Source organism: Melanerpes formicivorus, unplaced genomic scaffold (assembly GCF_026170545.1).
Source record: "Melanerpes formicivorus ecotype bairdi unplaced genomic scaffold, bMelFor1.0.p_v2 SCAF_27, whole genome shotgun sequence".
Classification (NCBI taxonomy): Eukaryota; Metazoa; Chordata; class Aves; order Piciformes; family Picidae; genus Melanerpes; species Melanerpes formicivorus.
This window is the reverse complement of record NW_027142379.1, coordinates 111,232-233,002: the sequence shown is the minus strand read 5'-3', so window position 1 is coordinate 233,002 and position 121,771 is coordinate 111,232. Positions and strand designations below refer to the sequence as shown.

Below are 121,771 nucleotides of genomic sequence, written 5' to 3'. Positions count from 1 at the left end.
GAGACACTGGAACAGGTTGCCCAGGGAGGTTGTGGATGTCCCCTCCCTGGAGGTGTTCAAGGCCAGGCTGGATGAGGCCTTGAGCAAGCTGGGCTGGTGGGAAGTGTCCCTGTCCATGGCAGGGAGTTGGAACTGTATGAGCTTCAAGGTCCCTTCCAACCCAAGGCATTCTAGGATGCTGTGAATCAGGGCCAAGGGCACTGTCCCACCTGGGCAAGAGGAGGAACATGTCTAAGGGGCCATAGCTCTGGCTCCTAACTTTGAGAAATCAGAATTAAAGCTCTCCTGACTCACTTCAGGCTTCAAGAGCAGGATCCTGTGTGCAACAAGTTCTGTGTGAACCTATTAGAAGGACTTGGCCTGCCCTTGGTACTCACAGTCAAAACAGAGAAGATGAGAGAGGAGGCTAAAAGGTAGGGCAACAGCAGTTCTGTGGCAAAGCTGAGCTCTTCATCCAGCTCTGCCAGCTCAGCCAGGGGTTTCTTTCCCTTGGAATGGAAAAGGGACCTCATGGGGACTTGTGGCTTATGGCAGGTTCTGAGTCAGGTCCAAGGCAAAACTTCCTAAGGTTTGGGCAAGGAGGGGAGCACTGCTGAAGAGCTGGGAGGTTTTTTTGTCCCAGATTTGGAATGATTTCTGTAACTCTGACAAGCACTGCAGTGGGAGCAGAGCTGTCTCTGTAGTGTATCCTTGAGTCCAGCACAGCAAAGGTCACTTCTGAAGGGACACTCAGTCTTAGCAAAGGTCTCCAAGCACCTCCATCAGAGCACAAAAGGGAGGCAAAGCAGGATGCTGGCAGGATTCTCAGCCAGGCTTGCTGCACCAGTGTCCCCTGACCTTCTGCCCCTGCAGTGTGTTTCTCTCAGTTACCATCAGCAGCACATGGAAAATCTCCCTCTGTTCTCCAGCCTCTCCTTGTGCAGCAGAGCAGCAGCTCCCCCAGGGCTGGTTGCTCTCGGCAGGCTCTCCAGAGGCTGCAGACCACTCCTAGGGAGTGCTGCCAAGCACCCCAGCTCCTGAGAGGGCAGCTTGCCACAAAATCACAGAATGGTTTGGTTTGGACAGGGCCTTCTTTAAAGGTCATCTAGTCTAACACCCCTGCAGTGAGCAGGGACATCTTCAACTAGATCATCGTCCAGACTCTCTTTCTTCAGCCCTTGTTGGCTGTGTCCCTAACCCTGGAGCTGTTCAAAGACCCCAGAACCTGTGTCCTGAGCTCTTTTCCTCCTAGCACAAGCATGTCATCTGGCAGTAGCATGATGCAATGAGCTCCTGTGTTGCATCAGCAGTGCTCACACACGAGGTTTGCCCTGAGAGGTGGGGGGGGCTGATGGGGGCAAGCCCAGCTGCTAGCAGGCATTGGGTTACACCATAATCATTCTTTGCAAGTCTCTTTCTCTCCCTTGGGCTCCATCTTTGGGAAGGCAACATTTGTTTTTATCTCCCTTTTCCCTCCTCAGAAGGAGCTGAAGCAGCAGCAAGATGCTTTTTGTGCCCTTTCATCTGCAGGTTAAAAATAAGCCTGGAGAGGGGTTCTGTCTAAGGCACTGCTGCTTTCAGTCACCTTTGCTGTAACACAAGGGATTTTTTTAGCTATACAGGAGAAGGAGGGATGCAGGCAGCAGAATGAAGGCTGGTTCTGCTCTGCCTCCCCAAGCTGTGCTGATATGGCACAGGTAAAATCCAAACAGAGCCATCCAGAAGTGCTGTCAGGCCCAGAAGGAGAGGCAGAGCAGGTTTATACTCTGTGAGTGCTGCTTTCAGTGGTTTCCCTGGCTGCTGCTGCTCAGCACATCTGACTTTCAGTTGCTAAATCCACGTGTCTGTGTGCAGTCCCTTTGGTCTGCATGTGGTGGGGTGAGAGCTATTTCTGGTCCCTTTCAGCCACCTGCATGGCTCTGGGGATTTCTGTCTTGATTGCAAGCTCTTTAGAAGAAGATTTGGTTTATGGATTGTTAGTGTCAGGCACTATCCCCTTTTTAATTGTGGGACATTTTGAACTGAGGAAGCAGGAATGCAGCAACTGGCTGAGAGAGCTGGGGCTCTTTAGCCTGGGGAAGAGGCTGAGGGGGGATCTTGGCAATGGGAGGGGGTGAGGAAGATGGGGCCAGACTCTTCTCAGTGGTGCCCAGTGACAGGGCAAGAGCTAATGGGCATAAACTTGATAAGAAGTTCCATCTAGACATGAGGAGAAGCTCTTCTACTTTGAGGGTGATGGAGCATTGGAGCAGGCTGCCCAGAGAGGTTGTGAAGTCTCCTTCTCTGGAGACATTCAAAACCCACCTGGATGTGTTCCTGTGTGACCTTCTCTAGGTGATCCTAGCAAGGGGGTTCGAATGGATGATCTCCAGAGGTCCCTGCCAGTCCCTCCCACTCTGTGGCAGTGGCCTGGCAAGCCATCAGCCCGGGCTTAAACTCTGGGCTGAGTGGGGAGCTAGACTCCCAGCCTCACTGTGGGACAGAGGAATCATTGAAAATGTGAGAAGAGTTGACAATCAGAGAAGCAATGGGAACCACTCTTCCTCTTTTCCCACCTGTCCTGTGCCTCCCCACAGCCTTGGACACACTGAACTGGGACAGGCCAGGTAAGAAGCTGGGCAGGTGCCTGGATCAAGTGAGCCAAAATAATTGTGTCTTTGCATGTCCTTGCTACACAGGGTGAGGAGTGGAGAGGCAAAACATATCCTGCCTGCACCTATGGAAAGCTTTGACCCAGAGGGGACTGTGGAGAAGCTGAGCATGCCAGGAAAAAGGCTCCTAAGTGAGACTTGCCTGCCCTCAGGCCTACCAGAATCCAAAGGAATCACCCAAAAGTGAGTAAAGTTGTGTCCCCTGCTCTGCTTTAGTCACCTTCAGTGTTTGCTCAGTGTGTTTTTCCATGAGGAGGTGGCCAGGAGTGGTTCTAAATAAAACTGCACCTGTTCTGTGGTAAGAGAAAAGCACCTGCACTGCTGCTCTGCAGAGCTCCTCTTGCTGGGCTGCTTAATTTTGTCAGGCTCTGGGTTTCTGAGCTCAGACTGAAGGTAAGGGTAGGCTGGGGCAGCAGCAGCCCAGCTTTGCAGCTTTCCTTGCCCTTACAGCCTCTGGGAACAGGCCTGGCTGCAGCCAGGAGGTGCCTGTGGCCCTGGGAAGATGCCATTTGGGGAAGTGTAGCTCAGATGTGTCTAGGCAGGTTTTCAAACACCCCTTTTTCTCTCTGAAGGTTTGATCTGATGTTAGGGAAGTGAGTATCAAGAAGTTTTGGTTAGCAAGGAGCAGCTGCCAGGTGTGGCTCCTAGCCTGCCCTTCTCCCCCTTCATTATTTTAACATCACAGAATGGCTTCAGTTGGAAGAGACCTCAAAATCACTCAGCTGCAACTCCCTGCCATGGGCAGAGACACCTCCCACTAGACCCTTGTTGCTCAAAGCCTCATCCAGCCTGGTCTTAAAATATTTATTTCCAGGATCCACAACTTCTCTGGGCAACCCATTCCAAGGTCTCACCACCCTCACAGTAACTAACTTCTCCTAACATCCAATCTAAATCTCCCCTGCTCCACTTTCAAACCCTTGCCCCTTGTCCCATCCCCACAGGCCCTTCTGAACAGTCCCTCCCCAGCCCTCCTGGAGGTCCCCTTCAGATACTGAGGTGATGCTCTAAGGTCTCCCTGCAGCCTTCTCTTCTCCAGGCTGACACAGACAGACAGAAGTTGTATGTGTCTGTGCTTTTAGGTGAAGAACCCCCCCTGAGGAAGCAGAAAAGGCACTTTTTCCTTTCCACATATCTTTACTTATTCATTTATGACTTAGTTTTGTATTCATTAATTTGTTCATCAATTGCCATCGAAAAAAACCCTTTGTGGTGCCCTCCTTAGGGGTCTGTATGGGTTAGAAACCTAACAGCAGTCCATTATGGAATCTCATAGACAGCACTGGGTGGGAAGGGGCCCCCAAAGGGCATCTTGTCCACCAGCTCCTGCGGGCAGCAGGGACACCTCCAACTCGATCAGGCTGCCCAGGGCCACATCCAGTCTGATCCTGAATGTCTCTAGGGGTGGGACCTCAGCCACATCTCTGGGCAACCAGCTCCCGTGTCTCACCACCCTCCTTGTGAAGAACTCTTCCTCCGCCTAGCAGGGTGGCTGTGACCTGGCATCCTCTGGCATCCTGTCAGCCCCGCTGATGTCCAGCCTAGCCCTACGCTCCCTCCTGCCCCAGGCCCGGGGCGCTCTCAGCAGGGAAGGGGAAGTTTAGCGGGAAGGGCTCAGATCTGCACCGCCGGCTCCATCCAGCATCTGCAGGCACTCCCCAGGCTGTGTGGCAGGGCGCCCCGTCCCGGGCGGGTGGCGGCAGAGCCCTCCCGGCGCCGGGGGAAGCGGAAGCGGCGGGGCCGGCAGCGCGGCGGAAGTTCCGGAGCGCGGCCATGAGGACCCGGCGCGGTACTGTGCTGCGGCGCCCGCCTGGCCCTGCTCAGCAGGAGGAGGACGAGGATGGCGGCGAGGAGGTGCCGGGAGGCCAGGCGGGCCCCGAGGAGCTGGCCGATGAGGTGGAGAACTTCCATGAGGCGCAGTTTCGGAAGGTGATGGCGGCCCTGGAGAGCGGGGAGGAGGCTGGGGACAGCGAGGAGGAGGAGGAGGAGGAGGAAGTGCTGGGGCTGCAGCTGCCCGAGGATAGCGAGGAGGAGGAGGATGGAGACGCTGAGGAGGAAGAAGAAGAAGGAGAGGAGGAGGGAAAAGGGATGAGTCTTTACGTGGACTACAGCGCAGAAGAAGATGAAGGTGAGGAGGAGGATGGAGAGGGTGAAGAGGATGGAGAGGGTGAAGAGGAGGAGGAGGAGGAGGAAGATGAGGTTGGAGATGAGGATGGGGACCTGTCCATGGAGAGCGACTTGGAGGAGCGCCGGCAGGACCCCGACCTCCCCCATGAGCTCTCCTGGGGCAAACGCAAGCAGCTCTACTACGACACGGACTACGGAGGTGACGCTCAGGCCAAGGGCAAGCGCAGCCAGCAAGAGGTCGATGCTGAGGAGCAGGAAGAGGAGCAGGAGGCTCAAGTCATCCAGAAGAGGTTGGTACAGGACTTGGGGGAAGATGATTATGGGCTGGATGTGATCCAGGGCTATCTGTCCGAGCAGCAGAAAACCCAGGATAGCAAGGGGCAAAAGATTGACAAAGATTTGCAGGCCCTTTCTAAGAAGCAGCAGCTGAAGCTGCTGAAGCAGGAGTCCCCTGAGCTCCTGCAGCTGCTTGAGGACTTTGAAGTCAAGCTCATGGAGCTGAAGGATGAGCTGCACCCACTGCTGCAGATGGTCAGCAATGGGACTATCCCCCAGGGCAAGGGCAGCCGTTACTTGCAGACCAAGTATCAGCTCTACTTGAATTACTGTGCCAATATCAGTTTCTACTTGGTTCTGAAGGCCAAGAGGATGCCGGTTCACAGTCACCCCGTGATCGAGCGGCTGGTGGCTTACAGGAACCTCATCAATGAGCTGGCAGTTATCGATCAGAAGCTGGCCCCGCAAGTTAGGATGCTTCTGAAAAGCTTCTATGATAGGAAGGAAGATAAATTGCGGAGGGAGAAGAAGTTTGCTGTGTTTCTCCCACTGGACATTAAGAGAACCAGCTCAAAGCGTGCTCCTGCGCTTGCTAACGGGCGGGCTGCTGGTGCCCAGCCGTCAGATGAGTCCGAGCCAGACGAAGAGGCTGCCCTGAAGTACTACAAGGTGATGGAGGAGAAGCTGAAACGCAAGAGGAAGAGGACGGAAGACCAGGAGAGGCTGGAAGAAGGAGACGTGTTGGAAGGCGAGGAGGATCCAAATAAGAAGAGAGGGGTGACCTACCAGATGATCAAGAACAAAGGGCTGACTCCCAGGAGGAAGAAGATCGACCGCAACCCGCGGGTGAAGCATCGGGAGAAGTTCCGGCGAGCCAAGATCCGCCGCAGGGGCCAGGTGCGGGAGGTGCGCAGGGAGCTGCAGCGCTACGGCGGAGAGCCCTCCGGCATCCGCGCCGGCGTCAAGAAGAGCAGGAGGCTGCAGTGATGCTGCTGCTGCTCTGCACCTGGCTTTAACTGCTCCCAGCAGTGCTGCTGTGTCCAATAAAGGTTTTATAACTAGAGTGTGGGGTTTACACTGATACAAGAACAGAGGTGTGCTGGGGGTCAGGCTGCAGAGGATGGCACCCTCAGCAAGTGGCACGGGGCTCTTTGCTCCTCCAGCCTCTGTGTTCAGGTGATCTTGTCTCGTCGTGCTGTAAGTACTGGCTTGGAGAGGTTGCCCAGGGATGTGGTGGAAGCCACATCTCTGGGGACATCCAAGATCAGCCTTGATGTGGCCCTGGGCAGCCTGATCTAGTTGGAGGTGTTCCTGCTGACTGCAGGAGGGGGTGAACAAGATGACCTGGAAGGGTCCCTTCCAAGCTGTGAAAGGCTGCAAGGGATGTGTTGAACAAAGGGAGTGAAACAGGCTCGATGGGATGGGATGGGGAGAGGGAGGAAAAATGCCTTTAACCTCCAACTGAAGTTCCTGCTGGGAACTGAGTGGCCAGTTCAGTTCAGGCCATAAAGGAGGAGTAGCTGATTAATTAATACTTCTTCAGTGTTACAGTGTCTCAGGTCAGACCTGCACTTGTGTCTGGGACAGCTTTCAGGGAGCTCACACACCTGAAGCTGTGTGCCAGCAGCAGCTGCAACACACTGCTGCTTACTCCCCATGTGGAATCGCTTCAGGGCAGGGGGTGGAACTATGTGATCCTTGAGGTCCCTTCCAACCCTGACAGTTCTGTGATTCTATGATTCATAGATTCATAGAATGGTTTAGGTTGGAAGGCACCTCAAAGGTCATCTAATAACAACCCTCTGCCTTGCCACCAAATGCTATTTCATGTTAGGGAAGCACTGCTGTGTATCGAGGTGGCTTTGTTTGGGGGGTTTGTGGGTGATACTCTTGAGGGAAGCCAAACTAAGAGTGTTCCTGAGCCTGTGACAGGCTAGGTGCTAGAATTCAAACATGCAGGAGCTCTGCTGGCTCTCTGCAAGGGAAATTGCTTTTTCACACCCCAGGCCTGCTTCTGCCAGCAACATGCTGCTAAGAGCTGACTGGAGAATATTGTTAGTTTTCAAGGCTGATCAAGGGAGAGAGAGAAAAACAGTAAACTTAAGCTGGAGAGATGGGAACAGAAGGAAGGAGGCTTTATAGCCCTGTATCCAAGAGATGTGTAGCAGGAGGGATGGAACTAGATGATCCCTTCTAACCTAAACCACTCCATCATTGCCACAGCACCTGCTCGTGCACACTCAGCATACATGAAGGGCTGATGATCTCTGGTAGCTCTGCAGGCAAGCTGCAAGAACCCAGGGTGGGTTTGTGTTCCCTTGAAAAGCCTTAGGCAGCCAGCAAGCCAAGTTCTGGCAGCTTCCATCTGAGCCATAAATAAGAGAATAAATCAGTGAGCTGTTAGAGATGCAGTGCCCAGATAGCTTGGGTTGAGGGCTGAAGGCAGGGAGGGAGGGTGGTGTGCCCAGTGCAGGCAGCCGGCAGATAGCAGTGTGGCTGCCCTCCCTGCTGTGCCAGCCCCACTAAATGAAGATTAAACACAGCATTATCTGCACTTGGTTGGCTCAGAGATTGGACCAAGCTAGAAATAGTTCACTGCTGTACAGTTTTATCTGTGAGCTGTGGCTATTGGTGCCACAGAGGGGGGACAGTAATATTGATCCAGAAAACAGAGGGGTGTGAGGTGCTGAAGGGAAGTCCCTGGTGGTAACTGGGGTTTGAAGATCCCTGTTAAAATGGACATGTGCAAAACAAGGGAAGGACCATAGCTAATGGTCAGGAAAATAGGTGAGAAGGGGAGCAAGGGCATGGTTACTGCTGGGTTTTTTTCCCCTCCTTCCAGCAGTGTCTCTGGAGAAGGTGCTGACACTGCCAAGTGACATGCTTCAGTGATGAGATGGCACTTGTCCTTGCTAGGCTAGGTTAGGACTTGCCCATTCAGGCAGCAGCTGAGCCTCACCTGAATCACCCTGGAGATGCCTGCCCCGTGTCCCTTCCACCACAGTAACTCAGGAGATACTCTAGCACTTAAATGGTTCCTATTTAAAAAGCTCACAGGGGTAGAAAGCTCTAAGGAGAGGTCTGAGCTGCTCTGCTGTTTTCCATCACCTGGAAACCATAATCCTTGTTGGGATCCAGAGTAAGGCTGGCTTGCCTTTGGAGGCATGGGCAGGAGAAAGGCAGTGGCAGAGAGGTGGATAGGGCTTTCTGCATCACAACCTGAGATTCCTGTTTATAGAGGGAAAGGAAAATCCACTGAATGACTCCCATGGAAATGCATCTGCTGCTGTCTCGCTTTATCAGGGCTTTCCTGGTTGTCTTCCACAAGATCAGCAACAGTCTGGACATTGTTTTGTTCTTTCTAGCGCTGTCAAATGGAAATCCAAACAGCTCTGAGGTGTGTAAAGCCAATTAAAGCATCTGTTAAATCAGTGCCAACACGTTGCACGACTTAGGGCAGCCCTAGAAGAAGGCGGCTGCAGGTATCAGCTGCCTTTTACAGCTTTGCTTTTGCCCGGTGATGGGATGATGTCTGACTTAGAATTCACAGGCTCACTGATTGCATTGCATGGGAAGGGACCCTCGGAAGATCGTCTTGTGCAACCCCCCCTGCAGGGAGCAGGGACGTCTCCACCTAGATCAGGTTGCTTAGGGCCCGATGAAATACACCTCTGGATGTTGGTAACCACGTAGGAAAAGCCAGGCTCTGCTCCGGGGGCTCTCCAGGATCAGAAACCCAGAGCTGGTGTTACAGGCTACTACAGGTGCCACTAGTGCAGTAAAATAAAGACGGGAAATAACCTCACCTAACTTTAGAAGTGTAAAAGCAAAAGTGAGATAAAACAGCTTCCTGGCTTTCTTCGGCATGATTCTTCTGACTTGGCTTCTGGCAGCACCTCCAGTGATCATCTGGATGGGGACAGGCTCAGGCATGTGTCTGACTAAACTCGTCAGGCTGAGATGTTGCACTCTAAATGCAGAGTGATGGCTTTCTAGCAAAGCGTTTCCAAGCGTTACCACAGTGCCACAACCCAAACTCTTCCCTTTAGCATAGGAAATTATTGGTTTCATCCGGATTCCATCTCCAGACTCAGCAGTCGGGGTTGGAGCAGGGCTGGGCAGCTGCTGCTGGAACAGCAGGCTTTGTCTTTAAAAAAAACCAAACCACCTCCTAAAGTGCGATAAAGACCACAAAAACCCACCCCCAACCCCAACAAACCCTCTCAGAGGAGAGGTGGAAACAAGGTCACCTCCGCGCCGCCCGGTGCTCCTGCACCCAGCGGAGTTTGGCTGTCCGCTTTCCGCGATCCCCGCGTCGGGCAGGGAGCGGCGGCCTGGCTGCCCCGGCCCGCGGGAGCCTTGCTCGGCCGAGGGGAGGGCGCTGCGCCCCGGGGCGGAGGACGGGGAGCGGCGGCAGGTAGGGAGCTGCAGCGAGGGATTCCGAAGGGAAAAGCGAAGGGAAAAGCCAAGCGAGGCGCCCGCTCACCCCCCGCCGCGGGGGCGGGGGCCGGCCGAGGCCCTGCTTCCCGGCCGGGGCGGGGCCCGGCGGCCCGGGGCGGCGATGGCGGAGGCGGAGCGGGCACCGCTTGTGCCGCCGCTGGCGGAAAGTTCCCGGGACGGGGCCGGCGCGGAGCTGCCTCCCGCTATGGAGCCACGGGCAGAGCCCGGGGAGGAGGCGGTGGCGGCAGCGGCGGCAGAAGAAGAGGAGGAGGAGGCGGAGGCGCGCCCTTCTTCGCCGCCTTTCTTCCTCCTCTACCCCGGCCATGGAGGAGGCGCCGCCGCCGCCGCTCCGCCCGGCGTGTGGAGACCCCCGGCGCCCCGCGGCGCGGCCGGCTTGCCCGTGCTGGTGCTGAGCTACCCGGGGCCGGACGGAGCCACCGGCAGCCGTGAGTAGCTGTGCGGGGCTCCTCCCCGGGCGGCCGGGAGCCTCCCTCCAGGCGGGGGGCGGTGGCGGCGGCTCGGGGCCTCCCTGCGCTGCCCGGGCTGTGCGGGGACGCGGGGCGGCAGCGCCGCTGGGCTGCCTGTGGCCGTGCCCCCAGGGCTGCCAGGGCAGGCTGCGGGCGAGCGGCTGTGGGCAGGGACGAGCGAGCGGCCGCCCTGTGCCCTGGGTTCCTGGGGTCGCGCTGCGCTCCCCGAATCTCGCCCTGACCCCACAGGGCGGTAGTGGAGGATCTGGGTGGTGTTTGGTGGCCTGGCTGCTTCCCTGAGAGCGGGGAAGTGGCAGCGTGCGTGTGAAGCAGTGGAGTAAGAGCCAAGGAGAGCTGTGGAAGGAGGTGGTTTATGCGCGTCCATTTGCGGGCAGTGCCGAACCACCAGCTCCGCAACACCGGCGCCACAGAGAACCCCGGACCCCTTCCTCTGGGAGTCATCTGTGCCACCCCTTGAAATCAAACTGTCTTTGACTCGGGATGTAGTTAGGGGGTGGGAAGCACCCACTTGGGCTCCTGGTGGAAAAGACGGGGAAGGTGAGGGCATTGTGTGCTGCTGAGGTTGAAGTGCATTCCTACCTGTGCTCGTGTGGGGTGTGTTGGGTGGCAGAGGGTTTTGTGTTTCCTCAGGTTCTTTGTGATGTTCTGGTGGCGATTAGCTAGGCTGGAGCGCTGCGGAGTAGTGGTGTGTGCTTTAAAACACAAAAGCTGTGTGTATGTGTGTACCCAGAAGAGATCTTCCCTTTTCCATCCATCCATTTTGCAAAGAGCTTCATCTCCTGGGCTTGGGCCAGCATGTGTGTGACCAAGCTTTTTGCCTTTGCTTTGTCTTCTGCCTACATCCCAGGTGATCCTCCACTCACACATCAGCTGATTATTTTGGAGTGGGCATCCTTTTCCTTTTTCCCCTCTGCTTTTGAAGCTGATGTACTTCATTTAGGCCATTACTCAGCAGAGCCACAACCCATGAGGTAAGAAGTCAGCTTCTGTAGTGCCAAGAGCAGGTGAAATGACCTAACTTTGTTTTGAGCTCTGTGAAGGGCTGATGCTGGCTACAAACTTTGGCCCACAGTCCAAAACTCCCTTCCTGGTGAGTTGTCACTTAAACTGATAGCTTCCTGTCACAACCTTCGTTTTTCCCTTAATCAGGACATTTGTGGTCCTGTGGCATGCAAGGGACTTAAGTTTGCTGATGGGAAAAGAAGCCTTGAGGGCAAATATTTGGCCATCATGCTTTTGCTGTTCCAACTTCCTTGTAAGAGGATGCATGTTTGTTCAGAAGGAGCGGGTGTCAAAGCTCACTCCGAGCAATGCTTTATCCCTGGAGTTAGCCTGACTCTGCAGTGGCTGTGTCTATGAGCTGTGGGAAAAACCTTTCCCAAAGGGGCTGAAAGAGGTCCCCCTTCCCAAATGTACACAAACATTCCCCTCTCCACTCTCAGGGCTGCAGCTGCCTGTGCAATCTCATGTCTGAGTAACTGAGTGATGTACTGAGGGCAGTGTCTGAAGGGAACAGGAATCATCATCTATTACTGTGGTGCTTTGGACTCTTTCTCCTGGGGCAAGCTCTGCCTGTAAATCAATTTCTTTCATCATCTTTCCTTCCCTCTTTTGTTTTTTTTTAACCCTGTTGTGGTTTTTTTCCATTTCTTATGCCTGTAAAAGCCATTTTCATTTGCTCATTGCTGGGCAGCAGGAGCAGCGGACTCTGCTGCAAAAATCTTGTTCATAGAGTGGCAGGGGTTGGAAGGGAGCCCTGGAGATCATCCAGTCCAACACCCCTGCCAGAGCAAGATCACTTGGAGAAGGTCACACAGGAACACATCCAGGTGGGTCTGGAATGTCTCCAGAGGTGGATCCTCCACAACCTCTCTGGGCAGCCTGCTCCAGTGCTTTGTCACCCTTAAAGAAGTTGCTCCTCATGTTTAGATGGAACTTCTGATGTTCAATTTTGTGCTTGTTGCCCCTTGTCCTGTCACTGGGCACCACTGAACAGCTCCCAGAGGAGTTCACTCCCTCCTTTGGGGTGGTCATTAAAGCAGTGGTAGGACTTCTCTAGGTGCTCCTGCTTTGGCAGGGGGTTTGGACCCAATGATCCCTGGAGGAAGTCCCTTCCAACCTCTAAGGTTCTGTGATTCTGACTTCATTGTGGAGCAGGAAGGATGTTCTGTGCCTAAATGGTGAACTTAATCCTGGATACTTGAAGGTGCTATCTTATCACTTCTTGCATCTCCTCTGGCTAGCAGTGACTGTGCAGCTTTGAGCTGCAGCAATGTCAGTGATGGGCTGGGTTGTGAAAGTTGTCCTGCCTGTGCTGCTGTGAACATCAGAGCAGCACTCAAGAAACACGTGGGACGTGGCACTTGGGGACACGGTTTAGTGGGCATGGTGGTGTTGGGTTGATGGTTGGACTGGGTGATCCTGGCAGGCTTTTCCAGCCTCAGCCATCCCATCTTTCAGAAGTTCAAAATCTGGAAGAGTGTGTTTGCTGGCTGTGAGCTGCTGAGGGAAGGAGGAGGCCACAAAAGCTTTTCATGCCAGCAGCACCTGCTTTTGTGATACAGATGGTTCCAGACAGAAGGAACAAGGAGGTTTGCTTAAACATGCTGAGCTGCAGTGTACTTTTGAACTCCAGTAAAAGCAACTTGACTGTGCTTTAAAAACCCCAAATGCTTTGTCCTTAAAGAAATACACAGAGGAAAAACTCTGACCCAAACCATTTCTGGCTCCCACCAAAAGCATGCCAAGATATTATGATGCTTCCAGTAGGCCTTTTCTGCCCCTTTTTTAACTGCACCCTCAATTATGGGAGTTACTTGAGTCCTAAAATCACATCTCACAGTAGGTAGACAAAAAACAGTTTCTCAAGTAGAGGCCTTCCAGTACCTGATGGGAGGGGCTACAAGAAGGCTGGGAAAGGACTTTTTTACCAGGGCTTGCAGTGATAGGATGAGAGGGAATGGATTGAAGCTCCAGGAGGGCAGATTTAGGCTGGAGATTAGGAAGAGATTGTTGCCAGTGAGGGTGGGGAGACACTGGAACAGGTTGGCCAGGGAGGCTGTGGATGCCCCCTCCCTGGAGGTGTTCAAGGCCAGGCTGGATGAGGTGTTGAGCAACTTGGGCTGCTGGGAGGTGTCCCTGCCCATGGCAGGGGATTGGAACTGGCTGAGCTTGAAGGTCCCTTCCAACCCAAACCAGTCTGTGAATCTATGAACTATTCCAGGGATGAAGAAATTGTCTCACTGTTTCCAGAGTTAAACTTTCTTTTGCTCCCTGATGCTTGCAGTGTGCAGGGTTCAAAGTGACACCACTGACTGAGGTAATGATCAATTCTGTGCTGGCAAAGAGCCTGCAGCAGCCTCTGCGACACAGAGGCTTTGGTATTCATTTTATCTTTTGAGCTTATACTCCACCTAAGCATTGCCATAATAAGAGAGGCTACTGGGAGAGCCTGAGCACGTGGAGCAGCTGTGTTGGCTCTTGACCCAGGCACTGTTGTCACAACCAGTGCAGTTATTGAGGGGACTAACTGGTAGTTGGACAGCATGGCCTAGAGTTGGTTGGGGCCCCATCCCTGGAGATACTCAAGGTGAGTCTTAACAGGGCTCTGGGCAACCTGATCTGACTGCTGACTGTAGAAGGGGGTTGACTAGATGACCTTTGGAGGTCTCTTCCAACCCAGACCATTCTGTGATTTGAAGCTGAAGTGAAAGAGGAGGATATGAGAGCAGGTCACAGTCACAGGGTTGCTGGTAAGGGTGTTGTGCAAGAGCATGGGCAGAAAATGGGATGGTGGGAATTGTTTTGCCTTGCTGGACCAGACTGGCAGGCTGATTGCTCAGGTACAGCAGCCACAAGCAGGTTACAACTCTTGGTAAAACTTAAAAGAACCTGCTTGGCTTAGACTGAGATATAAAACTTGGGTGTCTTCATCATTTTTTCCTGTCTGCCTGGAGTTGCCTCTGGCCACTGTGAGCAGCTGGCTTAGGGCTCAGCAGTGAGTTGTTACCTTCAGCACTGGTGGCTTTATTCATCCTTCTGTGGTGTGTGATTTTCAGTACCCAGAAGCAGCACAATCATCTGAGAGGTGGTGGAGTCCCCATCTCTGGAGACATTCCAAACCCACCTGGCCATGTTCCTGGGTGACCTTCTCTGGGTGACCCTGCCTTGGCAAGGGGGTTGGACTGGATGATCTCCAGAGGTCCCTTCCAACACCTACCCCTCTGTGATTCTCTGCTCTGGGGCATTAATCTCATCTGCCAGCTTTGCCCTTTTGCTCTTCAACCTCTGCCCAGTGGTGGGGGAAAGTTCTCCCCTAATGGTTGAAACTCAGTGTGCTCACAGGCTGGGCCTGCAGACACTGGCAAGGAAAAGTACACCCAGAGGTGCCCCTGGAGTCCAAAGGTTGGTTGGGAATTTGTTTGGGGTTTAGTTATTATCTGTTGCTTAGGTTATTCTAACTCCTTTAACTTTGGAAGTGAAAAACACTTTCCAGCACAGCTGAGCTTTCAAGTAGCAGTGGCTGATGGCAAGCTTTGCTCTCAGGTGCTTGGGCTGAAGATCCCAGCACAGCCAATTCTTGATTTGTTGATCTTGAAAATGTTTCTGCAAAAACCTGCCTGCTTTTGTAACCTAGCCACAGCCTCTCTTCCCTTCTGCCAAAGCATGGCTCATAGGAGGCTTTTGTCAGACCAGTCAAAGCTGTCTGACTTGTTTGTGACTGGTGAGCTGCCTCCTCTCCTCTGACACCTACACACTTGGCTTTCCTGTGGCCATTCACTCACTGAACCCTGATGGAGCTTTAGCTGGAGCAGCTTCACCAAAAGCCTTCTGAAAACACCAACATTTGAGATCTCCCTTTTTGTTTCCTTAGGAGATGCTTTTTGGCTTTAGAATTGTGAGGCACAGGGTGAGGGTAGAGGAGGGTTTGCCCTGTGTTTTCCAGGTGGTGCTGACAGGCTCATAGGTCATAGAATCATTAAGGCTGGAAAAGACCTCCAAGATCATTGAGTCCAACCATCGACCTAAGACCACCATGGCCCTTAAACCATAGTCCTGAAGTGCCATGGCCACACAGCTCTTGAACACCTCCAGGGATGGGGGCTCCACCACCTCTCTGTGCAGCCTGTTTCAGTGAAGAAATTCTTCCTCATAGTCAAACTGAGCCTCCCAGTAGGCCATGGCATAGTTCCTGGGGGGGGGAGGGTTGGGGGTTTTATTATCTGAGCAGGATTTTCACTTTCCCATAGCACTGCAGCTGATAAATGGACACTGACTACTTGTTACGGTTTTGCTCCCTGCTTAGCTGAAAGCTCACCTGAAAACTGTTTTGAGGAGGCCAATTCTTGCTCTATTCACTGTAGGTAAATTCAGCCACGTGCTGGAACCTGGAGGTGACTGTGTCCTCTGGACAGCTGAGGAACTCTTAGGGCCCTCAAATGCCCATCTCAAAACTCTGCAAGAAAAACAAACTCAAAGAGTTCTGAACTTGTCAGTCTTGTTTCAAAGAAATCCAGTGCAGCTCCTCAGAGTTTTTAAACATATTCAGAGCATCTTTGTGTCTCTTAGAGTGAAAGGTGCAGTTTCACGGTAGCTCAGTTTCTTGTAAGGTAGCACTTGTTCAACCTCTGTTAGGCAGTAGATTGTGTCCAGAGTGGTTTTTTGGAGGGCCAGCACGTGCTAATAAGCTTTAATTATGCTAATAAAATGGAATTATTCAGGCTAATAAAATGAATCCTGATAATAAAATGAGATCAATCACAGATTCATAGAATGGTTTAGGATGGAAGGAACCTTCAAGACCCTCCAGTTGCAGCCCCTCCACCGTGGGCAGGGACACCTCCCACAAGCCCAGCCGAGCCTTGAACACCTCCAGGGAGGGAGCATCCAGGACCTCCCTGGGCAACCTGTGCCAGTGTCTCCCCACCCTCACTCTAAAGAATCATGCTAATCATGCACCCAGTACCAGAACAAGAGGACACAGTCTCAGGCTGCGCCAGGGGAGGTTCAGGTTGGATGTTAGGAAGAAATTCTATACAGAAAGAGTGATTGCGCTATGGAATGGGCTGCCCGGGGAGGTGGCGGAGTCGCCGTCATTGAAGGTGTTCAGGAGGAGACTTGATGGGGTACTTGGTGCCATGGGTTAGCTGTTTGGGTGGGTTGGATTGGTTGATGGGTTGGACACGATGATCTTGAGGGTCTCTTCCAACCTGGTTTGGTTTATTCTAATAAAGGTTTATTCTAAATGGAATCAGTCATGCTAATAAAATGGAAGTAAGGCTGAAAAGACCTTTTTTCCCAAGTGCTTTAAATATCCTTATGGACCATCTGAGCAGGAAGATTGCCTACAGGCGCCTGCAAACAGAAGTGAGCTGGAAGTTGTGGACTGGCTCCTTGGCTTTGTTCCTGTGAAGCGGCAGCAAAGGGCACAAAAAACCCCTGCCAGGTGAAGCTGAGCGGTTAGTTAATCTTTAACAGCCCCCCCCCGGGATCCTGCTATGTGGGTCACTGCCTGCCGCTGAATTCAGCTGGAGCCCCACGGTGTGAAGTGGGAGCTGCAGGGTGACACCTCACACTGATTGTCTTTCTAATTGCTTCAAAACAAAGAAATTCAGCTGGCTGCTAATTAGGTAGGTTGGCCGAGAGCTCGCACAATAGGGCCGTGGCACTTGGTTGGCTCTCAGGGGTTTGTTGTGATTCTTTGCTGTGTTTAGACCTTTTCACAGCCTTAGCGAGAGGGGAGGGCTGCCCTCCTGGGGCTCTTGGGGTATGGTGACTGTCGCTGGCTTGAAGAGTGGTGCAATGCGAGCGCTGAAGCTTGAGGTGGGCATCGGTGGCAGGACATACAAATAGCCCAAGGGCTGAAATGGTGTCAGCAGGCTTTGTAAAGCTCATGCTCCCTGGGGGAGAAGGAACAATGGGAAGTGTTGTCCTTGGTGGAATAACTCTGCTTTGCATCACTGTAGTGCTCTGCTGCATGGCTCTTTGTTTGCTCCAGGCGCATGGGGGGGAGGACAGAGTTGCTGAGTCAAAATGTTAGGCACCGAGCAGGAAGCTTGCACTGAAAGCAGCTGCTTCCTCTTGCCTCTTAGAAAGAACTCTTTACCCTTCTCCCCAGTTTTATGAGGCTGTTAAATAATTTGGGGTGCTATTTCTCCCCCAGAGCTGTGTGCATTGGCATGTTGGATCCTGCACTGAGTGATCCACATTGGATGAGGCCTTGAGCCTGCTCTAGTGGGAGGTGTCCCTGCCCATGGCAGGGGGGTTGGGACTTAGAGGCGTTCTGTGGTCTTTAAGGTCCCTTCTAACCCAACCCATTCTATGAATCCTGCATTCCCCATACCCAAGAAGGAGCCACACATCATACAGAGCCACAGCATGGAGTAGGGGTTGGAAGGGGCCTCTGGAGATCATTGAGTCCAACCCCACTGCTAGAGCAGGGTCACGTAGAGAACGTTGCACAGGAACACACCCAGAAAAGCCTCCAGAGAAGGAGGAGACTCCAGCACCTCTCTGGGCAGCCTGCTCCAGGGCTCCAGCACCCTCAAAATGTTTCCTCGGGGAGGATAATGAAGGTTCCAGGCATGAATCATTTGTATGTTCTGGGGAAGTCAGCCTTCTTGGAGTCTGCATGGGGGGACGAGGCATCCATTTGAGATGGATCCTCTGCACCTGCTTTCCACAAATACCCTGGAGCCAGACAGGACACAGAGCAGGATAAGCTCCTTTATTGTTGCCTGATATAGCAGTTGAAGTGGGTGGTGACAGCCTGTCCCGTGCCTGGGTTAAACAGTGACCTCAGGACGAGGATCATCTGTTGACCTGGGACTTCTTGTCCCCTAGAGGACACTTCTTGTCCCCTTTTGGGGACAGCAAGCCAGCCAGGAGGGGAGCGGGCAATGCCGTGCTAATCACCATACCCCTGCGAGGAGCACACCTTCCTCAGCCTGCCCTGAGCACTCCCAGTGTTCAGGTGAAGATTTTCACCTAGTCTGTGGACGTCTCTGGTGTTCTCCTCCCTCATTGTTCCTCCACGTGCTGAGTCCTTGGTCACTGAACTGTGTCGAGCCAGCTCCCTCCTCCCCCCCCATTTTTCCCCTTATTGTTTCCCTGAAAGGATAAACCCATCCTGAGTATTTATTTATCTTTTTGGGGCGTGGAAAAATCAGAGCTCCGAAAGAGAGCCGGGGAAGGTCTGCAGAGGGAATAAAGCACCAACTGCAGCATCACAAACCTGCCTTGAACACAAAGGTGCTGCTTTAATCCGTGCAGGCGTGTGAGAGGCATAGCAATGTGCCTTTGTGCCCCGGGGGCTGCTGTGTGGGGCTCGGGGGGCTGCTGGGGCGCAAGCCCGCGCCCTGCCTCCCCGGGCGCCTCACCCCCAGCCCGCCGAGGCGCCGCCGGGGGCGAGCGGAGCCTGCCGGGGGCGAGCGGAGCCTGCCGGGCGTCCCCGCATCAGCAGGCTGTGGAAGCATGCCGGGAAGCGCCGTGGCGAGGCGCTGAGCAGCCCCCTTCATTAGTCAGCCATCTTGGTCACCTCCCTGCTGCCTGCGCCCAGCCAATCCCAGCCCCACGCCTGCCTCGCCTGGGCAGAGAGGCTCCGGCGCTCCCATCCCAGCCGCCTGCACCTCTGCCTCTGCCACCTTCCTTTGTGTTGGCTCGGGGAGGCACCGCAGCCTTCTACTTCTGTTTTCTTTTTTTTTTCCTGCCTTTGTTTTTTTTAAATTATTACTATTTTCGGTGGTTTTTCCGTTTTGTTTTGTTTTGCTTTCCCCCTCCCGTGGCTGATGCAGAAGCCAGGCTCTGCCTGGTGGCTCCGGATCAATAGCTGCTAGCACAGCTGAAAACGACGACAGTTGGTGGAAGGAGGGAGGAGGAGACAAGCCCGGAGGAGCAGCAGCAGCATTTTTACCTTGCTTTATCTCTGAAAAGGCCAGGAGCAGCCCTGTGCCATCCTGCGCTCCGCCGCCCTTTACCGGCAAGGTATTTGGTTTTTTCCCTTCCTCGGCGAGCTTGGCTTTAGAGTTATTTTTTTTCCGCCTCCCCTCCTCGTTGTTGTTGTACCAGCTGAGTCATCATGTCTGCTCTGACGCCTCAAAGCGACATGCCAACCCCCACCACAGACAAGATCACTCAGGCTGCCATGGAGACCATCTATCTTTGCAAATTCCGAGTGTCCATGGATGGAGAATGGCTCTGCTTGCGCGAGCTGGACGACATCTCCCTGACACCCGACCCAGAGCCTACCCACGAAGGTACGGTCCCCTTCCCTGCCTGCGCATCCCTGCCGCACCACCGGGGAGGGGGTGTCTCCAGGGTGAGGTGCTCTCGTCCTGCCTGGAGGTCCCGGACTCCTTTGGACACGCCGGGAAGCTGAGGTGATGCTTTCGTGTTGCCCTCAGAGTTTGCTGCGTCTTTGGCGGTGCAGCCCTTGGAGGGAGGGAGCTTTGTGCTTCCTTGCTCGCTCTTCTGTGAGCTGTATCTGGAAAGATCGGGCCAGTGCATCTCAGGAGGGAAGATAACCATGGTGCCTGCTCGATTTGATCATGACTTCACTCTTACAAGAGGAGTTGTGTCTCTGTTAGCTGTCAGCTCGTCCTGGCTCACGCAGCCCTGTGTCTGCCTAGGGTCAGTGGGTAGCGTTTGGCAAGCCCCGAGCCATGATGCAGTTCTGCCTGTTGTCAGGTGCTCAGTGCCATCACAAGTGCTTCAGCCCGCGGCTGTTGTTTATAGTGGCCTTGGGAGCCTGGAAAGTGGCAGTGGAACCCATCTTGCTCGCTGCTTGTAAAGGAATTTGTCATCTGGGTTGATGGTGACCACAGTTTAATAGCAGGTGAGGTAAAATGGGGACTGAACACTTTGTGAGGACTCAAGAGGACATCCATGCATTGCTCTGCAGTGGGGGGAAAGGAGATCTGATGGGTTTCTGCAAAGAAATGGAGCTTCATAGATTAATAGAATGGATTGGCTTGGAAAAGACCTTCAAGACCATCCAGTTCCAACCCCCCTGCCATGGGCAGGGACACCTCCCACCAGCCCAGCTTGCTCAAGGCCTCATCCAGCCTGGCCTTGAGCACCTCCTGGGACTGGGCATCCATAGCTGATCTGGATTGATGGTGAGAACTTAATAGCAGGTCAGGTAAAATGAGGAGTGAACACTGTGGAGTACTAAAGCTCCAGAGGGACATCCATGTGTTGCTCTCTACCAATGAGAAAGTGGGGAGGGGAGGAGGAAATCTGAGGAAGTTCTGCAGGAGTTTTGCCCCCTGGCCAGTGCTGTGAGGTGACCAGTGCTGCTTGCTGATGTCCTGCAGGAAGCAAGCTCCATGCTTTCACCCCTGCCCCTCATCTGGTAGCTGCTGCAGTACAGCTCCACCAGGCAGTTCTGCTTGACCCATCTGGTGCTGGCTGGTCAAGTCACCGATGCCTGCCTGTGCTGCTGTCTTGCTGGATGAGGCAACTTCAGTTGTGGTGAGGATTGGAGCTTTAAAAAAGCTTCCCAGGTGATAATTTAATTTCCATTGCACAGCTGCTTGCAGTGGTAGCACCTCCTGGGCTTGGCTTTGCTTGCCAACTAGTCAAACAGGGAGATACCAGACAGAGCTTTCGAAAGCTCCCTCTGAAGCTTGGCCCCAGGCTTTCAGAGAGGTGCTTTAGGCTCAGGGCAGCAGAACCAGAGTGGCAAGCTCAGGGTGGTCATGGATAACCCCTCCCTGGAGGTGTTCAAGGCCAGGTTGGATGAGGCCTTGAGCAGCCTGGGCTGGTGGGAGGTGTCCCTGCCCATGGCAGGGGAGTTGCACCTGGATGATCTTGAAGGTCCCTTCCAACCCAACCCATTCTATGAAGCTATGAAGAGTGCAGCAGTTCAGCTGTCTTCCATTTCCCCTGCTCTTGTAGGTGGCCCAGGCTCATTCAGACCTTGCTTGGGCTCACTGCTGTATTTTTGCTGTAGTTTTGGTGTATTTCAGTGTTTGGGGCTTTTTTCCCAGTGTGTATTGATTTTTTTGCTATCCTCTCCCATCAGTGGTGACTACATTTGCTAGTTAGTAAATGAGCTTCCAAGCAATCTAGGCCTCTTCCCATAGGATAGCCTGGAAAACCTTTCACTCATAGTATCATAGTATCAGTCAGGGTTGGAAGGGACCACAAGGATCAGCTAGTTCCAACCCCCCTGCCATGGGCAGGGACACCCCACACTAGATCAGGCTGCCCAGAGCCTCATCCAGTCTGGCCTTAAACACCTCCAGGGACAGGGCCCCAACCACCTCCCTGGACAACCCATTCCAGAGCTTCACCACTCTCATGGTGGACAACTTCCTCCTCACATCCAGCCTGAATCTCCCCACCTCCAGCTTCATTCCATTCCCCCTAGTCCTATCACTCCCTGAGATCCTGAGTAGTCCCTCCCCAGCCTTCCTGTAGCCCCCTTCAGATACTGGAAGGCCACAATGAGGTCACCTCGGAGCCTTCTCCTCTCCAGACTGAACAGCCCCAACTCCTTCAGTCTGTCCTCATAGGAGAGGTGCTCCAGCCCTCTGATCATCCTTGTGGCCCTTCTCTGGACATGTTCCAGCACCTCCACATCCCTCTTGTGCTAGGGGCTCCAGAACTGGAGGCAGGACTCCAGGTGTGGTCTCCCCATAGCTGAGCAGAGGGGGAGGATCACCTCCCTCAGCCTGCTGGCCACACTTCTCCTGCTGCAGCCCAGGATCTGATTGGCTTTGCAGGCTGCAAGTGCACACTGAGAGCTCCTGGTGAGCTTTTTGTCCACCAGCACCCCCAAGGCTCTCTCCTCAGGGCTGCTTTCCAACTCATACTGTGAACCAGTTTGTTCAAGCCTTATTTGTAGGTGCCTCTTTCCTCTCTTCCTGTACTGAAACTCATGGAGAGGGCAGGCTTGGGTGAATCCAAGAGCTTCTCTAGGTGGCCCTTCTGAAACAGGCTGTCTGTCCTTGCAGTGTGCAGGTCACACTCTTGCTTCAGTTGAGCATGAATCCTGGACCAACCCTTCCCCAAGCCTAGAGGAATCATTGGGTTTAAAGCTGTGATCACAGTCACTCTCCTGCAAGGAGCAGAAAGGGTTGGAAAACAGCCTTTACTCCTTTTATTGCCATGTTATTTAATTCATGTATCAAAAATGAAGGAGAAGGGAGAGCTGTGTCAGAGCCACCACTGTGGAGCTAGAATCATAGACCCTCTGAGGGTCTCAAGTCCAACCTCCAGTGTCTGCACATTCATAAATTAGGACATAAATGACTCACAGAACCACAGAATGGGTTGGGTTGGAAGGGACCTCAAAGATCATCTAGTTGCAACCCCTCCACTACGGGCAGGGACACCTCCCACCAGCCCAGGCTGCTCCAGGCCTCATCCAGCCTGGCCTTGAACACCTCCAGGGAGGGGGCATCCACAGCCTCCCTGGGCAACCTGCTCCAGTGCCTCCCCACCCTCACTGGCAAGGATTTTGCATTCATCAATTAAGGTTGGTGGTTGGATGGCAGGAAGAAGTTGTTTGGGATTGTTTTTATTCAAGTCCTGTGTTTAACAGAGATGAGGTCAGGCAAAAAGGGTTGAGGCTAGAAAAGCTGACACAGCTTTGTGCTGTGCTTGACCTGCAGCTACTGCATCAGCACTGCTGCTGAGGGCACCTGGGCACAGGGCCTGCAGGCACCAAGGGCTGGGCTGAGAGGAGAAGCAGGAGACCCCAGACTGGTGTGGCTTGTAATACCTGCATAAGAGTGATGCTGAAAGGTAGGGTGAGGAGGAGGAGGAGGAAGGCAATGAAAGGCTTTGGAGTTCTGCCAAAGGCAGAGGGCTGTGGGGGGTTTTGCCTTACAAATCAAGGCACTGGGTTTGAAGTCTTTCTTTCACTGTTCCCCCTTTTCTCAGCTGCTTCACTTATGTTGGTATCACTGTAAGAAAAAAAACCCAAACCAGCAAACCTCTTTAAAACCAGCAAAGCAAGAGCTCATCCCAGGGGCAAGAAAAGTGTGAAGTGCAAGAGCTTTAAGACAAAATTCACCAGACTAAAATCTTCTTTTCCTGCTGTTAAACCTCCCCCCTCCAGCCTGCTGTTCTCACTTGAGCCTTGCTCCCATTTGCTTCTTCTCTGAACAGAGCTGCTCTCTTCCTCTGCTTGCCAAGCCCCTGCCTGGCAGCTCTGGGCTTTCAGGATGGTGCAGACACCCAGGATGCAAGGCTAGGAGCAGTTGCTGTTCATCCTCAGCAAGATGGGGTGCATGGTGAGGAAGAGGAAGGCAAGATGGTTATTGTGAGCTGGAGGCACAGCAGATCACAGGGTGAAGGGGCCAGAGGCAGGAAACTCAGGAAGCAGCAGGAGCTGAGGAGCAGCAACTGGAGGCTTCAGATTCTCCTTTCAACAAGCTGTTGGGATGTCACAGAACCACAGAACTGGTTAGGTTGGAAAAGACCTCCAAGATCAGCCCAACCCCACCATGGCCCCAGGAGCCATGGCCACAGGTTTCTTGAGCCCCTCCAGGGCTGGGGACTCCACCACCTCCCTGGGCAGCCTCCTCCAACCCCTGACCACTCTGGCAGCAAAAACATTTTTCCTCATCTCTAACCTAACCCTCCCCTGGCACAATTCCAGGCCATTTCCTCTGCTATCACTTGGAGAAGAGGCCAAGCCCCTCCTTACTCTGCAGCAGGTCAAAAGTTTGGAGGAACTGGAGACCAGATTGAAGAGAACAGAAGTGAAGTCAATGATCTGCAGGTTTATCTCCTTCAGAGATGAGCCAAAAGTGTTGCAGAGAAACCTCTTGGGTGCTGAGATGGGGAAATGAAAAACAGGGTGGGAGAAAAGGGAGTGTTGGGGGGTTTCCTTTGTGCAAACTATGAAGTGCCAGAACAAGAGCAGAAACCTCCCATGTGTGGACTCCTGCAGTTCCCTCTGGAAAGAAGAGTGTTGTAGAGAAACATTCCATGGAAGCCCAGGGAGTTGCAGTGTACAGAAGGTGATCCTGGGCAGCCCCTGTCCCTTCTCACTGCAGGGGGGTTGGACAAAATGACCTTTGAAAGTCCCTTCCATGCTGGTGCAGTCTGTGGAATCCCTGATGGGGGTCATGGGGAGATGGGAGATTAAAGCTTAGGGCAGAGTTGATGTGTGTGATGTATGCTTGCTGTTTGCCTGCCCCATGTATGGGATGTGGAGTGAGCTTGGAAGTCCCAAATCCTCTCTGGTTGGTTTTCATAGATTGATGGAATCCTAGAATGGGTTGGGTTGGAAAGGACCTGAAAGCTCAGCCAGTCCCAACCCCCTGCCATGGGCAGGGACACCTCCCACCAGCACAGCTTGCTCCAGGCCTCATCCAGCCTGGCCTTGAGCACCTCCAGGGAGGGGGCATCCAGGACCTCCCTGGGCAACCTGTGCCAGTGTCTCCCCACCCACACTGGCAAGGATTTCTTCCTCATCTCCAGTCTAAATCTGCCTTTTCCTTCCTTTCTCTCTCCTCCTGGTTTGTTGCAGATCCCTCACTGCTGTTGCTTTTGGTTAAAACCTTCAAGTGTCTGCAGGAAAAGTGTCTGTGCTAGTCTGTGACCTTGATGGTGCCCCATGAGGAGCAGTGTGTGAGGACAGTGGCTTTTAATACATCATCTCCTAGCAGTTTTACCCTAAAAATACTGCAGTCACAGTTCAGAGCCAGAGCAGCTGCTGGTGGGGCTGTGATGGGAGGTTCTGGGCAGTGGGATGCTGGGTGAGGAGAGAACAAAGGGAGAGCAGTGCAGGGATTGAGCTGCTGTGCCTGGTGTCCTCAGAGGAAGCAGATAACATTAACTTTCCTTGCAGGAAGCAGATAGCAGCAAGGTCAGCAGGGAGCAGCAGTGGAGCTCCCCTGAGGCAGCAGCAGTGCCACAGCACTTTGTGTTCTCCAGAGAAGGGCAACAAAGCTGGGGAAGGTCTGCAGAGCAGGGCTGGAGAGGAGCAGCTGAGGGAGCTGGGGGTGTTTAGCCTGGAGAAGAGGAGGCTGAGGGGAGACCTTATTGCTCTCCACAGCTCCCTGAGAGGAGGCTGCAGTGAGCTGGGGCTTGGTCTCTTCTCCCTAGTCTCAGGTGATGGAAGGAGAGGCAATGGCCTGAAACTGTGCCAGGGGAGGTTTAGGCTGGAGAGGAGGAAAAAATTTCTTCACTGAAAGAGTGGTCAGGGATTGGAAGAGGCTGCCCAGGGAGGTGGTGGAGTCCCCAGCCCTGGAGGTGTTCCAGAAACCTGTGGCCATGGCACTTGGGGCCATGATTTGATGGCCAGGGTGGTGCTGGGTTGGAGGTCAGAGTTGGTGATGTTAGAAGGCTTCTCCCACCCAAACAATTCTGTGGTTCCTCTCCCTGCTGGTCCTGTTGTCAGTGCTTCCTGATCCCCCTGATTTGCCAATCCCATCAGAGGATGTTCCTTGCCCTCCTCAGTGATGTTCATGGGCCCTGAGTAATTTTCTTTCTTGACCCCTTGAATTATTTGGTATCAAATATCTCATCATTCCTCAGGCAGCAGAGCTGAGCTGCTGCAGTTGAAATAGATCTGAGAACATCTGACTGCTGGGTTCCTTTTCATGGTAATAATATAACAACAACAAGGAAAACAATATTTGGTCATGCAGTGAAGGAGAGTGGTAGCCCTAGAGGCAACAGAAGGCTGCAGTTCGTCATGCCCTAACTAAATCATCAGGGCATCCTGGAGTTAGGTGAGAAGGGCTGTGCTGAGCAGGTCCAGAGAGGTTCTCTTCCCCCTCTACTAGGCCCTGGTGAGGCCACTTCTGGAATACTGTGTCCAGTTCTGGGCCCCTCAGGTCAAGAAGGACCTCAGGGGACTGCTTGAAAGAGTCCAGAGCAGAGCCACAAAGCTGCTGAAGGCAGTGGAACATCGCCCTGTGAGGACAGGCTGAGGGAGCTGGGAGCAGAGGAGCCTGAGGGCTGCCCTCACTCCTGTTGCTCAAGCTGTGCAGGGCAGTGGTGGGAGGACAGAGCCAGGCTCTGCTCAGGGATGCCCAAGGACAGCACTGGGGGCAGGCTGGAGCAGAGGAGGTGCCACAGAAGCAGAAGGGGAAACCTTTCCCTGTGAGGGTGCTGGAGCCCTGGAGCAGGCTGCCCAGAGAGGTTGTGGAGTCTCTGCAGACATTCCAAACCCACCTGGATGTGTTCCTGGGTGACCCTGCTCCAGCAGGGGGCTTGGACTGGGTTATTTCCAGAGGTCCCTTCCAACCCCTACCATGCTGTGGTCAGCACTTCTACAGCTCTAATTTTAAACATGTTGGGCTGGGTTTGTTTCCCCTCCCCTTTCCTCAGGACTTTGCCAGCCAAGGCAAATCTGCAGGCAGGAGCAAAGGGGATTGAACTCTGGAGCACTGAGTGCAGTGTTGGTGTCTTTGGTGGTGGTGGTGTTCATCTGCTGCTGTGTTGAGTTACTGTTGCAGGCAAGCTTCAGAACCAGCTTGGATCAGGACCTGGGGAGCCTGGGCTTGGTGTGGTTTTGTTTGTTCAGTGGTCTTGAGCAGAGCTAATGCTTGCTGGAAGCCTCTGCACACAACCTGAGCAGATTTGGGTCAAGCCTGTCATGGAGCCAGAGCAGCATAACTGGCAGCTCTCTGTTGCTGAGGACTTTCTGAGTCAGCCTTGGTTTTCCCTTCCCCAAATTGATGCTGGGGTTTTCTGGGGTTATTTTACTGACTTTCCAGCTTCTCCTTCTGCATCTGCTGAGAGCTTCTGTGCTTGGAACCAAAGCAAAAAATCCTGACCTATTTACTCTGTGTTGGAGGAGCTCAAACCTCATCTGGTGCTTGGAAGCTGAAGAGGCCATGTGGATCCATGGCTGGCTTGCCTTGCCCATAAGAAATTGCTCCATCTCTAGAAGAGGCTTCATAGAGTCACAGAATGGGGACTTGCAAAGCTCAGCCAGTCCAGCCCCCCTGCCCTCAGCAGGGACAGCCTCCACTGGAGCAGGTTGCTCAGAGTGTTTTCCAGCCTGACTGAGCATCTCCAGGGATGGAGCCTCAGCTACCTCCCTGGGCAACCTGTTGCAGTGCTGCAGCAGCCTCCTGGTGCAGAGCTTGTTCCTCACATCCAATCTCGATCTGCTCCTCTCTCATTTCAAACCATTGCCCTTGGTCCTGTCCCTGCAGGCCTTTGCAAACAGTCCTCCTGCAGCCTCCTTGTAGCCTCCTTCAGGTACTGAAGGGTCTCCCCAGAGCCTTCTCTTCTCCAGGCTGAACACCCCCAGCTCCCTCAGCCTGTCCTCATAGCAGAGGTTCTCCAGCCCTCTGATCATATTTGTGGCCTTCTCTGGACCCTCTCCATCAGCTTCATGTCCCTCATGTTCTGGGGGCACCAGAACTGGACCCAGTGCTGCAGATGAGGTCTCAGCAGAGCAGAGTGAAGTGGCAGAGTCACCTCTCCTGACCCAGTGGCCATGCTGCTTTTGATGCAGAAGAACTTGGAGCAGTCCAGCCTCCTAGTTGTACTAACAAGGTGTTTACTAATGCAAGTAGAGGATGTGGGCAGAGACTGGATGGCATCAGAAGCTGTGTGTGCTGGGGCACTGCTGTTGTGCTGCTCAGCTTGCTGCACATTGTGGGAGTCAGCTTGTAGGTGGTATCCCAGGATAGACTGAGAGGCTCTGCTTGAGGTGATGATGTTCATGGCACATTGTCTCTTAATGAATGAGCTGTGTCAGCAGTTGGAGGGGAATCCAGGAGGATTTGTGCAGCTCCAGACTGTGGGAGTGCCTCAGCCATTGTTAAAGGGGACATGTTCAGTGCTTCTTTAGGTGGATGTGAAATAGCAGAGACATGCTCCTGCTGCTTGTGCTCACAAAAGAGTGGTCAGGGGTTGGAGCAAGCTGCCCAGGGAGGTGGTGGAGTCCCCATCCCTGGAGGGGTTCAAGAAACCTGTGGCCATGGCACACTCTGACATGGTTTGATGGCCATGGTGGTCTTAGGTTGAAGGTGGGACTCAGTGATCTTGGAGGTCTTTTCCAACCCAAACAGTTCTGTGAGACAGCAGTTCCCAGTCCCTCTAACATGAATTACCTGCTGGGTATTTATACCTGCCCTGCCTCCTGTGTGGGAAGCCACACCATCCTGACTGCCCCTTCAGCCCAAACTGGTGCTGAGCTGTCTCCTGTGGTCAGACCAGCTGAGAAGGCCACTGCTGTCTCAAGTAACACCAGACCCCTTCACTGCTAACATGATTAATGTATTAGTGACCATGAGTAGCTGCTGTGTGCAGAGATTAACTCTGTGTTTATTCCAGTGGGATATTCAGTTCCACAGTGCTAATCTGCCTGGGAATCTGCTTTGGAATGAGGTAATCCTTTTTATGAAGTCTTAAAGGTTCTGGTCACCCTGTTTGCTGAGCTGGGTGCACCTCAGAAACAGCTTTAGTGGTTGGTGGTTGTTTTCTTTGCCATGAAAGTAGGAGGTGGGGGAAGCTGGTGGCAGGGGGAGCAGCAGCAGGGCTCTGCTCTTGCAAGGAGTTTCTCCTGCAGTACTCCCTGCTCCTCCTAGCAAGCAGAGGGAGCAGGGGATGGGATGCTCAAAAGCCAGGAGGAGAGCCCTAAACTGAAACAGCCCCTGAGAGAGGAGAACAGCATCCTGCCACACAAGTATGGGGGAAGTCAGCTCTCCTGGCTCTCCTGAGCCCTGCCTCCCCTTCTCTAGCTTCTTTGCTGCTTGGAAGGTTGGACTAGAGCAATCTCTTGAAGAAAGAGCTTCAACCTCATGCCCTTTGAGGTCTCAGCTCCTTTTTGATAGCTCTCAGGAGGTTCTGCTGCTTGTCACCAGCATTTCTGTCTCTCTCTCCCATTTACCTTTTCCTCTATCAGTTTGACACTTGCTCATTTTTCTTGCTCAGTGAATCTTCCAAACCCCAGGGCTGCAGAGACCTGGCCCTTTGGCACTCATGTGAGACACTGGCACAGGTTGCCCAGAGAGGCTGGGGATGTCCCCTCCCTGGAGGTGTCCAAAGCCAGGTTGGATGAGGCCTTGAGCAGCCTGGGCTGGTGGGAGGTGTCCCTGCCCATGGCAGGGGGTTGGGACTGGCTGAGCTTTCAGGTCCTTTCCAACCCAACCCATTCTGTGCATTCCTCTTCACCCCTGCCAAGAAAGGGAGAAGTCCCTGCTGAGCCCAAAGCACTTCACCCAGGTGAACACAATGGCCTTGGGCAGGCCCCAGGGAGTGGTGCTGTGGGGCTGCTCTCAGCATTGCAGTGATGCTCAGCTGCAGGGGGAGAAGGGAACTTGTGGTGTGCCTGGGATGATGCTGTTGGCTCCTGGAGCAGGAGGAGGCTGGCCCTGCTTTGTCGTGGGAGGGAGGAGGTCCCAGGAGTGCCTGGACTTGGCTCAGGGCTTAGGCACAGTTTTGACCTGCCAAGGGGGGTGTTGAGCTTTCCTTGTGCCTCAGCCCTTCAGCTGACTGCAGATTGGTGCTGGGGAGAGCAGCATGTAAGTAGGGAGCTGAAAATCCCACAGGACTGAGACTCTGGGGCTGGGCTGGCTTTGTTTTCCAGGTTTGCAGCCAAGGAGCTAAAGGGTGTGCTGAAACAAGTTCTCCTTGTCCTGCCTGCTCCTCTCCCTGTGCCTGTCAGCCACCTGCAGGTACCTGCCAAGGAGCTGGAGGTGTGTTGCTGGGGGAGGCCTGAGTGAGGACATAAAAGCCCAGGCCCAGCTGCATCACCTCTGCAGGACTTGTCATAGAGTCATGGAGTTGTTTCAGGTGCAGAAGACCTCCCAGATCATTGAGTCCAACCTTCACTTGGAGTGATGCTCCTAGCAGAGCTCAAGCTCTGCTTCACCTTATTTCCAGTGTCCTCAGTGTCCTTCTGCTGGGAGGTGCTGTCTGTGCTGTGCTGTCTGGCTGTGTTGCCCTGTTGGGGGGGGTTCCTCGGGGGGCTGGGCAGGAGGAGAGATGGACTCCAGCGCTGCCCTGGCAGCACACCAGCAGCTGAGAGCCCTTTGACCTCACAGCCCAAATAATGCTTGTCTTGCTTTGCTTTTTAGGCTGTGCTTTACAAAACCCTTGCTTGTCTTAATGCAGACAGAAGCCCAGCTTCTAAAGCTCCCCTGAAGCCCACCTTCAGTTGACTCTGAAGGACCAACCAAGCCCCTTTGCTGGATTGCTTTGTGCAGACCAATCAATCAATCAATCAACCCACCCTTCTGGCTGGCAAACTGCTTGCCACTGGGAACGAAGTCTTGTATGATGCAGATCTCCCTTTCAGTTACCCTTTTCTTATGCCTTGCTTTTTTTGACTCTTCCCTTCAGATCCTGGCTTGCATGACATTCTTTTCTTTTCTTTTCCTTTCTTTTCTTTCCTGTTTTGTTCTCTTTTTGTTGTTTTTCTGCTGTTTGCAAAGACTCTTGGGAGGATTTGACAGAGGTGGTGGAGCAATTGCGTGCTGATCCTGAAGGTGCGTGCCACCCCCACATCTTTCAGCTGCTGTTTCACTGATGGTTTGCCTTTTGGGCCCTGATGTGTTTTGAGCCAGAGTACCAAAGAGACTTTGCCTTCCCAGTGCCCAGAGCTGGGGCTTGGGCTGAAGGTGCTGCTCTGCTTGAGCCGGGCCTGCAGCCAGAGCGTGCCCTGCCGCTGGCGCCCTGCAGGGGAGCCTGGGTGCTGCTGCTGAAGACAAGGGTTTGCATCACCCAGGTGTGTTTGTTCACAGAATGGCTCAGCTCACAGATCCTCTGCTCCAACCACACCACCAGGGGCAAGGGACACCTCTCAGCTGCTCAAGTACTCCCACCTGGAGTACTGCCTCCAGTTCTGGAGCCCCTATGACAAGAGGGCTCTGGAGGTGCTGGAAGGTGTCCAGAGAAGGGCCAGGAGGATGAGCAGAGGGCTGGAGCACCTCTCCTGTGAGGACAGACTGAAGGAGTTGGGGCTGTTCAGTCTGGAGAAGAGAAGGCTCCCAGGTGACCTCATTGTGGCCTTCCAGTATCTGAAGGGGGCTACAGGAAGGCTGGGGAGGGACTGCTCAGGATCTCAGGCAGTGATAGGACTAGGGGGAATGGAATGAAGCTGGAGGTGGGGAGATTCAGGCTGGATATGAGGAGGAAGTTCTTCCCCATGAGAGTGGTGAAGCCCTGGAATGGGTTGTCCAGGGAGGTGGCTGGGGCCCTGTCCCTGGAGGTGTTTAAGCCCAGGCTGGATGAGGCTCTGGCCAGGCTGATCTAGTGTGGGGTGTCCCTGCCCATGGCAGGGGGGGTTGGAACTAGCTGATCCTTGTGGTCCCTTCCAACCCTGACTGATACTATGATACTAAGGCCTCATCCTGCCTGCCCTTGACCACCCTCAGGGAAGAGGCAGCCACAGCCTCCCTGGGCAGCCTGTGCCAGAGTCTCAGCACCCTCATACTGAAGAGCTTCTTCCTCAGCTCCAGTCTGACCCTGCTCTCCCTCAGCTTTAAACCATTCCCCCTGGTTGACACTCTCATGAGAAGTCTCTCTGCAGCCTTCCTGCAGGATCCCTTCAGCTATTGGCAGGCAGCTCTAAGGTGCCCCTGGAGTCTTCTCTGCACACCCCCAGCTCCCTCAGCCTGTGCTCACAGCAGAGCTGCTCCAGCCCTTGGATCACCTTTGTGGTCTCCTCTGGACTCACTCCAACAGCTCTGTGTCCTTCTCATGCTGGGGGCAGCAGAACTGGAGGCAGGATTCCTCTTGCAACTGTATTAATTGACAGTGGAAGCTGTGGAGGCTTGGCTAAATTTTATCAGCCCCTTCTTGAGTTCCATGAGATCAGTTTCAGCTTGGAAATTCTGACTGCTCTCTTGGTGCATCCAGTGTTGCTGGGGGGTGGGGAGAAAGACTTCCCAGGCTTTGGGGGTGTTTCAGCTTCAAGTGGAAGGAGGAAAAGGGAATTAGTAAGAGGTTAGTTTACTTGCACTAAGCTTACATCACTTAGTTTAGTTACATTAAATGCTCTTTGAGGCAGATCTTCTCCTGAGCCTGATACCAAGGTTGCAGCAGTGTGTGGAAGCTACATTCTGAACAGTGCTGCAGAAACCACTTCAGTTTTTCTGAGGTATTTCCATTCATCTGCTCAAGACTCTGCCAGAGGGACTCTATTGGGAGCAACACCACAGAGAGTGTCTTAAAACATGGAGCTGAGGCTGTTAGGAGAATAATAACTGAGAGCTGAGGATGGCAAAGCAATGCAGCTTGGGTTGGGATTCACCCAGGAGTGAGTCCAGGGCAGATTTGCAGTGCAGGCAGCTGTGAGCATGTGTCTGGCAGAAGCCAAAAGCCAAATCAACCATGACAGGGCAAAACTTCATTTTGATTTCTCCAGGGAAGCTCAGGTGATGCAAATCCTCTCCAAGAGGGTGCACAGTAATGAGTTGTGGTACCCCAACATCACCCAGGGAGGCTGTGGATGCTCCCTCCCTGGAGGTGTGCAAGGCCAGGTTGGATGAGGCCCTGAGCAAGCTGGGCTGGTGGGTGGGAGGTGTCCCTGCCCATGGCAGGGGGTTGGAGCTGGATGATCTGGAAGGTCCCAAGCCATTCTGTGAGCTACACTGACCCCTGGCTGCTCACCAGCTGTGGATGGTGCCTTTCCTAACTGCTCTGCTTGCTGGTGTCCTGGGCCTCTGCCTGGTGGCCTCACAGAGTCAGCAGCCTTCCCCTCCCTGCTGGGAGAGGAGCTGTCTCCTGGTACCACAGCTGACTCTGCTGCTGCAGCACCTCCAGCCCAGGCCATAGCCCAGGCAGGCTGTAAAGGAAAATGAAAGCAGGGACTGAGCCTTTCCCTCCCCTCCATGGTACAGATTCTTTGCAGTTCTTTGGTCAAGCTGTGGTACAGCTGAGATGTGTCTTGTCTGTGCTTGTGTCTTTGTTCCCTGTGTCCCACCACCCTGTGCTGTGCTATTTGAACTTTGACATGCCTGCTGTGTGTGGGAAGCTCTTCTCCTTGGTGATCTACCAGAGACTGATGGATGCTGCCTGTGGGCTTTCCCCCTCAAGAGTCCACATTAAGGCCAGGAGAGCAAGGAGAAACGAAGCAGCTTTTAAATCTCCCTCAGGTTGCTTCTCTTGGGAAATCCAACTTCAGTTTTGTAAGGGCAGGTCAAGGCTGGAGGTTAGGAAGACACTCTTGACTGTGAGGGTGGGGAGACACTGGAGCAAGTTGCCCAGGGTGGTCCTGGAGGTGTTCCAGGCCAGGCTGGATGAGGCCTTGAGCAGCCTGTGCTGGTGGGAGGGGTCCCTGCCCATGGCAGGGGGGTGGAGCTGGGTCATTTTTGATTTCCCTTCCAACCCATTCTAGCCTTCTCCAGGCTGCCCAACCTCTGCTCCTTCAGCCTGCCTTTGCAGCAGAGGTGCTCCAACCCCTTCATCATCTTTGTGGCCTCCTCTGGGCAGCCTGCTCCAGCAGCTCCTTGTCCCTCTTGTGCTGGAGGCCCCAGAGCTGGAGGCAGTGCTGCAGGTGGGGTCTCAGCAGAGCAGAGGGGCAGAATCCCCTCCCTGTGCTGCTGCTCTCCCTGCTGTGGATGCAGCTCAGCACACAGCTGCCTGCTGCCTGCCAGTGACCACTGCTGGCTCCTGGGGAGGCTGTCACCAACTGACACCCCCAAGTTATTCTCCTGAGGGCTGCTCTCAAGCCACTCCATGCCCAGCCTCTATTTGTGCTTGGGATTGCCCTGACCCAGGTGCAGGACCTTGCACTTGGCCTTGTTGAACTTCATGAGGTTGGCTTGTGCCCACCTCTGTAGCCTGTCTGGTTCCCTCTGCATGGATCCCTTCCCTCCCCTCTCTGACACTTGCCTCCTGTGCTGCTTTGCTAAACACAAGCAGGCTTTGTCAGTGGAGCAGAGGAAATGTGTCCCTGTGCTTAGCTAGGCAGCCTTAGGTGCCCTCTGGTGATGTTCTGCTGCTAGGTGTAGCATCACAAAAGTGGCAAATTGGTTCCAGGGTCCATGGCTGCCTCCAGCAGCCCCAGAATGACCTCACAGGGTTGGAACTGTTCACACTGGAGAGCTTCAGCTGCAGGACTGGGGGTGAGCTTGCAGGTGGAGCAGATCCAAGCAGCAAGCTGGCAGCTGATGGAACGTGAGTTCAGCAGCCAGATTTTCTCCATCACTCTGTACCTCCAGGCCTGAAGCTTCAGCACACTTTGGGTGCTGTGGGTGTAGGACAGTTTCACTCCAGTTATGGGAGAGTGGTGTGATGCAGGAAGTTGTTCACTGAGGTTTTGGGAATGTGCTGAGGGTGTCTGGGATGGAGAGGTGTTGGCATGGGCATGTTCCACAGGTCAGGGAGCAGGAGGCCTGCAGGTGGGGTGTGGGTTGGAAAATGAGTGTCTGTGGGTGGCAGGGGAATGGCAGCAGGCTTTGTTCAGTGGTGCCCAGGGACAGGACCGGGGTGACAGGCACAAACCTGACCATCAGGAGCTCCATCTGAACAGGAGGAGGAACTGCTGTAATGTGAGGGTGCTGGAGCCCTGGAGCAGGCTGCCCAGAGAGGTGGTGGAGTCTCCATCCCTGGAGAGATTCCAAACCCCCCTGGGTGAGCTTCTCTGGGTGAGCCTGCTCTGGCAGTGGGGTTGGACTTGCTCTCCAGAGGTCCTTTCCACCCCCTGCCAGTCTGTGTTTCTGTGTGTGTGTTTCTTGCAATGAGAAGCAAGTAGCAGGTGTAAAGCTCTGGGCATTTCTGATGTGGTAGGGGAAGAACCTAGTCATGGAAGAGCCCTGCTTGTTGGACTTGGAGTAGCTGTCAGAGGAGTCATGAAGATCAGCTCCTTATTGTCCATGGTCTAAAGCAGTGGTGCTGATGGATGAAAAGAGAGAGGTGGGCACTGGCTCCATCTGACAGCCAGGTTTCAAGGCAGCTTAAAGCTTTTGTAGTTATTTGAAGCACTGAGGCAGCCTTCCTGAGGCAGATCCCCAATTCTCATCTCAGTGTGGCTTCAGCCCCAGGAATTCCTTGTGATTTGGCTCAGCAGAAGGCACAGCACAGCTGTCCCTCAGCCTGCCAGGCTGCTGGGCCAGCTCATCTCAGCCAGATTATCACCTAGAAGGGTTGGCCCAGGTGAACCTTGGGGCTTCTTCCAACCTGGCTTCCTGTGATTCTAAAGCTGAGGGAGAGAGAGCTGGGATGTCTTGCTGTATGAACAGCAGCTCTTGTTCCTCACCAGGCTTTCTCTGCCCTTTTCCTGACAGATCCTAATTATCTGATGGCTAATGAACGCATGAACCTGATGAACATGGCAAAGCTGAGCATCAAGGGCTTGATTGAGTCAGCTCTCAACTTGGGCAGGACTCTGGACTCAGACTATGCCCCTCTGCAGCAGTTCTTTGTCGTGATGGAGCATTGCCTTAAACATGGCTTGAAAGGTAACCTTGCTTCAGAGGAGTCCTCCTGGGCTGGGTGCTGGAGCTTCTCGTGTTCCTCAGCTCCTCTGCTTGCCCAGTGTTGCTGCCTGTGCCTGGGTGGGGCTGGTTTGGCCTCTTGGGGATGTATGGAATGCTTTGTGACACCTCTCTGCAGCTCCTCTTGCCTTCCTTGAATGAGGCCCCAGGCAAGCACCAGCAGCAGTCCCAGAAGAGCCTTTCTGGCAGTCTTGGCCAGCTGCTCGTTCCCTTCTGACCATGGTTGTGTTTAGTCCCCAGGCTCATTTTGTGTCATCTTCTTTCCTAGCCAAAAAGACTTTCCTTGGGCAAAACAAATCATTTTGGGGACCCCTGGAACTGGTAGAAAAACTGGTTCCTGAGGCTGCAGAGATTACAGCAAGTGTGAAGGATCTCCCAGGGCTGAAGTAAGTAGAATCTTCTACTGCATGAGCCTGGCTTTTATTGTAAGGAGGGCTCTCAAGAGGAGAAGGAAGGGCTAATGTGACCTCCAGGAATAGATGTGTCACCTTCTCTTGATGAAAGTGAATCACTGCTCCCTTGGTTTTAACCAAGGATCTGCAGAAGAAGAGGGTGGGATGGGGTCTTCTGCACAGTGGCCCTCAAGGAGTCCTGAAGTGCCTCAGGAATGGGAACAACCTGTGCTGACTGTTCTGAAGTCAGACTCCAATCCCTCATTGCCCTGGTTTCATCAGTGCCAGCTCTCCCCTTGGGCTGCAGAACCTTTAGAGTGGGCTGCTGAGAGCTGTTGGGGACCATGGTCTGCAGCCTGTCCATAACTGCTTTGTTTCTGGGCCTTTCTAGGACACCTGTGGGGAGAGGGAGAGCCTGGCTTCGCCTGGCTCTGATGCAGAAGAAGCTTTCAGAGTACATGAAAGCCCTGATTAACAGGAAGGACCTTCTCAGGTGAGTGCTGTGCTGCTCTTGGGCTGGGGCAGGTTCCCTTCTGCCCTGTGGTGAACTCTTTCACCATCTTTGCCACCCAAATGTGTGTTCTGTTGTGGAGAAAGGGTAGCCAGCTGGGGAATGCAGAGCTGCCTCTGAAGGGTTTGGAGTGCTCAGCACTCTCCTTTAATCCACAGGCTGTTACTGCTGTTACCATGGTCTCAGCTAACAAAGTTGTTGCTACTGCCTCAAGTATCCATTGGAAGAACATCAATTTGGGTTCCAAAGAGATGATTTGGGTGCAGTGTTGGTACAGAGGGGATGCAGGTTCTTGGCCCCAGGTTTCTTTCACTTCATTACCACCTAACTTGGACCAATTCATTTCTGTTTCTCTGCTCATAAAGCAGCAATCATTTTGTAGCTTGACTGGAAGAGCTGAACATTTCAGTGGGGACTGTGTGCTGCTGCCTGGGCTTTAGTTAAGGCTGAGCTTGCATTTTGCTGTCCTGTGAGCTAGCAGGGAGCCTGTGCTAGCTGACATCATTTCAGTTGCCTTTTAAAGATGCAACATTTGTCTTCTCTTGCTGTGCACCCTGCAGTGAGTTCTATGAGCCTAATGCACTGATGATGGAAGAAGAAGGTGCCATCATTGCTGGCCTCCTGGTGGGTCTGAATGTCATTGATGCAAACTTCTGCATGAAAGGAGAAGACCTGGACTCCCAGGTACTGAGGATTCAGTTGCTGTGGGTTTCTGCTCATTTCAGCTGGGAGCTTTCATTATGTTTTTTCTCTCTCTGCTGTTATGCTTTGCCATGGTTCTGTGGGGGTGAAAGGCAGTGAAATGAGAAAGGAGATGAAAACAGGGAAGGGCTTAGCCAAAAGGAAGGGAGAAATGAGCAGAACTCTTGCTTGCCTCATGCTGTGTGATGAGATCATTGTAGCTGCTGAAAGAGAGGGAGGCTGTGCTGCAGCTTGCATCAGACAAGGTTTTGTCCATATGTCCCAAGCCTTGCTGCTTATCTCAGTGCACTTCTCCTCAACATGTGCCATGGTTTCATTCAGTTTAGCCAGGTCCTGGCATGGTGAATCCTTGCTGTGCTCAGCCTGGAGAAGAGAGGGCTCCAGGGAGACCTTAGAGCAGTCTTCTGGTACCTGAAGGGGGCCTGCAGAGGGATTGTTTGCAAAGGCCTGCAGGGATAGGACAAGAGGCAATGGTTTGAAATGAGAGCAGAGCAGACTGAGATTGAGGAACAAGTTCTGCACCATGAAGCTGCTTGAACACTGCAACAGGTTGCCCAGGGAGGGAGTTGAGGCCCCAACCCTGGAGGTATTCAGGGTCAGGCTAGACAAGGCTCTGAGCAACCTGCTCTAGTGGAGGATGTCCCTGCTGAGTGCAGGGGGATTGGAGTGGCTGAGCTTTGGGAGGTCCCTTCCAGCCCAAGCCATTCTGTGATTCTCCTGATTTCTAACTGAATGTCTCCCTGGACAGTGTTTAAGCTGAGAAAACACAAAGTGTTTAATGTCAAATGCAATTTGTCCTCTTCTAGGTTGGAGTTATTGACTTCTCAATGTATTTGAAAGATGGGAACAGCACAAAAGGCAGTGAAGGGTAGGTCTACACTCTTAACTCTTGCTAGCTTGTACTCAAGTATTTTTGGGTTGCCCTGAATTGCTCTGGAACCCTCAACTCAGGAAGGACATGGACCTGATGGAGAGGGTCCAGAGGAGGAGCATGAAAATGATCAGGGGGTTGGAGCACAGCTGCTACAAGGACAGGCTGAGGGAGCTGGGGGTGTTCAGCCTGGAGAAGAGAAGGCTTCAGAGAGACTTCAGAGCAGCCTTCCAGTACCTGAAGGGGGCTACAAGAAGGCTGCAGAGGGACTGTGTGCAAAGGCCTAAAGGGAGGGGATGAGGGGCAATGGTTTGAAATGAAATGATGTGTACAGCAGATTGAGATTGGATGTGAGGAACAAGTTCTGCACAAGGGAGGTGGTTGAGGTCCCATCCCTGGAGATATTCAAGGTCAGGCTTGAGAAGGCTCTGAGCAACCTGCTCCAGTGGAGGATGTCCCTGCTGAGTGCAGGGGGGTCGCGCTGGATGAGGTTTCTTCCAACCTGAGCCATTCTAGGATTCTTTTAGCTCTTGAGTCCAGGTGTATTTGCTGAAGGCCCTTTCTTTGTCTTCCCAGAGATGGTCAGATAACTGCCATTTTGGACCAGAAGAACTATGTAGAAGAACTCAACAGACACTTGAGGTAGGGCATGATTGAGTTATTCTCCACTCCCCAGCATACCAGAGTAGAAAGCAGGAGTTCTGCTTTATTCTTCACTGCTAGCATAAACCCCAGGAGTGTTTGACAAAGTGCAATTACTCTAAGGGTATTTTGTTTTCCCCCTCTTCAACAGTGCTACAGTGAACAACCTGCAGGCCAAGGTGGATGCCTTGGAGAAGTCCAACACTAAACTGACTGAGGAGGTAAGTGTGATGAGAAAAATCATCTGATGGCCTTTTGGACTTGGGGGCTCAAAAGGTAAAAGAGGAGTTCCCTTCAGATTCCTGGTGTAGGTTTAATGTTGGAACTGGAGTAGCAGACCTGCCAAGGAGATACAGAGGTGGTTGCTACTGATGGAGCATGAGGTGGAAAACCAGTCCCATGAGGGGTTTGTTGAAGTCCTGTTGGCCTCAGTCTGTTAGCTGGGAGTTCCTCTGTTGCTTGGGAACTCCTCTGAGGCAGGTGTCCTGCCTTGTAAGCATGCTGTGTGCTCTTGATCCTCCCACTTCCAGCCAAGTGTTCCTCCTCTGAGGTTCTCATTGTGCTTCTCCTGCCTAGAAGGGTGAGCAGCTTACACCAGTGATGCTCCACCTAGCAGTGCACCCAACTGCTGGAGCTTCAGCAAACCCACACAAGCCTTTTGTTGACAAGAAGTCAACACACCTTAGCTTCCATGTGCTCAGAATTCCCTTGGAGTTTTCTGGCAAAGGAAGGGGGGGATGGAATAGAATAGAATAGAATAAGCCAGGTTGGAAGAGACCTTCAAGATCATCGTGTCCAACCTATCATCCAACACCACCCAAGCAACTAAATCATGCAACCAAGCACCCTGTCAAGTCTCCTCTTGAACACCTCCAGTGATGGTGACTCCACCACCTCCCCAGGCAGCCCATGCCAATGGGCAATCACTCTCTCTGTGTAAAACTTCCTCCTGACCTCCAGCCTGAACCTCCCCTGGCACAGCCTGAGACTGTGTCCTCTTGTTCTGGTGCTGGCTGCTTGGGAGAAGAGACCAACCTCTGCCTGTCTACAACCTCCCTTCAGGTAGTTGTAGAGAGCAATAAGGTCACCCCTGAGTCTTCTCCAGGCTAAGCAACCCCAGCTCCCTCAGCCTCTCCTCACAGGGCTGTGTTCCAAGCCCCTCACCAACTTTGTTGCCCTTCTCTGGACTTCTGCTGAGCTGCACTAACCACAGACTAAGTACAGCAGGCAGAGACCTGAAGAAGTCAACAACTGCACTGAAAGAGAGGAATCTCAGGAGGTTCAGAAGGCTTGGGGCACCCCTTTATCAATCCAGGCTGGGGGATGAGCTTGAGAGCAGCCCTGCAGCAAAGGGCTTGGGGGTGCTGGTGAATCTCTGAACCCAGCTCAGCTGGGAGTTCTGTTTTAAGCAGCTGGAATTGGGTCAAGCTTGGTTCAAGTTGGTGTGTTTTAACCAAAAACCTGGAGTTCCATCCTGCTGGCACTAACTGCTGCTTGTCCAGGCCAGTCTTTCTCCATGGCAGAAGCTAAGCTGAGAGGGTTTTTATGCCACTCAAAGTTTCTTCTTCCCTCATTTTGAGTGTAAAAAAATAGAGCTGGAGAGGAAAAACAAACCAAAACCAAACCCCTCCCCAGTGTCCAAGGATGGTGTTTTGATCTGTTCTGGTGAATTCTGTTCTGTTCACAGCTTGCAGTTGCAAACAACAGGATCATTACCCTGCAGGAAGAGATGGAGAGGGTTAAAGAGGAGAGCTCTTACATCCTAGAGTCCAATCGGAAGGTTGGTTTGTGTGAGTGAGTCCTGAGCCTTTTGGGCAGGGCCAGCCCAGGCGTCAGGGTTTGGAAGAGGCTTTTGTGTCCTTCTGTGGCTCACAACACAAACTGCAGCGGAGAGCAGGGACTCCAGGTGGGCCCTTTGCAGAGGGGAACAGATGGCCTGAGCCCAGAGCTAGCGCAGCGTGTTCCTGGCTGGCTGGGTGGAGGTGGCAGAAGGGACAGGAGGGAGGATGATCTGCTGAGGGGGTGGCACAAAACTTGAATGCAGGAGGTGCTCTTTTTTTTGGCCTGAAATGTGACCCTTTGTGGACATCAAGGGGCAGGAGTTTAGTGGCTTTTGGTTCATGGATTCGTGGAATGGGTTGGGCTGGAAGGGACCTTCTAGATCAGCCAATTCCAACCCCCTGCCATGGGCAGGGACACCTCCCACCAGCCCAGACCGCTCAAGGCCTCATCCAGCCTGGCCTTGAACCCCTCCAGGGAGGGGGCAGCCACAGCCTCCCTTGTTGTGAGTCTTCCCTCCTCTTGCTTGCCCAGCTGTGACCCCTCCTTGGCCGTGGCTGTGACCATGTCCTCCACCCTCACTGGAAAGAGTTTCTGCTGGTAACTGGCAGAACCTGGGTTTAGTTTTAAAACCCTTAAGATCTTTTTCTGACCTTGTGTCACCAGTGAAGTCCTGGAATGGGTCCTTTTGGGTCATACCCACTGAAGTGCCCTGAGCAGGTGAGGAAATGGGCAGCCAGTCGTTGCCCCAAGTGCTGCCTTAAGCAAGCAGAGCTCTGGGTTGTGCTAGTGGCAGAACTTGTTTCTGAAGTGGTGGGGGAGGCAAATCATCAGCCAGGATGAGGGTCAGCAGCACATAATGAGAGCTTAATTGGGTGTCTTCATTAACTTAGGTTGCTAAAGACAGAACTGCTGATGGACAAGCGCTGACGGAGGCACGGAAACAGCTGAAGGAGGAGACCCAGCTGCGGCTGGTAAGCAGAAGGTGGATTTGCTGTCCTGAGGGGTCTTTGGTGGCTCAGGTCTCTAACTGTGAGGCTGTGGCAGTGCAGCAGCTGCCAGGCAGTGCCCTCACTGGCAGGTGCACCAGTTCAGGCTGGTTATCTCACTGACTGCCTGATCCTTGCCTTCCAGGATGTGGAGAAGGAGCTGGAAGTGCAGATCGGGATGCGGCAGGAGATGGAGCTGGCCATGAAGATGCTGGAGAAAGATGTTTGTGAGAAGCAGGATGCACTGGTGGCACTCAGGCAGCAGCTGGATGATCTCAGGGCCCTAAAGCACGAGCTGTCTTTCAAGCTGCAGGTAGGGAAGATCACAGATTCACAGACTGCACTGGGTTGGAAGGGACCCCCAAAGGTCATCCTGCCCAAGCCCCTTGCAGGCAGCAGGCTCACCTTCAACTAGAGCAGGCTGCACAGGGCCACATTGAGTCTGGTCTTCAGTGTCCCCAGTAATGGGGCCTCAATCACATCCCTGGGCAGCCTGTTCCACTATTTCCTCACCCTCACTGTGCAGAACTTCCTCCTGATGTCCAACCTAAATCTGCCCTGCTCCACTTCCAAACCATTGTCCCTCATCATATCACCACAGGCCCTTCTGAACAGTCCCTCTGCAGCCTTCTTGTAGCCCCCTTGAGGTACAGGAAGGCTGCTCTAGGGTCTCCCTGGAGCCTTCTCCAGGCTGAAGAACCCCAGCTCCCTCAGCCTGTCCTCATAACAGAGGTGCTCCATCCCCAGATCATCTTTGTGGCCTCCTCTGGACCCTCTCCCTCATGTCCAGCAGGGTGGCAAGATGTTTGTCCTTGCAGTAGTGACGGTCATTTGCTTTCCGGGCACCTTCTGCTCCTTTGGCTTCTCCACTTGCATGATTTAATGGCCATGGTGGGCTTGGGTTGATGCTTGGACTCAAGACTCTTAGAGGTCTCTTCTAACCCCAGCAGTTCTATGATTCCCTGACCCTCTTGTTGCCACCTTGTTTCTCATGGATGGCTCTGGTTTTGGTGCTGCTCACACGAGCCCATGGGGCTGCTCTTTGCAGAGTTCAGACATGGGAGCGAAACAGAAGAGCGAATTAAACAGCCGCCTGGAAGAGAAAACAAATCAGATGGCTGCCACCATCAAACAGCTGGAGCAAAGGTAAAGAATGGCACTGCTGCACTCAGCAAACCTTCTGGGGGTCCTAGAGGTAGTGTCCCACAGGCCCTGAGCGCCCCAGGTGAGAGTCCCAGTGCCCTGCTTAGCTAGGAGAGCTCTGGTTGGTGAGGGGCTGCCAGAAGTGCTTGGTGTGCTCAGGAGGGCTTCTGCTAGCAGAGATGCTGCCAAAGCAGTGATGAAGATGGCAGCTCTGCTTATCTGTCAGCTCCACTCTGGTCTCAGCCAGGCATTGCATGGCCATCACTCTCACTGAGAGAGAGAAGTGGGGATGGAGGGAGATGGGAAGCTGATAAAGAGAGCCCCTAGGTGTAATGTCCATTCAGAGTGGGACAGGATGTCTCCATGCTTGCTTCAGCTCCAGCTGCCCTGTCCTGTGGGTGTCGACTCCAGGGTGTCCTCTGCAGCAGCAGCAGCAGTGCTGGGACTCATTGAGAGCCTGTTGCCCTCTGAGCTCCTGGTGCCTCTCTCTCAGTTCTCTTGTAGCCCTTGGGCACTGACTTTTGCTTTCATCTGAGGAGCTCTGAGGAACTCCCCTGGGGCCTGAAGTGTGGTAGAAACTTGCCTGACTCCAGCATCTGCTGAGAGCTGGGCTGTTGGGGAGTGTAAAGGTCAGAGCAGATGATTTTTTGGGTGGGGGATCCCTTCCAACCTGGCATTCTGTGATGCTGTGAAGTTCCCTCCTAGTGGGGCTGCATTGCTGTCATGTTAGCAGCCCTGCTGAAGCGAGGGGAGCTTCAGTATTGCAGTCAGGTTGCTTTGAGAAGGAGCAGTGCTGCCTCTGACTGGTTCCCAAAGCCCGGTTTTGTGGTGGGTCAGAACTTCAGCCTCTGTGGGTTGCCTTGGCTGTCTTGCTACCTGTGAGCAGATCAGGAGAAAGCATCCCTCAGCAGCCTCTCTGAGCTTAGTCCCTGAATAGGTGACTGCACCACACTGAAGCTCTCTCTCTGAATGTTCTGTATGGAAAAGCTGATTTTGTGGGTCTGTGTTTTCAGGTGCTTGGTGGCATCTCCTCAGCTAATGGATCTGCTCTTGTTTTCTCTTGCTCTTTTTATTTCCCCCATTGTTCTGTTTCTTTTGTTTTCTTTCCCCCTCATCCCTCCTCACTCTGACTCAACTTCCCCAGTGAAAAGGATTTGGTGAAACAGGCAAAAACCTTGAACAGTGCAGCAAACAAACTGATCCAGAAGCACCATTAGAGGGGGGGGTTTCGTGGCCGGTCGCCTCACAGCTCTGCCATCAGAACTCAGTCATGAGGGGAGAACTTGAGAATTGCTGACAACAAACAACAAAACAAAACACAAAAATGTTAATTGTCACCTAGGGTTGAGTTGGGATTTGCTGAATTTTTAAAACCAGTGAGGTTGTGGTTTTTTTTTTCCTTCAGAGATTAAAGAGTTGGGGGGGGATATATATATATAACCAACCAACCAACCAAACCCCACCTTCCTTTTGCCATTTAAACCATGCCCAAGTACCCATGAGCTGGCCAATTGACACACCAGGAGTGGGAGATGTGTGGCTCTGCCCCAGCCTTGGTGATGCAGCCCCTGCCCCAAGTGCAGTGGCTCCTCAGGGGGCGGTGGTCAAGCCCCCAGCAGCAGGTTGGCCAGCTCTGCAAAAGTCTCAGCTGGTTTTCTGTGTTCCCCCTTCTTTATGTCTGGGGTTTTGTTGTTGTTGGGTTTGGGTTTGGTTTTTTTTTGGTGTGAAATAGACCCTCTCCTTCTCCCCCCTTCCCCCAACCAAACGTCCCTGGAAGTTGTTGAAAGTAGTTGTGTGCATCCCCCACTTCTGTTCCGTGGGTCCAAGACAGGGCTGTGGCTCCGCAGCTCGCTCGCAGCCCAAGGAGGCTCCAAGGGGTTTTTTGCCTTAGTGACTTGGTGGCAGGGTGGGGACTTCTCCTTGTTCCTTGAAATGTCCTGTGTCCAGAATTAGTAGCTAGGTGTCTTAGAGTAACATGATAGAGTGGTGAGTTCAGTGGAAACCTCCTTACCTTTGCATTGCCTTCTACCTCCGCCATGGATCCCTCCAGCCGTGCGGGGTGGTTCTTCCCGCAGCTGAGGAGAGCTGTCTTGGTAGCTCTCTCCTCTTCCTAGCAAGGGAAGGTTCATGAGTTACAGAGCAAAAAGAATCTGATCTTTATACTCTGAAAAGAAACAACAGAAACACCCAGAAGGAGCAAAACTGTGCAGTGGTGGGAAGTGGAAATGGTCCTTTGGTACCTGAGCATTCGTTCCTTGTGGGAGTGCTCAGTGGGAGAGCAGGGAGAGCTGCCTTTTACTGCTGCACTTCTTGCACTTGCATCCCAGTTCCTCTTGCTCCATCCCAGTGGCATTTGCTGCTGAAAGAGCCGAGCTAAAGCTTGGAACCAGCTCTCAATAGGACAACTAATGGCCAACTTAACACCCCGGTGCAAGACTTTAAGTGACTGTAGCTTGGACTATTACCGACTCAAACCCTCTCCCCTGGGGCTGCTGAAATTCCCCCGGCTGGCCTGGCACAGGCTTTAGGTTCTAAGCACTCCTAGGGATTTGGTTTCCTTTCCAGAAGATGACATTTGGAGGCTTCCTCTGGTGACTGAGGGTTGGGTTTTCCCTCTGGTGAGATGCCTGTGAAAACTCTGTGGTGCCAGTTCTGCTTTGGTCCTGCTCCTGGGGGCAGTGGGTGGCAGCTGTGACTGAAACACAGCTGGGGAAGCAACACCCATGGGTTCTTGCTGGGTTGGTTTGAAGGTCTGTCAGGCTCCTGCGTGCAAGCCTGTGCCACCACTTGGTCAGTGGCCCAAAGCAGGCTTGGAGACCTGTTCTAAACCTCTGCACCACGCCTGAGTAGCATGCTTGGAAGTACAAACTTAGCCTTCAGTAACCTTTGACTAGAAACTCACTTTAACTACCTAGAAACAGAAGAAAACAATGATAGGAAGGTGGAAGCTTCCATCTGGGCACCCAAGCAGTTAGAGCAGCCAACTGCCCTGCCCCTCCCCTGCTTTCTTCTGTAGGAACAGGGGGCTGGGCTGGGCTGGCTTTGTTTGCTGGCACCGTGGTGCTGAAATTAGACAGAACTGAGGAGCTGGCCACTGCCAGTGGCAGGCCAGAAGTGGAGGTGGTGCCCAGGCATTGAGGAGCTGGCTATTGCCAATGGCAGGCCAGAAGTGGAGGTGGTGCCCAGGCATTGAGGAGCTGGCTATTGCCAATGGTAGGCCAGAAGTGGAGGTGGTGCCCAGGCACTGAGGAGCTGCCTACTGCCAATGGCAGGCCAGAAGTGAAGGTGGTGCCCAGGCATTGAGGAGCTGGCTACTACTAATGGCCAGAAGTGGAGGTGGTGCCCAGGCACTGAGGAGCTGGCCATTGCTGGTGGCAGGCCCTCAGTGGAGATGCCCAGGCCAGAGTGGAAGCAGCCAGGCCCACGCACTAACTCTCGATTCTAGTAGCTAACCTCTGTTGCGAGTTCCAGTTCCGTGTGTAAAAGCTGAGCTGTAACCTACATCCAACTCCAGATCTGACTCCAATTCTGTGTACTCAAGGTTTGCTTTGACCCTGGATTAAAGTGATGTTTTCTGTTTTTTCATCTACTGGCTGTAAACTGTAGTAAAATAGAATAAAGCCCGATTGCAACTGCGAGCTGCTGCCTGGTTCACCTGCCCTCCCTTGCCTCCTCCCCATCCTTTTCTCCAGCTCTTCCCTTGCCTTTCTGGACCTCTTCACTGTTTTGCTTTTGCCTTTGTTCTGTTTTGGTTTACTTTGTTGGTTAAACTCAGTCTTCCCTCCCCACCATGGCTTTTGTTTTTTATCACAAGTTCATGTGGCTCAAATCCAGATTGCGGCAGGCGGAGCGGGAGCGGCAGCTGGCCCAGCAGGACAACCGCCTCTTCAAGCAGGAGTTTGGGGACAAGATCAACAGCCTGCAGCTGGAAGTGGAGGAGCTCTCCAGGCAGCGGTGAAGAAATCCTTTCCTCAGCTCTCTGGGCTGGTTTTGCTCTGGCAAGCAGAGAAGGGGCCAAAGGGGGGCTCCCTGCCCTCTACTTGGGCATCCCTTGGTGACCACCCTGTGGAACACCAGCGGTGCAGGAGGATAGGGAGCACCACAAGCTGTGTGGGACACTCAGGAGGTCCTTAGCCGGTGGTGAGGTCATAGAATCATAGAATTGTGTCAGGTGCAAAAGCCTTCTAAGGTCATTGGGTCTGACCATCAACCCAGCACCACTGTGGCCATCAAACCATGGCCCCAGATGTCGTGGCACACGTGTCTTGAGTATCTGTAGTCATGGAATTAGATGGGCTGGGAGAGCCCTCTGAGATCATCCAGTCCAACCACCATGGTCATCCAACCATGGCCCCAGATGCCATGGCCACACATTTCTTGAACACCTGTAGAGTCACAGAATTAGATGGGTTGGGAAAGGCCTCTGAGATCATCCAGTCCAACCATCAACCCAGCACCACCATGGCCACAGGTGCCATGGCCACAGGTTTCTTGACCAGCTCCACAAGGACCAAGTCCCAGCTTCAGGTGGGGTGTCAGAAGAGTTTCCCTAGCTCTCAGGGAGGAGCTGCCCATCCATCCTGTCCTGATGGCATTAGGAAACAGTCAGGGCTGGGGTCTCTGGTTTCAAGGCTGGGGTCTCTGGTTTCAGGGCTGGTCTTGTCACAGTTAAGGTGCTGAAGATGGAACAGGGTACTGAGCAGCAGCTCTGTGACAGGTGGATAACCAACTGGTTTTGAAGGACTTGCAGACATAGTCAAAAGGTTTATGCCCCACAAGATGTTGCTGCAACCAGATGGAGAAGAGATTTCCCACCCTGACACATGGTGGCTTACTGCTTCTTACTGCAAGAGGCACTTTGCAGCTTCTGAGTTGGGGTTCAGCTGCTTTAGTGTAAGGAGAGGGTTAAATAGTTCCTCAGCTCATGGTGGTGAGTATTTCAAACCCAGAGCCTTGACTCACAGTTCCACCTCCATCTTTTAGGAGCCATCTTGAACTGGAACTGAAGAGGGAAAGAGAGAGATGGTCCCAGAGTCACCAGCACAGCCAGGAGACCAGAAGAAGCACAAAGAATTGGCTGAGACAGGTAATGAGACTCTTCTTGCCTTGGCTGTGAGGCCCAGGCTCAGACTGAGGGTGGGGAGACACTGGCACAGGCTGCCCAGGGAGGCTGTGGATGCCCCCTCCCTGGAGAAGTTCCAGGCCAGACTGGATGAGGCCTTGAGGAACCTGTGCTGGTGGGAGGTGTCCCTGCCCATGGCAGGGGGTTGGAACTGGCTGAGCTTGAAGGTCCCTTCCAGCCCAAACCCTTCTGTGGATCTGTGATTAATTCCATTGTTAGCAGATGTTTGAAGCAGCAGTTGGTCAGTGCTTTGCAAGGGCAGAACAGCAGCTTCTCCTCACTGCTGAGGGGTCTTGAGAGCAGGTCCCTGCTCCCCTCATTCCAGAAGGGCCTTCTGTTTTGTCCCAGGATTGGCAGGAGGTCCTTCATCCACTGTCAGCTTGTGCTTGCAGGAGCTCTGCTGAGGTTGTGGAGCTCTCACAGCTGGTGCTGGATGTTCTGCCAGAGCTCCCCATGCAGGCTGGGGGCTGGGCTTTGACCCTGGTGCTGCAGCAGGCACACGTGGCCTGGGCTGTCACCTGGGTTTGTTTCCTTTCCTGGCTGAGAGGATTGCTCTCCCTGATCAGGCTTTAAGAAGCCTCCTTGGCCCCTTTAGCTGTTCAGCCTCTGCTGCTGAAACCAAAAAGGGGAACTGTGGAGCTGCTTGTGCCTTCTGCTGTCAGCAGGTCAGGGGACATGTTTGAGAGCCCAGCTCTGAAGCAGGAAGTCAACTTTTTGCTCACAGCAGAGGGAAATCAGGCAGAGCTGCTCTTGGAGGTGGGCTGGACAAGATGATCCTCAAGGGTCCCTTCCAACCCCATGCATTCTGTGATGGGAGTTCAGAGCCAGGAGGGGCAGGCCCCATGCCCAACACCCCAGTGTGGAGTCTGCCTGTGCAGGGAGGCAGGGCTGGATGTGGAGGCTCCACAGGGTTCAGCTGATGGGTCACTGTTTCCTTTTGGCAGGATGGGAAGCTCAAAAGCCAGGAGGAGAGCCCTAAACTGAAACAGCCCCTGAGAGAGGAGAACAGCATCCTGCCACACAAGTATGGGGGAAGTCAGCTCTCCTGGCTCTCCTGAGCCCTGCCTCCCCTGCTCTAGCTTCTTTGCTGCTTGGAAGGTTGGACTAGAGCAATCTCTTGAAGAAAGAGCTTCAACCTCATGCCCTTTGAGGTCTCAGCTCCTTTTTGGTAGCTCTCAAGAGGTTCTGCTGCCTGTCACCAGCATTTCTGTGTCTGTGAAGCTCTTTCTCTCTCTCTCTCTCTTCCCCCATTTACCTTTTCCTCTATCAGTTTGATACTTGCTCATTTTTCTTGCTCAGTGAATCTTCCAAACCCCAGGGCTGCAGAGACCTGGCCCTTTGGCACTCATGTGAGACACTGGCACAGGTTGCCCAGAGAGGCTGGGGATGTCCCCTCCCTGGAGGTGTCCAAAGCCAGGTTGGATGAGGCCTTGAGCAGCCTGGGCTGGTGGGAGGTGTCCCTGCCCATGGCAGGGGGTTGGGACTGGCTGAGCTTTCAGGTCCTTTCCAACCCAACCCATTCTGTGCATCTATGGATTCTGTGTGCAAGGATCTCTTCAGGGAGGGAAAGGAGAAGGGTTGGTGGATCAGTGGCATTTGGAGGTAAAGAAGAGTGGATTTGGAGGAGAATGGAAGCTGAGAAAGAGAGCTTGGAGTAATTACAGTTCAGGAAGATGGTTAGCTGAAGGCAGAGCTCAGGTTCCTCAGCTCAGGAAGGTTTCTGAGCTGAATGTCACAGAAGAGAGTTCTGGTTGGAGGGTTTGTTCAGCATTGGAAGGTTAAGCTGCAGATCTGGTTTGAAATGTGAAAAGGGGCTCTGGAAGCCAGAGGGGACGGCTCTGGGAGGAGGACTTTGCCCAGGGATGATGGTGCCAGCCTGTGTGAAGTGCTCTGGGTGTCAGCTCTGGCACAGCACAAAGTGAAGCAGGAGAGTGTGGTGTTGAAACCAGCATCAGCTGGACTCAGATCTGCTTCAGCAGGCAGCAGAAACCTTCCAAGCCCGAGTTTGAGCAGTGGGAGCAGCTGATTGGCCTGGAAGGCCTCAAAGTGCATCCCCACTGCTCAGGGACAGTGTGAGGCATCAAACATTTTGCAGTAACAAAGTTGAAAGCTCTGCTTGTGCCATCTAGAGAAGGAATGGCCACAGGCTGCAGCAGGGGAGGTTGAGGCTGGACATTAGAAGGAGCTTCTTCTCTCAGAGGGTTCTCAAAGCCTGGCACAGGCTGCCCAGGGAGGTGCTTGAGTCCCCATCCCTTGGAGGGCTTTGAAAGCTGCAGAGATGTGGTGCTGAGGGCCATGGTTTAGCACCTTGGCAGGGTTAGAGAATGGATGGAGTCAGTGATCTGAAAGGTCTTCTCCAACCAAAGTGGTTCCATGAGAGAGGCTTCCTCTGCCCCTGCTCCCTCTGCTCTGCTGAAGGGTGCACACAGCAGCAGTCACACACTGCTTGCAAAGCTCCTGAGCACTTTGTGCCTCCTGGCAGTGGGGCTTTGGTTACACAAACCCAAACCTGCATCACTTTGGGGTGTTCAAGCCAAGGTTGAGGGGATCCTCAGGTCCCCAGGTGCGTTCCTGGGCCCCAGCTCCGGGTGACGATGTCCTTCTCTTGCAGGGCCCCGAGCAGCACGCAGGAAGAGCAGGTTGGTGATTCCTTGTCTTGCATTGAGATGCTGAAGGACAGGGGTGCTGAGGGGGCTCCTGGCTGTCTGCAGCATCTTCCCTGCCCACACATCCTGAAGGTTGTCCTGTGGGAGGCCTTGGTGAGGGTTTGGCTGTCGAGGCCGTAGTTGTTCCCTTGTTGGGACATCCTGCCCCAGGGGCCAGGCAGACCCCAGCTGCCAGAGGGATGCTGCTGCTCTGGGGTCCTGTCCATGGGGAGTTTCTGCATCTGCCAGGTGAAAAGGTGCTGAGTTCCCACCTAGGTGCTGGGCCAGCAGCCTTGGTCTCAGCCTGGATATGGAGCTGTGTGGTCCTTGGTTCCTGCAGCTGTGCTGTGCTTCCCTTCCTGCCTCACGCTGGTGCAGCTGCAGCTCACCCTGCACAGCCAGGCTGGGGGGGTTACAAACCCCTGTGAGGTCTTCCTCCCTCTTGTAAGATGCAGATCAGCCCCAGAGCTCTGACCCCGGTACTCTGTCCAGGGTAAAGCAGAACATCTTGGGTTTCACTTGGGCTTTAGGAGCAGCTCCCAGGACCTGGAAGCGCTGAGGTCTGCCAGCTCTGCCGGGAGGAGAGCAGCCGAGGCAAGAGAAAGGTAACTGCGGCGGCTGGTGCTGTCACCTCTGCCCTCTGGTGGCCACTGGTGGTTCTGCTGGGGTGGGCAGCTCTTCCCCTGGTGACCTGGGGCAAAGCAAACAGCCCTTTGCTGAGCTGACCTCATTAACCAGCTTGTTCCCCACTCTCCTCAGAGGTTTGGTTTCCCTTCCCCTCAGCAGCTTCTCCCTTTTCAGCCAAGTGTTTTTTTCTTCTGGGGTTAATCAGAAGTGAGAGCAGGAGGTTGGAGGAGATGCTCCTGGAGGTCCCTGCCAAGCTGCCAGCCTGTGGTTCTGTTACATTTGTTGCTTCTCCCCAGCAGCCACCTTGCCTTTTTCTCTTGGCTTTTTTGTGTGGCTGAGCCATTCCTGCTCCCCTCCCAGCTTCACAGCCTGAGGGGTGCAGGGCCCTGAGCTCTGCACCCAGGTGAAGATGAACACTCACTGCCTGTGCTACAGATAGAGCTTGGGCAATGTTCAGGGGGCATGGGGGAGCACAATGAGGTGACCTGGAAGGTTTTAAGGCCAGGCTGGATGCGGCTGTGAGCAACCTGATCTCATGTGAGGTGCCCCTGCCCATGGCAGGGGGATTGGAACTAGAAGGTCCTTGAGGTCCCTTCCAACCCTGTGATTCTGTGACCTGGCCAGGAAGCTGTGAGGCTTGTGTGGAGAGGAGGTGCTGTGCCTGGCCAGGTGACCACTGATGGGCACCTGTAGCCCTCTGTGTTGCTCATGTCTTGAACTCTCCTGAATGCTTGTCCTTGCCCTGCCTTCCAGAACATCTGCAAGAACTGTGGTGGCATCTTCTGTGAGTCCTGCTCAGGCAAGGAGCTGCCCCTGCCCTCCAGCATCAACCCCGAGCGCGTCTGCGACGCCTGCCACGAGCAGCTCATCCAGCAGTACTCCAGCAGCCCCTTGTAGGGGACAGCTTGAGGAGAGGTGGCAGAAACCAGCTGTAGCTGATGGAGGCTCCTGGAGTTGCTCAGGGGCAAAGAGAAGACACTTACCTGGGTTCTGTGGAGGTCTGGGGTGGGAAGCAGCTTCATGGTGTTGAGTCTCTTGTGGCTTCCTGGTACTAAAGCCCTTCTGCTCTCAGAATGTCCCAGGGAGCAGCCTCGGGGCATGGTGAGAACAGAGAGCACCCCAGAGAGCTCTTGTGTCTCTGCCTGGGGGACATCCTTGGCCTCCAGTGTGTGCTCTGAGAGCTGCTGCTGCTCTGGGCTCCCTGCCAGCAGGGCAGAAGCTGCCCCTGAAGTTCCATCTCCCCTTCCCCATGGCCTTGGACAACCCAGCCCAGCTGGGCTGCACCAGTGGTGGGTGAGGCCCATGGGCACCCTCTGGCTTCACTCCCTGGGCTCAGCTGTGCACAGCAGCATCCAATAGTCCAAGCTGTCCAAGCTCTCTGAGGGGCTGGGGTGGTTCTGAGGTGTGAGAACCGAGGACCTGCACTGACCTGACACACAAACACCTCAGGGCATCTCTGCCCTTCCCCTTGGAGACCCTCACTGTGACTTGGTGGCAGCAGTGGCCAAAGCACAGGCTGCCACTTTGCTGCCAGTCTCTGGGTGGTAACTGGCAGGGCTTGGATCCCCAAGCACCTCCATACCAAGTCCCCCAGGTTCAGAGCCACCTCCATCCACCTCTCCCCCACAGGCACATGAAGAGGTCCTTGTAAGGTAGCTGGCACCTCACCCTCACTTTGCTCTCCCCTAGATGAGATGGGAATGGCCTTCCCCTCCAGGGGAGTTCTGGTGGCAGCAGTTTGGAGGGTCACAGTTGCAGCTGCATCATGCTTTGTTGCTGTTACCTCCAGGGGTTCCACACTGCTCCCAAAAGCTGTGCTGGCTTCCTCCTGGAGCACGCAGGGGCTCATAGTTTGGTCTGGGTCGTACTGGAAGCCACCTTCAGCCTTTAGGGCCACAGGCTCTGTTGTAGTCCATAGAAGTGACCTACCTGTGAGAGATGCACTGGGGTGGTAGATTCTCTTTGGGGTTAGGGGTTCAGCCCCTCAGGGGCCTCTTTCTCTTGCCTGGGCTGGCTGGAACCATGCTGCAGTGTCAGGTACGTAGGGGGTGCTCACTTGGTACCCCCAGCTCCCTCTAGGCCTTGGGGTGTGCAGCCACCCAAGTGCTCCAGCTCCTGTTGCTGCCCCTCAGAGCCAGGCCATGGCCCAGGGGGCACCACTTGAAGTAGTTCCAGTTTCCTGCCTTTTTCCCCTCCTGGCAGTCCCCAGAAGCCTCTCCTTGGAGTGCCTCTAGGGCTGTGGTGTGGCAGGGGTGACAGCAGTCCCCACTCAGAATGTGGGGGTGGTTCAGTTTAGTGTGGAGGGTTTTGTGCACAGCTGTGAGGGCTCAGTTCTGCATCCCACCCACTGTGACTCATCCCCCAGGAGATCCCCAGTGATTCTCAGGGGAGAGGACTCAGCTGGAACCCAGCTTGGGTGACTTCAGTGCTGCTCAGCCCAGCACTTTGCAGCTCTCCAGTGACAGCTTTGTTGTCCCCTGTCCCAGCAGGAGCAGCTGCCCCAAGTGAGGGCTGTGACTGTTGGCTGTGAGAAGCAGGACAGCTCCTGAGAAGGTACCCAAGTCCCAGCCCTGCCCACAGGCAGGGAGGTAGCTGAGGACCCCTCAGCAAACAGCTCTGGTGGGTGCTGTACCTGAGAGGTCACAGTCATGCTGCTGCTGTCAGCTCCTGCCTTTGGCCTGCTGTCCCAGCCTGCTACTGCTGTAAACCTTCCCAGCACCTGGGCTCGGGTCCTGCCAGGCTGGGGGCTGGCACTGGGAGGAGGGGACTGGGGGGGAGCAGATTCCCTCTGTTCACTTTGTTGCACACAACAATAAAAACTTGGTCATCTGTCTTTGCTGCCTCAAGTGGTCATTCCATCCCATCCCCTCAGCTGTGTGCAGCAAAAGCATGTCCAGCTGCTAACAGGGTGGTGGGTAGTGCAGAGGGAGCAGTGTGGGAGGAGGGTTTGGTTAGAGGAGCATGGAAGTGTTTGGGTTGCAGGAGCCCTCAATGATCATCAACCTTCAACCCAACACCAGCCTGGCCCCAGGTTTCTTGAACCCCTCCAGGCATGGGGACTCCACCACCTCCCAGGGCAGCCTCTTCCAACCTAACCCTCCCCTGGCAGGCTGTTTCCTCTCCTATCACCTGATCCCAGGGAGAAGAGACCAACACTCACCTGGCTCCAACCTCCTTTCAGGGAGTTGCAGAGAGCAGTGAGGTCTCCCCTCAGCCTCCTCTTGTACAGGCTGAACACCCCCACAGCCCTCAGCTGCTCCTCCCCAGCCCTGCTCTCCAGACCCTTCCCCAGCTTGGTTGCCCTTCTCTGGGCACGCTCCAACCCCTCAGTGTCCCAGGACTTTCCTACACAGAGAGCCTGCCGAGGCCCGGGTGAGGAGCCGAGGCCCGGGTGAGGAGCCGAGGCCCGGGTGAGGAGCCGAGGCCCGGGTGAGGAGCCGAGGCCCGGGTGAGGCTCTGAGGCCGCTCCGTGTTGTCACCCCCCAGCAGCGGTGTGCTCAATGCTCTCTGCACCACCACGCTCCTGCAGGCCAGAGCAGCTCCATCCCACCACTGCTGCCCCTCCAGCTCTGCAAGAGGCTCCTGTACAGAGTAAGTCACCAGCATTTATTGGAGGCTCTCCCAGTGCAAGCCCAGCGTGCGGCTCCTCCTGGAGCCGGCCCCACGGAATGTCTTCGCCTGGCCTGGAAGAAAGAGACACAAACCTCAGACTGCCAGCCTGGAAGGGACCCCAGGGCTCACCTGCTCTGGCCTCAAATCACCACCTGGCTGCAGCTCTGTGCTTCCCTCAGGACCCTCTGCTGCCCTCCAAAGTGCTGCCCCAACAGCAGAACCTGCAGGACTACAAGACCTGAGCCAACAGGTGGGACACTGGTGGAGGGGGCTGCCCTGCACACAGGGGGTGGGGTGGCACCAGTTTTGCTGGAGGGGCTGCCCTGCACACACATGGGATGGGGTGGCACCAGTTTTGCTGTTCCTGCACCAAGGAGGCTACAGGGGATGGAGGCTACAGCTGGGTGCATGTTTTGGACCTGCCCCAAGAGCTCAGCCCTGGCCTGGCTCACACCCAGGGCTGCAGCTGTGTGTGTGTGGTGGGGGTGGGGGTGGGCAGGATCCCAGGGAGCACTTTTAGAAGGGGGTTCCTGGAAGAACAAGTTGGCCAAGAGCTTCCTTAAAGGTCACACTGGAAACATGACAGCCTGGTGGCACTGAGCACAGGCTGAGCACCAGACCTGCCTCTGCAGAGGGTACAGGGATGGCCACAGCAAGAACCACCCTGCAGGACATCCCTTTGTCCAGCTCCAGCCCCTGGAGGTGTCAGCAACACAGCCCTGTGCCCAGCCAGCAGGCCCACCCCACAGCTGGGGAAAGCATTCATGGATTGATGGAATGGGTTGGAAGAGACCTTAAAGACCACCCAGTTCCAAGCCCCTGCCCTGGGCAGGGACACCTCCCACCAGCCCAGGTTGCTCAAAGCCTACACCAGGGAACCCAACCCCATTACAGCAGGTAGAGCTCTAAAGGGAGAAGGAAAATGAAGCTCTCCTGCACACTCCAGCTGTGCCAAGGACTTCCAGCCCATGGGAGCTGGATCTGCAGGCCAGGAGATCCAGGTATGAGCCCCTTCAGCCACTCCCAGTCAGTCTTTAAGCTGGCTGGAATCTAGTGTCAGAAGCAGCAAGGCTGAGGCAGGTGCTGCTAAAGCTGGAGCAGAGAAAGCTGCACTCACCAAACCAAGCTGGGCCTCTGTCACTGGCAGCTTCCCTTTGCCTTTGGATGTTGGTTCAGGAACAGCTCCACAGCACTGCGCTCTGGGGAGCAAGGACAGAGAGGGGGCCTGTGGTCAGTGACTGCTGGGGGGGGTCAGCTCCTTTGGTCACTGACACAAAGCTCAGGCCACATGAGCTGAACTGGAAGCCTCCATTCCAAGTACCCCTTTGGCACAGGGTGGCCCCAGCCACCCAGGGAGCTGAGGTTCAGAGTTTAGACTCATAGAAGGACTTGGGTTGGAAGGGACCTTAAAGATCAGCCAGTTCCAGCCCCCTGCCGTGGGCAGGGACACCTCCCACCAGCCCAGCTTGCTCAAGGCCTCATCCAACCTGGTCCTGAACACCTCCAGGGAGGAAGCATCCACAGCCTCCCTGGTTGTGAGACCTCCCTCCTCTCTGCTTACCTAGCTGGGACCCCTCCTTAGCCATGGCTGCAGCTGCATCCTCATGGCTCTCAAAATGCACTTCTGCTTCTCCTGTGGCTTCTCCATGGGAGTTGTATTCCACCATGATCCTGGTGGGCTTCAGAGGGGCAAAGAACTAGAGAAGGAGGGAAATAAGAGAGTTGGGTGAGAAAGAGACAACAGGAGAGCCTCTCCAGCTAGGGGGGAGTTTGAGCTTTGGGGTAGCAAAACACTGGGGGTTGGACTCAATGATCTCCAGAGGTCCCTTCCACCCCCTGCCTTCTATGGCCTCAATGATCTTAGAGGTGTTTGCAGCCAAACCAATTCCATGATTCCTGTTTATGGAGGTGAGCACATGGCTGCTGTGCCCACAGGCCATGGACACCCCGGGGAGCCTGGGACCCTCAGCGAGCTCTGAGTTCCAAACACCTTCAGCCCGAAGCCACTGAGAGAAATGCCAAACCCGAGGTCATCTCAGCTGTCAGCATTAGCCCAGGGCTGGTGCTGGTAGGGAGCAGTGAGTTCTGTTGATGGTTACTCACGTTTATGATGTCCTGGGCTCTGGCCTGGGGGGGAAGCCCTCTCACGTGCACGAAGGGCAGCGGTGATGAGACACTGCCAGATTCCACAGCCTGCCTGGAGCTCTCTGCTCCTTCCCTGCCCAGCTCTGGGGAGCAAGAACACATCATTAGCACTCACAACCAACACCTCCCTCAGGGGAAGCTGCAGCTAGCCAGGGCAGGAGGGAGGGGCCCCAGAGAGCAGGCAGAGCAGGGACTCACTGCTCCCTCTTTCAGCGTCTCCCATGTGGCTCAGCCCCCGCTCCTCAAACGCAGGCTCGGGCTCCCTCCGCTCCCTGTCGTAGGCCATGTGCCTCTCCATGCTGTGCTTCCTGCTCACATACACCTCGATGTACCTGCAGGTGAAAGGAGAAGCTGAGGTGGGAGATGATGAGGGGAGACTCCAGCTGGAGATGAGGAAGAAATTCTTGGCAGTGAGGGTGGGGAAGACCCTGAAGCAGCTTGCCCAGGGAGGCTGTGGCTGCCTCCTCCCTGGAGGTGTTCAGGGCCAGGCTGTTTCAGGTGGTCAGAAGCAAGCTGCAGGTCGCACAGGCTGCTTCACAGCAGGCTCCCCTAGGCTGGTGTGCCTCCAGGAAGCACTTACCTGTTTCCCATGTATTCCCTGTGCCTGAGCAGGGCTTTAGCTGCCATGTCAGGCGCTGCAAACTGCACAAAGGCTTCTCCGGTTTTCCTTTCTCCCCGGTAAATGAAAACTACGTCAGTTATGGTTAGACCTGCAGGAGGGAGGGGAGCAGAAAGAAGGCATCTGAGCTGTCAGGAACCTGTGTCTTAGCTCAGAGACATCTTTTCCCTTGCTCTTTTGGGGTTTGAGGAGTTAATTGGGCAGCCACACAGCTCTGAAACAACTCCTCCTGCTGGCCTAGCTCCCTGCTCTGTTCAACACTTCATTTGCTCTAAGTTAATTTTCACAGGAGGCTTCATTGCCAATCATCCACCAGCCTGAGGCTCTAACTAGGAAAGTAAGTGAACCCAGCTCCTAGACATGAAGGAGGTCCAGAGCACAAATCATTTTGACATTTTCTCTTATTAGGGTGATTTCCCCCTCCACCCCCCATCTCTGTGCACCACTTGCTCAGCTGAACTGGAGCACCCAGCTTCCCCAGGCACGAACAAGCCAGTCACAGAAGCACAGCATGTGAGGGGCTGGAAGGGGCCCCTAGAAATCATCCAGTCCAACCCCCAGTCATTGACAGCAGAACTGCTGCTGAGGGGTGTATGTGACATGGCTGTCTGGAGTGGAGAGCTGTGAACAGCCACTCAGCATCCACTGTGCTCTACCTTCCAGGCTTTCTTCCCCCTCTCTTAACTTTGCCAAATGACAAACTGGTAGCAACCAATTGCAGCTAGCAGGATCCAGGTCCCTTCCCCTTGGTGCCCAAAGACAACAGGATCCAAGTCCCTTCCCCTTGGTCCCCCATGACAACAGGATCCAGATCCCTTCCCTTTGGTCCCCAAGGACAACAGGATCCAGATCCCTTCCCCTTGGTCCCCAAGGACAACAGGATCCAAGCTCCTTCCCCTTGATCCCCAAAGACAACAGGATCCAGGTCCCTTCCCCTTGGTGCCCAAAGACAACAGGATCCAGGTCCCTTCCCCTTGGTGCCCAAAGACTACAGGATCCAGATCCCTTCCCCTTGGTGCCCAAAGACAACAGGATCCAGATCCCTTCCCCTTGGTGTGCAAGTCCTGACCCTAGGCTCAACCTGCAGGACTCCAGGGTGCCAGGGAAGCTTGCAGCCAAGAGCTGGCTCCGACAGCTTCAGCTGCTGCCAGCTTCCTTGCACCACTCCAAGGTGTTCAAGGCTGTTCCTCTTGCTCAGGGAAGCAGCCACCTCTCCGAGCATCAGCTTGGAGAAGCAAACATCTCACAGCTGAAGAGCACAAACCAGGCTGAGTTACCTGCAAAGAAGTCTGCTATGTCCTCCTCCGTGGAGCTGAAGGGAAGGCCTCTGAGCAGCACAACTCCATCGTTTATGGCCTGGGACTCGTCGCGCAGGCTCTGCAGCAAGCCCTCCACGTCGCTGTCGTGGACCTCAAAGACTGCAAGGGAGCACAGAGCAGCTCTTCCCTCACAGCACTCTGGAGCTGCCACTCTGCAGGCACTCCTCTAAAGCAGGACTGTGCTGTGTTTCTTCCCCCAGCCCATACTCCTTGCTCCTGCCATGGTGCCCCTCACTGCACAAGGCCCATCCTGGAGTGGCTCAGGTTGGAAGGGACCTCAGAGATCATCTGCTCCAACCCCCCAGCACGGGCAGGGCCACCTCTCAACCAGACTCAGCTGCTCAAGGCCTCATCCAACCTGGCCTTGAACACCCCCAGGGAGGAGATAGTCACAACCTCCCTGGGCAGCCTGTGCCAGAGTCTCACCACCCTCATATTGAAGAACTTCTTCCTGGGGTCCAGTCTGACCCTGCTCCTCCTCAGCTTCCAACCATTCCCCCTCATCCTGCTGCTGAACACCCTTGAGAACATTCCCTTTCCAGTCTTCCTGCAGGATCCCTTCAGCTACTGGAAGGCAGCTCTAAGGTGCCCCCAGTCTTCTGCAGGATGAACAACCCCAGCACCCTCAGCCTGGCCCCACAGCCCTTGGATCACCTTTGTGGCCTCCTCTGGACTCGCTCTAACAGCTCTTTGGTTCAGTTTTCTGCTCTGCTCCACATCTGCCCCAGCCCCACCAGCCTGCTGTCATGTTCAGGCAGCTCACAGAATGCCAGACTGGGAGAGATCCTGCAGCTCATCTGCTTCAGCCTTCCCAGGAGACGGTGGGGCTGGGCTGAGCTGGCCCAGCAGCCTGTCGAGCTGAGGCTCCTCTTCCCATCCTGATTCACTCCCTCAGGAGGCTCCTCCAAGGGAAGCCCTGCTGTGGCAGACTCACCCTTCACATAGCGTGGGCCCATGTATCTGAGGTGCTTCTGCAGGGCTCTCTGGACATCCTCCTTGGACTCCATCTCGATCAGGGCGTCCCCCCTGCGCCTCCCATCCCTGTTTAAGAGGAAGTGGATCCCGTTCTCACCGTTTCGAATTCTACAGCCTAGAAACCAAGGAACAGAGGACACAGGAACTGCTCCACACCTGGGGCTCCACTGCTCACAGCAGAAGTGAGCACCCTGCCCCCAGCTGCTCCCCCTCACCAGTGCAACACGCTGCCGTCACACCTCGAACGCGCGGCGCCTGGCGCAGGCACGCGGCTGCCTTGGTTTCTAGTCACTGCACAGCTGCACAGCTGGCTGCCTGGAGATCAGCAACAGCTTCTGTGCTGCAACAGGGGCCAGGGGGTGGAACAGGGAGCTGGGGGAGTCCCCATTCCTGGAGGTGAACAAGAAACCTGTGGCCATGGCACTGGGGGGTGTGGTAGTTGAGGACCCAGCCCTGGAGAAATTGAGGGTGAGGCTGGACGAGGCTCTGAGCAATCTGCTCCAGTGGAGGATGTCCCTGCTGAGTGCAAGGGGGTTGGACTGGATGAGCTTTGGAGGTCCCTTCCAACCCAAACCATTCCCTGATTCCATAGTTTAGTGGCCATGGTGGTTGCTGGTTGGACTGGATGATTTAAGAAGGACATTGAGACACTTGAAGGTGTCCAGAGAAGGGCAAGGAGGCTGGGGAGGGGTCTGGGGCACAGCCCTGTGAGGAGAGGCTGAGGGAGCTGGGGTTGCTTAGCCTGGAGAAGAGGAGGCTCAGGGGAGACCTTATTGCTGTCTACAACTACCTGAAGGGAGGTTGTAGCCAGGAGGGGGTTGGTTTCTTCTCCCAGGTACCCAGCAGCAGAACAAGAGGACACAGTCTCAAGCTGTGCCAGGGGAATTTTAGGCTGGAGGTGAGGAGAAAGTTCTTCCCAGACAGAGAGTTGTTGGCCACTGGAATGTGCTCCCAGGGAGGTGGTGGAGTCCCCATCCCTGGAGGTGTTCAAGAGGGGATTGGATGTGGCCCTTGGTGCCATGGTTTAGTAGTCATGAGGTGCTGGGTGAGAGGTTGGACTTGATGATCTCTGAGGTCTTTTCCAACCTTATTGATTCTGTGATTCGATGATCTTAGAGGCCTTGTCCAACTGAAACAACTCTGACAGAGCCTCATGCTGTTGCTGAACTTAATTGTGTCTGAGTTCCCTGAAATCTACAGTCTCACTCTCTATGGCTATAATCTGCCTGCTCTGCATTCCTCTCCCCTAGGGCTTCACAGTGATTCAATTTAAATGACCAAACCATTCAAACAGTAGGATCTGATCTCTAGTCTGCTCTGGGAGGATGAACCCCAACTCTGAAGCATGGAGAGAAGGTCTGCACAGGCTTTAATCAGGAGCACAAAGCAACACTAAAGTTTAAACTACTAAGTAAAAACCACTCCAGTCTGTTTGAAACAGGGGAAAGTTGAGGGGGGAGGCAACCATAGATCCATGGAGTTGTTTGGGGTGGAAAAGACCTCTAAGCTCACTGAGTTGAACCTTCAACCCAACGCCACCATGGCCCCAGTGCCATTCCTTGAACACCTCCAGGGACAGGGACTCCACCACCCCCCTGGGCAGCCTGTGCCAGTGCTTGAATAATGGTCTTTAAAAGAACAGAATGGTCCTTAAAGGCATAGAAAGGTCTTCACAGGAGCCACTTCCAAGGGGAATGCCTTTACTATGGCAAGATGGGCTGAGAAGGGACAAACTTACTCATGCAAACAGAAACTGTCACAGGGATGAGTTTCTCTGTTTGATTTCTATGTGCAACTCGTGAGTGGCTTTGGGGCAATATTAAAAACCCCTCCTTGGTGGCTGATCTTTGTTGACTGCTCATTACTGGGGACAGTAACAGCACGCTGAACGGTTACAGAGGAGGAAAATGAACTCCCATACTGTCAAAAAAGGTGAGCACGTCTTCCTCGGTGCAGGAGAAGGGGAATCCTTGCGCCCTGATGAGAAAGACATTGTCACTGTCTTCCTTGGCTGCCCGCGGTTCCTGCTCCGGGAGGTGACCTTCCTGGGACGACGCATCTGTGACCTGCCACCAGAGAGGAGCAACAAGAAAGAAACCCCAGTGAAGAGGCGGTGCCCTGCAGCCTTGCGCCGCGGTGCCCTGCAGCCTTGCGCCGCGGTGCCCTGCAGCCTTCGCCGCGGTGCCCTGCAGCCTTGCGCCGCGGTACTCGATGATCTTTGAGGTCTCCTCCAACCTTAGTGATACTGAACTACTGAACTACTACTACCCTGCAGCCTTCCGCCGCGGTGCCCTGCAGCCTGGCGCCGCGGTGCCCTACAGCCTGGCGCCGCGGTACTCGATGATCTTTGAGGTCTCCTCCAACCTTAGTGATACTGAACTACTGAACTACTACTACCCTGCAGCCTTGCGCCGCGGTACCCCGCGAGGTCCCGCTCTGCAGGCAGGCGCAGCGGAACCGGCTCCGGCGCCGCACGCCGAGGGGCCGGGCAGGGCGGAGCGAGGGCAAGCCGCCGGTGCCCGCGGCGCTGTCGGTGCCCATGCGGCGGGCGGCAGCCGCCCTCCCGCTGCTGGGGGGCAGCCGGCCGCGGGGCTCCGCCGTCCCGGGGCTGGCCCCGCCCGCCGCCCCCTTCCCGCTCGTCCCCCGGGGCAGCAGGGGGGCGGCCGGGCTGCCGCGCGCTCCCCGCGGCTCGGCGCGGCCGGGGTCCTGTCCTGCGCCCCCGCAGCGCCGCGCGGCCATCTTGGGCCCCTACCTGGCTGTATCTGCGGAGGGCAGCGCAGAGCGGGGCGGGAGCCCGCGGCGGCGCCCCGCGGGCCGAGGCGGAGGAGGCGGCGGCGGCGCTGGGCGGGCGGCGCTGGGCGGGCGGCGGGCGCGGGCAGGGCGGCAGCGGCGGGCGGCGGCACAGCACAAGGGCGGCCAGGCCGCGGCGTGCGGCGGCGACCGCGGCCATGGGCGAGAGGCGGGCGCGCGGCGGCTCCGCCTCCCCTTGCCAGGCGGCGGCGGCGGGAAGCGCCTCCCGCGCGCCCCGCGCCGCTTCCTGCGGGCCCTGGGCGGCCCTGGGCGGCGCGCCGGGCGGGGAGCAGCGCGGCTGCCAGCCGAGCGGCCGCGCTCTGCCCGGCACCCTGCGCCCTGCATCCCGGCCTGCGGCAGCAGCAGCGGGGCAGGCATCCTGCCCCTGCGCTGGGCGCTGGCGGGGCCGCGCCGCCAGTGCTGGCTTCAGTTCGGGGCCCCGCGCTCCAAGAAGGACGTTTGAAGGGCTGGAGAGTGTCCAGGAGAAGGGCAACCAAGCTGATGAAGGGTCTGGAGAGGAGTGGCAGAGGGATCTGGGGTTGTTTGGTCTGGAGAAGAGGAGGCTGAGGGCAGACCTCAGTGCTCTCTGCAGCCCCCCGAGCAGCCTGGTGTTGATCACCCAAAAAGCAAGTGACAGGAGGAGAGGAAGTGGCCTCGAGTTGCACCAAGGGGGGTTTAGGTCGGACACGTGGAAGCATGTCTTCCCCAAAAGGGCTGCCAGGCCCTGGAATAGGCTGCCCAGGGCAGCAGTGCAGCCCTCGTCCCGGGAGGCACTGAAAAGCCGTGGAGGTGCGGTGCTGAGGGACGTGGCTCAGCGGTGAGCTGGCAGTGCTGGGTTAAGGTTGGACTGGATGATGGTAAAGGTCTCTTCTAACCCAGAGGAGTCTATCACGCTACTCACCCGTTTGCCCAGGCCACAGCTGCTGTCTCCCAGCTCGGAGAGCTCCAGATGTGACAGGAGGAGGGGCAACGATTCGGCCAGCGAGGGGGATGGCAGCGGGGTGGTCTCCAGGACTGCCGAGCAGAGCAGGGGACCTGCCAGAAATGGGTTGTGAATGAACAGATGTTTGTTAGCTGACACAGTTGAGCAGGGGAGTTCAGGGATTCGTGGTAAGTTCTCACTGCTCCATGCTCATTTACAGTTCCTGTCACCATTGACCTATATGTATCTTGTTGGGTATTTGTTACCCAAACAAAAGATCCCCAGGGCAGATTTGCAGTGTAAAGATGTAATTCAGATTTAATCACAACCTTATGCACCCCTTCCCTGGCTACTTTTCATCAGGGAGATGATTTTCTGCCCCTCACTGCCATCCTAGCTGAACAGTCTGACATGAGCAGCAGTACTGGCTGAACCTGTTTGGGAGGAACACTCCTCTCAGGTGATCTGGAGAAACAGCCCTGCTCTTACTGCTGCATCCAAGAGGGGTAAGGGGAAAGAGCCAGCACTAGCTTCTGAGTGCACACATGGGGAAGGTAGGTTGTGCCTACTCTTTCCCTGAGGAAGACTGCTTAGGATGAAGCAAAATGAGCAGGAGGATAAAAAGCAAGGGGAAAAAAAGACCCAAGCTGACAGTGGAGGAAGCCAAGGGGGTCTGGAGGCTCAGATCCAAAGCATTGAGGAAGGTGTCTGAGTGGCTGTTCTCAAACCAGGCTTGGCATGTGGAGCCCAGTGTCAGGAAGATGGTGACCTGAAGGCATCCTACAGGAAGGCTGCAGAGGGGTTTTTCATAGGGGTGTCTAGAGACAGGACAAGGAAGAATGGTTTGAAGCTGAGGGAGGGCAGGGTCAGACTGGATCTGAGGAAGAAGTTCTTCAGCATGAGGCGGGTGAGAGTCTGGAATGGGTTGCCCAGAATGGTTGTGGACACCCTGTCACTAGAGGTATTTAAGTCAGGTTGGATGAGGCCTTGGGAGACCAAGTCTGGTTGAGAGGCGTCCCTGCCTGTGGTGGGAGGGTTGGAGTGGATGGTCTCTGAGGTCCCTTCCAGCCTGAGCCATTCTGTGATCCTGTGACAGGGATCCTGTAGTTCTTGTTGTGAGGTTGCCAAGTGAGAGCTGCAATCTCAAGCTGTTGCAAACTACCACCCCAAGTGCAGCCTTGGGCTTTTCAACAGAAGTCCTTCAGCTTGCAGTTTGCAATCCTGCCAACCATGAAGTCCTCCGAAGCCTTGGATGTTTCTTATCGCCGTTCAGAAAGCACTAACAAGCTGTTTGCTGTCATCTTGTGCTTTTGTGAGCTATTTCTTGCAACAAACTTTCAGCTGACAGATGGCTACCTTGATCCCGGCCCAGTCCCTTGGCAACAGGGCTCTCAGCTCTCTGCAGTTTTCAAGGCAAATCACACACTGCCCAGATTTTCAAAGGAATGTTGACCTCGGTGCTGGAGTGGTTCACATTCCACTTCTTCACAGTCCTCATGTCAGGTTTCTCTTCAAAACCCCTCTTTAAACAAGCTAGCAAAGTTTGCAGGAGGACAAAAATAACTGCAGGAATTCATCCTGACCACTTATCTTTATCTGGATTAGCCTGGTGGCTCTAAGTGAATGAGCAGATCCCTCAATCCTCTGGACCGAGGGAATGTTGTGTGCATTCCTCTCCTGTGAGCCCAGCAGGGTGCATGGAAGACTCTCTGTGAGAGATACTCAGTTTCCACCCATGTTCCACTCGTGGTTTTGTTTTTGCAGCAGAAAGTGTCCCACGGCTGTTTGTCCTGCAGCTCGCCAGCCTGTGTGACTTACCTTTAGAGGGCACCACTCTGTTGGACATCTGGCTTCTCAGTTGCCCAGGAACCTCAGGGTGAATGAGAGGGATCCAAGCTTCTGCACCTGTGATCAGGGGGGGAATAAAAAAAGTCATCCTAGGAGAAAGGATCTTGCACTGAAGGCAACCAAGGCCTGGCTGAACTTACTGCTCTTTCTACAGAGCTGCTGAGTTGTGCTCTCCCAGCTCCACAATTAGGGTGGCTCTGGGGACCACCAATAACCTCATAGTTCCTGTAATTTCCTCCTGTGTGGCATTTTTTGTTGGCAGTAATTACAAGTACAGACCCCAGGCTCCAGCTGATACCAGGCTGGATGTTAGGAAGAAGTTCTTCATAGTAAGAGACATTGGCCATTGGGATGTGCTGCCCAGGGAGGTGGTGGAGTCACCATCCCTGGAGGGGTTTAGGAAGAGACTGGATGGGGTGCTTGGTTCTAGGATTCTGTGATCTTCAGAGTTCCCTTTCAACCCTTACCTTTCTGTGCCTGTGACTGGATGGGGTGCTCGGTGCCATGGTTTAGTTGATCAGATAGTGTTGGATGATAGGTTGGACTTGATGATCTCAAAGGTCTCTTCCAACCTGGTTAATTCTGTCCTATTCCTCTTCCTCTTCCTCTTCCTTTTCCTTTTCCTATTCCTATTCATCTTCCTCTTCCTCTTCCTATTCCTCTTCCTATTCCTATTCCTATTCCTATTCCTATTCCTATTTCTATTCCTGTTCCTATTCTATTCCTGCTTGGATGTTTCACTTGCTCACCACCCAAATCCCTTAATGCACAAACAACTATCCAGTTAAGAAATAGATGGATGCTGTTGGTTTAATCTAGCATGTGAGGGCTTGTTGTGATAGGATGAGAGGGAATGGATTGAAGCTTGAGGAGGGGAGATGGAAACTGGAGATTAGGGAGAAATTCTTGCCAGTGAGGGTGCTGAGACACTGGCACAGGTTGCCCAGGGAGGCTGTGGATGCCCCCTACCTGGAGGTGTTCAAGGTCAGGCTGGATGAGGCCTTGAGACCCTGGGCTGGTGGGAGGTGTCCCTGCCCATGGCAGGGGTTGGGACTGGCTGAGCTTTAAGGCCCCTTCCAACCCAGCTCGTTCTCTGACTCTATGAGAGTGTTTGCAGAGCATGGTGTGTTTACACACTGCATGATTTACATCTCCAAACAAGCTGTTGTTTCCTATTTGCTGTCTCCCTGATAAGACACATCAGAAGCTGTTTGCTGTTCATTTCCGAGCGTTTTCACAGCTGGAGAGTTCTGTCTTTACCCAGCCCTGCCGCAACAAAAGAGCTGGAAACTTCAGAGCTGAAGCACTCTGTCAGCTGGAGGGCCCTTTCAGAGCCCTTCTTTGAGCTCTCCAGTGTCATGGCTAAGCCAAAGTGACAGCGGTGAGGCCGCTGCTGCACTCACTCTGCCTTTCCCGGAGCAAGGCTTGGGCTCTTACGTAAGACTGCAGCACGCTGCCAGCCCCTCGGATCGGGCAGGCTCCGGAGCCAGCGCTTCGGGTGACCCTCGGCCATCCCAAAGAGCCCGACGTGAATGGGAGACATCAAATGCACACGTTACATAACCGCTTCTCCTCACAGCCACCCTGGCCGAGTGTTTCCTGCTGGCTGCTGCGGGAACAGCCTCTTAATTTTAACTTGCCACTAAAATAAACGCCGGCGGTGGGTAGAAGGAAGTGTATGGGTGGCGGCAGAGGAGGGAGGTTATTCGTGGTCCCGACGTGAGTGTGCCAAAAGAGACGAGCGGTGGTGTAGACAGAGCTTGATTTACGTAGCCAGCTCAAGCTGGCAGCCTTAAAAAGTGCCCTGAGACCCATTTCATGCCTGTGTTTGGGGTTTTTTTTTGCTAATAGCAGCCAAAAGGAAAGTTGCCAAGGTCGTGAAATGCTTTTTAATGACACCTCTGCTGCCCGCTGCGAGGCTTGGTTTTCCAAGTGGCCTAGAGTCATCCTGATTTACTGACCTGGCGTTCTGACTTGGTGTGAAGGACAGAGCCAGGAAAGGAGGAACTGCAGTGTCAGCAGTTGGAAAGGTGAGGGAAGCAGGTGGCTGTCAGGGTGGCCACGCAGGGCAGGATTCCTGCCCCTCCTTCTGCGCCGTGCAGCAAGGTAACGCTGCGAGGGGCTGCAGCGGGTCTCCGTCTGCTGGGCTTGCCAGATGAATCTGAAGGCCACCAGGTTTTCATCTGGCCTACCTGCAGCACTGTGACTGCTGTGGGGTCGCCAGGGCTTGCAGAATCCCCTTGAGGCAGGAGGCAATCTCTGGGGGTTGTGCTGCCTGTGCTGTCCCCTCGCCAAAGTCCAGCTGGCTTCTTACCGACCTAAACAGAGGCAGACTGTCACAAGAAGTTGCGACCGGGGGGTTGTAATTTTCTGCCACTTGGATGTGGCTAACTCTACAGTGGAGCATGTGCTCCCTGTTTGCTGTGAATGTGTTTTGGTTTGAAGTGTTCTGGATGCTGTTGTGTATGTTTTAGGGGAAGCAAGGATAGCAGCTGACCGAGGCACCCCTCTCGATTAAGGGCATTGTTCCTGGTTCGGGATCAGGAGGTAGGGGTTCCCAGAGCACACACCCCAGACCCCAGAGGCACAGCCTGCAGCTGTCAGCTGGGCTGTTGGACATCCATAATGCACAGCAGAGCCTTGGTTTGTGCATTCTAGGAGAGGCCTCTTGCCTGGGGAAGAGCACACTGTGTGATCTTTGTTGCCAGCAAAGATGTGACAGTGAAATGTCCTGCCGAAACGACGCTGCTGTACGTTGGATTTCCACAGAGAGGGAGGTTTTAACTGTGCTCACACAGGGAGGTGATTCAGGACAGGCCTGCCACGGCTTTGTAAGCAAACCCAAGGGCTGGTTAAGAACATCTGGATGATGTTGGTTGGGTTTTTTATTTCACCTCAGTAGTTTGTAAACTGTGGGAGGTGTCCCTGCCCACGGCAGTGGGGTTGGAACTAGCTGATGTTGAAGGTCCCTCCCAACCCAAACTGTTCTGTGAAATGCCAGGTAAAAAAAAATCTCTCTGTGCTTTTTATGCCTGTGATGGTTATCTGTGGGTTGGGTGCCTGAACCTGCAGAATCATAGTATCAGTCAGGGTTGGAAGGGACCACAAGGATCATCTAGTTCCAACCCCCCTGCCATGGGCAGGGACACCCCACACTAGATCAGCCTGGCCAGAGCCTCATCCAGCCTGGGCTTAAACACCTCCAGGGACGGGGCCCCAACCACCTCCCTGGACAACACATTCCAGGGCTTCACCACTCTCGTGGGGAAGAACTTCCTCCTCACCTCCAGCCTGAATCTCCCCACCTCCAGCTTCATTCCATTCCCCCTAGTCCTATCACTGCCTGAGATCCTGAGCAGTCCCTCCCCAGCCTTCCTGTAGCCCCCTTCAGATACTGGAAGGCCACAATGAGGTCACCTGGGAGCCTTCTCTTCTCCAGACTAAACAGCCCCAACTCCTTCAGTCTGTCCTCATAGGACAGCAGCTCCAGCCCTCTGCTCATCCTCCTGGCCCTGCTCTGGACACCTTCCAGCACCTCCACATCCCTCTTGCAATAGAATAGAATGAGGCCAGCCTGCCCAAGGAAGCCTGGATGGCATCACTTAGGAAACACAAGGATGTTCTTAGTCCCTGATGTGACATGCCAAAGCAAAGTGAACTCCCTTCCCCCCGCTGCCCTGCAGGCTTGCTCCACAGGGGGCTGTTTGGGTAAGAGAGGGAGGAACACCAGCAGGCAGCGCTGCCACTCAGGCACTTTTCATGGCTCCCCTGTGACTTTTGATAGGCAACTGCAGGGATTTTACAGCCAGAACTACCTAAAAACTGTCACAGGTGTTTATGTTAGCAAGAAGTTCTTCCCCGTGAGGGTGGTGAGAGCCTGGCACAGGCTGCCCAGGGAGGTGGTGGCAGCCTCCTGCCTGGAGGTGTTTGCAGCCAGGCTGGAGGTGGCTGTGAGCAACCTGCTGTGCTGTGAGGTGTCCCTGCCCATGGCAGGGGGTTGGAGCTGGCTGAGCCTTGAGGTCTCTTCCAGCCCTGACAGTTCTATGTCTGCCAAGAAATACTGCCCAGTGACAGCTGAGGCCTAGCGTGGTGCAGAGGTTTACCTGAGGGGGGAGGCTGAACCCTGCGCCCTGTCCCCCTGGGGTCCCGCGGGGCCGCGGGCAGCCCCGTGCTGCCCCTGGGGCAGAGGGCAGTGCTGAGGGCGCGGCTCGGGGCGCCCGGGGCGGCATGCCTGAGGCACGGAAGCGGCCGTCTGGAGGGACGGGGGAGGCTGCTTGCGAGGGAAGCCCGAGGGGAAAGCACCCGGGAGGGCTTTGAGGGGGGACAGGGGGACAGGCGAGGGGGGAACGAGGCTGTGCGAGGGGAGAGGCGTGCCGGGCCGGGGGCTCTTTAAGGGGAGGGGGGGAGGCGCGCCGGGGGCCAGGACGCCAGCGGCTGCCGGCAGCGATGTCGGCGGGAGGCGGCGGGCCCTAGGCCCTGTCCCCGCCCCGCGGCGCTCTCCCCGCACCGCCCGCCCTGCGCCGCCGCTGCCATTGGGAGCCGAGCCGCGCCGAGCCGAGCCGAGCAGCGCCGAGCCCAGGCAGCCGCCGGTCCCGCTCCGCCGCCATCGCCATGAGCTTCTTGTTGTGAGTAGCCGCCGAGGGGTCGCGGCGGCGTGCGGGGAGGAGGGAGGTCACCCCTGCTCCCCTTCCTCCTGCGCTGCCCCGTCCCGCCCCGTCGGGCAGGGCAGCCCGCCGAGGGGACGCGGCCGCCGCCCGCCACCCTTCCCGCTCGCCCCGGGGGAGCGGGGCGGCCGCTCTCCGCCGGCTCGGTTCCCCTCTTGCCGCACCTCTCGGCTCCGTCCGGCCGCGGAGCAGCGCTGTGTCCGCTCGCTGCTTTGTGCCCCAGTGCCCCGGGGGACCCCGGCCGTGCTAACGGCCGCAACTGCCGCTTCCCCCCACCCCCAGCCGCGGGAGCTGCTCGGGGCCGGCCGCCGCCTCCCGCGCCGGCAGGGCGGCAGCTGCCTGGCGACCTTTCCTTATCGGCCCGGGCGTCGGGAGCAGGGGAGGATGCGGATTTAAAAAGCGGATAAATGCAGGCGAGGCTTTGGATGGGGAGCGGGGGGGGGGGAGACTTTCCCGGTGCGCGCTGTGCTGGAAGCCCAGAGCGGAGGGGGTGCCGCTGGGGAGGCGACACTTGCCTTCAGGGAAAAAACGCGTACCGGCTGGAGTCCCCCTTCTGCTTTGCCGGTGGTTTTTTTTACTCATAGGCAGGACGGTGTGGGCAGAAGTTGCTGCCCGTAGCGTTTTCTGCGGTACGTAAGTTAGAAGGGGATGGCGCTGGCGCAGCTCGGTGAGCGCCGGCGGTGAGAAGTGAAGTCCCGGCTGAGGGCTGCCGAGATGCTGAGGGGACTGGAACGTGTCTGCGAGGAGGAAAGGCGGAGAGAATTGGGCTTTTGAGGGTGGAAAAGAGCAGCCCGAGGGGGGAAGCTCATCAGTGCTGATGAATACTTCAAGGGTGAGTGTCAGGAGGATGGGACCAGGCTTTGTTGAGTGGTGCCCAGTGACAGGACAAGGGGTGACAGGCACAAACTTCACTATCAGAAGTTCCCTCTGAACATGAGGAGGAACTTCTGTGATGTGAGGGTGCTGGAGCCCTGGAGCAGGCTGCCCAGAGAGGTGGTGGAGTCTCCGTCTCTGTAGAGATTCCAACCCCACCTGGCTGTGTTCCTGTGGGACCTTCTTTAGGTGACTCTGCCTTGGCAGGGGGTTTGGCCTGGGTGATCTCCAGAGGTCCCTTCCAGCCCCTAAGGTTCTGTGATTGATTCAGTGTCACGGTTGTGCAGAGCCGAGGGGACAGCGCTGGCAGGGCTGTGCCGGGCTAATGAGAGGCGATTGTTTACTGCGGCATAAAAAAGCTCCCCGAGGAGCCGGTGGCAATTTAAGTGTGTGCAAAACCCTCGCATTTCGCAGTTTTTGCTTCGTAGACGAGGACAACTGAATGAACTTTGGTCCCTCCCCTTGGGAACAAAGACGCGGTACTTCTGGTGATTAACATAAACCGGTTCAGTGACCTATTAATTAAGGTGAAGATGCGCTCTAGGGAAAGAAGGGAAATCCAAGCAGCTGAGGGAGGCACCCTTGCAGAGCCGAGCTCCGGCGAGACCCCGCTGCGCGTTGCTGCCCGCTCAGAGTTCCGTGCGAGCAGTTAGTGGGCCCTTTGCCATAACACCTTGACAGTTGTTGAAGGCTTATATTGACAACCAACAGATGCATCCAGAGCCTGCTGTTAGAGAAGATGCTTTATCTTGGGAGCTGGAGTCTTCTAGTGAGTTGTGTTCTCATGGAGACAAATAACAGCGGCGCTGGCTTCCTTCTGAACCTTCTCCGCTGCCTTTAGCTTTTAACTCTGCTCTGCCAAAGCAGCCTGCTTTTAACTCTGCTGTGCCGGGGCAGCCTGCCTGTCGTTGTGTTTGTGCTGCCTTCACCCCAAGAGAGGTTTTGAAAGACACCTATCAGCTGCAGGGTGGAAGCTGCGAATGGGAGGTGGGTACAAATGACCCGTCGGTGGATTCAGACGCGCTGGGCTGCTCCTAATGAGAAGCCCAGCTGTCTCCCTCCTTCATAATTCTCAGCTGCTGCAATGGAGAAGGAGTAGGGGGGGAACAGGATTTCGAGTACAGTGGTGTCCTGGGAGTCTGGTTTGCAAATTAGAGAGCCTCCCTCTCCATGGCATTTGGCTGAGAGGTAACGGAAAAGCGTGAGCCCCTCCACCCTCTGTCACAGGCAATAATGAGATGCTTGTTTCTTTTTTCCAGACCCTTCTGAAACCTCAGAAAGCAAACCTTTCCCCTCCACACCCCTTCCATTGTTTCAAGTGGCCCTGCAGGATGAAACGTGGCAGTGGAAAAGTGAGGTGGTTGCATGGCAAAGCAAGGAACGTTGGCGAAGCCGCCGCTGGCAGAGCGCTGTAGACAGCACCTAATTTACTCACCTTGCAGTCTAGAAATGGATTGCAAAGAAATGCATTCAGAATATGCCTGGTAGGCCTCAGGGGGACTTTCTGTCTTCAGCCAAGTAGTTGGCTGTGGGGTTTTTCTTGGAAGCATCCAGAAAGTTAGCATCCCCTTTGGTCAGACCTGAGTCTCGTGTTGGCGTGCCAGAGCCGCTCGAAGGTAGCGGTTGGGCATCTCTTGCTAGATGCTGTATTGCAAGCTTGTGTGCTGAGCTGCAGACCTCCCCGTGCTATCACAGCGCTTTTAACACAGTTTTTCACAAGGCTTTTTCACTCCCTTTTCCACCTTGACACGGAGCTGGCAACGTGGATGGTTCGTCGTGCTCTCTTCCTCTGCCGGCGATACCGTTGTGTCTTCAGGAGCCGATTCAGGCTTCTGCCCCGGTGCTAAAGATGCAGCAGGAGCGTTCCTGATTGCAGCAAGCCCGTCCTGCCGGTTTCAGGTGGCTAACTTGGCTGTGGTTTGCCAGCTGGACGCTGAAGCAGGGGATCCAAAGCCGTGCTCTTGCTCGCTGTCAGATAACAGCGCGATTGTGCTCGGATAACACAGGGTGCCTGGGGCCCCCCGCGCGGGCCCGCTGCGCGGTCCTCGTCTGCTGACAAATCCATTGCTATTCTTTGCTGTTGCTAGGGCCAGTGACATAAAAAGCTACAGGGAGGGAGGGGGGTGTGAAAAAAAAAAAGAAATCTCAAGGGGAAGCATTGTTTTCTCTCATTATGGGTGACATTATAAAGAGACTGTCTTGTGAGACCAGGCACTGAATGAATGCGACTCCGTTTTGACAGCGGTTGTGATTTCCAGCGCTGCCTGTTTTCTCTGAGCTGTTTCTTCCTTGCTGAGAAGACTTTCTGAACCTCTCCCAATTTTCTTGGAGGAAAAGGAAAATAAAAATTTAAATAAGTAAACGAATAAATTGCAGCTTGCTAAGGTCTCTGTGAAGAGGAAATTGCAGCAGAGCTGCAGGTACTTCAGCTCAGCATCTCCAAGGGAGAGAAATTAAAGATAGTCCTGGTAGGCGTGCCATATGGTGACAGGCTTGTGGTATCCTACCCTGGCACAGCTTACATAAAAAGCAGAGGAGCTAGAGGGAAATCATTTAATTCACTAAAGAAGAAGGGGGGGGGAAAATCAGGTTTGGTGTGGAAGTTGTGGAGTGGCCTTGTCTTTGAGAACATAAACCCGCCGTCAAAACAGAAAGGAGTGGGGAGCTTAAAAAGCAGGCCTGCAGGGAAAAGGGCAGCTTCAGCAAAACCCAAAACTCCAGGAGAACCTGAAAAGCCCCCCAGAAAATTCCACCCTGCAGGTTCATGTAAGTAGGCACAGCTGGTGGGGGTTTGAAAGAGTAGGAGTGGATGGAAATGGTGAGGGCGAGGGGCTGTAGTTTGGGGCTTGTGTGTTCAAAGATGCTGAGGAAGGGCTGAGAGGATTGGGGCTTTTTAGCGTGGAGAAGAGCAGCCTGAGGGGGGGGACCTCATCAGTGCTGATCAATACTTCAAGGCTGGGTGGCAGGAGGATGGCACCAGGCTTTGTTCAGTGGTGCCCGGTGACAGGACAAGGGGTAACAGGCACGAACGACCATCAGAAGCTCTACCTAAACATGAGGAGGAACTGCTGTGATGTGAGGGTGCTGGAGCCCTGGAGCAGGCTGCCCAGAGAGGTGGTGGAGTCTCCATCAACCTGCCAACCAGTGTGCACCTTCAGAAAGCAGCTGGTCAAGTTTGTGTGCAATGAAATGGAATTGCAGCCCCTGGGTGCTGTTGCTTTAGCAGTGAGGTTGGAGGTGGAGGGCTGCAAAGCTGAGCTTGTGCTGCTGCCTGGCTTTTCTTTCAGAGAGAACTAGTCTGCCTTGGAATGACAGAGCTGTGTGGACCCCTGCAGGTGCTTGAGCCTGGCATTGCCTTGGAAAAAAGCCTTTTGCTGCCAGTACTCTCTTTTGGGGAAGGTGAAGTTGCTGATGAGTTGATGTGTGAGTTGGAGTGAGTGATCGGTGCTTTTAAATGGACATCAGGAGGAAGTTCTTCACAATGAGAGTGGTGAAATACTGGATCAGGTTGCTCAGAGATGTGTCTGAGGCTCCCATCCCTGCAGACATTCCAGATCAGACTTGGTGTGGCCCTGGGCAGCCTGATCTAGTTGGAGGTGTCCCTGGTGCCTGCAGGGGGTTGGGCAAGATGCTCTCTGAGGGTCCCTTCCAGCCAAGTTGCAGTCTGTGTATCCAGTGCTCTTAGAGGCTTCCTTCTCAGTGGAGAAGCAGTAGTTTGGTGTGGAAAAAACCCAACTCCATAGCCAGAAAGGCATTGTTCAGTGTGAAACTCGTGTTTACTACATGGCTCTGATGTCCAGCCTTAATTGCTTCCTAATTGTTTGCTTTTATGCCACGATTGTTTTCCCTTGTTTGTCCTCCTCTCTTTGTGTTTGCAGCTGAAGTGAACCTCTGCAATTAGCTATTTACATTTGTCAGCCAGAAGAGTGGTGGAACAAGGCTCACTTTCAGGGGAGGATTTGTCTGAAGTGAATGGGTTTGTAGTCTTGAAGAGGTGCCAAAAGCCCTCGGTGGTTTTCTGTCAGGGCTTCGGATTTAGGACCTCGTTACGGCAACAGACAGCCACCACAGGGACAGACCAGGGGCCACAGCTGCATCTGAGGCTGCCCTGTGTCTGGAGAGAGAAGTGATACTTCTTTTTTATCCTGTTTGAGAAAAGGATGAAGTATGGGAAGCATTTGTCCCACTGAGGGTGACTTAAGAGCTGCAGTGTGGTAATGCTTAATGGCCAGGGCTGACAGAATGAAGTTGCTGTTTTCCTTTGAGAAGTTAATAGCTGCCACTATTAAACAGCCACTTTACATCTTCCCTTGCAAGCAGGAGGAACGCTGCTGCTGCCAAAGCTGTCAATAAGCCTTTGACCCACAAACCAACCCAGACCACAGGATGTAAACAGCAGTTGTAAACTGAGCCCCTTCTGATCAGGCTGCAGTGCCCTGGCTGCTCTTTGGTTTGGGGAGTGCTGGGGGTTCCATGTGCAAAGGCTCCCTTCTCACTTCTGACTGACTACAGCTTCATTGCTCCTCACAGGCTTTAAGGAGTGTTTCTAACCTGTTGCCCCCCCCCGGAGGTGTTCAAGGCCAGGCTGGATGAGGCCTTGAGCACACTGGGCTAGTGGGAGGTGTCCCTGCCCATGGCAGGGGGTTGGAGCTGGATGATCTTTCAGGTCCCTTCCAACCCAACCCATTCTGTGAATCTGTGGCCTTACTTCAGTGACTGTGATACAGCCTGCAAATGGGAATGGTCTTTCTTCCTTTGTTCTATCTTTAGGCATTCCTCTGGAAATCCAGCTTTGACCTTCTCCTCTCTTCTCATCCCAGCTTTCCTTCTGCTTTGTTTTGAGGACACCTCTATCTTCTTCCCCCTCTTCTCCTCCTTCTCCAGTTCCCAGCTGTTCCTTGGCAGGAATCCATTCCTTTTGTTATTCTTGCATACCTCCTGTGATCCTAGCCATATTTCAGCTGAGTGTTAGGTGGAGTTTGCTTCTCTTCCACATGCTTGCTTGGGTCTTTTTGGTCTCAAGCTGGGAAGTTTAGGCTGGAGGTGAGGAGAAAGTTCTTCACTGAGAGAGTTGTTAGCCATTGGGATGTGCTGCCCAGGGGGGTGGTGGAGTCCCCATCCCTGGAGGTGTTCAAGAGGGGATTGGATGTAGCCCTTGGTGCCATGGTTTAGCCATGAGGTCTGTGGTGCCAGGTTGGACTTGATGATCTTTGAGGTCTCTCCCAGCCTTGGTGATTCTGTCGTTGCACTTCACCTTGAAATTTGGTAGTTCACCTCCAGAGTTCATTGCTGGTGTCCTAGAAATAAGAGCCCTCCTGACACAGGAAATCTGGATCCCTTCCTTGGTGAGGAACATCCTGCAGCTTAAGGCCTCCTAATGCCTGGCTTTATTGTCTTTATCACAAGTCTTAATTCCTTTCTTCATGACAAAGAGAAGAAGTGAGCTTAAGTGAGCTTTGCTGAGTTCCTTCTCTTGCTGAAGATTGAGACATCTGTTGTTTGGGGGGGTTGGGTTTGTTTTTGGCACAGAAATCATTTCAACCCCAGTAATGAGTGGGAGGCTTCCCCGTGCTGACCTCAGTGAACCAACCGAGGTTTGGTTTTGCCAGCTGATACTTTGTGTTGGTTTTGCTCCTGCCGACCTCAGCAGCTCAGCCTGGCTTCTGCTTGAATGGAGTCGTTGTTTTAGGGGCTTGCTGAGTGTTCAGGGTGCAGGGATCAGGGCAGCATCGCTGTGCCTTCTGCTTGTCATACTTTGTGGTAAGCAAACGCTGCTTGTTCTGATGCTGAAGTGTCTCTGATGTCCTGTTAATGTTATTCCCTCCTGTGGCTGACAGCTCTCCTTGAAATTCCTTCCAATACCTGAAGGGAGGTCACAGGAGAGCTGAGGAGCAACTTTTTGCAAGGGCTTACAGTGACAGGACAAGGGACAATGGCTTTGAGGGGAGATTGAGGCTGGAGGGGAGGAAGAAAGTCTTGCCAGCCAGGGTGGGGAGACACTGGCACAGGCTGCCCAGGGAGGCTGTGGCTGCCTCCTCTCTGGAGGCATTCAAGGCCAGGCTGGATGAGGCCTTGAGCAAGCTGGGCTGGTGGGAGGTGTCCCTGCCCATGGCAGGGGGTTGGAACTGGATGAGCTTTCAGGTCCCTTCCAATCCAAGCCATTGCAGCATTGTGGGATTGCTGCTGCAGTGTGAGTGGAGAAGAAGAGAGGTCTCTAGCTTAAATTCACCCCTGAGCAGTTCCACTGAGCTGTGGCCTCAGCTGTCAAATGCACAAGCTTGGATGAGTGGAAAGATCTGCTGCCCTGTGTGTGCAGGAGCTGTGGTTCCCCCTCAGGTGGATTTTCCTGAGGAGGCTTCACCTGCTGGAGGCAAGTTTGGCTGAGCGTAGAGCCGGGACGTGGAGCAGTGGGTAGGACCTGGGGGCTGTGTAAGCAAGGCTTGGTGGTGAGATAATGCAGTGTATTTTTGGAAGGCTGTTAGATTATTCACTGCTGCCTCCTGGCCAGTTCTTCCTGTTGTTCTGGGTGTTATTTCTTGCCTCTGCTGCTGGTTATTTCCTGAGTTCAGACCCCTTGTAGCTACTCATTGAAGGCTGAGTGGAATCTTAGAGACCTGCTTGGAGCTTTTCTGTTGGGAAGCTGCCCCGGGGTTTCTCGTTTGCCGTGTCGATATCATCAACCTGTTTTGTCTGGGGGGGCTCCAAGGAAAGGCAGCCCCTCCTGCAGTGCCCAAGTGGCTTCCTCCCCTTCACAATCTAGTTGGTTTCACCTTTAGCTTTGCCTTTTTCCTAACCACAGCCCCAGGTTGTTGTGTGTGTTGTGTTTCAAGGGCTTGCAAGCTCTCAGACCCTGGAGCCTTTCTGTGTTCTCAGCTGCCCTGCTGTGATTCCTTAGCTTGCCTGACTGGATTTGCTTTAGTCATTCAGAGGGCATTGGTTTTCCAAAGCACTGATCAGCATTTTGGGAACCCATCCATGCTCTTGAGGCATGTTCTCCAAGCACTATATTTGGTGTATAAGTAAGGATCTAATTTGATACCAGAGCCAAGCTTTTTATTGCTGCAATTCATCATCCTCAGCAGCTCGTGGATCACTTGCTGAAGAGCTCTGCTTCCTCCTTGCTTAAATGGATTTAGAGGGTGTGACTCCTCCCAGCAGGTGAAGCTGGGTGATGCAGAGGGCATCAGGAATGCAAAGGCACACACAGATTTTTTTGGCTGGGTGTAAGGAAGTCTCTGCAGCAGGGAGAACACTGTGCTAGGGAAAGGAGCATAGAGCTTTTACGTGGCACACTTCTGTCCTTGTTTGACCAGCCTGAGAGGGTGCTGCAGCAAAGAGATCATAGGTGGGCAAATACCTGCTTGAGTTCATAGTATCATAGCATCAGTCAGGGTTGGAAGGGACCACAAGAATCATCCAGTTCCAACCCCCCTGCCATGGGCAGGGACACCCCACACTAGATCAGCCTGGCCAGAGCCTCATCCAGCCTGGGCTTAAACACCTCCAGGGACAGGGCCCCAACCACCTCCCTGGACAACCCATTCCAGGGCTTCACCACTCTCATGGGGAAGAACTTCCTGCTCACCTCCAGCCTGAACCTCCCCACCTCCAGCTTCATCCCATTAATCTCTGCAGGGTGGGCATCCAAAAGCAGGGGCCAGGCTCTGCAGTGGTGTCTTGTGACAGGACAAGGGGCAGTGGACACAAACTGGAACCCAGGAAGTTCCACCTCAGCAGGAGGAAGAACTTCCATGGTGTGAGGCTGCTGGGGCAGGCTGTGGAGTCTCCTCTGGAGGCTTTCAAGCCCCACCTGGCTGTGTTGCTGGGTGACCTGCCCTGGCAGGGAGGTTGGACTGAATCTCCAGAGGTCCCTTCCAAGCCCCGCGCCGTTCCAGGATTTCGTGATGCTCTGTGGCTGTGATCCCTGCTGATCTGTGTGTGCTCATGCTCTGTGGCCGGTTTCTTTCCCTCTCTTGGTGGTGTTCACTTTGCCAGGCCAGGATTTCAGTGTCATTGCTTCCCTCTTAAAAAGGAGAAAAGCTCCCTGCTGCATTCCCCTGTGTTCTGCTGACGTTTGGAGTCGTCTGAAGCTGCTTTCCGTGTCCCTATGCCTCTGCAGAACATGTGCTGTGTCATCCTCACTCCCACATGTGTTACCAAGCAGCTTCCCCCTCTGCAATGGTTTCCCTTCAGAACCTCACAGTTCCTTGGAAGCATCCAAGTGCCTCCTTTTAAGAATTGCTCCTGAAAACAAACTCCTCAAAGGTTCTTCCTCCTGCCTGTGCTCGTGGGTCTGTCTCTTGTGACAAAGCAGAGGGAGGTCATCTGAGCTGATCTGGGCTGCAGGTCTCCCAGGGTTGGGTCTTTCTGCAGGTCAATGTGTATGGAGCATGCAGGAATCTGTTGTTAAGAAGTGTTGCAGGGGCATCCTGGGCTGTGTCAAAAGTGTGAGAGAAGTGATTCTGCTCTGCTCTGGTGAGACCTCACCTGGAGCACTGCAGTTCTGGAGCCCCCTGCGTAAGAGAGACAGGGAGCTGCTGGAGGGGGTCCAGAGGAGGACAGAGGGAGCTGCTGGAGGGGGTCCAGAGGAGGACAGAGGGAGCTGCTGGAGGGGGTCCGGAGGAGGACAGAGGGAGCTGCTGGAGGGGGTCCGGAGGAGGACAGAGGGAGCTGCAGAACTTCCCCTCTGGGGACAGGCTGAGGCAGTTGGGATTGTTCAGCCTGGAGAAGAGAAGGCTCCAGGGAGATCTCAGAGCAGCCTTCCAGTACCTGAAAGGGCTACAGGAGAGCTGGGGAGCCTGCACTGCCAGATTGCTCACACTGCTCGTGGCTGGCATTGCCACATGAGCCTCCTCTTCTCCAGGCTAAGCAACCCCAGCTCCCTCAGCCTCTCCTCCCAGGGCTGTGCTCCAGACCCCTCCCCAGCTTTGTTGCCCTTCTCTGGACACCTTCCCCTTCTTTACAGGCACCTCCTGAGCCCACAGAGGTGGAGAGGAGGGAAGTGTAGGTGGCTGCCTGGCTCAGCTAGAACACGACCTGTGGCCCCCCCTAGCACCGTTGTGGGTTGGGCATGGAGTGTGCTGCTGCAGGGCAAGCAGGGCATGTGTCCCATGGCCTCCCTCCAAGGAGCAGCCACTCCCCGAGGCACAGCCAGGAAGAGCTTACCTTCAGCTGGGCTGCAGCTGCTGGATCCCCTGCTGGCCTGCTGTCCCTGACTCTGAGGTGTGCATTTCAAACGGGACCAAGGCAGGAGGCTTTCAGGAATGGGGGCATGTTGTGACAGCTTCCAACACTGCCTGGGACTAGCAAAAGCAAAACCATTCCTTAAGGCTACCTTAAACTGCTTTCTCCTCCCTGGCTGTGAGTCATCAGATAAACTTCTGCTCTTCTAACCTGCAGAGTCTTGTGTGTCATGACTCCTCTGCTTTTTGATGAGGGGAGGACTTTTTCATCCACCTTCTCATACCATCCTGTGTGGAACTTCAGTCTAGGAAGGGGATTTTTCCAGGGAAGTGTGGTTTGGTTTTTCCCCAAGAAGGGGAAGTCAGGTTTTAATGAACCCTCACCTGAGGCATTGAGAGGTGAAAATGGGAGCAAGTTGTGCTCCAGACCCCTCCCCAGCTTTGTTGCCCTTCTCTGGACACCTTCCAGCAGCTCAACATCTTTCCTAACCTGAGGGGCCCAGAGCTGGACACAGGACTCCAGGTGTGGCCTAACCAGTGCTGAGCACAGGGCAGGATGAGCTCCCTGCTCCTGCTGGCCACACTGTTCCTGATGCAGGCCAGGATGCCCTTGGCCTTCTTGTCCCCCTGGGCACACTGCTGGCTCCTGTTCAGCCTACTATCAACCAGCACCCCCAGGTCCCTCTCTGCCTGGCTGCTCTCAGCCACTCTGCCCCCAGCCTGTGGCACTGCCTGGGGTTGCTGTGGCCAATGTGCAGCCCCTGGCACTTGGATGTGTTCAGTCTCCTGCCCTTGGCCTCTGCCCATCTGCCCAGCCTGGCAAGGTCCCTCTGCAGAGCTCTGCTACCCTCTAACAGCTCAACTCCTGCCCCCAGCTTGCTGTCAGCTGCAAACTTACTGAGGATGGACTCCATCCCCTCCTCCAGGTCATCAGTGATGATACTAAAGAGCATGGGGCCCAGCACTGATCCTTGGGGGACACCAGTGGTGCCTGGCTGCTATCACCTAGAAAGGTTGGACCAGAGGGTCCTTGGGGTCCCTTTCCATTCTGGGATTCTGTGAAGCATCTCCTGAGTGCAGTGATTTCCCTGCCAGTGCTGGAGGCACTGCTTCCACCCTAGAAGCCTCGCTGTTACTTGGCAGAAGGGAGGGGAAGAGGCTGCCCACAGCTTTCCTGGTGACAGTGCTGCAGGAGGAGCAGGCTCTGACCAGAGAAGGGGTCCTTTGCCTCCCTCTCCTTGGCTTGGAAAGCATCTTTGGTAGCCTTGGCAACTGGCTGTGGCTTGGGCAGGCAGGAAGTGAGCTCCTTGTGGAGTGGAAGCCTCTTAGCTCCCAGGTGCACTGTTGGCTTGGGGAGGAAGCCTTCCTGAGGCGCTCTCTGCAGTCACCATCTCGAAGGGTGACATTTCTCACTTCACTGACTTCACTCCAGGTGAGGTAAGCTGCTTAGGAGGTGGTTCTTCTGCCAGCTGCAGGGGGAAGCTTCAAGCTCCAAGTGTTTTCAGTCTGGCTCCTACAACAGAAGGCTCAGCTGAAGCCAAGGTGTGTGCTGCTGCTGCAGGCACCACCCCGTGCTGCTGGGGTATTTTCAAGTCACTCCAACTGATTCTTCCTTAAACCAACAAAGCAAAGCAAAGCAACCCCCCCCCTGGCCTGGAAGTGCTTTCTGAGCCCCTTCTGGAGGGCAGCTCTGCTCTGTGAGGACTTGGCAGCTCTTGACTCTTTCCCAGGCTGGCTGCTTGGATCAGGGATGCTGGCAGAGGCTCTTTCTCTCCACCTGCAGGGAATTAGGCTTTTTACAGCTTAATGTTTGTGAAGGTTAATTTTGTTAGGTGGGAGCTGTTCCTGTGCATCTGCTGGAGGTGAGCCTGCTGGAGCAGCTCTGCTGGGAGCACAGGCTGAGGGAGCTGGGGGTGTGCAGCCTGGAGAGGAGAAGGCTCCAGGGGGACCTTAGAGCTGCCTGCCAATAGCTGAAGGGATCCTGCAGGAAGGCTGCAGAGGGACTTCTCATGAGGGTGTCTGGAGACAGGCCAAGGGGGAATGGTTTGAAGATGAGGGAGGGCAGGGCTAGACTGGAGCTGAGGAAGAAGTTCTTCACTACAAGGGTGGTGAAACTCTGGAGCAGGCTGCCCGGGGAGGTTGTGGCTGCCTCCTCCCTGGGGGTGTTCAAGGCCAGGTTGGATGAGGCCTTGAGCAGCTGAGTCTGGTTGAGAGGTGTCCCTGCCTGTGGCAGGGGGTTGGAGTTGATCTCTGTGGTCCCCATTCTGTGATCTTCAGAGGTCCCTTCCAGCCCTTACCTTTCTGTGACTGCGACTGGAAGGGGTGCTTGGTGCCATGGTTTAGCTGATCAGATGGTGTTGGGTGAGAGGGTGGACTTGATGATCTCAAAGGTCTTTTCCAACCTACTCTACTCTACTCTACTCTACTCTACTCTACTCTACTCTACTCTACTCTACTCTACTCTACTCTACTCTACTCTACTCTACCTCTTATGGAGAGCAAAACTTGGGACTGTGGAGAGCTGTGAAGCAACAGAACATGTTGCTGTTATTCTATTGTAACCCCCTAACCTCTCAGCCTGGGATTGAAACCTCCTTGGCTGCCCTTCTCTCCCTGCCCTAACCTGCTTTGTCTTTAGACCCTGCTGCATGGTGGTGCCTCAAAGGAGCAGAGAGTTCTGCAGTCTTGCTTCCTGAACCATGCTCCAAGTTCAGGTGCCCTGATGGAGGCAGGCTTGCTGCAATGGGTGGGAATTTGCCTGGGAAAGAATTGGCTTTTGGGTGCTGTTAAGAGCTGGGGAGAGCAGTGCCTGGCTGGCACACCATCTCTCTTCAGCCCTGAGATGTTGTGACTGCTCAGGTTTATAAATAGAAAGGCTGAACTGCTTGTCAGTGCACACTTTGAGCATGTACAACTTCATTTTCCTTGCTGGTCTTTCAGCTGCTGGGCTTGTCACAAGGAAGGGAGGGGGAAAAAAAAGCCTTGAAACCTGCAACTATTGATTTAGTTCCCCAAGAGCAGCTTGGGCTCTCGCTTTAATTTCTCTGTTGACATGTTGGCTGCTGGAAACGAACACAGTGATACTCCCAAGTGGCTATTCTTAGCAGGATGTTATCATTTGGAGCCCCACAGTATTGTTTGAAGGCCTGAGATGTTTGCTTTCCTGGAATTTGGTTCTGCCTTGCAGGGTTTCTGTGGAGCAGGGGTTTCAAAGAGACACAGAAGGAAGGAGGAGATGAAGGTTCAGAGCTGAAATCTGGGCACTCCTCTGATGGGTTGGCTTGTGGGTCTGTGGCAGTGAGTCCCTGCCTCAGTGTCCCTGTGTTTAGTAAGATGCTAATGATGGGGAGGCACTGGGACTAGTTGCCAAAGGGCAATTTGTTACCTGAAGGGGCTCCCAGGAGAGCTGGGGAGGGACAAAAAGGGCTTGGAGTGCCAGGATGAGAGGCAGTGGCTTTGAGGTGGGAGAGGGGAGATTGAGACTGGAGATGAGGAAGAAATTCTTGATAGTGAGGGTGGGGAGACACTGGCACAGGTTGCCCAGGCAGGCTGTGGCTGCCTCCTCTCTGGAGGTGTTCAAGGCCAGGCTGGATGAGGCCTTGGGCAAGCTGGGCTGGTGGGAGGTGTCCCAGCCTGTGTCAGGGGGCTGGAACTGGCTGAGCTTGAAGGTCCCTTCCAACCCAAACCATTCCATGAGTCTATGATGCCTACCTCAAAGGTAATTTGTGAGGACTAATTAATGCTTGCAAAGGTCTTTGAAGATGAAAAAGCAGGAGCTGGCATAGGAGGAGTTAGGATGCCCCAGGTAGGTGTTCTGTGTGCTGCCTTGAGCTTGGCTTTTTCAGACACTTCCAGGGCTGATTTCAGCTGGGCCATGGAGGTGAATGCTTGTGGTGGAGAAAGCTGCTGGGAGAAGCAGAGCTGTGCTTGCAGGGCTTAGCTACTCCTACATTCCCTCAAGGGGAGAGAGGATGATACCCTACAGCCTTGGCATCAGAGGCCACTTGGAGTACAGGGGGCAAGTGTGTCCTGAGAGTGGTGCCACTGCAGCCTTCTGTATTTACTACTCCCCAGGGCAAGGTTCTGTCCTCTCCAGTGTCTGATCAAGCAATCCACTGGTGAGCCCTGGGTGAAATGATGTACAGGAACTGCAGCACTGTGTTCCTGAGTTCCTCCTCTCTGGTGTGGCATCTCCTCTTCTCCTCCTCCCTCTAAGCCAATGCACAGTGATCACTTCAGAAGTACTGCATTAGTTTAAGGTGCTGTAGTGAGTTATGGCATATCTTGGTCTGGCTTTGTTCCTCAGGACGGGCTGGAGCAAGGCTTTGGAACACTCAGTAACTCAGTGATAAGTTGGCAGCCTGGGTCAGAGTAGGATTTGAGCTCAGGGCAAGGTTCTTTGTTTGTCAGTGTGAACTGTTAGACACAACAGCAGATAAGAGCTTGAGGTTAGTTCTGTGGCAAGAACAAGCTGTGAAGCCTGAAGTTTTATCCATAAGGAGCCTAAGCTTTCCTGGTTTGACTCAGCTTTGCTTGGGCATGGAGCAGATTTCCCAGGAGCAGATAAAAAGCTCCACTGAAAGACTCCAGTGTGCAAACACTTGGGGGCTAGGAGGCCTAAGCCAGGCCTGCCCAAGTGCCTCTCTGAGCTGCTAAGGTTCAAGTGGCTCCTTTGCTGCAGTTAACAAGAAGTGTCTCAAGAGTTTGGGCTGCATATTTAGCAGCTCTGATTGCAGAAGATCTGCCAGGGCTCTGTCTGAAGCCGAAGTGGGCTGTTGCTGCAGCGTGGTGTGAGCAGGGTGCCTGGAAAAACCTTCCTTTCCTCTGGGAACATCATTCTGCTAACCTAAAGCAGAAGAGCCAGCAGCATCTGCATCATGAAACCCCTCCCTGTCAGCAGGTGAGGAGGTGACATGATCAGCTCTGGAGGAGATGTTGGGCCCTTGCTTACAAGCAGGTTGTGACGTCTCCAGCAGGCCCAGCGCTGCGTGGGCTTGTGGCAGAGGCAAGTGGCTGGCAGGTGTGGCTTCCCTGCCAGGCTTCCAGCCTCATCCCAGCTCCCTGACTCAAGCCCTTCAAACACATTGCCTCATTTAGTGCTTGGCTGAGCTGCATCTGGCACTGCTGCAGCTCTGCTTACCTAGAAAAGCAGCAGGGCATGGTTTGCTGGAGCTGGTGGATGTGGGGGTGAAGGGAGCAAAACATCCTGGAACTGCAAGAAGTCTTTGTCAAGTTGGTTCCTCTTGGATTAGGAATTGGTGGTGGCAAATACAAGGGCTTGGGGTTGTTTTTTGCAAGGGCTTGCAGTGCTAGGATGAGAGGGAAATGGATTAAAGCTTGAGGAAGGCAGATTGAGACTGGAGATAAGGAAGAAATTCTTGACAGGGTGGAGAGACATTGGCACAGGTTGCCCAGGGAGCTTGTGGATGCTCCCTCCCTGGAGGTGTTGAAGGCCAGGTTGGATGAGGTCTGGAGTGACCTGGGCTGGTGGGAGGTGACCCTGCCCATGGCAGGGGGTTGGGACTGGATGAGCTTTCAGGTCCCTTCCAACCCTAACAGTTCTATGGTCCTGTGTAAGTAGTGGCCCTTCACACAACTCCTGGTGTGCTGGGAGGAGGCTCACCCACTCCAGGACCCTAAGGTGGTGTTTTACTCCATCTTTGTGTGTTTTCTGGCCATTCCTCCCTCCCATCTCTCCAGAGAAGGCTCTGGGGAGACCTTAGAGCAGCCTTCCAGTGCCTGAAGGAAGGTACAGTAAAGCTGGGGAGGGACTTTTTACAAGGGCTTGTAGTGATGGGATGAGGAGCAGTGGGTGGAAGGGAGGATTTGGGGGAGGCTTAGACTGGAGCTTAGGGAGAAGCTCTTTACAGTGAGGTTGGGGAAACCCTGGAAGAGGTTGTCCAGGGAGGCTGTGGTGTTCAAGGGCAGGCTGGATGAGGCCTTGAGCAGCCTGTGCTGGTGGGAGGTGTCCCTGCCCATGGCAGGGGGTTGGGACTGGCTGAGCTTTCAGGTCCCTTCCGACCCAACCGAAGTACTTCGCCTGAACCTTGTGCTCGCCGGTGGCTTACCCACTCCTCTCTTGTTGCCTTCCCTCCCCACGAGTGGTGTGACTCTTGCTTCTCCCTTCCACAGTGGCAGTCGCTCTTCCAAAACCTTCAAGCCAAAGAAGAACATTCCAGAGGGCTCTCACCAGTATGAGCTGCTGAAGCACGCCGAGGCCACGCTGGGCAGCGGCAATCTGCGCATGGCTGTCATGCTGCCCGAGGGGGAGGACTTAAACGAGTGGGTTGCAGTGAACAGTAAGTTGGTTTACCCTTGTTGGTGTTCTCCCTTTCATAAGGAGGGTGTTGAATGTGGGCTGACAGCTATGGGAGGACAACTGTGTGCTCCTTTCTAGCAGGGTTTGCTCTTCTGTCCCGTGAGCATCACCTTGCTGTACGTGGGGAGAGGGGAATGTGGTAGGAGTCCCCCGGGGTTGGAAAAGACCTTCAAGATCAGCAGGTCCAACCCTTCTCTGACTCTGCCAGGGCCACTACTGCACCACATCCTTCAGCATCATCTCTAGACAGAGTTAAACAACAGGAGGGAAAAGCTGGTGTGTTGAACTCAAATGCAGGCTAAAGCTTGGGAAACCAAAGCAGCAGCCAGGGGCTCCTTTCCCTCTGTGCTGCTGTGGGACTAGCCAAGGACACCACCCCCCTGGGCAGCCTCTTCCAATCCCTGACCACTCTTGCAGCAAAGAACTTTTCCTCCTCTCCAACCTAACCCTCCCCTGGCACAGTTTCAGGCCATTGCCTCTCCTCCTATCACCTGATAGCAGGGGGAGGAGACTTAACCCCCGTGGCACTTCTGATGGCTTCTGTGGCTCTCTCAGTTTCTCCTTGCCCTTTGCCACGCTTGGGAAGTGAAACTGTCACTCAACCTTCCTGTTTTAATTAGCCACAGGATGCTCTGGCATGTGGCTTGCCACTGCATCCAGGGAATGTGGAAATTGCTGATGCCATGCTTATAGAACAGTTGATTCACAGTGTGTTGCACAACTGTCTAGAAGGGGAAAAGAGCCACCAAACCCAACCCATTTTATGAGTAAGCATTACAAAAGCTGCTTCAGATCTCGCTGGCAGCCTTCCCTTTTGGTGATTCCTCCACTCCACAGCTCTTCTCTCCTGCATGGCAGCAGTGTCTTGCCCTTCCCAAATGACCTAGCTGAGAGTCAGCTGGGTGGTAAGAGCAGCAAAGCACTTCAGAAAGGAGTGGGAGCTGCCTGGTGGTACCAGCTGCATGCTGTGGGGTGCTAGCCCCTCCTCACGCCTCCTGCAGCTGGGGGGGGTTTGAATGCTTCATGTTAATGTGCTCCCTTCATGTCCAGCTTCCCTTTCCCACACCTAGTACCAGTTAATGGCAGCTGTGAGCCCCTTCTGTCGACCATCTACTGAGGCCATCAAAGGTGTGACTTGCTGCCACTGATCTCTTCTGCCTTTCAGAACAGCGAGAGGGCAGCAACAAACGTGCTCTGCTCTTAGCAGAATCACTGAAGGTAGAAAAAGGCCTTTAAGATCCCCTTCAGCTTTGCTGCTGTCTTGTGGGAGCTGGGCTGATGTGCAAGTGGACCTTTCTGTTTTGTTTTGTTCAAGCATGCTTTCCAAGTCAGGGTGAGAAGTGCACAGGCAGTTCTGAGTTCCCTTTGAAAGTGCTAAGAGTTGGTTTCAGGAGAACATCTCACCCATCTCTGTGGCAGAACAGCAGACAGAGTGCTCTCTGATGAGGAAGAGCACTTGGAAAAACCATCTAAGGCCTTGAAGTGCAGAGAACAGTGAGTGAAAGGAGGAGATGAAACCCCTCAGAGCCCCTGTAGACCTTTCCCCACGCTGCTGAAGGAGGCTCTTGCCGCCGTGCTGTTTGTCACACCCTGCTGGGCTGGGCTGTGCCTCCTGGCCTTGGAGACTTGTGAGTGTGGGATTCACAGCCATCAGTCAGCCTGTCAGGGGCTGTGTGGGCTTTTTGAGCATGCCTGCCTCGAAGCAAACATTGGGCTGTGGTTTCTGCTGGGAGCAGGGAATGGAAACTTAATTAACAGTTCCTGTGTGCGCTTCAGAGAGGAGGGCTGCCCGCAGCCGCTGCGTGCTGCCCTTGGTGTTAACTGCCTCCTCCCCCTGCCCAAGCAGCCCCTGGGAGCCCTCCTGCTCCTCTGCAGCTTTTGTATCAACCTTTCCACAGGTTCACAGCTTGCATTGGGTTAGAAGGCACCCTCAAAGGTCATCTTGTCCAACCCCCCCTGCAGTCAGCAGGGACATCTCCACCTAGATGAGGCTGCCCAGGGCCACATCAGGTCTGATCGTGAGTGTCTCCAGGGTCTGGAACCTCAACCACATCCCTGGGTAACCTGTTCTAGTATTTCCCCACCCTCATTGTGCAGAACTTCCTCCTGATGTCCAACCTAAATCTCCTCTGCTTCAGTTTCAAACCATTGCTCTTCATCCTATCCCCACAGGCCCTTCTGAGCAGTCCCTCTGCAGCCTTCCTGTAGGTCCCCTTCAGATACTGAAATGCAGCTCTGAGGTCCCAGTGCTGTTTTCTGCTGTTGCTGTGCAGGGGGTGAAAAAGCAGCCAGCAGGCCTTGTTCCAGCAGATGAGGTGTGCTGGGTGCATGTAGCACCACTTCTTACTTGCTTCCCTTTTTGAATACCAAAGAAGTTGCACGCCAGTTGTAGCTCATATCCTGCCTCTGCTGAACAGGAGCTGTGTTGAGATGTTTGTGTCAGCTTTGAGTTGATGCTCTGGCAAAATCAGGGAGGGGAGCTGCAGGTTTCCCCCCTCCCTTTCCTTCAGCATTCAGTTACATACAGTACAGGTACCTGCTAGTGCTTGCATTAAGGATGTCAATCTCCATGTCAAGGCAGCAGAGCTGTTTGTCTCTGCACCAGAGTCTCACCACCCTCATACTGAAGAACTTCTTCCTCAGCTCCAATCTGACCCTGCTCTGCCTCAGCTTCAAACCTGCTAGTGCTTGCATTAGGGATTTCAGTCTCCATTTCAAGGCAGCAGAGCTGTTTGTCTCTGTACCACAGTCTCACCACCCTCATAGTGCAGAATTTGTTCCTCAGCTTCAAACCTGCTAGTGCTTGCATTTGGGATCTCAGTCTCCATGTCAAGGCAGCAGAGCTGTTTGTCTCTGCACCAGAGTTTCACCACCCTCATGGTGAAGAACTTCTTCCTCAGTTCCAGTCTGACCCTGTTTTCCCTCAGCTTCAAACCTGCTAGTGCTTGCATTAGGGATCTCAGTCTCCATTTCAAGGCAGCAGAGCTGTTTGTCTCTGCACCAGAATCTCACCACCCTCATACTGAAGAACTTCTTCCTCAGCTCCAGTCTGACCCTGTTTTAGAACAGAATAGACCAGACCAGGTTGGAAGAGACCTTCAAGTGTTTTCCCTCAGCTTCAAACCATTCTCCCTTGTCCCGTCCCTGGGCACCCTCTGCAGCCTTCCTGGAGGATCCCTTCAGCTCCTGGAAGGCAGCTCTAAGTTCCCCCCAGAGTCTTCCCTCCTGCAGGTGCCCCTTCAGCAGATGCAGGCTGTGGGGAGCTGGTGTTGCCATCTCCCTGCAGGGTTCACTGATGCCTGTTTCAATGCCTTCCAGCTGTCGACTTCTTCAACCAGATCAATATGCTTTATGGAACCATCACAGACTTCTGCACGGAGGAGAGCTGCCCTGTGATGTCTGCTGGCCCCAAGTAAGACCACTCTTGGCACATCAGTGAGGGAGCTGCAGTTGTGGAGGTGGTTTTTGCATGTGCAGACTTCAGATGAGCTCAGTTGGGGGAGGGGGGGCACAGATAGGATCACTTCTGGGGTTGGAACAACTTGTAACCTGTGGAGGACAAACAACTCTGAAGCTTTAAGGGAGTGGGGAGTGGAAAGGTTGGGGGTGCAGGGTGGCTCTTTTTGTTTAGTTGGTGCCTTGGTTGGTTGGGTTTTATCTCTAGATTATCAAACCTTTCCTTTCTCCTTCCTTCCTTTTTGTTGCTCTGAAATGTTAATGAGAGCTCCTGAAACCTCAGATTGGAAGCTTTTATGTGCAAGGGTCCAACCAGGGCTTCCCAAAAGTCTGTCTTCTTAGAGAAGTAATCTTGGCTGCAGTTCTTAGTAGTGTGGATAGAAACAGAAGGAGTCCCTGTCCCTCAGTTCAGTTTCACTCCTTTGATTCTTGCTTTTGTACAGACACCCAATGTTGGTCTGCTTGGTTTCTCTTTTTCCCTTGCTCAGTGGCTTCCAAAGAGGGAAATTTTGAAGTATAGAATAGAGTTAACCAGCTTGGAAAAGAGCTTTGAGATCATCCAGTCCAACCTCTCACCCAGCACCATCTCATCAACTCAACCATGGCACCAAGTGCCTCAGCCAGGCTCCCCCTAAACACCTCCAGGGATGGGGACTCCACCACCTCCCTGGGCAGCACATCCCCATGGCCAATCTCTCTTGCTGGGAAGAACTTCTTCCTAACATCCAGCCTGAACATCCCCTGGCACAGCTTGAGACTGTGTCCTCTTGTTCTGGTGCTGGCTGCCTGGGAGAAGAGACCAACCCCCACCTGGCTGCAACCTCCCTTCAGGGAGTTGGAGAGAGCAAGAAGGTCTCCCCTGAGCCTCCTCTTCTGCAGGCTAAGCAACCCCAGCTCCCTCAGCCTCTCCTCCCAGGGCTGTGCTCCAGACCCCTCCCCAGCTTTGTTGCCCTTCTCTGGACACCTTCCAGCAGCTCAACATCTTTCCTAACCTGAGGGGCCCAGAGCTGGACACAGGACTCAAGGTGTGGCCTGAGCAGTGCTGAGCACAGGGCAGGATGAGCTCCCTGCTCCTGCTGGCCACACTGTTCCTGCTGCAGGCCAGGATGCCCTTGGCCTTCTTGTCCCCCTGGGCACAGTGCTGGCTCCTGTTCAGCCTACTATCAACCAGCACCCCCAGGTCCCTCTCTGCCTGGCTGCCCTCAGCCACTCTGACCCCAGTCTGTAGCACTGCCTGGGGTTGCTGTGGCCAATGTGCAGCCCCTGGCACTTGGATGTGTTCAATCTCCTGCCCTTGGCCTCTGCCCATCTGTCCAGCCTGGCAAGGTCCCTCTGCAGGGCTCTCCTACCTGGCTGAGGCACTTGGTGCCTTGGGTTAGTTGATCAGATGGTGCTGGGTGAGAGGTTGGACTGGATGATCTCTGAGGTCTTTTCCAACCTGGTTAATTCTATTCTCTTCTGCCCTCTAAGCAAGTGGTGAGGGGGGCACTGCTTCCTTGTAAATGACTGCCAAATCTTAGCTGAATCATCAGGAGAACCAGAATCAGGAGAACCAGACTCAGGAGAACCAGTCCCTTCCTCCCTTCCTCCCTTCCTCCTCTCCTGGAGTGCTATTGTTGTGAGTGCCTGCAGGCAGCACTTGCTGGAGAGCTGAGGCTGTGCAGAAGGCTGCAAGGTGGAGTGGGCAGGGGCTGTGCAAGGCAGGAGCAGGCAGAGGGAGCAAGAGAAGCTCTGGCCCTGGGTTCTTAACCTAAAAATGGACACTGCTGAATGCCAAGCCCAGCGTGGGCAGGCAGAGCTGCTGCTGCAGAGCAGGGATGTGGGGAGCACACAAAAGGAGTAGGAGTTTGCCACTGAGCAGAAGGACTTTGGGCTAAGCTTGTGCAATGACACAGCCCTTTGTCTGCTTGGTGCTTTGGCATGCAGAACAGACTCTTGGGTATGAAATCAGGGCATGAAAATGTTGCTTTGCTTCATTGTCTGTCTCCTGAGAAGCAGTTGTTTGGGGGTGGAGGTTAATCATTAAAGGCTTAGCTGTCTGGTTGCCAGGCTAAAGAGTTTCTTTCTCTCCAAAGAGGAGTGAGAAGCTGACAGAAATGGATGCCCTGTGCAAACAGTCAGGAGTCAGAGGAGAACAGAGGTGCTGGAGGCTGGGAGATGCTTTCTGCCAGGCTCTTAATTAGGTGATCTTCTCCCTAGGGGTTGTGGAGCACTCCCCACACAGGTGGGGAGTGAGCCCAGATGGCTGCCGTGGAAGGATCAGAAGTGGGGGGCTGAAAGGCAGGCAGCCAGGGGGCTTCTGCTGGGGTTGTCTGCTTTGGGGGATTTCCTTGGGGGCCATGTGGAAGTGCTTGGTGGAGGAGCTGGTCCTGTGATGGCTTGGACTCAGGGATGCTCTCTGGTGTGAGGAGCATAGTTGGGGCTTCTGTTTAAAGACACAAATGATTTGTGTGTGCTGGTGCCAGGGGATGCTGTCAGAGCCATGGATTCCTGCAGTGGGTTGGCTGGAAGAGACCTCCAAAGCTCAGCCAGTCCAACCCCCTGCAGCCAGCAGGGACATCCTCCACTAGAGCAGGTTGCTCAGAGTCTTCTTGAGCCTGACCTTGAATACCTCCAGGGATGGAAGCTCAGCTACTTCCCAGGGCTGCCTGTTGCAGTGTTGCAGCAGCCTCCTGGTGCAGAGCTTGTTCCTCACATCCAATCTCAATCTCCTCTGATTTCAGACCTCTCATCTCACTTCAGGCCTCTGCAAGCAGTCCCCCTGCAGCCTTCTTGAATGTCTGCAGGGACAGAGCTGTTAGAAAGCAGTCAGGTTTGACCCCTGGAGCTTAGCTTTCCTCTGGCTGAGACTCTCATCTAACTTTGATGTTTCACTTCAGCAGGCTGTCATGTTTTAATCTGGGGGGGTGGGGGGAGGGAGAAAGCCTTCAAGACTAAGCAGCTCTTGGCCTCTCAGGGTTTGGAAGGCTCCCATGGATGTGCAAGGCTGCAGCTTTGACCACAGGCTGCTGTGTGCAGTGTGCTGAGGAGCTGTGCTGTGGGGTGGGCTGCATGGTGGAGGATGCCTGATTTTTCTCAAGGCCTTCCCAGAGCTCAGAAGAGAGCCCAGCTAAAGCAGTGGGGAGAATGGTGCAGGGCAGCTGCAGCTGGCTGAGGAGCATGTGGCCCTTTGTTTGCAGGAAGGGCTGTGGGGAGGGTGTGGGAGCAGAGGGGAGCAGAGCAGGAAGAGCAGCCTTCCAGGCCTTGAGCTGAATGATTCATTGTGTTAAGAAATGTCTTCTGCTGCTTGTTGTTGTTGTCCCAACCCAGATATGAGTACCACTGGGCAGATGGGACAAACATAAAGAAACCAATCAAGTGCTCAGCTCCAAAGTACATTGATTACCTGATGACTTGGGTCCAGGACCAGCTGGATGATGAAACTCTCTTTCCTTCCAAAATAGGTAAAGTAACTCAAGTGGAATGGGGACTGTGTGTTGGGATGGCACTTGGCACAAGGGCAGGCCAAGCTTTACAGCATGAGTGCTAAGTTGGGCAGCTGGGAAAGGTGACCTGGAAAGGCACTTGGAGCTTCTCAGAGGAAGTTTGTGTGGTGGTGTGTGACCTCTGAGCCAGGGGCTGTGAACACTCCTGACAGGCACCCAGCACAGTGCTGAGTGCAGGAAATGCTGGCCCTGCTGAGCAGCTCTGGAGCAGCCTGACATCCCTTCGTGTGCAGCACTAGATTGCTTCCTTGGAAATAAGGCAGAGGCTCTCCAAGTCTCACAATCAGTAATTGGCAGCTTCTTGATGCAGGGAAAATGTTTGCTCCCCTGGACCATCCCTCCCAAGAAGCTGAATTGCCTCCTTGAACTTCACACACAGAGTCACAGCATGGCAGGGCTTGGGAGTGACCTCTGAAGTCAAGTCCAACCCCCCCTGCCAGAGCAGGGTCACCCAGGGCAGGGCACCCAGGAACACATCCAGGTGGGTTTGGAATCTCTCCAGAGGAGACTCCACAACCTCTCTGGGCAGCCTGCTCCAGGGCTCCAGCACCCTCACAGGGGAAAGGTTTCCCCTTCTGCTCCTGTGGCATCTCCTCTGCTCCAGCCTGCCCCCAGTGCCCCTTGTGCTGTCCTTGGGCATCCCTGAGCAGAGCCTGGCTCTGTCCTCCCACCACTGCCCTGCACAGTTTGATCAACAGGAGTGAGGGCAGCCCTCAGGCTCCTCTGCTCCCAGCTCCCTCAGCCTGTCCTCAGCAGGGAGCTGTTCCACTGCCTTCAGCAGCTTTGTGGCTCTGCTCTGGACTCTTTCAAGCAGTTCCCTGAGGTCCTTCTTGACCTGAGGGGCCCAGAACTGGACACAGTATTCCAGAAGTGGCCTCACCAGGGCCTAGTAGAGGGGAAAGAGAACCTCTCTGGACCTGCTCAGCATAGCCCTTCCAATCCACCCCAGGATGCCCTTGGCCTTCTTGCCCCCAAGGGCACACTGCTGGCTCATGGGCATCCTGCTGTCCACCAGGACCCAGGTCCCTTGCCCCTGTGCTGCTCTCCAGCAGGTCAGTCCCCAACCTCTGCTGGTACTGAGTGGCAGAGGTGAGAGCTGGGTGCTTGGAGGCAGGGCAGAGCAGGGTGTTCTGATGAGGTTTCTACCAGAGAAGCAGGAGGGCCATGCTGAACAGCCAGCAGTTTGGAAAGGATAAGGGGAAAGAAGAGCACCCAGCTTCTACAGGCAGCAAGGAGTGTTTGTTGTAAGGCTCCTCACTGGCACTTGTCCAGCACACCACTGCTCAGAGGCTGTGGCAAAAGGAAGGGAGATCTCTTAACTGCTTCCCTTTTGTGAGTGTCTCTGAGGCATTTGACACATTTGCAGTGAGGCTCTTCAGGCAGACAGGCAGAAGAGGCTGGTTTGGGTGACAACAAGCTGGATCCTGGGTGCCCAGCAGGTATGAGCAGGGTTTCTCTGCCTGCTGGGACACTGCTTTTAGTGTCTCAGAGTAGGGATCAAGAGCTGGGGTAGAAGTCCACTGCAAGGAATGATACCAAGCAATGACAGCTAACATTGAACTCATGTTTAGGAGGTTACTTGGACTCCTCATCTAGGCTGCATTTTTGAAAGGTAAGGCCTCAGAAGCAACCTCAGAGCAGACAACCAGCTCCATGTGACCTTCCCAAGTGATGCAGCAGCCAGTGAAGGCAATGTGATGTACCCAGAAGCAGGGCAAACTTAAGCAGAGGATGGAAATCCTCTTGCTGGGCCTTTTGAAGCTTTAGCATGACCCTGAGTGGCTTACACCACCCAGCCTGGGGCTCTGGCCTTCAGGCAGGGCTCCAGAGTGCAGCAGAGCTAAGCTGGCTGGGAAAATGCTGCATGAGGAGAGGCTGGGCAGGTTTAATCTCAGGTTTAGGTGGCTGATACATATCTTTCCTTAGCCTGCAGATGTGTCAGCTGAAGCTCCCAGTAGCTCCCAGCAGCTGGTTGCTGTTTCCTAAGCAAATGTAACACAGGTTGTGCACTGACACAGTCTGCTCCTGAAACTGATTTTGCCTGCCCTGGGTCCTTGGCACTGAAGTGACTGAAAGCAGCAGCTCTCAGAGTACTTCAGCAGGCTGCTCACAAAGCAGCAGCCCCAGGCTGAGGGGTGGGCAGGATGGAGCCAGGAGTCTGTGCTGAGAGGTGGAGGAGAGCCTGTTTCTGCTGGCACTTCAGCCAGGGGAAGGGTACAGCTCACTGGCTGATAGCAAAAGTGCTTTCAGTTGCCTCCACAAAGTACTTGGTGTCCCTTGGAGTGTCCTGTGCGCTCTTGGGTGTGGGCACAGAGCTGTTAGAATCATTAAGGTTGGAGAAGACCTCTGAGATCAGGGAGTCCAACCTTCTACCCAGCACCCCCGTGACCCAAAGTGCCACATCTGCTCATTTCTCCAGCACCTCCAGGCATGGGGACTCCACCACCTCCCTGGGCAGCCTCTTCCAACCCCTGACCACTCTGGCAGCAAAGAAATTGTTCCTAATATCCAGCCTAACCTCCCCCAGCTGCAGCTTGAGGCCACTGCCTATTGTCCTGTCATTAGTTGCTTGGGAGAAGAGGCCAACACCAGCCTCACTCCCAGCCTCTTTTCAGGGAGGTGTAGAGAGCACTGAGGTCTCCTCTCAGCCTCCTCCTCTTCAGGCCAGCCAGCCCCAGCTCCCTCAGCCTGTCCTCAAGGGACATTAACATAATGTGTCTTGTGTCACAAGAGAGCAGACCTGTTGGTGAGACTCGGAGCCTGCAGAGCCTCCCTGGCTGGCAGTCAGAGGCCAGGCAGGCACAGCACTTACCTGATGGATCTGAATGCCCCTGGAAGGGCAGAGGTGTCTGAGTCACAGTCAGGGAAGGTTCTTCAGGGAGCTGTTTTGAAGCATAAGAAGATTTAGCAGCTGGATTCAGGAAGGTCCAGCAGAGAAATGTAGTCTGTGAGGAAAGGCTGAGAGCCCTGGGGCTGCTTGGTCTGGAGAAGAGAAGGCTGAGGGGGATCTGATCAATGGCTATCAAGAGCTGAAGGGTGTGGGCCTAGAAGAAGGGGCCAGGCTCTGTGCACTGGTGTTCTGTGACAGGACAGGGGGCAAGGGACACAAACTGGAACCCAGGAAGTTCCACCTCAACAGGAAGAAAAACTTCTTTGGTGTGAGGCTGCTGGAGCCCTGGAGCAGGCTGTGGAGTCTCCATCTCTGGAGCCTTTCAAGCCTCACCTGGATGTGTTCCTGTGTGACCTGCCCTAAGTGCCCCTGCTTTGGCAGGGGGGCTGGACTGGATGGTCTCCAGAGGTCCCTCCCAACCCCCTACCACTCTGTGGTTTAACCTGGAGCCATTGGTGTGCTGAAGGGCAGCACAAACCTCCCCTCTGCTCCCTGTCAGCTGCTTGTGCTTCAGCCCTGTGGCTTACAGCTGGAGCAGCCCCTGTTGTGCAGGCCTGGCTTCTAATGGCTTTGCAGGGAGCTGAGTGTGCCATGGGTGTGCTCCAATGAAGCCTCTGCTTCCTGATCCCCAGGTGTTCCCTTCCCAAAGAACTTCATGTCAGTGGCAAAGACGATTTTGAAGCGGCTCTTCCGAGTCTACGCTCACATTTACCACCAGCACTTTGACCCAGTCATCCAGCTGCAGGAAGAGGCTCACCTTAACACTTCCTTCAAGCACTTTATATTCTTTGTTCAGGTGAGTGTGGCCAGCAGCATGATGGCTGCAGTTCCTCCCTGCAAAAAAGGAATGGCTCTGAGCAGCCTGATCTGGTGGGAGGTGTCCCTGCCCATGGCAGGGGGCTGGGACTGGATAGTATCAGAGTATCAGTCAGGGTTGGAAGGGACCCCAAAGATCATCGAGTTCCAACCCCCCTGCCATGGGCTGGGACACCCCACACTAGATCAGGCTGGCCAGAGCCTCCTCCAGTCTGGGCTTAAACACCTCCAGGGACGGGGCCTCAACCACCTTCCTGGACAACCCATTCCAGGGCTTCACCACTCTCAGGGGAAGAACTTCCTCCTCACATCCAGCCTGAATGAGCCTGATGAGCCTTGAGGTCCCTTCCAACCCTAACAGTTCTATGGTCCTGTGGAAGTAGTGCCCCTTCACACAACTCCTGGTGTGCTGGGAGGAGGCTCACCCACTCCAGGACCCTAAGGTGGTGTTTTACTCCATCTTTGTGTGTTTTCTGGCCATCCCTCCCTCCCTCCCATCTCTCCAGAGAAGGCTCTGGGGAGACCTTAGAGCAGCCTTCCAGTGCCTCAAGGAAGGTACAGTAAAGCTGGGGAGGGACTTTTTGCAAGGGCTTGTAGTGATGGGATGAGGGGCAGTGGGTGGAAGGGAGGATTTGGGGGAGGCTTAGACTGGAGCTTAGGGAGAAGCTCTTTACAGTGAGGTTGGGGAAACACTGGAAGAGGTTGTCCAGGGAGGCTGTGGTGTTCAAGGGCAGGCTGGATGAGGCCTTGAGCAGCCTGTGCTGGTGGGAGGTGTCCCTGCCCATGGCAGGGGGGTTGGGACTGGATGATACTGCAGGCCTCTTCCTGCCCAGCCCATTCCATGAAGCCACAAACTCTGCCTTCTCCTCCTTCCCCCAGGAATTCAACCTCATCGAGAGGAGAGAGCTCGCACCGCTGCAAGAACTGATTGAAAAACTCACCTCCAAGGACAGATAAAAGGAGGAGGAGTTCTCCAAGTCCCTTGTTGCTTTAAGCAAGAGTTTGAGTATTTGGTTTTTATCAGTTTGGTTTGGTTTGTATCTTCTTTTTTTTAACAACAAAACCCAAGGGAGCAAGGCCCCTGTGCTGTTCCTGGTGACAGCCAAGAATCTCCTCCCTGTGCTTTGCCCAGGGGAGAGCTTTCCTCTGTCAGTGACCCAGTGGTAAATACCTTCCTCTGGTTTTTTTTATTACTCTTTGGATTTGATTTGGGGTTTTTTTTCCTTAGTGTTTTTATCCTTTCTCCCTTTCTTTTCTTCCTTTCCTGATCGTCGCTGTTCGTTGTTGTGGGATTTTAGCAGGTGCTGAGCGTTTCACACAGGAAAAGATGCTTGGGTTTTGGGGGATTGACTGTGCTGGTGGATGGGTTCTTTGCATTGTGGCAGTGGCAGCCCATTCTCATCAAGCCCCTTCAAAGAACTTTTTGCTTACATGCTCTTAAGTGCCTTGGCAGACTCACTTCTGAGGTGCAAAGCACACACACACACACAGAGAACACTGAACATTGCTGGAAACCAACCCTCAGCTAACACCCAGGACACTTACTGATAGTTACAAATGTGCTTACACTAAAACAAAGACAAAAGCCATAACTTAGGGCAATCAGTGATCTCCAGCTTTTAATACAGATAACTTCATCTTATTTTTTTAGAGGTGAATAGAGAAGTTGGGGTTTTGTTTTGCAGACCTTAGCTGTTTCTCCTGAAGAGAAGTTGAGGAGGAAGCTCCAGTTGCTAAAGCCAAAAGAAACCCCACAAAGGTGATGGCCCAAGCTCTGCTTGGCAAGTGGGGTTTGTGTCCCTGTGGCCAGCCCTGCTTGGCTAGTGGGGTTTGTGCCCCTGTGGCCAGCCCTGCTTGGCCAGTGGGGTTTGTGTCCCTGTGGCCAGCCCTGCTTGGCCAGTGGGGTTTGTGTCCCTGTGGCCAGCCCTGCTTGGCCAGTGGGGTTTGTGTCCCTGTGGCCAGCCCTGCTTGGCCAGTGGGGTTTGTGTCCCTGTGGCCAGCTCTGCTTGGCAAGTGGGGTTTGTGCCCCTCTGGCCAGCTCTGCTTGGCCAGTGGGGTTTGTGCCCCTGTGGCCAGCTCTGCTTGGCCAGTGGGGTTTGTGCCCCTGTGGCCAGCTCTGCTTGGCAAGTGGGGTTTGTGCCCCTGTGGCCAGCTCTGCTTGGCCAGTGGGGTTTGTGCCCCTGTGGCCAGCTCTGCTTGGCAAGTGGGGTTTGTGCCCCTCTGGCCATTAGGGTTTGGCTTCTCCTAGTTGCTTTCTGTGTTTTGCTGTTGTGTGGGGTTGGGGTCTTTTGTTAACAAGCTGTCAGCTTGGGTCAGTCACTTTGTGAGGTTTCCTGGTGTTTGCCAAATGAGCTCTTCTAGTTTGCACAAATACAGGCAGGGGGAGAAACCAATATGCACTGGGGTGGGCAACAGCAAGAGCAATCTGGGCTTGGGAAGTCACCAGTGAAGCGGTGGTGGGGAGCTGTGAATAAAAGGCCTGGCTCTGTGGAGGAGCAGGAAATGTGTCTTGGAAGGAAGAGAGTTCCATGGAGCACCTTGGAGTTAGGTTGGTCTGATGGGGTTCAGCCCCCTCCCATTTAAAGCTGCAGCCCATCTCTCCATGCAGCTGCAGCAGGTGGGAAGAGTGATGAGGAAGATAGTGGTGAATTTGGGGAGGGAGTGGAGCCCCTGGGGAAACTGAATCAGAGTGTGGCCTTCCCCACCCTGGGCTTCGTGGCTTTGCCTCTCCAGCCTCCTGTTTTGTACCTGGGAGGAGTTCACCTCTGCAGTCAGCATCCACCAAAAGCAGCTGAACTGCCCCAAACTCAGACTCCAGGCATGCAGGAAGCTGGATTTGAGGATGTACTCTTCCCCCACCCAGCCTTTTAGCCTGCTGCTCTCTGAGGAGCCTTCAACCACTGACATTTTCTGGCCTGAAGAGCGCTGCAGGTGCAGTGTGGTACTAAAAACATTGTCAGCATTCTAATGAGAGCTGCTTTGAGTTGAGTCAGTGCTGAAGAGGCTGCATGTGACTGTGTCTGTGCTGATAATCCTCCTGGAGAGGAGCTTTTTGATCAGTGCTGGAGCTGCTGGTAGCACACTGGGAGTGAGAGTGGCAGAAACCTGCTCCAAGGCGCTAAGTGGGGGATAACCTCCATCAGGTGTCAGTTGGGTTGGTGTCAGGTACCAGCAAGGAAATGCAGAAGGGAAGTATTTAGGGTGGCAGAAACCTGCTCCAAGATGCTACCTGGGAGAGATCCTCCATCAGATGTCAGTTGGGTTGGTGTCAGGTGCCAGCAAGGAAAAGCAGAAGGGAAGTATTTAGGGTGAAACCTCCATCATCAGTATTTAGGGTGGCAGAAACCTGCTCCAGGGTGCTAGCTGGGAGAGATCCTCCATCAGATTTCAGTTGGGATGGTATCAGGTACCAGCAAAGAGAAGCAGAAGAAAGTATTCAGGGTGGCAGAAACCTGCTCCAAGATGCTAGCTGGGAGAGATCCTCCATCAGGTGTCAGCTGGGTTGGTGTCAGGTGCCAGCAAGGAAAAGCAGAAGGGAAGTATTTAGGGTGGCTGAAACCTGCTCCAAGATGCTCCCTGGGATGTGTCCTCCATCAGATGTCAGTTGGGTTGGTGTCAGGTGCCAGCAAGGAAAAGCAGAGGGGAAGCATTCAAGAGGTGAGGATTTGCTTGGAGCCCTCCCAGGGTCTCATTTCCGGTGCCCTCCTGCTGTGGAAGGCTGGGGTGTTTTGTTTTTCATTAAATAACCAATTCCAGACATTCAGAGGCCTCTGCTGCAGCTCAGCCAGCTGAGAAGGTATTAAGGGGGGAGGGAAGTCCCACAGAAATGTGGGGGGTTTGTGGCATTTAGCATCCAGCTAGTAGGAGACACCTGCAGAGAGCAGTTCCTAGGCAGTGTACTAAAAGCTTGGAGATCATGATTTGCCTGCCAGCTGTGTGAACACATGGATGCTACAACACCTGAAAGTGAGAAGAGGAAAAGCTCTGCATGCAGTGCTTGGGCTGTAGGAGCCCAGTGCTGTTTGTAGCTTTTGCTTTGGTTTGGGGTTGTTTTTTTGGGGGTGTGTGTGTTGGCTTTTCCCCTTCCTTTGCTTCCAGGAGCTGTGGGACCAGGCACTGCTGTGTTTATGCTCTGGAAGTAAGGGCTAGGCATGAGGTGCCACGTGGGATGTGGATCAAGTGAATGTGTTACTCAAACAGTGCATTTGTTGGGGGGGGAGGACAGCCCCTCACCCCCCCCACTGAACCCCAGAACTGAGCCCTGAACAAACCTCACCTTCCAGTGGGACCCTCTTGTGGCACCAGGGCTTGGAGCCCAACACTTGGAGCTTTGCAGGAGGTGCTGGTGGGGTGCCACCAGTGCTGCCTGAGCCCTTCTGGTGGAGCAGGGTCCTGCAGCCCTCTGGTTTGTGGTGCTTGGCAGCTGCCTCCCAGCACTTAGAGGGTGGCAGTCCTTATAGTGGTAACTACCTCGAGATGGGAGGGGGCAAGCTCTGCTCAGCTGGCCACCTTCAGCCACTGTGTCCCACACTGATGCTGGGCAGGGGGGTGTGGATGCAAGGCTGTTTGCAGAGGCTTTCAGACCTGTGGCAGGGCTCCCAGGTCGTGCAGACAGCAAGCAGCAGTGCCCCATTCTGCTGCTGGCAGGTAGCTGGGGTGGCAAAGGCAGGCACCAAACAGGTTTCCAGGGGCTGCTGGCCCATCTGCAAGGGTAGAGTTTCTTTCACTGCTTACTATGCAATGTAGAGCTTTGAACTTTTGCTTTGACCTTACTTTCTGGAGGAGCTCTCTCGTCCTTCCTCAGTAGTTAGCAACTCAACACTCTCCCAGCCTCCCTGACACTCCTGTTGACAGATGAGGAGGCCTAATTGCTGCTATGGACTTTACTTAACCTTCTCAGATTGTTCCTTTCTGCTTCTTGCCCTCCTTCCTCCTTTCCCTTGCATCCCCAGGCATGGTTTTGCCAGGAACACAGCCTGTTGGGATGCTTGGTTTCTGTTCTGTTTTCCTTGCTCCCCCCCTCTCCCCATCTCTCCTGCCAGAGTGCTGGATTACTGTGCAGAACCCCCCCTTGGAGATGGACCACTTGAAAAGCTGCCAGCCCCAGCACAGGCTCTTTGTTTGGCTTTACTGTCCCCAAGAGGTTCCCTGGTACACTGAATTTCCTTCCACTGAGGTGGTGTTTCCCCTCCCCTCACCGAGGTGGTGTTTCCCCCTCCCCCCTCTGCTTCCTCCCCTCACTGAGGTGGTGTTTCCCCCTCCTCCCCTCTGCTTCCTCCCCTCACTGAGGTGGTGTTTCCCCCTCCCCCCTCTGCTTCCTCCCCTCACTGAGGTGGTGTTTCCCCCTCCTCCCCTCTGCTTCCTCCCCTCACTGAGGTGGTGTTTCCCCCTCCTCCCCTCTGCTTCCTCCCCTCACTGAGGTGGTGTTTCCCCCTCCCCCCTCTGCTTCCTCCCCTCACTGAGGTGGTGTTTCCCCCTCCTCCCCTCTGCTTCCTCCCCTCACTGAGGTGGTGTTTCCCCCTCCTCCCCTCTGCTTCCTCCCCTCACCGAGGTGGTGTTTCCCCCTCCCCCCTCTGCTTCCTCCCCTCACTGAGGTGGTGTTTCCCCCTCCCCTCTGCTTCCTCCCCTCACCGAGGTGGTGTTTCCCCCTCCTCCCCTCTGCTTCCTCCCCTCACTGAGGTGGTGTTTCCCCCTCCTCCCCTCTGCTTCCTCCCCTCACTGAGGTGGTGTTTCCCTCCTCCCCTCTGCTTCCTCCCCTCACTGAGGTGGTGTTTCCCTTCCCCCTCTGCTTCCTCCCCTCACTGAGGTGGTGTTTCCCCCCCCCTGCTTCCTCCCCTGCTGATCTGAGTTTTCTCTTCCCAGACTGCACTACTAAAACCACTACCACTTTCCTGCTGTCTCTCCCTGGGTATCCTCTCTCTCTTGCCCCTCAGCCTCCCCCTGAGTGGTTTTAAACATGAAACCCCCCTTTTTTTTAATGCTTGTTTTTCCCCCCTGCTTCTCTTCCTCCACTCTCTTCTCAAGCAGGAGAGGACCTGCAGCTTGGCTGAAACTCTCCAGCATCCCCCTTATTTTTGTCACTCTCAGAGCCCCAGTCCCCCAGACTGTCCCCAGAGGATTGTATTTTTAGTGGGGGGGGGGGTAGGGGTGGGGAGGGGAATTAATTTTTATAGCCACTAAACTTCTTATTTTTGTACATTTGCAACTTCTGACATGGTTATTTTGTCGGTTTTCCACCCCCCATCACCCTCCCCCCTCACAGCCCTGGGGGTGGGGGTGGGTGGGAGTGGGGGAGGGATGGGGGTGGGAGGGGAGAGAAGGCTTTATTTTCATGGCTGTTTTCCTGCTTTGGGGGTTGTGTTGCTGCCTGGAAGCAGCCCAGTTGGGTGTGCAGTGAAAGAAGGCAATAAGCAAAGCCAAGGGAGGTTCCAGGGGGTAATGGGGGTGGGGTGGGGGTGAAGAGAGGCCCTTTGGGAAGGGCTTAATGAAAAGCTTAACACAGGAGCAACGCTTAACCTTCCCTCCTCTTTGGGAGGAGGGAAGAAAACGAGGTGGGAAACCACAAGGTGGAGAACCCTTCCTGGTCAAGCTGACTGTGCCAACGTGGCTCCACTTGGGTCAGAGGATGCTTTTTTAGCTCTCCTTTGGAACAGCTTCTGATGGGAGAAGGAAAAAGGGGGGAGGGGAGGGGGGAAAAAGGAGGGGAAAAAAAGCAAAGGAGTTCTTCTTTGAATGTCAAAAAGCCAATCTGCCACATGTTTATTTGAGAGTTGTAAATACTGTATACAGATTGTTGTATGTGAGGGGACAAGGCTATTTAAATTCCAGGGGTTGGGTTTGGGTTGGCTCTTTTTATTTTCATTAAGAAACTGAAGGCTGTTTATAAGAGGGGGAGGGAGGGGGTGGGGGAAATAAAATAAATAGCTATGTTTGACCATGATTGTCTTCATTTCCTTCTGGAGTTCGGTTCTGAGTTATCTCCTCCTCCTCCTAGATGGTTTGGGGGTTTCTTTTTGGTCCCTCTTCTCTCCCCAAGCGTTGTCGCCGCTGTTGCACGCCCAGTGTAGGTTTCTGTGATGGTTGTGTCTGCGTTTCACAGAGCCACAGACTGGCACTTGACCTCCAGAGGTGCCTTCCCAACCCTACTGCCAGAGCAGGGTCACCCAGGAACACAGCCAGGTGGGTCCTGAAAGCCTCCAGAGAGGGAGACGCCACCACCCCTCTGGGCAGCCTGCTCCAGGGCTCCAGCACCCTCGCAGTGAGGAAGTTTATCCTCATGGTGAGGTGGAGCCTCCTGTGTTCTACCTTGTACCCCTTGTCCTAGCCCTAGGCACCACCCAGTGGAGCCTGGCACCTTCATCTTGGCCCCCACCCTTCCCATATTTGCAGGCATAGATCAGATCCCCTCTCAGTCTTCTCCAGGCTGAACAGCCCCAGGTCTTTCAGTCTGTCTTTGTAGGAGAGAGAGTAGAATAGAATAAAACAGTATGCAAGAGACCTTTGAGATCATCCAGTCCAACCTCTCACCCAGCACCATCTAATCAACTAAACCATGGCACCAAGCACCCTATCCAGTCTCTTCCTAAACACCCCCAGTGATGGTGACTCCACCACCCCCCTGGGCAGCACATCCCAAGGGCCAATCTCTCTTGCTGACAAAACTGCTTCCTAACATCCAGCCTAACCCTCCCCTGGCACAGCTTGAGCCTGTGTCTGCTTGTTCTGGTGCTGGTCCCCAGTCGTCCTTGTGGCCTCTGGGCTGGGGGGAGTCTTTAGCTCCCGGGGCAGGGGCTGAGCACCGAGCAACTCGCGACGGCGGTGCCGCTGCGGCCCATCGATGCGCTCTCCTTCCGCCAGCTCTGCCTGGATCGGCAGCTCCACGCTCCGCTGCGCGCCCTGCCGCCTCCCGCTTTGCTGGAGCGCTTTCTGGCCCTCTCTGCCACCCGTACTCGCTCCCTCAGCCGTCGCTGCTCCGACGTCACTAGACGGCGCCGGAGGCGTCCGCCGCGCGCGCCACATTCGAAGGGGCGGGTCCAGAGCATCGCCGTGGGGGGCAGCAGCGGTGAGTCGTGGCTGCCGCCGCAGCGGGAGGCTGAAGGGCTGCGCAGGGAGAGGTGGCTTTAGCAGGGGTCGGTGGTCGGAAGGCAGCGCGACTGCCGTCGCCGCACCGGGAGGCTGAAGGGCTGGGCCGGGGGAGGTGGCCGTGCCCGAGGTCGGTGGTCGGAGGCAGCGTGACTCTGCCGTCGCCGCACCGGGAGGCTGAAGGGCTGCGCAGGGGGAGGTGGCCATGATCTGGGTCAGTGGTCGGAAGGCAGCGCGACTCTGCCGTCGTTGCACCGGGAGGCTGAAGGGCTGCGCAGGGAGAGGTGGCCATGATCTGGGTCAGTGGTCGGAAGGCAGCGCGACTCTGCCGTCGTTGCACCGGGAGGCTGAAGGGCTGGGCAGGGAGAGATGGCCATGATCTGGGTCGGTGGCCGGAGGCAGCGCGACTCTGCCGTCGTTGCACCGGGAGGCTGAAGGGCTGCGCAGGGAGAGGTGGCCGTGCCCGGGGTCGGTGGTCAGAGGCAGCGCAACTCTGCTGTCGCTGCACCGGGAGGCTGAAGGGCTGGGCCGGGGGAGGTGGCCGTGCCCGGGGTCGGTGGTCGGAAGGCAGCGCGTCTCTGCCGTCGCCGCGCTCGGGGCTGAAGCCAGGTTTGGGGTCTGTTTGTTCTCCCCAATAACAAGCGACAGGACAAGAGACAATGGCCTCAGATGGCCCCAGGGGAGGTCCAGGCTGGTCTTAAATCGTGGTGAGGTACAACATGAACAGGATGAGCTGGGTTGCTCTGTCAGTTGCCCACCTCTGGCTCGTGATGACCTCCTCCTCGTTCATCCCTGTCACCACGTCAGAAGCACAGGGCTGTGGGAGACTCATCTGGGGGCCTTGAAACCAGAGCTACGTGGTGGTTAAAGGACAGCAACAGTGTGGTGGTTTTGTCACTGCTGTTCTCCCCACCTGCTTCTGCAGCTGCGGGGAAATCGACCTCTGTCCTGTCAGCCTTCTCAAGCAAGCCGCTGAGGAGTGGGAGGCTGCTCCGGAGCCTGTGGCCGGATGGGGCAGTGTTCAGCGGAGCTCTGAAGGGGATCCTGAGGTAAGGTAGCAGAAATGAGAGAGAAGCTTGACAGACAGGCAAACCAACCTAGCCAAATGTTCTGCTTTCCATCGTGCCTGAGAGACTCGGGGTGATAGCAGCAGAATACAGAATTCACCAGGCTGGAAAAGAGCTTGGAGATCATGGAGTCCAACCTCTCACCCAGCACCATCTCAGCAACTCAACCATGGCACCAAGTGCCTCATACACTCTCTTCTGAAACACTTCCAGGGATGGGGACTCCACCACCTCCCTGGGCAGCACATCCCAGTGGCCAATCTCTCTTGCTGGGAAGAATTCCTTCCCAATGTCCAGCCTAAATTTCCCCTGGCACAGCTTGAGACTGTGTCCTCTTGTTCTGGAGCTGCTTGCCTGGGAGAAGAGACCAACCCCCACCTGGCTCCAGCCTCCCTTCAGGGAGTTGTAGAGAGCAAGAAGGTCTCCCCTGAGCCTCCTGCAGGCTAAGCAACCCCAGCTCCCTCAGCCTCTCCTCCCAGGGCTGTGCTCCAGACCCCTCCCCAGCCTCCTTGCCCTTCTCTGCACACCTTCAAGTCTCTCAATGTCCTTCTTGACCTGAGGAGCCCAGAGCTGGACACAGGACTCAAGGTGTGGCCTGAGCAGTGCTGAGCACAGGGCAGAATGAGCTCCCTGCTCCTGCTGGCCACACTATTCCTGATGCAGGCCAAACCCACCTGGCTGTGTTCCTGTGTGCCCTGCCCTGGGTGACCCTGCTCTGGCAGGGGGTTTGGACTGGATGATCTCTGGAGGTCCCTTCCAAGCCCTGCCATGCTGTGATTGCTGTGCTCCAGCTGATCTGTGTCTGCACCACAGCTCTGTGGGCAGATACACCTTTGCAAGCAGCCTGTGTGAGTCTGGGTGCCTGAATGGGGCCCAGGGGGTCCTCTACCAGCAGTGGCACAACTGGCTGAGCAGGCAGTTTGGGCAGAGCCTGAGCCTGGCCCTGGATGGAATCATTTATCTCAGAGCCACTCCCCAGGTGAGGAATAAAACTTTATGACAGCACATAAAGAGGATGAGAGCACCCCTCCTGTGCCTGGCCTCTGCAGGAAGGCTGCAGAGGGACTTCTTTCTCATCTGGGTGTCCAGAGACAGGCCAAGGGGGAATGGTTTGAAGCTGAGGAAGAGCAGGGTCACACTGGACCTCAGGAAGAAGCTCTTCAGTAGGAGGGTGGTGAGACTCTGGAATAGGCTGCCCAGGACAGTTGTGGCTGCCTCCTCCCTGGGGGTGTTCAAGGCCAGGTTGGATGAGGCCTTGAGCAGCTGAGTCTGGTTGAGAGGTGTCCCTGGGCATGGCAGGGGGTTGGAGTAGCTGATCTCTGAGGTGCCTTCCAACCTGAGCCACTCTGTGCAGTGAGCTGCAGTGAGGTCACCCTGCTGTGGCACTGCACATCACTGGCTCTTTGTGCTGGGGAGTGCTTAAGGGAGCAGCTGGGAGCTGTAACCTCAGAGTCTGGAGCTGCCCTTCATGTCTGCAAGAGCCTTGGTGGCTGGAGCTGAGCTCAGCCTGCAGTATCCCCCTGGAGGCTGCAGGAGTTGGGTTCTGACTCATGCAGCCTGGAAACACTTAAAGAATCTCCTCCACAGTGCAGCCTGTGTGCTCTTAACTGAAAGGGGAGGAGGAGGATTTTGTAATTACAATAACAAGACACAACAATAGCAGAGCAGGAAGGCAGAGGCTTTCTGGCAGTGCTTTGATCTTTGGGCATCTCTGCCTTTCTGCAAAGCAGAGAGCAGCAGCATGAGGAGATCTGGGTGTGCAGGAGCAAGAGGCAAACACAGAAGAGCTCTAATTGCAGTAATTAACTTACAGGTCACATCCCTCCTTCCTTCCTTCCTCCCTTCCAGCCCTGATGCTCTCAGCTTTGTTACTGGTGTCAACAACTGCACTGTAACATGGTAGAGCTCCTCTGAGGGCTTTTCCCCCTCCCACCTCTTCAGCTCACAAGCAGAGATGTAAATTACAAAGCCAGCAGTTGCAGACAGCTTTGGTTGGCTTCCTATGGAGGCTTTGGATGTGTCCAGGGCAGGAACAATTGATTTATTACACTTAAAGAGTGGGTTGCTGAGAGGTTCTGAGATGCTTGCCTGCCAGGTGGGTGTTCCTTGTGCCCTTTTGATGCAATGCACTGTGCCCTCCTCAATAAAGAGCTTATCCTGGTGGGGAAAGTGTGCTGCACTCCCTTGGGTCCTCCTTGGATTTTGTGTGCAGTCTGCTGAGGGGTCTGGAGCACAGCCCTGGGAGGAGAGGCTGAGGGAGCTGGGGTTGCTTAGCCTGCAGAAGAGGAGGCTCAGGGGAGACCTTCTTGCTCTCTCCAACTCCCTGCAGGGAGGTTGTAGCCAGGTGGGGGTTGGTCTCTTCTGCCAGGCACCCAGCAGCAGAACAAGAGGACACAGTCTCAAGCTGTGCCAGGGGAGGTTCAGGCTGGATATTAGGAGGAAGTTCTTTCCAGCAAGAGAGATTGGCCATTGGGATGTGCTGCCCAGGGAGGTGGTGGAGTCACCATCACTATAAGTGTTTAAGAAGAGAGTGGCTGAGGCCCTTGGTGCCATGGTTTAGTTGATGAGATGGTGTTGGGTGAGAGGTTGGACTGGATGATCTCAAAGGTCTTTTCCAACCTGGTTAACTCTTCCCAGACAGAGAGATTGGCCATTGGGATGTGCTGCCCAGGGAGGTGATGGAGTCACCATCACTGGAGGTGTTCAAGAGGGGATTGGCTGTGGCCCTTGGAGCCATGGTTTGGTTAGTCAGGAGGTGTTGGGTGAGAGGTTGGACTTGCTGATCTCTGAGGTCTTTTCCAGCCTTATTGATTCTCTGATTCTGGGAGGGGGGGTTCCATGGCAGTAATCTCTTTGTGTTCATGAGATAGCACCTGGAATATTCACCAGCAGTGAAGGCTTGGCCTAAAAAGCATCAGCAGGCCTGGCTGCTTCTCCAGGCCTGCAGAAACAACCAACTTCCATTGGTTTTTAACTTGAAGTGCTTATTTTTGCTTTGTGCCTTCAGAAATGCTTCAACAGGCTGTACCTGAGGGGAAGAGAAGAGGAGCAAGAGGTTCCCCTTGAGTATCTGGAGGAGCTGCACTCCAAGCCTGAGAGCTGGCTCCAGCATGGGCTGCTGAGGTAGGCCTTGCTCCAGGGTGCCCCCAGGGTGGCTGAGGCCCTGGGAGGAAGCTCCCTCCTGCTTTTGCCACCAGCCAAACCTCACCTTTCCCTCTCAGGTGGAAACTCCAGCAGTGTGTCTTTCTCCTTCCCCAGTTGATGATTGGTGGGACATGCCCCCTGCCTCCAGCCCTCTGCTCACAGAGCTCAGGAGGCTTCAGCTGAGCTGATTTCAGTACTCAGCTGAATTGAGACTCATAGAACTGTTGGGGTTGGAGCAGTCCAACCAGCAACCCACCCCCACCAGGGCCCCAAGGGCCATGGCCAAGCCTTTCTTGCACACCTCCAGGGATGGGGCCTCCACCACCTCCCTGGGCAGCCTCTTCCAACCCCTGACCACTCTGGCAGCAAAGAAATTGTTCCTCATCTCCCAAGCTAAAGCTCCCAAGCCATTTCATGTCAGGTGCTGTGAGAACAGCATGTTCAGGGGTCAATGATAGCTCCTGGGAGCCACACTCTTGAGTTCAGGCTGCTGTCTGTCCTGGATTCATGGCTGTGATTTACATCTGCAGCTATCCTGCTGGCAGAGGCTGGGATCATGCCTGGGTTTCCCACCTAATGCTGCCTTTGTTCCCCTCCCAACAGAACAGATTTGGAGTGCCTGTTTTAACCCTGGATGTTGATGAAGACTTCCAGGGCAGCAAGGACAGGTGTGATGACCTGCTTGAGAAGGTAAACACTCCCCAGGCAGAGCAAACCCATGGCTGAGGTTTGGTGCCAGTATGTCAGAAGGAGTTCAGGATCCTTCTTGCCCCTCCAAGTGCAGCATTCTTTGAAGTCAGCCTGGGGTTACAGCCTGGGGTTCTTCCTGTTAGTCCCACCATAAGTTTTCCACCCAAGTCCACCTTGGGAATCTGAGGCACAGCCTTCCTTGTACTGGGTGTGGAGGTGTCCAGCCTGGGCACTAACAGAGCTGTGCTGCCAGGTACTGTGAAACTGCAGGGTACAATGAGTAGAATTAACCAGGCTGGAAAAGACCTTGGAGATCATGGAGTCAAACCTCTCACCCAGCACCATCTGATCAACTAAGCCATGGCACCAAGTGCCTCAGCCAGGCTCCTCCTAAACACCTCCAGGGATGGGGACTCCACCACCTCCCTGGGCAGCACATCCCAATGGCCAAGCTCTCTTGCTGGGAAGAACTTCCTGCTAGCATCCAGCCTGAACCTCCCCTGGCACAGCTTGAGACTGTGTCCTCTTGTTCTGGAGCTGCTTGCCTGGGAGAAGAGACCAACCCCCACCTGGCTACAGCCTCCCTTCAGGGAGTTGGAGAGAGCAAGAAGGTCTCCCCTGAGCCTCCTCTTCTCCAGGCTAAGCAACCCCAGCTCCCTCAGCCTCTCCTCACAGGGCTGTGCCCCAGACCCCTCCCCAGCTTTGTTGCCCTTCTCTGGACACCTTCCAGCAGCTCAACCTCTTTCCTGAACTGAGGAGCCCAGAACTGGACACTGGACTCAAGGTATGGCCTGAGCAGTGCTGAGCACAGGGCAGGATGAGCTCCCTGCTCCTGCTGGCCACACTGTTCCTGCTGCAGGCCAGGATGCCCTTGGCCTTCTTGTCCCCCTGGGCACACTGCAGGCTCCTGTTCAGCCTTCTATCTACCAGCACCCCCAGGTCCCTCTCTGCCTGGCTGCTCTCAGCCCCTCTGCCCCCAGCCTGTGGCATGTTGGGAGGTGGCTTCACTGCCTCTGCAGCTCAGCTGTGACCCTCATGCCAAACCATTAGAGGTGTGGCAGCTTATTTCTAGCTAAACAAAAGAGTTCCTGGGCTGTGTCCTCTCCTCTGTGTCCCTCCAGCTAATGCAGATGGGGATCCTCTGCTCTAGCAATAGCCCTCCCTGTGTGATCACCTTTCTGGAGTGTTGAAGTCAGGGATGATGAACACTCCCAGCCCCTGCAGCCAGGCTCCTGGATTCTGAGCCTTGTTTACTCAACTGAATTCGAGTTGTGGTGGTTGGAAGTATTGTTCCAGAGCCTTCTCCAAAGCAGTGCTCTGAAACCTCAGGGAGGATTTTCCAGCTGTGCCTTTCCACTGAGTCTAAAGCATCCTGCAGGACCCTTTCTGCTTTTGAGACATCCAGAATGCCAAGCAGAAGGACTTTTTTATTTGCTTTCACTTGCAGGCATGGAGAAGAAACAAAACCCAGCCCCAGGTCTATTTGGTGTCAACAGAAGTCAAGCTGAGGTCTCTCTTTGTGCTCAGGAGATGTAATGCAGGGTACAGAAAGGTCTGTTTGATATCAAATGAAAGTCTGTTTGTTAGGCCTTGATGTAAAGCCAAGCCTGCTGATGTCAGTCCAGGGCTGTTTGAGCTCAATCCAAGCCTCCTTGCCTATCATTTGATACCAATCAATGTCCATTTGATCCCAGAAGGCAAGCTGAAGTTTCTCTTTGTGTGCAGGAGATGTAATCCAGGGCACAAAAGGCTCTAGGATCCATAGGGTAATCTATTTTTAAGCCAGGCCAAGCCATCAGCATTTGAATGGCTCAGGTGGTTTGCTGGTTGCATCTTGCTGGGGTTCAGGTGAGGACAACCTGTGCTTGGTGTGAGTGGCTGCAGTGAGCTCCAGCCCCCAGCTGGGGTGCCTGCTTGTTTTTCTGCTCTTTGCAGATCAGTGGTTCACCTCAGGAGGAAAGCAGCTTTGTCCTTTGGTCTCAGTTTATCTGCTGGGGAGCAGAGCTGAAGTTCACCTGATTAACAGCAGCCCTCCTGGGACTTGCTCTGTTGAAGCTTCTTGGTGGCTGGGAGGAGTGGGCAGTGCAGCTGGGGGGGGGAATTGCCTTCCCATCTGCACCCTGAGATGAGGCTGAGCTGGGGCACCTGCAGAGGGCTCGCAGGGGAGCTGGCTCCTGTGTGGCTGCCAGGGGAGCTGGCTCCTGTGTGGCTGCCAGGGGAGCTGGGAGCAGCCTCAGCCCTGCTTGGCATTCCCTGAGTGAATCCCAGCGCTGCTGCAGTCTCCATGGGGCTGGGTGCTGTGGCCTTGAGTGTGTGCTTGTGGCCTGTGGGCACCCAGACCCTCTCTGCTTCCTTCTCAGCTCTCCTGATGCTTTCAGAGACCTCTCCTGAGGCTGCCTAGTGTGGATCCTGATGAAGCTCAGCAGGCAGTGTTACTGTGGCTGCTCTCCAAAGCCTTCCTCCTGATGCCTTTCCAGCTGGAGCAGTGGCACAGCTGTGTGTTCCCTCCTCTGCACGAAGGGATTTGACCTCTTTCTCCATCTCCTTGAGCCCTGAACTAGAGGGGCAGGGTCACAGCTGGAGAGGGGGATCCAAGATCCCTTTGCATTTCACAACAAGGCTTTGGACAAAACATCCACAGCTGCACTGTGTGGGAGAGCCCCTGCCAAAGGAGCAGTGCCATGGCCCTTTCTGTGGGGTGGTCCAGCTTGAGTGGGCAGGCAGGGAATGCTCCCAGCTCAGGCTGCATCAAGCCCTCATTCCTGCCTCTTCTCACTCCTACACTTAGGGGGAGTAAGTACTCTTCAGGGTTTGGGGAGGGGTAGGGGTGGCCAGGGGAGTGTTCTCAGCACACTGCCTTTGGTAGTGACCTGAACTTGAGGGGTGTGAGCTGGCCTGTGCCTGCCAGGATCCCAGAGTGATGCCAGGCTGGAAGGGACCCCAAGGACCATCTGGGCCAAACCTTTCTAGGTGACAGTCTGGTGGCAGTGAGCTGGCCCAGGAGCCTGTCAGGCTGGGGCTTCAGACTGAGCAATGTTGGGGGGCTCCCCTGCTTCCCTTGGGAGCTGATTCCAGTGCCTGACTCTTCTCATGGGGACATATTTCCCCTTCTTGCTGTGTCCCTGCTGCATTCCCCCTTCTTGCTGTGTCCCTGCTGCATTCCCCCTTCTTGCTGTGTCCATGCTGCATTCCCCCTTCTTGCTGTGTCCCTGCTGCATTCCCCCTTCTTGCTGTGTCCATGCTGCAGTTCCCCTTCTTGCTGTGTCCCTGCTGCATTCCCCCTTCTTGCTGTGTCCCTGCTGCATTCCCCTTCTTGCTGTGTCCATGCTGCAGTTCCCCTTCTTGCTGTGTCCCTGCTGCATTCCCCCTTCTTGCTGTGTCCATGCTGCATTCCCCCTTCTTGCTGTGTCCCTGCTGCATTCCCCTTCTTGCTGTGTCCATGCTGCATTCCCCCTTCTTGCTCTGTCCCTGCTGCATTCCCCCTTCTTGCTGTGTCCATCCTGCATTCCCCCTTCTTGCTGTGTCCCTGCTGCATTCCCCCTTCTTGCTGTGTCCATGCTGCATTCCCCCTTCTTGCTGTGTCCATGCTGCATTCCCCCTTCTTGCTCTGTCCCTGCTGCATTCCCCCTTCTTGCTGTGTCCATCCTGCAGTTCCCCTTCTTGCTGTGTCCATGCTGCATTCCCCTTCTTGCTGTGTCCATGCTGCATTCCCCTTCTTGCTGTGTCCCTGCTGCATTCCCCTTCTTGCTGTGTCCCTGCTGCATTCCCCCTTCTTGCTGTGTCCCTGCTGCATTCCCCCTTCTTGCTGTGTCCATGCTGCATTCCCCCTTCTTGCTGTGTCCATGCTGCATTCCCCTTCTTGCTGTGTCCATGCTGCATTCCCCCTTCTTGCTGTGTCCCTGCTGCATTCCCCTTCTTGCTGTGTCCATGCTGCAGTTCCCCTTCTTGCTGTGTCCCTGCTGCATTCCCCTTCTTGCTGTGTCCATGCTGCAGTTCCCCTTCTTGCTGTGTCCATGCTGCATTCCCCCTTCTTGCTGTGTCCATCCTGCATTCCCCCTTCTTGCTGTGTCCACCCTGCAGTTCCCCACTCCATGTTCTGGATACATTCTGTGGCTGAGGAGATGCTCAATCTGCTTTGAGCCACTATTTTTTCCCCAATTAAAATCAGTATTGGATTTCAGCTGCTGTGAATGTTTTAGGTGGCTGTAGCCATTTGAGGCACTCTTCAAACCAGTGGAGCTGAAGCTCAGCTGTGCAGCCACGCTGTGGGATCTCTTTCAAGTGCTGTGGCTTTGCTGGCTATTTTCATTGCTTACTTGCCAGCCTCAGCCTGCCAGGAACAGGCTCATTAGATGTCTTAGGTTGTGCATGGACATTGAACACCAACAGAGGTCTGGGTTGGTGTTCTCCAAGGTGGTCATCACCTTCCTCTTCTTTAGGTCAGCCCTGCTTGGAAGATCATTCAGGATGTGGGGCTGGAGTTTAGGCCCCAGGGGAGGACCCAGTGTGGCCCTGGGCAGCCTGATCTAGTTGGAGGATGTCCCTGCTGACTGCAGGGGGGTTGGACTGGATGAGCTTTGAGGGTCCCTTCCAAGCCAGTGGGATCTCTGAATCTGTGAATGAGCATCACCATCCCTGGAGGTGTTTAGGAGGAGCCTGGCTGAGGCACTTGGTGCCATGGGTTAGTTGATCAGATGGTGCTGGGTGAGAGGTTGGACTGGATGATCTCAAAGGCCTTTTCCAACCTGGTTTATTCTCTTCTATCACTCCAATGTGCCTCTCTGCTAAGGGTCCCATGGCTGAAAAACTTCTTGGTGGCCATGAGATGAGACAGCTGAGCCTCAGCTGATGTTTCCCCAGCTCCTCTTTCTGTGGCTTGTAGCCCAGCAGAAGGCCAGGGGGAGGTAAATGCAGTTGCTGCCTGTTTCTGTTGCTAGGTCCTGACAATGTTTCTTTCTTTTTTGCAGGTCAGAGAATTCTTGAGCACCTGATCATCCTCTTTGAAGCACAGGCAGGGTCAAACTGTTCCAAACATCTGTGCAATCCCAGTCTGGAGGCCAACTGCTTGGGGTTGTTGTTTCACTAGAAGGCCTCTGGAGAGGCAGAGGCCGAGGCAGAGGCAGGACTGACCCCCTCCTGATGTCCCCTGGGAGGAACAGCTCTCCTCTTCACAAAGTTTGTCTGTGAAATGCAGCAGCAGAGCTCTGTGCCCTGTTACAATTCAGTGCAGAAGGCAGCAGAGTTCTGAGAGGTCCCAGCTGCTGGGCCTGTTCCTGCTCAGACCAAGAAGCTCTGGAGTGCTTCCTTGCAGCTTTTTCATGTATGCTGTGCCCAGTGCACACGAGGTCAGGGGGTCTTGAGCTCTCCTGAGGGTCATTTGAAGTGGAACTGATTGTGGTGGGCATCTCCTTGTTCAGAGGGAACAAAAAGCACAGATGATGGGGAGGGAAACTTGAACATCACCTGGAGCCTGGCACTGCTGTGGCTGCCAGAAGAGCTTTGAGGTCTGGTTCCCCTGTGCACTGCAAGCTGGGATGCTGAGAGGCTCTCCCTTCTCTTGCACATTTTGGGGGGGTGGGGGGGTGTGTGGCTTTGGGTTTTGTTGCAGCTCCTCCTAACCCAGAGCTGGGTTTTGCAGTGGGTCAGCTCCCTTGTCCTGCAGAGCAGAACGTTTGCTTGAGAGGTGCCACAGATGAAGGCAGCTCTGCAGGTGGCCTCCATCTGTAAATGATGTGGCTGTAAACTTTTCCTCAGCCACCACTGGGATGTCAGAGGTGGCTTCCTGCTCTTGTTCCAGCTTCTCCTTTTGTTTACTGGGCCCTCTGGGTGCTCCTGGAAGACAGCTGCAGTGTTTGCAGCAGGCTGCCCTTTCTCCTCACCTCCTCCTTGGTGGAGGAGCTGCTGTTGCAGTGCATCCTTTTGTTCCCTGAGCCACTTCTGCCTCAGGTGCAGAAAACCTCAGCTCTGGAGCGTGCACAGATCCAGTGCTGTGTGTTCTGAGCTGCTTTCCTGCTGCTTTGAACACTCCTGAATGATGGCACAGTTGGCTTTTGAATGCAGGGTGTGCTTGCAGAGGGGTTGGTTGTTTCCTGTGGTGCCTGTGTTACCTGCTCCCTGGGATGGAAATGTGTCCCTTTGTGCTTGGAAAATAAAAGTGGTTGGAAAGAGCTTTTCAGGCCTTGATGGTGTTGGTTCCCTTGTGTCCTGAAAGAAATGCTGGTGGAGGTTGCTGGGGTGATGGGTGCACTCAGGAGACTCTGAGTCACAGCCTCACAGCGTGGTAGGGGTTGGAAGGGACCTCCAAAGGTCAAGCCCAATCCCCCTGCCAGAGCAGCCTTTCCTCACAGGGAGATGTTCCTCTGCCTTCAGCAGCTGTGTGGCTCTGTGCTGGACTCTTCCAAGCAGTTCCCTGAGGTCCTTCTTGAACTGAGGGACCCAAAACTGGACACAATGTTCCAGCTGTGGCCTCACCAGGACAGAGCAGAGGGGCAGGAAAGCCTCTCTTGACCTCACTGCCCCAGGATGCCTCCCTTGGCCTTCTTGGCCACAAGAGCACACTGCTGGCTCGTGGGCATCATTCTGTTCACCAGAACCCTCAGGCCCCTTTCCCCTGTGCTGCTCTCCAACAGGTCAGTCCCCAAGCTCTACTGGTCCATGGGGTGGTTCTTCCTCAGGTGCAAGACCCTACCCTTGTCCTTGCTGGATTTCATTCCACTTCTCCCTACTTAACTCTGCAGCCTCTCCAGGTCTGGCTGAAGAGCAGCACAGCCTGAGGGGTGTCAGCTACTGCTCCCAGCTTGGTGCCATCAGCAAACTTGCTGGCAGTGCCCTCTGTGCCCTCATCCAGGCAATTGATGAATCTATTGAACAGCAGTGGTCCCATACCCACTCCTGAGGGACCCCACTAGATACAGGAGGCCTCCAGCTAGGCTCTGGCCCACTGGCCACAACTTTGACTTCTTCCCTTCATCCAGTTCCCATCCACCTCACTCCCTGATCATGCAGCCCACACTTGCTCCGTTGAGCTGCAGGGGTGCTGTGGGAGATGCTGTCCAGCTGGTCCTGAGATGGAGATAAACCACATCCCCTGCTCCACCACCAGCTACCCACAAGCTGATGTCCTCCTGGAAGGCTTCCAGGTTGGTTGAACCTGAGCAGGCTGCCTGCTCCCAGGGACCCTCTCACCCTCGACAGGCCTGATGCACGCAGCCAGCACGCAGCAAGGTGGTAGAAAGTCTTGGTTAGCACCTCAGGCTTGCCCAGTGAAAGGAAAGCTTTTAAAGCTCTTTGCTCCAGAAATGAAGTGAGGTGGAATGGCTGAAGATTCTGCTCAGCTTTACTTGAAACACAGAGGGAGGAGCCTTGAAAAGCATTCCTGGCTCTAGCCTGAGCAGGAGCAACTCCCTTTGGCTACCAGGGCAATTATTCCTGCAGCCTGAGCTGTCAGGACTGGGGGATTTAATTGCAGGAATTGGGATGACAGAGCAAACAAGGCTGAGTTCTAATGAAGGCTTCTTTTCAAGCCCAGCCCAGCCCAGCAGAGCACAACACAAATTCTGTGGCAGGTTCTCTGCAGCCCTGTTCCAGAAAGCTTCACAAAACCTCCCCGCTGCCAAGCTTGGCTTTGAAGGAGCAAAATCATCACCAATTATTAGAAGGTTTTGAATGGCTGTGGAGGGGGGGGAAAAAAGCCCCAAACAAAACAAAACCCAACAAACTAAACCACAAAACAAGAGCAAACCCAACCCACCAACCCCCCCCCAAGCTTCTCACTGCTCCGAGGGCTGAGCACACCGAGCTCTACGTAGGACAGAGCCAGCACGACCCAGGAGCAGAGATGTCCTGAGCCCCTTCTGCCCAAGCTCCCAGCCCCAGCACTAAAGCTGTCAGTATTTCTTCGCTTCAATCTATCCCCAGGCTCCCACAGAAGGGGTTGGTTGTGTTGGGGTTTGGGTTGGTTGCCTCCCAGAGCTATGGCAGGCTCCTGAAGCGCTCTCTGCGGCTGGGTGACGATGTTGCTCTCGCAGCCTTTGTGTGCTCTTGGGTAAGAGATGCTCTGCTGGGACTGGCTAGGAAAGGTTTCCTTGGTCGAATGCAGTGCCATCAAGAGCAGGAAACAAACTCAATTTGTGGCTTCTGGGAAGTTGCTGTCCTTAGGATCCAGATGAAAATCCTCACTGGGGGGTGTTTGAGCTGCTGTGCCCAGTGAGCAAAGCCTCAGCTGGCCTCGAATCCCTGGAGCTGTTTCCTGCAGGGTGGATTTTTTAAAGTCCTTTAAATGTCTTTTATTTCTTTGAAAGTTTGCCTCAGTTTGTTTGCAGTCCTTGGAGTCTGTTTCCTGCAGAGTGGATTTGAAGTTCTTTTTGAGCTGTGCCTCAGTTTGTCCTCTGTGTAAAGGATTTAAAGGTCTTTAAACCCTGCCTTTGCACCCTGCCTTGAAACCCTGCCTTTAAACCCTGCCTTTGCAACCCTGCCTGAAAATCCTGCCTGAAAATCCTGCCTTGAAAACCCTGCCTTTAACCCCTGCCTTGAAAACCCTGCCTTTAAACCCTGCCTTTAACCCCTGCCTTTAAACCCTGCCTTTAACCCCTGCCTTTAAACCCTGCCTTGAAAACCCTGCCTTTAAAACTCCTTCCAATATCCTCCTCAGCTTTCAATCTTTGGAGCTGGTTTCTGTGTAGGGGATTTGAAATTCTTTCAATTTCTTTCCCCTTCTTTCAGTTTCTTTTAGCATTTGCCTCAGCTTTCAACCCTTGGAGTTGTTTTGTGCAGAATGGATTGAAATTTCTTTTCATTTCTTTCCTTCCTTCCTTTTTTGCTTCCCTTCCCTCCTCCTTGCTTCCCTTCCCTCCTTCTTGCTTCTCTTCCCTCCTCCTTGCTTCCCTTCCCTCCTTCTTGCTTCCCTCCCCTCCTTCTTGCTTCCCTTCCCTCCTTCTTGCTTCCCTCCCCTCCTTCTTGCTTCCCTCCCCTCCTTCTTGCTTCCCTCCCCTCCTTCTTGCTTCCCTCCCCTCCTTCTTGCTTCCCTTCCCTCCTTGCTTCCCTTCCCTCCTTCTTGCTTCCCTTCCCTCCTTCTTGCTTCCCTTCACTCCTTCTTGCTTCCCTTCCCTCCCCTCCTTCTTGCTTCCCTTCCCTCCTTGCTTCCCTCTCCTCCTTCTTGCTTCCCTCCCCTCCTTTGCTTCCCTCCCCTCCTTTGCTTCCCTCCCCTCCTTGTCCTTCCTTCCTTCCTTTCTTCCTTCCCTTTCCTCCCTTCCCTTTCCTCCCTTCCCTTTCCTCCCTTCCCTTTCCTCCCTTCCCTTTCCTCCCTTCCCTTTCCTCCCTTCCCTTTCCCTCCCCTCCCTTTCCCTCCCTTCCCTTTCCCTCCCTTCCCTTTAATTTCTTTCCAATTCCTTCCACATTTGCCTCATTTTTTCAGTCCTTGGAGTGGTTTTGTGTGTAGTGGATTTGAATTCATTTAAACTCCCTTTAATACTGGCCTCAGTTTTTCAACCCTTGGAGCTGTTTTCTGTGCAGAGGATTTGAAGTTTCTTTCCAGTTCTTTAGGTTTCTTTCCACATTCACCTCAGGTCTCAATCCTTGGAGCCTCAGTTTGTTTGCAGTTGCTTTGCAGTTGTTTCCTGTAGAGTGAACTTTTAAAGCCTTTTAGTATCAATGTCCCTCAGAACAGCAATGAATTTCATAAGCAGACCTCCACTGCCCCCAGTTTTATGCCCATTAGTTAGTTATAAAGTCTGCCATTAGTTAGTTATTGTTATAAAGTCTGCTTCAGTAAAGAAAAAATAAGGATGGGATAGAAATCACAATGAATATTGAGGTCATTCTCTTCTTTCCCCACTAGTTGAAGGCTTCAGGTGCCCTCCAAGTTAAGAGCAGAAAGAAACTCAACAGGAACAGCTGAACATTGAGGTCATTCTCTTCTTTCCCCACTAGTTGAAGGCTTCAGGTGCCCTCCAAGTTAAGAGCAGAAAGAAACTCAACAGGAACAGCTGAACATTGAGGTCATTCTCTTCTTTCCCCACTAGTTGAAGGCTTCAGGTGCCCTCCAAGTTAAGAGCAGAAAGAAACTCAACAGGAACAGCTGAACATTGAGGTCATTCTCTTCTTTCCCCACCAGTTGAAGGCTTCAGGTGCCCTCCTAGTTAAGAGGAGAAAGAAACTCAACAGGAACAGATGAGCATTGAGGTAATTCTCTTCTTTCCCCACCAGTTGAAGGCTTCAGGAACCTTTTGGTGCCCTGAAATTAACAGAGGAGAAAGAGAACTCAACAGGAACAGCTGAACATTGAGGTCATTCTCTTCTTTCCCCACTAGTTAGACTTCAGGAACCTTTTGGTACCCTGAAAGTGACACAGGAGAAAGAAAACTCAAGAGGAACAGCTGAACATTGAGGTCATTCTCTTCTTTCCCCACTAGTTAAAGGCTTCAGGAACCTTTTTGTGCCCTGAAAGTGACACAGGAGACAGAATCTCGCCACAATCAGTTAAGCACAGAGCAGGGAAGTGGTTCTGAAGATGATTAGGGGATCTGTCAATAAAAAGAAGCGAGCCAAGAGTGTGCAGGGGCTCCCAGGCTGGGGTCCCATTTTACTCACTGTGTTGGCTGGGAGTAAATCTCTCTCTGCTTCAGTCTTTTAACCTCTAGGTATTGATATCTCCCTGTGCCTGTAGTGCTGTGATAAATAACTGAGGGTGAAGGCAGCCCTGGATATAGATTATTATTCCCTCCCCACCCCCACCCCGGGATGTTTTGATACCCTCATGAAACACAGAATCACTGAACTGTCAGGGTTGGAAGGGAGCTGAAGGCTCAGCCAGCTTCCAACCCCCCTGCCATGGGCAGGGACACCTCACACTCCAGCAGCTTGCTCAGATTGATGGCCAGGGGAAATGGTTTGTTTTCCAAGAGGCTTTAAAAGCTCTTGGGTGTCAGTTGTGTTGGAGTTTGTTCGCTGCACTCGTGGCAGGAAAGGAAACTGAAGAGCAAACTCGAAGCTGCTGGCAAAAGCTGGGCTGCTGCGGGTGCCTGAAGGTGGTGGTGGTGAAGCTGTGAGCTGCCTCTGCCACACGAGGTCATCCTGTCCTCGGTGCTTGCCTGCCACAGCAGCATTCACAGCATCTCACAACGTTAGGGCTTGGAAGAGACTTCCAGAGATCATCCATCCACCCCCCTGCCAGAGCAGGGTCACCCAGGGCAGCTCACGCAGGAGCACATCCAGGGCGGGGTGGAATGTCTCTAGAGAAGGCTCCAGGGCTCCAGCACCCTCACAGTCACCAAGGTTTTTCTCATGTTCAGGTGGAACCTCCCCTGCTCCAGCTTGCCCCCAGTGCCCCTTGTGCTGTCCTTGGGCATGGCTTTGGGAAAGGTAAAGGAGGAAGAGGTCACTCCCTGCTGGAGCACAGCCCCCTAAAGTGATTGCTAAATACTCTGCTGAATGAGCCAAATCTTGACCTCTGGAGGGAGGGGAGTGAAGCAAAACCCTGCTGGCTTAAGTGAAAGACCAGAAAAGGCTGAGCTGATGGGGAAAAGGTTTGACACTGCAAGGTCTTCCGTGCAGCTGCCAGCTGCTCCTGGTCCGGGGTGAACATCAGTGCATGGATAACACTAATCCCAGGGAGCCTGAGCAGGAGCAGCACTCTGCTGCCGAGCTCTCAGCCCCAGTGCAGGCAAAGAGCAGCTGAAGCAGCTTAGGGCTGTCCTGGCTGAAGCCACACACAGCACTTTGTGTGCCAAAGAGGAGCCTGTGGTGGGGATGGCTCCTCTGAGATGCTGACTTGAAATCCAGCAGTGCCAAGGAGTGTGCATGCCACCCTGGGAGTGTGTGGGGGGGAGGGATGTGGCTTGTGGGAGGTCAGCAGAAGGACCAGGATGAGATGGAGAGGTGTGCCCAGGTGAAGCTCATGAGGTTCAACAAGGCAGAGTGCAGGGTCCTGCACCTGGGCAAAACAGTCCTCATTATCAGTCCAGGCTGGGGGGAAGAGATGGAGAGCAGCCCTGCAGAGATGGACTTGAGGTGCTGGTGGGTGAGGAGCTGGGCAGGAGCCAGCAATGGGCACTGGCAGCACAGAAGGCTAAGGGTAGCCTGGGCTGCATCCCAAACGGTGTGGCCAGAGATGGAGAGAGGGGATCCTG

General features: G+C 54.5%; 4 protein-coding genes and 1 long non-coding RNA gene across 13 annotated transcripts; 4 read left to right on the top strand and 1 right to left on the bottom strand.

Annotated features, from left to right (window-relative positions):
- The first annotated feature begins 4,376 nt into the window (after positions 1–4,376).
- Positions 4,377–6,096, top strand: UTP3 (UTP3 small subunit processome component). The gene has a single exon (XM_068153761.1). It carries the CDS (start codon positions 4,404–4,406, stop codon positions 6,018–6,020), a length of 1,617 nt encoding a protein of 538 aa, XP_068009862.1. The 5' UTR covers positions 4,377–4,403; the 3' UTR covers positions 6,021–6,096.
- Positions 6,097–9,591: 3,495 nt separating this feature from the next.
- Positions 9,592–53,581, top strand: RUFY3 (RUN and FYVE domain containing 3). Of its 7 annotated transcripts, XM_068153754.1 has the most exons (19): positions 9,592–9,919; positions 30,319–30,372; positions 35,116–35,289; positions 35,594–35,711; positions 36,109–36,210; positions 36,789–36,912; positions 37,737–37,798; positions 38,378–38,443; positions 38,595–38,664; positions 40,131–40,223; positions 41,116–41,196; positions 41,357–41,524; positions 42,260–42,357; positions 46,189–46,308; positions 47,338–47,440; positions 48,421–48,500; positions 50,088–50,115; positions 50,652–50,726; positions 51,502–53,581. In XM_068153754.1, the coding sequence occupies exons 1-19, from the start codon at positions 9,595–9,597 to the stop codon at positions 51,643–51,645; spliced, it is 2,085 nt and encodes a 694-aa protein (XP_068009855.1). In that variant the 5' UTR covers positions 9,592–9,594; the 3' UTR covers positions 51,646–53,581. The 7 variants fall into 7 exon arrangements, with proteins under 7 accessions (XP_068009855.1, XP_068009856.1, XP_068009858.1 ...); XM_068153755.1 differs by lacking the exon at positions 30,319–30,372; XM_068153756.1 differs by lacking the exons at positions 9,592–9,919; positions 30,319–30,372 and adding an exon at positions 18,394–19,215.
- A 752-nt stretch (positions 53,582–54,333) lies between these two features.
- On the bottom strand, positions 54,334–62,401 carry GRSF1 (G-rich RNA sequence binding factor 1). Its single transcript, XM_068153753.1, has 10 exons — positions 62,171–62,401; positions 61,340–61,484; positions 59,378–59,533; positions 58,402–58,542; positions 57,086–57,215; positions 56,704–56,837; positions 56,464–56,588; positions 55,922–56,057; positions 55,478–55,559; positions 54,334–54,431 (listed from the first exon to the last, which is right to left on the bottom strand). The coding sequence occupies exons 1-9, from the start codon at positions 62,366–62,368 to the stop codon at positions 55,498–55,500; spliced, it is 1,227 nt and encodes a 408-aa protein (XP_068009854.1). The 5' UTR covers positions 62,369–62,401; the 3' UTR covers positions 54,334–54,431; positions 55,478–55,497.
- Positions 62,402–62,676: 275 nt separating this feature from the next.
- Positions 62,677–97,853, top strand: MOB1B (MOB kinase activator 1B). Of its 3 annotated transcripts, none has more exons than XM_068153750.1 (6): positions 62,677–63,318; positions 85,830–85,996; positions 89,335–89,428; positions 92,782–92,915; positions 96,480–96,643; positions 97,543–97,853. In XM_068153750.1, exons 2-6 carry the CDS (start codon positions 85,942–85,944, stop codon positions 97,618–97,620), a joined length of 525 nt encoding a protein of 174 aa, XP_068009851.1. In that variant the 5' UTR covers positions 62,677–63,318; positions 85,830–85,941; the 3' UTR covers positions 97,621–97,853. The 3 variants fall into 3 exon arrangements, with proteins under 3 accessions (XP_068009851.1, XP_068009850.1, XP_068009853.1); XM_068153749.1 differs by lacking the exon at positions 62,677–63,318 and adding an exon at positions 69,477–69,603; XM_068153752.1 differs by lacking the exon at positions 62,677–63,318 and adding an exon at positions 70,157–70,474.
- A 6,803-nt stretch (positions 97,854–104,656) lies between these two features.
- On the top strand, positions 104,657–115,818 carry LOC137449003 (uncharacterized). The gene is made up of 5 exons (XR_010989286.1): positions 104,657–104,725; positions 105,671–105,794; positions 108,820–108,935; positions 109,560–109,646; positions 114,614–115,818. It is a non-coding gene; the product is annotated as an uncharacterized lncRNA (long non-coding RNA).
- The last annotated feature ends 5,953 nt before the right edge of the window (positions 115,819–121,771 follow it).

Excerpts from the sequence above, each read along its gene's own strand:
- GRSF1 (XM_068153753.1), bottom strand. The coding sequence starts at position 62,368 with ATGGCCGCGGTCGCCGCCGCACGCCGCGGCCTGGCCGCCCTTGTGCTG. Across the intron at positions 59,534-61,339 it reads CGTGCTCACCTTTTTTGACA|GCTGTAGAATTCGAAACGGT; the intron begins GTATGGGAGTTC and ends CTTGGTTTCTAG. Across the intron at positions 58,543-59,377 it reads GGGCCCACGCTATGTGAAGG|TCTTTGAGGTCCACGACAGC; the intron begins GTGAGTCTGCCA and ends GCTCCCTTGCAG.
- UTP3 (XM_068153761.1), top strand. The coding sequence starts at position 4,404 with ATGAGGACCCGGCGCGGTACTGTGCTGCGGCGCCCGCCTGGCCCTGCT.
- RUFY3 (XM_068153754.1), top strand. The coding sequence starts at position 9,595 with ATGGCGGAGGCGGAGCGGGCACCGCTTGTGCCGCCGCTGGCGGAAAGT. Across the intron at positions 40,224-41,115 it reads TCCTAGAGTCCAATCGGAAG|GTTGCTAAAGACAGAACTGC; the intron begins GTTGGTTTGTGT and ends TCATTAACTTAG. Across the intron at positions 42,358-46,188 it reads ATCAAACAGCTGGAGCAAAG|ATTGCGGCAGGCGGAGCGGG; the intron begins GTAAAGAATGGC and ends GCTCAAATCCAG.
- MOB1B (XM_068153749.1), top strand. Across the intron at positions 92,916-96,479 it reads TCTCTTTCCTTCCAAAATAG|GTGTTCCCTTCCCAAAGAAC; the intron begins GTAAAGTAACTC and ends CCTGATCCCCAG. Across the intron at positions 96,644-97,542 it reads ACTTTATATTCTTTGTTCAG|GAATTCAACCTCATCGAGAG; the intron begins GTGAGTGTGGCC and ends TCCTTCCCCCAG.